The 144,179-nt window shown below is 30.7% G+C and overlaps 11 protein-coding genes and 1 pseudogene across 26 annotated transcripts in view; 5 read left to right on the forward strand and 7 right to left on the reverse strand.

Moving 5' to 3' along the window:
• Positions 1-7,778: 7,778 nt before the first annotated feature.
• Positions 7,779-10,229, reverse strand: LOC8264986 (pentatricopeptide repeat-containing protein At1g71460, chloroplastic). Its single transcript, XM_002527984.4, has one exon. The coding sequence runs from the start codon at positions 10,033-10,035 to the stop codon at positions 7,957-7,959; it is 2,079 nt and encodes a 692-aa protein (XP_002528030.3). The 5' UTR covers positions 10,036-10,229; the 3' UTR covers positions 7,779-7,956.
• Positions 10,230-13,562: 3,333 nt separating this feature from the next.
• LOC8264987 (pentatricopeptide repeat-containing protein At1g71490) lies at positions 13,563-25,248 on the reverse strand. Of its 15 annotated transcripts, none has more exons than XM_015724693.3 (9): positions 25,009-25,248; positions 24,602-24,665; positions 21,820-21,847; positions 18,739-21,738; positions 18,487-18,547; positions 17,587-17,672; positions 17,332-17,396; positions 15,633-15,697; positions 13,563-14,463 (listed from the first exon to the last, which is right to left on the reverse strand). In XM_015724693.3, exon 4 carries the CDS (start codon positions 21,659-21,661, stop codon positions 19,469-19,471), a length of 2,193 nt encoding a protein of 730 aa, XP_015580179.2. In that variant the 5' UTR covers positions 21,662-21,738; positions 21,820-21,847; positions 24,602-24,665; positions 25,009-25,248; the 3' UTR covers positions 13,563-14,463; positions 15,633-15,697; positions 17,332-17,396; positions 17,587-17,672; positions 18,487-18,547; positions 18,739-19,468. The 15 variants fall into 15 exon arrangements, with proteins under 15 accessions (XP_015580179.2, XP_048226745.1, XP_015580170.2 ...); XM_048370788.1 differs by adding an exon at positions 18,254-18,398 and having other exon boundaries at positions 15,633-17,396; XM_015724684.3 differs by having other exon boundaries at positions 15,633-17,672; positions 18,739-18,820; positions 19,050-21,738.
• A 9,376-nt stretch (positions 25,249-34,624) lies between these two features.
• Positions 34,625-44,782, forward strand: LOC8264989. The gene is made up of 5 exons (XM_002527987.4): positions 34,625-35,397; positions 43,360-43,474; positions 43,585-43,666; positions 44,212-44,263; positions 44,499-44,782. Exons 1-5 carry the CDS (start codon positions 35,017-35,019, stop codon positions 44,562-44,564), a joined length of 696 nt encoding a protein of 231 aa, XP_002528033.2. The 5' UTR covers positions 34,625-35,016; the 3' UTR covers positions 44,565-44,782.
• Positions 44,783-46,279: 1,497 nt separating this feature from the next.
• On the reverse strand, positions 46,280-47,089 carry LOC125369259 (pentatricopeptide repeat-containing protein At1g71490-like). Its single transcript, XM_048371270.1, has one exon. It carries the CDS (start codon positions 47,087-47,089, stop codon positions 46,280-46,282), a length of 810 nt encoding a protein of 269 aa, XP_048227227.1.
• Positions 47,090-50,716: 3,627 nt separating this feature from the next.
• On the forward strand, positions 50,717-59,363 carry LOC8264991 (abhydrolase domain-containing protein C22H12.03). 2 transcript variants are annotated; one of them, XM_002527989.3, is made up of 13 exons: positions 50,717-51,256; positions 51,361-51,480; positions 51,566-51,592; positions 51,751-51,841; positions 52,448-52,491; positions 52,937-53,035; positions 54,588-54,645; positions 54,734-54,786; positions 55,988-56,089; positions 57,257-57,322; positions 58,205-58,323; positions 58,436-58,607; positions 58,736-59,363. In XM_002527989.3, exons 1-13 carry the CDS (start codon positions 51,101-51,103, stop codon positions 58,802-58,804), a joined length of 1,176 nt encoding a protein of 391 aa, XP_002528035.2. In that variant the 5' UTR covers positions 50,717-51,100; the 3' UTR covers positions 58,805-59,363. The 2 variants fall into 2 exon arrangements, with proteins under 2 accessions (XP_002528035.2, XP_015580182.1); XM_015724696.2 differs by having other exon boundaries at positions 50,718-51,256; positions 51,366-51,480.
• Positions 59,364-67,061: 7,698 nt separating this feature from the next.
• On the reverse strand, positions 67,062-70,774 carry LOC8264993. Its single transcript, XM_015724678.3, has 3 exons — positions 70,404-70,774; positions 68,150-68,372; positions 67,062-67,970 (listed from the first exon to the last, which is right to left on the reverse strand). Exons 1-3 carry the CDS (start codon positions 70,644-70,646, stop codon positions 67,576-67,578), a joined length of 861 nt encoding a protein of 286 aa, XP_015580164.2. The 5' UTR covers positions 70,647-70,774; the 3' UTR covers positions 67,062-67,575.
• Positions 70,775-77,521: 6,747 nt separating this feature from the next.
• Positions 77,522-84,819, reverse strand: LOC8264995 (organic cation/carnitine transporter 7). Its single transcript, XM_002527993.4, has 6 exons — positions 84,614-84,819; positions 84,195-84,469; positions 83,052-83,289; positions 80,344-80,860; positions 80,017-80,219; positions 77,522-77,925 (listed from the first exon to the last, which is right to left on the reverse strand). Exons 1-6 carry the CDS (start codon positions 84,617-84,619, stop codon positions 77,671-77,673), a joined length of 1,494 nt encoding a protein of 497 aa, XP_002528039.1. The 5' UTR covers positions 84,620-84,819; the 3' UTR covers positions 77,522-77,670.
• A 2,755-nt stretch (positions 84,820-87,574) lies between these two features.
• LOC8264996 lies at positions 87,575-90,122 on the forward strand. The gene is made up of 3 exons (XM_002527994.4): positions 87,575-88,093; positions 89,332-89,592; positions 89,713-90,122. The coding sequence occupies exons 1-3, from the start codon at positions 87,701-87,703 to the stop codon at positions 89,899-89,901; spliced, it is 843 nt and encodes a 280-aa protein (XP_002528040.2). The 5' UTR covers positions 87,575-87,700; the 3' UTR covers positions 89,902-90,122.
• A 4,663-nt stretch (positions 90,123-94,785) lies between these two features.
• LOC8264997 (ethylene-responsive transcription factor ERF020) lies at positions 94,786-95,729 on the forward strand. The gene has a single exon (XM_002527995.4). The coding sequence runs from the start codon at positions 95,065-95,067 to the stop codon at positions 95,563-95,565; it is 501 nt and encodes a 166-aa protein (XP_002528041.1). The 5' UTR covers positions 94,786-95,064; the 3' UTR covers positions 95,566-95,729.
• Positions 95,730-116,583: 20,854 nt separating this feature from the next.
• LOC8264998 (11-beta-hydroxysteroid dehydrogenase B) lies at positions 116,584-120,085 on the reverse strand. The gene is made up of 6 exons (XM_002527996.4): positions 119,756-120,085; positions 118,470-118,662; positions 118,115-118,200; positions 117,840-117,971; positions 117,239-117,403; positions 116,584-117,122 (listed from the first exon to the last, which is right to left on the reverse strand). The coding sequence occupies exons 1-6, from the start codon at positions 119,939-119,941 to the stop codon at positions 116,823-116,825; spliced, it is 1,062 nt and encodes a 353-aa protein (XP_002528042.2). The 5' UTR covers positions 119,942-120,085; the 3' UTR covers positions 116,584-116,822.
• A 5,285-nt stretch (positions 120,086-125,370) lies between these two features.
• Positions 125,371-131,032, reverse strand: LOC8264999 (annotated as a pseudogene).
• Positions 131,033-140,943: 9,911 nt separating this feature from the next.
• Positions 140,944-144,179, forward strand: part of LOC8265000 (putative methyltransferase At1g22800, mitochondrial) — a 5,914-nt gene continuing 2,678 nt past the window's right edge. The window contains exons 1-5 of the mRNA XM_002527998.4: positions 140,944-141,209; positions 141,381-141,461; positions 141,710-141,788; positions 142,656-142,794; positions 142,898-142,967. Coding sequence (XP_002528044.1) covers positions 141,069-141,209; positions 141,381-141,461; positions 141,710-141,788; positions 142,656-142,794; positions 142,898-142,967 — 510 coding nt within the window. The 5' untranslated portion in view covers positions 140,944-141,068. The remainder of the gene's footprint in view (positions 141,210-141,380; positions 141,462-141,709; positions 141,789-142,655; positions 142,795-142,897; positions 142,968-144,179) is intronic.

Below are 144,179 nucleotides of genomic sequence, written 5' to 3' on the forward strand. Positions count from 1 at the left end.
ATATATTTGGTCTTGATGTAAGAAATGTTGAGAATGTAATCTATATATATTTAGATTGTGAATGTCAGTGCTTTATGAGCTATTTTGTAATGAAAAGTATGCGTTTTTACATTGTTAGCATTGTGTTTGATAAAATGCTTGAAACAAGAAAATGCAGAATGTATCTTCGGCACAAGACATGATAATGGTTGATGACAACACCTAAAATGTACCTTTCCATTGCTTCAGATAATAGCACAAATTGATTCAGCGTTAGGTATTCCTTGCAAAGCGTCTTCAGGTGATTGACTAATTAACTCTGTACTTAGAGATTCATCTTGTCGTTTACTTCAAATCCTTAATGTACTCTGTAATTAACTTGTATAAGCTTTGGATTTCAAAATAAAAAATTGTGTAAACTTTAAATATTTAATATTAATCAAATCAATAAAGGTAATAAGTTGTATGGGCTATTCCTTCAATAAAGCAAAAAGGTTTAAAATTCTAAGTTAAAGTCAAAAAATAAATTTTAATAAGTTAAATTTGAAATAAATTTGAATTTGACTTGTTGAACTCAAACTTAATTCAAAATCGTGCAAAATAATAATAAACCGAACTTAAACTTATCAAAATGATAACTTAAGAGGATGCTACGCCATATATAGTTTTGGTTTATCTCTTATGCTAGCCTTTATAATTTTTTTTTTTATTTACGTGCATTGCACGTGAATGTTCATAGTTGGACTCATGTATAATTATTTTTTCATATAAATTTTATATATATTAATTCAAAGATAAAAAAATCTTACTTAAACTCATTATTATAAAATATTTTAGTACAGTTTTAATTAATAATAAATATTAAATAAGAATATAAAATAATTAACAAAGATAATAAATTTATTTGAAATATTATTTCAGTTGATATGTTCATCAATCAGGTTAATAATTCTAAAAATAAAATATAAAATTATGAAAAAATTGCACAATATTATCTTTAACTATAAATAATACTTTATCTATTTTTAAATTACCTACTCAAGTTATTTTTAGTAATTGCTTTATTATTTTAATCTTCTCTTTAATTTTATCTAGTTTAAATTTTAAATAATTAATTAAAAATAAGACATATAATTCAAATAAAAGTTTATATCTCAAGTATTTAACTAAAAGTTTCTTGATTAATCACATTTTATGTCCGAATGGTACATCGAATAGTCTCCTTTGATACTTTATAAACCAAGTTGATATTTAGTCGCTTAAATCAAATAAAATTCAATTACATGATTAAATTATGACCGTTTAAGAATCAATTTAATAAGAATATGCACTTTTATCTTATTCGATTAAATTTTATCTTATTAGACTATTTTAGGGTAAAGCGAAAAGTAATCAAATTATCACATCTAGACATTATTTTTACACTATTTGATCTATCATATTGGTAATCTTTTGGACCATAATTATTTAATATATTTTTTTCTATATGCATTGCACGTGAGGTTAATATTTTAACTCGTTACTATTTATATGATAAAAGATAAAATAACTAAGAAAATAAAAACTAGTGTGCTAGATATTTATAAGACCTCTAAATATTTATTAATTATAAATTTCATTTAAATATAAACTACTAATCTCATAAAAAATTAATATTTAATAGAATTTCTTATGTAATTTCTTAGATAAAAACTCATGTTTTATATTAATATTAATTTTATTATTCTTTTTTGTTAGTTAATTTAATAAAATTAATAATGAATTAAAATTTTAGTTTAAAGGTTCTTTATCTTACAAGTAGTTTAACTAATATAATTAGTAAATAATAAATAATTATAAATATTAATTATCAATGGATATAATTAATAAATTATTATTTAATTAATCATAATTAAATAATATGCAAGGATTCTTTTAGTAAAATTATTTTTTCCATAATAAAGTAATTAGAATTCAATATTCTTCATAAAATAAAATATAATTATTGTTAAAATTTAAAATTATAAAAAAGTTTAGTACAGTCCTTAGACTATAATTATTAAATTTATTAAGATAGAAACTTATCATAATCAGAATCATAACCACTTTTAGTATTAAAAAGTGAAAATTTTTCTAAATTATAAACCATTTGTTTAAAATTTATATTATTCTTTTAAATAGAAGAATCTATTTATTATTAATAAAATATCTTTTAAAGTCAATAATAAATAAGTTTGTCGTAATTTTTAATTGCCAATCTTTCGTACAAAGCAAACATATAGCAAAAATTAAGGCCAATTTGAAATAAAATAAATTGAGTTAAAATAATAATAATTTTTAGTAATTATAGTTAATATATTTATCTTCATCTCCCTTCGCACTTGTATATATGTTATGATTATGATATATACTAATTGTTATTGAGTTTGTTTTGTTTATATTATCTAAAAATTCTATTTACGACTAATATTGAAATCCTAATAGAGTTGGACTTCTAGAGTTAGACTTATACTTAATAAAATATTAATATTTTTATTATTAATAAAATTAATTACTAAATGACCTAATTAATTAATAACACAATTTAAATACAATTAAATAACTTAAAAATTATTAAAATCCTAATCCCTAATTCAAATAGAAAAAATTTCATATAAAGCACAAAACAAAAATTAAAGCGAATATCTCATACAAAGTAAATAATTATCAATTTAAATTAATATAAATTGCTATAAAATAATTTATATAAGAATAATAATCCTAATCTTTTTTATTGTTATTGAGTTGTGTGATATAACTTTACTCAATCATTCCAAAAGCTAAAGCGAATATCTCATACAAAGTGAATAATTATCAATTTAAAATAATATAAATTGCTATAAAGTAATTTATATAAGAATAATAATTCTAATCCTTTTTATTGTTATTGAGTTATGTGATATAACTTTACTCAATCATTACTTGATAACATGCTTAACACTGCTAGAGTTAATTGAAAAGACTATAATTATTAATCGGCTTATTAAAATTTAAAGTTACAATAATTTTTAGTAATTATAATTAATATATTTATTTATATTATGATTATGATATATTATAATTGTTATTAAATTTTTTTCTTTAATATTATTTAATATGATCTAATTAATAAAATTAACTAAACAATTAATAAGGCTACTTTGATAAATCTGTCTGTCCTTTCCTTTTACATTTTTATATATATTATTATAATGATTATATATGTTATGATTAGGGCTGAGCACGGATCGATCGAATTCGGTTATCTATAAATCACCAGCACCATATCAAACCTCGGTTCTTTTAAAATTGAAGGTATCAGTACCGTACCAAACATAAATGGATTCGTATCGTATTATACCAATTTTTGCAGTTAAAAATAATTTAGTTCGGTGCTATTTTCGGTTCTAAATGATTTAAAAAATACAACTTTAAATCTCATCTTTAATCAAATACATTTAGAGAAAATACGATTACCAACTTAAAGAAAGTAGCATGAAAATCTGAATTAGAATTGCAATCACATTCTTGAACAACCTACTTTGCAATTCAGTCACTTGCAAGTATAATAATTCATTCAATGTTCAAATATAAATCATCAAAATATATGTTACTGCTAGCATAAAAATATTTTGCAGATGGCAATCATTAAAATAAATAAATTTACAAACTTTATATAACACTAAAATATAAGTCTAAAACATTATAAGTGCAATGATGGCTGTTGTAGTATGTGTAAGTGAAAAAGGTAGGGTTTAAGTTAGTAGATAGTAAATTACAAATTTAGCATTGTAGTATATACACTAGTATCAGTACATTATATGATATAATAATATATATAACTTATTTTTTTATAGAGTATAAAGTACATTATAATATTATAGTTATTTTTAATAGGTTTTATTTTTATATATAAATAATTAAAAAATTAGCTAGAAAATCCAAATAAACAAGTCAAGATAGTAAAAGTCGACAAACCAACAAACATAAACACAATTTGAATAATCCTCAAAATTTCAAATGCAAAAATAAAGAAAAGAAACATAAACAGAAACCTATATGTACCTAAAATATCAAATTTTGCTTACTCGTAGGCAATATTAAAGAAACAATAAAGCATTGAAATTTATAAATAAAAATAAAAGTAAAAATAGAGAAGTGTTCTTACAGTGGAAACAGAAAATTGAATAGTGAAAAATCTTTGGATAGTTATTTATACAGATAAAAAATATGATACAAAAGAGGGTTTTGTCTTTTCCTTCTCTTATTTTTATTGTATGAGAAATATAAAGAGTAGAGTTTTAGATGAAAAGTAAATCTCTTTTTGTTTATTGTCAATCATTAAATGCTGAGAAAAATTAACTCTTTTTTATGTTCTTTTCCTTTTCTTTTTATATAAAAAATAATTTTTTTCTTATTTTGATAATAATTGCTTGAATCATATAAAATGATAAATTTAAAATAATTTTTTATAAAGTATAAAGTATTTTATAATATTATATTTATTTTAATAGAATATTATTTATATAATATAAATAATTATTAATAAATATATGTAAAAAAATTTGGTTCTATAGTTTGGTCCGGATCAGTACAAGACAGATCAGTTCTGGTACGGTTATAGTACGGTTTTTACTAAAGAACCAGTACCATACCATAATAGTAAAAAAATTCGGATCAGTTCAATTCAGTTATAAAAAATTTTGGTTATTTCGGTTCTCGATTTTTACTTAGTTTTTGATTCAACCACCTCCTCATCCCTCGAGACTCATAGATCCAATATATATATGGTGATAATCTGAAGGTTTCTTCCACCATATATCTGTATCTATCATAAAAAGTTATTCTTTCATCCCTTTTATTTTTTTTATATTATTTGTTCTTAGAAGCATGATTAGGGTTTTTATTTTTGATAAATATGATTAGATTAGGTTTTCATGAATATGCATGTTAATAAGGTTTTGAATGTGATAATGAGAACTAGGGTTTTTTTAGATATGATATTTTGCCAATTAGAATTTTAAATCTAATTAAAAACATGTTATAGGGTTAAAATTTAGGTATTTTGTTAATAGATTTAGCAATTAAGCATAAATAAAATATGATTCTTTTTGCTTTGGTAATCTACTTTTAATTTATAGGATTTTATGATTTTTAGTGATTTAGGTGTTTCTTTTTTGCTTATGTAATTTTATTTTATTATTTTTTTTATCTATTTTATCTTATTCTAATTAACTTTTTAACACATGTGTATATGAAAGTCGGCTCTAGAGTATGAGATTAGACTGGTGAATAAAGGAGAATCAAAAGAATTTTCCCCTTAGACTCTAGAGTGATCAACTCAATATTGAGCCAATCGGCTCTTCATGCATAGCCAATCGGCTTTCCATGTTGGATCCCACTATTTTTTAAATTTTTGGTGTTTTTCAATATATTCTTAGTCTTTGTATAGTTTTAGATCTTTCCGATTTTGCAATCATAGTTGTAGACAGGTTGTAATAGCTAGGGTTTCCTTTTATGCCTTTTTCTTTTTTTTTTTTTTTTTTATAGATTATTGCATGTTGACCAAATACATGATTACATTATTTATTAATTAAAATGGGCCACAAAGACTTAGAGTTAAGAAAACTAATGCAACAAGAATTTGATAGTCTAATAGGTTATCCACTTTAACTCGGTATAAACCCTAAAATCCAATTAGATTAGTGGACTTTAGCATGTTTAATTAGGGTTTGAACTTAGTTAGGATTGAAATCATAATAAATGGACATTCTCATAATAAGTAGTCCAATAGACTTAAAGACTGGAATCCAAAGAGCATAACATATAATTGGGCTAGAATAGGCGGGTCTTATACATAATTGGTAAGTAAATTAGATTAACAACTTAAATATGGGTTGGATTTGAATAAAATGGGCTAGACTTAGGTGTATTGTGTGTTGTTTTGGTATCTGTGTATAAATTGATTGCATTTATAGGGAATATTTTGTTAAATAATAAATTTAAGGACTAATATACATAAATAAGAGAGTTGGCTTCTAAATCCATCTTTAGACTCTATGACGTAAGCTTCCTTATCAAATCTGAGAAATGTCACTCATTAGTAAAAGTATCTTGGTGATTATCTGAGTGGTGACTCTCATCTCCGCGCTAGTCTCAGTGACTTGTTAGTATGTTTTTAATTAGGTTGAAAAACCTTACAATGCTGTAGTTACTAAAGACACTTGGGTGCGCGTCCAAAACCGTCACCCAATTTTAATGTCGTTATGTGTATATTTAATATTCAATCCTTATAATTATAATGTCTATTACATGAACGTTTACACTATTGATTACTTTTATTTTGAATGTGCATCACATGCGCATCGAAAAAATGATAATGAACATTGGCTAGAATATTTATAAACATGCAAAAAAATATTGATATAAAAATTAACACGCAAAATAGTACTGATCAACATTTTAAATTAGCATAACTCAAGATAACGTTTCTCCATTTAAGAATAAGGTTCAAATAGGCTCCTAAATTTTACAATAGGGGTCAAATAGACTATTTTGACATTTTTAGATTATTTTAATCCAAAACTTATTTTTTCACATAAGAGAGTGAATCGCACTCTCTATATTTAAAAAATGATTAAAAAATAATTAAAAATAAATATTAAAATTATATTTAATAAATAAATAATTAGCTATTAATATTGACACTAAAAATTATGAATTTTTAATAAATATTAACTATTTTTATTTTTTAACTTTTAATTTTTTTTTTAAAACAAAGTGGGTAAATTGAGCTAAAATATTAAAACCTTGAATCAAAATAATAAAAATAAGTAAAAAAGGCATACTTAATTCTACTTGCAAAGTTTGGGGAACTATTAAACTGTTTTCATTTTGTTCACCAAAAACAAGTTGCACGTGTTAATGACCTCTGGTTCATGATCCTACATGGACCGAGGTTCATAATATAAGCATTGCTAACTCTCATGATTCTTATATTTTAGAATAATTATAAAAATAGTATACGAACTTATTAAGATTTGATAATAAAGTATTTAAATTTTTAAGAGTTATAATTTTATGTATAAACCTAGTAAATATATATAATTGAGTGTATATTGTAAGTTAACAACGGGTCATAGGTTATCAACACGAACTTTTTTTAAAAATAATTAAAAATGGTGCATAAACTTGTTAGAATTTAAAAATCAAGTATTTAAATTTTTTAAAATTATAATTTAGTATATACAATTAAAAATTATTAATATTTGAATGTGTAAAACCAATCATTATATATATATATATATATATATATATATATATAAAATATGATATAAATAAATTATAAAGTAGACTTACAGATATGTTTTCACTTGCTTTTAGCAGCTCGTAGCAAGAAACATTAAACGGAGAGTTTAAGGCACCCTGTAGTACATCCCATGTTTATCTAAAATGTAATTAAGAAAACACTTTAGAGTTAATGTTACTTTGAGAATGCAATCACAAATAGTCTGATAATTACTGAGTTGTATTTGGGTGAATTCAGAATGTATATATAATGAGTGGGGCAAATTTTTTGTTTTTCTTTTTTCCTACAATAAAAAAGAGTAAGGCAAACTTCAGGGACCATAATAGCATACATGGCAAAGTGGGGGGATAGTGGGAGCAATTGGCCCCCAATGTAAATTCGCCCATGTTTGTGTTGCTATGGCTTCTGCTTAGATGCAGGACATTTCCTCTGATAATAGTGGGAGGGAATGACCAGTAGCGTAAGAGAGATAACAATTCGTATGCATAAGCAATTAAAATCACAATGCTGAAGGCAACTAAAGAATTTATTTCTCCGACCTTCATATGATACATGATGTTACAACAAATCTATACAATTTGCCAATAAGTACTCAACTACCTCAATGAGGTGATAGGAACTTGATGAATACAAGAAAGTATCTTCTAAAAAAAAAAAAAGATTCCTTCTTTTCATGAAGAGGAAGAACTCATCTGTGTAAATTTTTTGGCTTCCTGAATGCGACCGGCACGAGTAAGCAGTCCGATGAGGACAGAGTAATGTTCTTCAGATGCTTTAATTTTATATCTTCTAGACATTAATTCAAAGATCCGGCATGCATCATCTGCAAATCCAGCTTGATCACAAATATTTAGAACAACTGTGAAAGTGAAATGGGTGGGCGTAAAACCACCAGATATCATCTCGTGAAAGAGATGGATAGCATCTCTCTGGAGATTATTATGTCCATGAGCCTCTATGATGGCAGTCCATGCCATCGAACCCTTGACAGGAATCGCGTGGAAGAACGACTTTGCAATATGATTCAATCCACAGCTTCCGTACATCCTAACAATTTCGGCTGAAACAAAAGGGATTGACTCACAATGCTTCTTCAAGGCATGCCCATGGATCTCCTTCCCAAGCTTCAAAGCTTTCATTTTGCCGCAAACGCTCAACATTCTTGCCATGACAACAGAGTCTGGCCTGTGCTTTGACAACTGCATCGACCTAAACACACATAATGCTTCATTTGTATATCCATTTTCTGCATGTGAATCAATCATGGCTGTCCAAGAGATCACATTCCTATTCTCCATGCTAGCAAACAATTTAACAGAATAGTGTAAAACCCCACACTTCGAGTACATCTTTACCAGGGAAGTAGTCAAAGATACATTAGGAAAGAACAAATTCTTGACAGCATAAGCATGAATTTCCTTCCCATGCTTCAAATCCTTCAACTCTGCACAAACTGGAATGACAGTAGCAACAGTGACAACATCAGGCCTAAACCCTTCTTGCTGCATCCAAGCTACTGATCTCAAAGCCTGCTCGGGCCTCCCATTTGATACATATCCAGACATCAAAGCAGTCCAAGAAATAGCATTCCTCTCCATTGAACCATAAAACACTCGCCTACCTGAAACCATGTCCCCACATTTGCAGTACATATCAATTAATCCAGTCTGAATTGTCAACTGATTCGAATATCTTTTGGTCTTTACCACATACCCATGAACCTCTTGCCCTAACTTCCTTGCCCACGCTTCTCCTATCACAGGAAGTATCGTGGTTACTATAACAGAGTTCGGATATAACCCTTCACTCACCATCCATCTCAAATAGTCCAATGCTTCCCTCTGATACCTATTATGCGCAAAGCCTGCAATCATTGCACCCCATACAACAATATCAATACCTCTGTCAGGCATTTCTTCAAACACTCTATGTGCAAGCTTAATCTTGCCACACTTGAAATAAAAGTCAATCAAACAAGTTCTCAGAATTGAACTATCAACAAACCCATTCTTTATCAAAAGGGCATGTGTCTTTAAACCTTGTTTAAAAGCTGATGCACCAGAAAAGCTCTTAATAACATTAGAGAAACTATATACATTCAATTCAACACCTAACTCTCTCATTTGTCCATAAGCAGAAACCACATCGTTGTATCTTTTACCACCGGAAATCACAGTACCCCTAAGCAATGCATTCCACGGGTACACACTAGTGCTAGAAGTACACTCCCCGAATACCATTTTGGCATCTTCAAATGAACCACAAGAAGTATACAGAGAAACCAATTTAGTTCTCAAGAACTCATTGTTTTCAAGACCATTAATGCGGATATGGGCATGTATTTGTTTAGCATGATCTAAAGATTTCGACCGGATACAAGCCGCAATAAGAGCAGAGAAGGTAGTGGCATTAACTGGGATGCCCTGCTGTTCCAAGTAGTCCATGATAATGAGAGCTTCTTTGAGCTTGTTCTGTCTGGTGAATCTTTGAATATCTTTGTAAACCGCTGATGGGTTTTTCGTATGGAGCGGTAATGATGATGGGAATGCATCTTTTTCTCGGAATCTTGATTTGCGTTTCTTGATGTTGTGATATCTGAGATACCTGTTAAGGTGTTTGGTGGATTTTTGAGTTCGATTACTATAGGCTTTGAATTTGAAGAACTGTTCGGAGTTATTTAGGGGATTCGGAGGGAAAGAATGAAGATGAAGAGAGATAGAAATAGGAGGTCGGGACTGTGTGCTTTCCATTTTGGCTATGTCTGGTCTGGAGGGAAAGAACAGAAGATAATTGCTTCATCTTCAAATATAAATGGCAAAATGCATTTTTTTTAACTTTTAATTTTTTTTTACTGAGTTTTTTATTTTTTATTTTATTTTATTAAAATGTTATAATTTTAATTTTATTTTAATTAAAAATTCGATAATTTTTAATGACAGCAAAGATAAAAATACAAGTATTTAATAGAATAAATAAGAATTTTATAAAAAATATAAGAAAATCTTTAATCTAAGCAAAATTAAAAATATAAAACTAATAAAATTATGTAAAAAATTTACAAATTCAATAAATTAAAACTGAAAAGTGCATGATTAATAATAATTTTTATCGATATAAATTGTTGGGTTTTATGTAATTCACCATTTCACTTTACCATAAAGAAAATTTAATATTTACCAAAATGAAATAATAAATAATTTTAATGAAGGTAAATAAAATATAAATAAAATGCATTCTCGAACCTAGCCGACTAAAATTTTAAATTTGAATTATTTTTCTCTCATTTATAATGAAAATGATAAATATAAATGGAATTAGATTATCTTTTTTAATAAAAAAATTGGATGATTTAAAAAATCAAACTATTACTAGCAAATCTCTGCTTGCTACTTTGCCTTATTGGATTATTTATTTAAGGGTTACAATGACCTTAAAGGAAATTGGTATATCTAAGACAGATCCTAAATGTGTACTCTAGGCCATGAAATTAAATAAGAGTTGATTATAAAAATACTTCTTTTCATAACAATAATTATATTTTTATATCAATAAAAAAGTTCGTAAAATATTTTTTTCTAAAAAATATATTTATAAAAATATGTTCAAATTAAATATATTAAATATTAATTAAAATCAACCATACTAAAAATCTATATTAATAGAAACTCTTTTCCACTTTAAGCAATTACTTTCACTTCATTTATGTAAATAGGATTTTTTTTTTTCAACTTCAAGATAGAAATTATTATCTTTTCTAAAGAGGATAAAGATTATTAATAACTCAATCTCTAATACTTTTCAATACATAAACAAAATTTTTCAATAATTTTTTTTTAATATTTGAAACTTATTCAACGAATAAATAACAACTTAAATAAAAAAATTAAAAATATATCTTCATAGATTTTAAAATCAACATCATATTAACTACAATAATTTAGTCTAAAAATTAAAAGACTTCAAACCTGAATAATTTATTTTTACATAAAACTTCTTAAAAATAAACTTTCAACATAAAGAAAAATCCAATAAATTTTGAAAAAATTCAAAATGATAATTTTTTTTTATATTAAATAAAGCTAAAATGGTAGAGATTAGAGAAAAAAAAGAAGAAGAGAAATTGATACCCAAAAGAAAAAAATAACAGTTCAAGAAAAAAATTAAAAATAATTTTTTCATAGATCTGATAATCAACCAAATATCAACTAAATATCAATCATAACAATCATAAATCAACTAAATTTCAACCAAAAACCAATAAAATCATTTATTTGGATTGTGTAACTTTAGCAATGGTACTATTTTCAATTGTGTAACTTTTCATATATTATTAAATTAAACAATTAATATAAAGTTTAGCAACAATAATAAAAATAGAGTATATAATTGTGTGTTATTAAATAATTATTTTAAATATGATGAGTATTAAATTATGATAAAAATTTATGTAATTAATTTTTTTTTTTTAGATTTATTTGATCAAGTTGAAGTAGTAACTATATTAAATTAATGTTTGAAATATAAAGGAACAACAATGGTATAGACTTAATTCTATTGTTATTGGTTTAGTGCATTCATAGTCATAGACCAAGTTAATTAGTTGATATGATTTTTTAATGTGTTTGAGATTTCATGTCATTAAAAAAAAGACTTTTAAATAATTTATCAATCTTAAAAGTTTAATTAATAAAATAGTTAGTTTTAGTCATTTTAATATTGATTGGATTTAGGTCAAATTTCTTTACTGAACTTTACATTGATCGGATGTTTATTTCTTGACTTTCTTGACTATATAATCTCAGTAGCTTGATATGACAATATATTTACATTTCAAATTAGTTTCATATTTTAAAGAGAGTGAGCAGCAAAATTATTTTTGCACTCTATGCGTAGGGTGAAACTCCTATTATTAATTCTATTTAATGATAATTTTTCAAAAATATTATAGTTTATAAAAAATTTGTTTGGGTGTTAATAAATATTTAAATCCCTAAGCATTTTATTATTTTAATATATATGTCAATGTTATTTCATTTATATGAATTTAATTTATTATAATTACTTTATACTATTTTTATGTTAATTTAATTTAAATAATAAATGATAATTAGAGTGGTCCATTAATAAAGTTATTTTAAAGAATAATAATTTTATCCATAATATTATAAACTACTAACTATGATAGTGTCTCAGTTAACAGTAGAGAATATTAAAATTTGTACCAATAATATAATGACATATGTACACCCCTTTACTACTTTACTAAAATTAAATTTACTAAAATTACGTAAAAATAAAAGTCAATTGACAAAAAAAATCGGTGAACATCTTCACCTTCTAGTATGAAAAAAAACGTAAAAATGTAAATAAAAAGCAGAAAATTGTGAAATGCTAAAATAATCTTTTTTATAATTACTTTCAAAAGATGTGCATAGAGTATAATTTCCTATTTAAATAATAGGATGTCTTTCAAGATATCTAAATCTTATATTAATTTTTAGGCCTAATGATTATAAAAACAAATTTCAAACTTATACAACTTCTACACAGTCAGTCAGTGGTTGAAATCCATAATATTTATATAATTCATTTGTGAATTTAAAAATTATATACTTTAAATAGAATGAAAGTCAATTTTTTATTCCATATAATCAAATTTGTATGAAATTGATTATAGATAAACTAAATTCTAACAAAATAGATATAATTTCTAAATGAATTCTACATTAGTAAGTCGATACATTTTATAACACTAAAATATCTTTTTCAACTTTATCAATTCTATTTTATTTTTTTCTCATATTTTTTTTTCAAACGAAATAAATTCTTATATAAATTTCAACCAAACATGACATTAGCATCTAAGCGGATATCTCCGGTACTCGGCATATGCACTCATAAAATGATTTCTAGGTGTTAGTTATAGTTGACAATTATGTACATTCAAAAAATAATTTTTGGGTGCTGGTTAATATTAACAAATTTTGTATAGATTTATTATTTTTTTTTCCAAATTTAATATCTGCTATGTATAATAAAACGTAAATAATATTGCTAAAATCTTGATATACTACAGTAGAAAAGAAAAATTAGAGTTTTAGCATTTTTTATAACTTCTATATGACTTCATTAATATGGCCTTCCACGACTTTGGCTTAAGTGGTGTATTTTAATATGCTGACCAAGCTTTTATATCTGACACAATCATTTTATAAAATGTCTGACCACCAAGCTCTAGTTTCTACTTATGTTTAACTAGTATCTATTTTGATGCATATTTTAATATGAAATCTTAGTATATTCATAACATGAAGCTTTAGAAGTAAGCGCTACAATTCAAATCTCATCAAACAAAAAAAGAAAAAAAAAAACAGGGGTGCTCCCAAGATTTTCATTCATCTGAAATCACATTCTTATATTATTTCTATTTAGAATGAATTGCCCATTTCAAATTGCTTGTACATCACCTGCCATGTCCCTGGTTCTTCAGCAGAAGATCTTCAGTTATCCCATCTGTCCACATTCTTGAATATCTAATTTATAGCATATAGGACCAAGAAAAAGGTTTGACATTCTTCATTTAAACCAAATGTCAGTCTGATGCCTAAAATTGGTGAAACAGAAGGTGATGATGCAATTAGATTGACACCATTACTGGAGACAAAGACAGCATATTAGAATTGAGTTCATGATTGAAGGATGAAAGACAATGACATTGTAAACAATATCTTAAACCATGTTTCAGTAAGAGATAAACTAAAAGCAGGTTCAACGTCATAAATGTTACTCAAACAAGCCATATAACAATTAACCAGAAGAAACCTAAGTTGAACTAATTGAGTTTCTGGCTCAGTGACACTGAAGTGGTTTCCCAGGTTGTGACACTACAAGCCTGTACCCTCTCGGAGCCAAGTAACCAAAAATTTTGAAGGAAGAAAAAAGAAAAGAAGAAATGGAAGCCTAAATTGCTCTATCTATAGCTCTGTCACATGACTTCTAATTTATTGAAAAAGAGGAGAGGGATTCTCTATTCTGCGCTGCTGTAGCTTGAAACCAGTTCGCTATTTTGTCCTCGGCAGTATCCAAATCAATACAATATGACCTTTACTTCGTATCCATTCAGAAGAAGTGCAACTGGAACTTCTGGCATGAACTGGAACTTGTGGTGTATCGCCCACCTAATGCATTTGCATTTATTTTTATAACATGCATATCATATAGATATGAGAAATATGTGTGGTATTAATGTTAATGTTAAATAGAAGAAGATTATAAATGTTACAATTAAATTCATAACAAAAATTAGAAAATTAAGGCATTAAATTGATTAATGGTAAAATAAAGGGCTTAAATTGGTTAATTACACTTAAAAAAAATAGAATGTCCTGGAAATAGTATGTGGCAGCTTAAAAAAAAAAGCGGATAGAAAAGAGAAAGAAGAAAGAAAGAATGATAGTCCTTCCTTCTTCTTCTTAAAAAAAAAAGAAAACTGAATTTTCAAGTGAAATTTGAAGGTTTAGAATCCAATCTTAATCTTCAAAAGCTTTAGAGGTTTATTTGGTAAGTAATTTTAATATTTTTGTTGAACTGAGTTAGGATTTAGAAGATATAATTCGAGTTCTAAAGACCCAGTATTTCAGTCTTATTGTTTTGATCATATCTTGAGCTAGGAAGCTTTAAATCGAGTGTTCTTTGATGATATGGAAACTCTGAAGAGTTATCTAAAAGTTTTCTTCTTTTAGCTCAATCTGAATCAGGCTCTATATTAGTATAATAAGAGAAAACATTTTATTGTTCAGTTTTCATCGTTGGTCTGAATAAGGTATATTATTTTGTAGAGATCTTTTTCTATACACCTTCAATTGAAACAAAGTCAATTTTAAATTATATTAGACACATAAGGTTAGTGATATGAAAAGTTTCATCATAAAATTCGTTGTATAGAAGTTTTGTTGGTGGATTTTTAAATTCACCCTATTAATTCTGTCATAGTTGGCAGTCACATATATTTAGATAGTTTAATGATGTTATCATACTAGATGAGATTCTATTATTTTTTGGTATTTAAAAATAAGTGAATTATGACTATTTCAACTAAACCAATTGAGAATGAGAGTGACACTCAAATAAATACAAGCAAAGGAAAGAGAGCAATAAAGGTAAGTGAATTACTTGATATTCTATGTAAATATAACAAAAAATAAATAATTATAATTTATTTGTTAAATTGATTATTTAGTTTCCATCAATATATTATATACATTTTTCTTAATCAATCAATTTAACAAATAATTATAATTATTTATTTTTTGTTATATTCACATAGAACATTAAGTTATTCACTTACCTTTATTGCTCAATTTCCTTTGCTTGTATGTACTTGAGTGTCACCCTCATTCCCAATTGGTTTAGCTGAAATAAATTATAATTCACTTATTTTTAAACACCCCAAAATAATATTATTTCATCTAGCATGATATCATCACTAAACTATCTAAATATATGTGACTGCCAACTATGACAGAATTAATAGCGTGAATTTAAAAATCCACCAAAACTTCTATACAACGAATTTCATGATGAAACTTTCCATATCACTAACCTTATATATCTGATATAATTTTAAAATTGATTTTGTTTCAATTAGAAGTGTATAGAGAAAGATCCCTACAAAATAATCCACCTTACTCAGACCAACTATAGAAACTGAACAATAAAATATTTTCTCTTATTATACTAATATAGAGCCTGATTCAGATTGAGCTAGAAAAATAAAAGTTTTAGATAACTCTTCAAAGTTCCCATATTATCAAAGAACACTCAATTTAAAGCTTCCTAGCTCAAGATATGATCAAAACAATAAGACTGAAAAACTGAGTTTTTAGAACCCAAATTCTATATCTTCTAAACCCTGAGTCGATTCAACAAAAATATTAAAATTACTTACCAAATAAACTTCTAAAGCCTTTGAAGATGAAGATTAAGATCTGAAATGGATTCTAAACTTTCAAATTTCACTTGAAAATTCAATTTTTTTTTTCTTTTTAAAAAGAAGGAGAAGAACAAAAAGGAAGGACTACCACCCTTTTTTTCTTCTTTCTCTTTTCTATCCGTTTTTTTTAAGCTGCCACATACTAATTCCAGGACATTCTGTTTTTTTTTTTAAGTTTAATTAACTAATTTAAGCCCTTTATTTTTACCATTAATTAATTTAATCCCTTAACTTTCTAATTCTTGTTATGGACTTAATTGTAACATTTATAATCTTCTTCTATTTAACATTAGCATTAATACCACACATATTTCATGCATTTCTCATATATATATGATATGCATGTTATAAAAATAAATGCAAATGCATTAGGTGGGCGTTACATGTGGCAGCTTAAAATCTCCCATTTTCTAAGAGATTGAAGTCTATTGTAATAGAAAGATTTCAGAGTTTCACTCTGCAATGGAGAAGTGAGAAGCTGATAGGACTTTTCTGTAGATTCCATTGCATTTTGCCAACAGTAAGCTTGTTGCGAAAATAATCTCAAGTGATTCTAATTGGGGAAAGAACACTGTTGTATGGCTCTTTAAGGAGGGGGAAAGCTCTAAACTGATCATAAGCAATCCATGCTTGTCACTACGGGATACTAGTGATGCAAAAGGCACCTTCGAGAAATGCAACTTCCACAGTATTCAGGACCAATTCCATAAAAAATTTGAATGAAAGGTGTTTTAGAGATGGTAACTGTCCAAGTGGTGGTAAAGGGAGCAAGTACCTATATCCATATGAACTCGGGGAAGTTAAATTTGTGAAAGGTTTCCTACACAACAATCTATAGAAAACCCTTCCATCTCTTTATGAGGCATAATCTCACTAATTCTTTACCAATTGCTTCTGATTCTGGAAGTGCATCAGAATTTTCATCATGAAATGCATGTTCTAGAAAATACATACCACGAATCGTCATAAGTCAATACATTTACATGATGTTTTCATTGAAGTTGTGCAATGGTAGTTTTACTAACACCACCATAGCCCACAATTGGAATAATACCTGCATCTTTGCCATTAGGATCATCTGTCAGCAACAACTTCATTATAGCTTCCTTATCATCATCCCTGTCATAAATCTCATATTCATCTATCAAACAACTAGCTCTTGGCATTTTACATGAAACTTTTCTCTCATCAATACCCTCTTTCTGATCAAGAACACCCTTTTTGTTTCACTGAAGTCAAGGTCCCAACTAGCTTAACTTCCATTCTTCCCTTCTTAAATAGATCAGGAAAACTAGAGATAAAGGCTTACCTGAACTAAGCTAGTACAAGGATGGATTCCAGGTTTTCATGTTCTTTTCCAAATGAGTTGATATCATTGTCACTTGACTTCTCGATCTGCAAGTATAATTTTACAAGTCTTAAAATTTTTTGGCGAGTATTTTCTGTCACCATTTAATATACTTAATCTTGCAAATCAATGGTTAGGAAAAACTAATGAAGACAACATTGACATTTAATATACTTAATCTTGTGAGTCTTAATCTTGCTTAGTTGATAAGTTGACTTGACAAGTGGGGTTATAATAAATGGAATCAAAGATAGACTTGTTCAGCACTTAATTCTAATTGTTTTTCCAGTTTACTTTTCCTGTATAAGAGTTGGAGACATCAATGAAGTGAAAAATGATGGAAAATAGAATCTAACTTAGTTGGGAAAGTCATTGGGTGGAGCTTACTATAATCAAATAATGGAACAGAATAAAAATGGAAAACTAAGCGGGTAGCTTTATCTTGCAAACTAATTCCGGTAAGCATACTGGACTAAGATTTAGTCCTTGTGTAGGCAATACTAGAGTTCTTCAAGAAGTTCATTGATTCTACCAGCACAGACCTCCAGTTTGTTATTGATAATATTTCTACTGAGGATTCTTTAGCAATTGGAGTTACATGGCATTTAAGTATCTTTCAAGTATATACCCTTATTTCCTTCACCTCTCTTTTTGACATCTTAAGACTTCCTTAGGATTTTTGATAAATGTGGTATCTTGTCAATGTTGTCACAGAATGGAAGGGCGGGCCATTCTCATTTACTAAAGGATGCAGCTTTTTATCGACTGCAGGTCTTGAACAGCATAAAACAAATAATGTAAGTGAAGCTTTTATGTACTCTTACTAACACCACCACAGCCCACAATTGGAGTAACACTTACATATTTGCAATTGGGATCATCTGTCAGCAACAACTTCATTATAGCTTCCTTATCATCATCCCTGTCATAAATCTCAGATTCATCTATCAAACAAGTAGTTTTTGGCATTTTACATGAAACTTTTCTCTATTCAAAATCCTCTCTCTGATCAAGAACACCCTTTTTGTTTCACTAAATTCAAAAGTCCCAACTAGCTTAACTTCCATCCTTCCCTTCTTAAATAGATCAGGAGAATTAGAGATAAATGCTTACCTGAACTAAGCTAGTACAAGGATGGATTCCATGTCGTTTTTCCAACTGAGTTGATACTCTCATTGTCACTTTACTTCTCGACCTGCAAGTATAATTTTACAAGAAGTCATAAATTTTTTTTGCAAGTATTAACTGATAGAAATGCATAATTTCTGAAGAGAAATAAAAGCCTGGTCATTCACACTCTTACATGGACATAAACAGAAATTTATTCCCTATACAACAACATGGAAAATCATTTTTTTTCCTTTCTTTCCAATATGCTTTGATGATGAACTACGAACTTGACACAAATGTTAATATATACCCACTTGTGTGTAAAATAATCCTGATATAAAAAACCCTTGCAGTCAAATCTGTTAGATTGTGCTGTTCTTCTTGTACTGACAAAGAAAACAATGTTGCATCCTGCAGAGATACAGACCTGCTAACAAGAATGTTATTTTCTAAGTAGAGATGATAATGTTTAAAGAATTCAAGTTTCCAGTGCAAATAGCTTAGGTAAAAAATGCGTAACAAAGATGGCCTGTGTAAATATGTTTCCTCCTGCACAACTTCTGTCAATGCTGAACTAAAATAATTCTGCTAATTTGGTTTGAAATTGATCCCATGAAGACTACAAGTTCCCACTTCAAAAGAATTTTTCAATTCAGAGGGTCACTTCAAATTATATTTCTTTCGGTTCTCTTGTACATAACACCACCAAATGCTGCTGTAAAACCAGAATGCGTCATCCTATTGCCTCTATCACATCATCAACTGAACCAACATTTTCCTTGCCAACGTATTCAGCATCTTTCATTAGTTCAGTCAACCCCTCCAGTAATGGGTAAAGCTTATTCACATGAGGTTTTGATGTGTCATCCACCAGAAATGGGAAAAACCCAGAGCCCACATCAACCCAGGCACAGCCAGGAGCCTTCCTAACACCCAAGTCTCTCATATAAGTCCTTACCTTTGCTAACTTGCTCCAACAACCAGCAGCAGCATACATATTAGCAATCAACACATAGTAACCTGAATTTTCAGGCCTCATTTCCAATAGTTTCTCAGCAGCCCATTCCCCTATCTCTGCATTCCCATGGATGCGACAGGCTCCTAGAAGTGTGGCCCACATGGCAGAACTTGGCCTGTAAGGCATCCTTGTGATCATCTCTTTTGCTTTATGTAACAATCCAGCCCTTCCAAAGAGGTCAACCATGCAGGCAAAGTGCTCCAAACGTGGAATTATGCCATATGCACTAGGCATCAGTTCAAACAACTTGATTCCTTCAGTTACTAGACCTGAATGGCTACATGCTGATAAAACTGCCACCATAGTTACATGGTCTGGTTTAATATGACGCTTTTTCATTTCATCAAAAAGTTTCAGTGCTTCTCGTCCCTCCCCTTGTATTCCATATCCGGCAATCAAGGATGTATAAGTCACTTCATCTCTCCTGCTTATTGAATCAAATAGCCTTTTAGCTTCTAAAACCTTTCCAGATCTTGCATACATATCAACAAGAGAGTTCCAAAGCAACAAATAATCCTTAAATCCTGCACGCCTCAAGATGTAACAATGGAACTCCTTCCCGTGTTGTAGATTTGCCACACGAGCACATAAGGGGAGAATGCTTGCTATAGTCACATAATTTGGCTCAATGCCAGAAAGCAACATCTCTCTGAACAGGAACGATGCCTCCTCAGATCTGTCCATGTGGGTGTATCCAGAAAGCATTGAGTTCCAAGTAATTATATTCTTAGTCCTCGTTGATTGAAACAGATTGTAGGCATGTCTAAGGTATTTGCACCTAGAATACATAGTAATTAGTGCATTTTTAACATTATCAACTCCATCATAAAAGCTGCGAATTGCAGAACCATGAATCTCTCTACCTAGTTTAATGGCCCCAATATGGGAGCATGCACCCAAACCAATAATCGTGGCCACTGAATCCATATCAATGCCATAACTTCTCATATGAGAAAGCAACTCAAGCGCCTCTTCAAAATTTCCTGATTGCACGCAACCTCCAGCGATAGTGTTCCAAGTTATGATGTTCAATTCAATACCTTCTACCCTCATTTTCCCAAATAGCTCAAATGCCTCCTTCCACATGCCCTTGGAGGCATAACCAGAGATCATTGTGTTCCAAGAAACATCATCTCTTTCTAGCATATTCTCAAACAAGCAACGGGCAGTACTCAGTTCCCCAGTCTTTGCATACATGGAAACCAAGGAATTATGAACAAACAAGTTCCATCCGAGACAGCTAGCATTAATGGACGCATGAAGCTTTTTCCCAAAAGCTATATCCAGTTTTTCACCACAAGCCTTAAGAACAGATGGGTAAGTGAATTTATCAGGTCTAATGCCTTTATGCGTCATCTGTTTATAGGCAGAAAGAGCCTCTCCATGCAGACCATTTCTAACATAGGAAGAGATGAGCAGATTCCAAGGTAGAGGGTGCAAAATATTTGAATTCTCAGTGATGGTGTGAGCATCAGCTAATAGATCAAAGTTTGTGTAAAAAGTGACAAGCTTAGGGACAATAATTGGATGTTGCTCAAATCCCAAAGAGATAATGAGGGTATGGAGCTGTTTACCCTGTGAGAGCGATTTAAGATTGACACAGGATAAAAGAAGAGAAGAGACGGAATGTAGAACAACATCATCGGAAGTACTGCAGGAAGCATGTCGCTGGATCAGAGAAAAAGTTTTGAATGCTTTTAATAAATTCCCCTGGCTTGCAAACTCTTTCAGAGAATTAACGAGATTTTCTATCATAGATTCATTGCCAGATTTGCACTCTCCCAGGATAGGATAATTCTTTTGAAGATCTATTTCTTTGGTACTTCCTTTCCACTTTTTAGGGATAAATTTTTGAATTTGACTCATAGAAAGGCCTCTTAGTGCAAAGCGGGATGAAGCAGATGTCATGCACTACAGACGTCTTTATTATGTGTAATAGCATGATTTGTGTGAGCTAATTGCATGGCTTGGCTTACATTTGCATCCTGCAGCTTGGAAAGAAAGAAAATGTCAGATCAAGGATAATCAGATAGACCCTATTTGATTAAAGAATAGATGCAACCTACCTCCCTTTTGCACAAGCCAGTGCTGCCCCTGCAAACATCAAAATATTACAAGTAATGTATCAAGTGAGGAAATCCCATAGAAAGTGGTATACTTCAATAAGCGAGAATGAAATGTAAGCTAAAAATAAACTCTTGCTAAAGCAAAGGATAAATTTAATAAACAAAAACAATTACATAGGAACAACCAAACTAAGTTGAACACAAATATGAAGAGCAAACTGTGAAAGCAGGTTTCTTTAACACATGGATTTCCACCAAAAACTCTTTGCAAAAAATTCAAGAGGCAAAGGATAAGAATGCAAGAATTCAGCTTTGAATAATATTTCTGTTTCCAAATTGCATTCTGCTGTTGAGCATTAACTAGTAAAAGAAATGACTTCTCATTTTATTGAACTTAGAAATACGAACACTGTGTTCTCACATTTATCATAGACAAAATGGGTCAATTTCTTCAAGAATTAAATCTACACATAAAGTTTACAAAGGGGGGAAACAGACAAAGGCTCATTTCCTTGTTCAGAAAAAATAGAATTAATTATTCATTATTCTCTATCACCCATAACTTAAAGTTGATCTCCCACCTTCTTACAAATTAAAAGGAAGACAAAATACAATCTTGACATTATTTTTACTTATGGTAAAGAAAGTGTTTGTGCAATATCCTGAAGAGATGATCCATATGTATTGATGATTATTTGAAGCTTCCAGTTTTTTGTAATGTCCATAAAAATCTCTTATGCATACGAAATTTAAATATCAACTGTGCTTATAATAAAGAATGAGGTTCTCAAGCACCAGTTGAAAGTTTTGAACAACTTCAAAACAGCAAAAAGTAACAACAGCAATACATGCATCATATCACATCCTAAATTGAGGCCCTTAATTGACAATATTCTAATGGGAAACATTAAAAATGATATGAGATGCAAAAGCTTTATGTTTCACCATTATTCTAACCAAATAAATCAAGGTTAACCAGCTTCATTCCTAATTAAGAATAGAACTGAAAACAAATAAGAAAATAATATTTGATAATTAACGTTATATCAACTGAAGACAAATCAAGAATGTGAATAAACCCCAGTTAATTAGATAACAAGACGAAAAAAACAAATGAAACATAAGCTTGGCTAATATTGATAAGCCACAATTGCAAAACCCATAAGAGCCAAAAGAAAGAGCAAAAAGTTGATAACTGAAAAAAAAAAAAAAAAAACCAAGACCCACCAAACAAAACAATACCAGGTTTTGTAAGATGGGATTGAAAGGACTCACTTTACTGTTAATTGCGTTTGAAGTTCTGAGTCTTAGTTCTGCTCTCTTCTTACGCTGCTTTTTATCTATTCTAACTTTCTGGAGTGCATGGTCAAGCTGAGCTGTAGGTGAGGTTTAAGGCTGCTAAAAGGGTTTTTGTTTTGAAACAATTACCGTTACCTGAGGTTTAATCTCCATTTTCAGAAGTACATTCCTTTTCATGTTTATCTCAGTAAATTGTTATCTCTTTCCTCTAATTTTTCTTTTTATGGCAGAATGGATATTTAAACACCTGAACTTTGATTATTTAGTCATTCTAATACTTTAATTTTCAATTTAACCTAGCAAATATCTAAAATTTGTTTTTATAACCTCTTAAACACTTTTAATTCAATTTAACTTAACATACACCTTAACTTTATTTTTTTATAACATTTAAACACCTATAAGCAGTATACATGGACGTATTGAATAAAGCCACATGTTAGAAAGTATTTAAATATCACAAAAAAAAAAATAGAGGTGTCTATTAGATTATATCAAAAGTCCTAAAATGACTAAATGGATAAAGTTCAAGTGTGCAAATATACATTTGGCCAGTCTTTCTACATTAGTTGATCCGATTAAAAGTGTTAATTAATTAAAAAAGTCAACTTATTATTTTTTAAATTATCAAATACTAGATTTATTCAAAACTCTATTAAATTTAAATAAAATTGATCTTATTTTTAAAATGATTTAACTTTATTTCCTAATAGAATCATTAAATTTATATTTCTAATTTATGATCATAGTTTGATTTAATTTTGAGTAAAAGATATAAATTTAGTAGAACTAAATTTATTATTAAATAATATACTATGAAATTTAACATTTCAAAAAATATTCTATATCTATAAACAAAATATCTTCATAATTGAGTATAAAAAAGGAGTACGATTATATTTTTAAAATAAATATTTCAAAAATATAAAATGTAATCTAATCTAAATTTAAAAAAATAAAATGAAAACTATATTGATCCGTTGATCATCTCTCTTCAGTTGAAATATATCTATTATTTTAGAGAGTTTAATAATCTGATACGATTTTAAATCCAACTGATTGTAAAACTCGATCACCCATAATTAGGAATAGCAACGGGTAGGGTACCCGCCCATTTAAGGATATCCAAACCCGATTAAAAGACACGTACCCGAAGCCACCCTAAGTCCGAATAGAAATACTAATATACTACTCGAACCCTAATATATTTTATGAATATGTAAATAGGTAGTAGATACCCTACCCATTAAATACCCATTTATACGAACATTCGGATAATTAAATGGGTATCCATTTATCAAACCCGTTTACAATAATTCAATTCTAAAATATATATTAACAAAAATTAATGAAAATAAAAAAAGAATACATAATATAAACTAATTCCTGCACTGCTAGACTGAGATTGTTTTGGCTTTGCATCCTAGATTGGTACTTCTTAGTTCAAGATGACAAATTCCAAAGATGTAAAAAGATTGCACACCTTAGCAAGTAGATGGAATTCGTCACAAAACTCAACAACAGCTTCCTTGTATGGAAATCCAACACTATAGTTCAAAGAAAAGAAAATCATTAGAAATTTAATTCAACTAGGAAACCAAAACATGTCATTACCAAGATTGAAAAGAGAAAAAAACAAAAGGCCAGTTGAAGAGCTATTCTATGTGAGCCAAGTAACAGATGGAGAAATATAGACATATTTCTATTTCAGCAAATAATACGCACTGAATTTATGTTAAAATGAACAGGATTTCCATCAAAGAAATTTACATTTCACAGACACACACGAATACATATGTATTTATAAGGAGTTAAGACTTTTTCACAGACTATAAGCTTGCATATGGCATAACTAAAATCAGCAAAGTCGAATTAAAACAACAATAATACCTGGCCGGCGAGAGGGGAGAGGCGGCTGCAGCAAGGGCGACAGCGACGGCAGCAAGGGCGGAGGCGACTCAGCTAGGGCGATGGTGACGGAAGCAAAGGCGACGGCAAAACAGCAAGTTCTGGCGACTGCAAAGAGGGTTTGTGAGGGTGGAGGCTTGAGTTGGGAGGTTGGAGGCCGTGAGGTTAAGACTTGTGTTATATTTTCTTCTAGTTTTGGTAGATCAAAACTACCGTTGTCCTTAAAACTAAATTGTCTTTTAATTTTTTAAGAATTTATATATATAATATTTTTATTTTTATTAAATATTTTTTAAATTTATATTAATATTTTTATTTTCATACACTATACAAATAAAAATTAAACCGAATAACATATCTAAGTGTAAAATATTTGTTTTATATTTCTAAATATAACAACGTAATATATAATTAGCCCCGTAACTTTGGGAGAATGGGTGCCTCCTCATAAAGAAGGTCGCAGTGATCAGGCCCGAGCGACTGTTTACCAAAAAGACAGGTCTCCACAAAGTCATACGGCCGGAAAGTCAAGGAAGTTGGTGACCTGATGACAGGAGAGCCGCGACTGAAGCTCCGGTGAATGGCGGCTGTAACTATAACAGTCCTAAGGTAACTGGTTCTGCAAAGTTCAAACACTTCAAAAAGCACAAAAACCATAAATACCCTGCATATTCCACATGCACCATACAAAGAATCGTCCACCCTTCAGATTGGGGAATGGATTTACATTCATCAAGATCTTTTCCAACTTTCTTCCAAAGAACCTACCCATCAAGCCTAAACACTTCTTTCAACTATTGGGATTACCAACAAGCTTGGTGTAATACCTTTCTTCTTCAAAACGAAGGACAAAGTCATTCTTGGCTTTTCTACTTCGACACAAGCTCAATCCAAACTTCAAAGATCCCATATTGGTTTAAACAATAGTGGAATTTTTATGGCAATGATCCTGAGACCATAATTCCAGAAGTTCTACCTCTGTTTAATCTATTCAAAGCCCACTATAAACCAAACAAAATAGAAATATGTTTTCCCCCTTTACTTCTATTTTGTTCAAACTTTTTTCTCCCCTGGGTATGTGTATGGTATTTCCATTTCAACCAAGCAGTAGATGGAGAAATCATCATTGCCGAAGATTCAAAGTCAAATGGTGGGATAAATTTAACCACCAAGAAAAATTATCTCTGAAGATGGTACAGAGTTTTCTTTCAAAAAATAGCTTCTTGCCACCTCCGAAAGAATAGACCACTTTCCTAGCACAGAAGTCCTTCATTATTCCAAAGCTAGCGGCGGCTCAAACAGAAGAGGATTTCTTACAATTGATCAAATAGTTGTTGGAAACCGCCTCTTCCAAAGGAAAATCTAAAGCTTCATCTTCCTCTTCTAGCACCAGCTCAATAGCAATAGACCTAGATGGTGACTCGAACGAAGATGACTGTTTTGGGATATTCAAGCCCATCAAATGACACATCTGTAAAGCCCTTGGGTTGAAAACCAGAAATGACAACCCAAAATATTTATGTAATGGGCCAAATACCCAATAATAAAAAAAAAGTCATTTAAAAAGAAAAGAAAGAAGACAAAAGACTCTTTAAAAAAGTAAAAGATTCTTCACCAAAGCGTGGCAGACAACTTCCGCAAAAGTCATAGAGCATCTTACTCCATTATCAAAAGCATACAAAAGACGTGGAGCCCCTCATTCCACTATGAATAGCATCCAAAGAAGAGCATCCAAAGCTTCAAGGCTGAAGACCTCTATAAATAGAGGAGTTTTCCAAAGAAGAAGACAAATTGAAAAATAGTAAGAGTCTCTTGTATTCTTCAAGTCATACCATTAGAAATATAGTGAGCAAAGAGAGAGTGTGAGAGTGATAGTGAGAACACCACCTTCCTCTTGTATTAAATTACTCTTGTAAGTTATATTTCTTTTGTTTAAAGCTTTCATTTTAAAGCTTTTATTTTAAAAGCTTTTATTCCAAAGTTTGTATATTTGTTCATCTATTAATAAAATTTATCATCTTATCTTCCATTCTTATTTAAGATTTAACAAGTGTCTACTCTGTGCTTGCCTCGTTTGAGGATCCTGCACACCAGAAACTTGTTAGTTTGTCCATTTATCCATTTTTTATGGTCTATCTTGTGGTATCAGAGTCACTGGGTTCCAGGAAAGAAACATCATCTGCATATAAGAGATTTTAAAATCATTTTAATCTGCATCATATTACTGATAAACAAACTTGTTCATTTATGCACAGTAGTAAGTCCCGTCTGGTGTAAGATTTTCAAATCAATAAAAAGGTTTTACATTAAGATTTCTATTCAAAGAAAAACTATTCTAAAAAACTTTGGTCTTTTAAGCATTTTTTACAAGAAAAAGACAGTATTCAAGAGAGATACTATCAATTTTGCATAAAAAATAAGATCCAAATAAAATTTTTTGATTGGTTTCAGATTTATTGCAAAGAAAATAGTATTCTTTATCCTTTCAAAGAAAAGCTTATTAGTCCTGTTACTATAAGAAACAAGGCTCCAGAGTGGAAGGTCGGGGAAAACCAAACCATCCAGTCTGAACATCCCCCCCTTAGGAAAATAACCATTCCTTATGGAGAGAATGAAATAGAAGCTACACCTTACAAATTGATAGGAGAAAATCTTGAGAAAAATGTCAAGAATATTGTTCAGCAGAATAATTTCTCGAATACCTATCTTAACACAATAGGGAAGCAGCTTGTTAGGATAGAAAGCCAGATCCAAAAACCTCTTGTAGTCTTCACCTCTCCAATCCCCAACACTGATCATCCAAAAGAGATAAGCGAATCAGAAAAGCTCAAAAATCCAGTCTTCAAACCCTACCAAATCTCAAAGCCTAGCCAAGATCAATTTCAGAAGCAAACTGAGTTTGCTAGAGCAGTCAAGGAACAACTTAGCAAATTAGCCACTTCTGAGTCCTCCAAAAACCTAGTGCCAGATACTCCTCAAAGCAGTAGGAATATCAGTGCTATAGATCAAGCCCAATGCAATGAATCCAATGATTCAGAGCTTGAAAGTGTCACTGACAAACCCTCCAACATCAACAGATTGGGATGGCAAGCCTCTAGATTGACCTGGCATACTTATAGGAATACTGCTCCAGATCTAAGAATAGAAAACATGAATAATATCCTAACCCAATTTAGATTCAATGCCTCTTCCGTCAATGAATGAAATATAGATGGAATGTCAGAATACAACATTCTTGGTCTCTTACAACAGATGACCATGGCAGCCAATGCCTACAAAACCCAAAGTGGTACCTCTGATAGAGCCATTGTTGAACTCCTTATAGCTGGATTTTCTGGCCAGCTTAAAGAAGGGTGGGATTACTATCTCACACAAGCACAACAGCTCCAAATCCTAGGTGCTATCCAAACCACAATAGAAGGGACCCCCATCTTAGATGAACTGGGAAATCCAATTGAGGATGCTGTATCAACCTTAATTTTGACGATTTCTCTCCGCTTCATAGGATACCCTTATCTTCTAAAAGATAAGAATGTTGAGCTTCTTAGCAATCTAACCTGTAAAAAGCTTAGCAATTTCCAAGTTTATAAAGATACCTTCCTGACCAGAGTCATGCTTAGGGAAGATTTAAACCAACATTTCTGTAAAGAAAAATTCTTAGCTGGTTTATTTAAGATACTAGGTGAAAGAGTTAGGAATACTATAAGAGAAGCCCATAATGGCCCGATCCCTTATGATTTCTACACTTATGGTGAATTAGTTAGCCTTACCCAGAAAGAAGGATTGAAGATTTGCCATGACCTTAAACTTCAAAGACAACTCAAATGGAAAATGAAGAAAACTAGGCAAGAACTAGGTAGTTTTTACAACCAGTTTGAATATAATCCCATAGAATATTCCCCTACCTGCAAAGGAAAATGCAAAGAAGATTTTTCCAAATCTTTTAAGAAAAAATGATTTTTCAAAAGTAAGAGAACTCCCAAAAACAAAGAGAATTTCCACAAAAGGCCATCCTTTTCTAAATTTCCAAAACAAAATTCCAAAAAAGATTTTAGCAAAATTACTTGCTATAAATGTGGCAAGAAGGGTCATACTTCAAAGTATTGCAAGTTTTCTAAAAAACTTCATGAGCTCCAAATAGAAGATGAAATTTTAAAATTTCATCTTCTTCTTGTTGATTCCTCCGAATCAGAATTTTCGAATAGTGAGGAAGAGTTTCAAATTGATGAAATCAAAACCTCATCCGATTATTGTGAATCATATTCTGAAGATATTTCAAAGAATATTAATATGCTCACTAGGCAACAAGAAGCTCTTCTTGAAGCCGTCAAACATATTAATGATCCCCAAATCCAAAAATAAGTCTTGAAAGAAATCTTAAAAATTGAAACCCTTGTCCCCTCTTCTAGTAAGAACACTTATAATCTTACTATGATCTTGGATAAAGGGAAAAAGTTAAAAAAACCCTCTTCCTACTGTCCAAGAACTTCATAAAGAAATCAAAGCCATCAAAACAGAGCTCAAAGATTTGAAAGAAAAACAACAAAATGATTCTGTTTTTCCCCAAAGCTTGATTCTCAAACAGAATAATGATTCTGATTCTGAAGAAGAAAATGATTTTCAAAATCTTGAGGTTTCTGAAAATGTTCCAAAAAACTTCATTAATGTTTTAAAAGAAAATACCTCAAGAAAATATTTGATCCAAATAAAACTCATTTTCCCTGGTGATTTCCAAATAGAAACTATCGCTTTATTTCATACAGGAGCAGACCTCAACTGTATCAATTATGAGCTGGTTCCTAAAAGGTATCATCAAGAAATAAAAGAAAGGTTTACCTCGGCTAATAGTTCAAAGATTAGAATTGCGGGTAAAACTGAAACTACAATTCTAAATAACAATATTGCTTTAAAAAATATTTTCATTCTTACAAAGGATTTACAGCAAACAGTTATTTTGGAAACTCATTTTATCAATTTAATTACTCCTTTCAAAGTAACTACTGCTGGTATCATTTTTAAAGTTAAAGATTCAAAGATCGTTTTTCCTTTTATAGAAAAACCCAAGAAGAGAAATCTCAATCTTATAAAAGCCCACTCAATTTATAATTTTGAGATAAATGCTTTGATTAAAGGGAAACAAACCCAGCTTTTCGACTTGAAACAAGATCTGGGTTTGAAAAGGATCCAAAGTCAAATGTAAAATGATTTTGTCCAAAGAAAAATCTTTGATTTCCAAAAGAAGATTGAAATTGAAGTTTGTTCTGATTTTCCTAATGCCTTTTGGAGACAAAAACAGCATATGGTAGATTTACCATATGAAAAAAAAATTTGTGATAAATAAATTCCCACCAAAGCAAGATCCATTCAAATGAAACTCTAGAAAGCTATTGTAGAATAGAAATAAAAGACTTAGAATAAAAGGGTTTGATTACCAAATCCAGATCCCCCTGGTCGTGTGCAGCTTTCTATGTCAACAAAAATAGTGAGATAGAAAGAGGGACACCTAGGTTAGTGATTAATTACAAACCATTGAATAAAGCTCTAAAGTGGATTAAATACCCAACTCCAAACAAAAAAGATCTTCTTCAAAAGCTTCATTCTGCTTTTATTTTTTCAAAGTTTGATATGAAATCAGGATTTTGGCAAATCCATATTCATCCTAAAGACAGGTACAAAACTGCTTTTACAGTTCCATTTGGCCAGTACGAATAGAACGTAATGCCTTTCGGATTAAAAATTGCTCCTTCTGAATTTTAAAAAATCATGAATGACATTTTCAATCCTTATTCAAAGTTTTGCATTATCTATATCGATGATGTGTTGATATTTTCAAATTCTCTAGAACAACATTTCAAACACTTGGAGACATTTTTCTATGTTGTTAAGAAAAATGGTTTAGTGGTTTCAAAATCCAAGATATCTTTATGCCAAACAAAAATTAGATTTCTTGGTCACTACATCTCCCGGGGAACTATCACCCCAATTGAAAGGAGTGAAAATGCCAAGAAAATCGAAAGCAAAAGAAGAAAAGTTGACAACAAATTCAAAGCATGTTCAAAGTCCAAAGAAGGAGATTTTACCCTCCTCTACAAAGCCTATCCGAACCTGGACCGAAATCATCCAGGAAGAAATTGATAAAAGCAAGAAAGATCCGGCCCAACAGCAATTACAAATTCAGGAGTGGCTTGCACAGCAAGATCCTGAATTTCTAAAAAGGGTCGAAGAATATTCAAAGCAAATGATACAATTTCACCCCGAAGTCTCTCCAAAGACATCCTCCTCTTCCAATAAGGGTAAAGGTATATTTTCTATCCCTTTTTCAAAACCTGAGATAGAAATTTTTTCTCAAAACCTATCTCAGAGCTCTCAAAGTATTTCAAAGCCTAACTCTCAAGAAATAGTTTTGTCACAAACGAAACTTTTCAAATCCAATGCGTATATAGAAAAGCAAAATTTTCAAAACATTTTAAATATTGAGGAAGGATTCTGTACAGAAAGCCCCTCAAAACTAATTTCAAAAATTTTCCCTCAAGTATGGTATTTCAAGCCCTAGAATATATCAAAGCCTCAATCTTACTACTAGTCTATCCTTGAGGTAACTGGTTCTGCAAAGTTCAAACACTTCAAAAAGCACAAAGACCATAAAGACCCTGTATTTTCCACATGCACCATACAAATAATCCTCCACCCTTCAGATTGGGGAATGGATTTACATTCATCAAGATCTTTTCTAACTTCCCTCCAAAGAACCTACCCATCAAGCCTAAACACTTCTTTCAACTATTGGGATTACCAACAAGCTTGGTTTAATATCTTTCTTCTTCAAAATGAAGGACAAAGTCATTCTTGACTTTTTCTACTTCGACACAAGCTCAATCCAAACTTCAAAAATCCCATATTGGTTTAAACAATGGTGGAATTTTTATGGCAATGTTCCTGAGACTATAATTCTAGAAGTTCTACCTCTGTTTAATCTATTCAAAGCCCACTATAAACCAAACAAAATAGAAAGACGTTTTCCCCCTTTACTTCTATTTTGTTCAAACTTTTTTCTCCCCTAGGTATGTGTATGGTATTTCCATTTCAACCAAGCAGTAGATGGAGAAATCATCCTTGCCCGAAGATTCAAAGTCAAATGGTGGGATAAATTTAACCACCAAGAAAAATTATCTCTGAAGATGGTACAAAGTTTTCTTTCAAAAAATAGCTTCTTGCCACCTCCGAAAGAACATACCACTTTCCCGCATGTGAAGTCCTTCATTATTCCAAAGCTAATGGCTCAAATGTGAAGAGGATTTCTTACAATTGATCAAACAGTTGTCGAAAACCACCTCTTCTAAAGAAAAATCTAAAGCTTCATCTTCCTCTTCTAGCACCAGCTCAACAGCAATAGACCTAGATGGTGACTCGAACGAAGATGACTGTTTTGGGATATTCAAGCCTATCAAATGACACCTCTGTAAAGCCCTTGGGTTGAAAACTAGAAATGGCAGCCCAAAATATTTATGTAATGGGCCAAATGCCTAATAAAAAAAAGTCATTTAAAAAGAAAAGAAAGAAGACAAAAGACTCTTTAAAAAATTAAAAGATTCTTCGCCAAAGCGTGGCAGACAACTTCTGCAAAAGTCATGGAGCCTCTTACTCCATTATCAAAAGCATACAAAAGACGTGAAGCCCCTCATTCCACTAAGAAGAGCATCCAAAGAAGAGCATCCAAAGCTTCAAGGCTGAAGACCTCTATAAATAGAGGAGTTTTCCAAAGAAGAAGACAAATTGAAAAATAGTAAGAGTCTCTTGTATTCTTCAAGTCATACCATTAGAAATATAGTGAGCAAAGAGAGAGTGTGAGAGTGATAGTGAGAACACCACCTTCCTCTTGTATTAAATTACTCTTGTAAGTTATATTTCTTTTGTTTAAAGCTTTCATTTTAAAGCTTTTATTTTAAAAGCTTTTATTCCAAAGTTTGTATATTTGTTCATTTATTAATAAAATTTATCATCTTATCTTCCATTCTTATTTAAGATTTAACAAGCGTATGCTCTGTGCTTGCCTCGTCTGAGGATCCTGCACACTAGAAACTTGTTGGTCCCTCATCTTGGGATGGCAAGCCCCTAGATTGACCTGGCATACTTCTAGGAATACTGCTCCAGATCTAGGAATAGAAAACAGGAATAATATCCTAACCCAATCTAGATTCAATGCCTCTTCCGTCTATAAATGAAATATAGATGGAATGTCAGAATACAACATTCTTGGTCTCTTTGAGAGCTCTGAGATAGGTTTTGAGGGAAAATTTATATGTGAGATTTTGAAAAAGGGATAGAAAGTATACCTTTACCCTTTTTGGAAAAGGAGGATGTCTTTGGAAAGGATATCTTTGGAGAGACTTCGGGTATATATATATTTATACTCTTATTTTAACAATAAAAATGGAATTAATTAATAAAAAATAAAAATAAAAGTTAATAGTACATAATAAGAGATATAAAATTCTTTTATATCATTCTAATTATTTAAAAAAGAAAAAAAAGTGTCATAATTTAAGGATTATAATTTTTCTATGAGTTTCAAAAAGAAAAATTGATGGTTTATTGCTTTTTATGAGCATAAAAGATTGGAAGCCTGGACCACATTTTGCAAGTGTTTAGAATATCATGTTTCAAGGAACTATTATCAGAAGTTTTTGACTTGTTCCTATCTCAAAAAAGCCTACTCCATTGCATCATATTGTATTGAACTAAACACATAAAAATATATAAATATAAAATGTTAATACATTAATCAGTGCTGATTGCCAAACAGAACAATAAAAATTAGTCATTTTCTTAATTGATATGTTGCTGATAAAAAATTTCATTCCATTTTACCCTATGAATTACTAACCAAGCTGCAGTTATATTAAATGAAATCAGAGTTAGACCAGTTCAATCCTTAATTCTAATATTAAAAAAAAAAAAGATTGCATATTTCCAATATCAAACCAAGTTGTTAAGGAGAAGAACAAGCTATCCAAGAATTAAATATACTCAATTTAAATTTTTCAACAAATAATTTATTACATTTACGTTTAATGGTTAAATATATTTAATTTTAAAATAATATTTATTCCCATTAATTTACGGATACATTATTTAGTGACGCACCATACAAAGAGTGTTTGAAGAAATTTAAAATTCAGATTTAATTGACCCAAAAATGATAAATTTTAAGTCTATTTATTAAAAAAGTTAAAATTTGACTTATTTAATTATTAGAAATTTAAAATCTGACTTATTTAATTCTTAAAAATTTAAAATTTGACTGATTTAATTATTAGAAAGTTGAAACTTAATTTATTTAATACTTGTCAATCTAAATTTTAGATTTTGTCACATACGCTATTGTATCAGTAAATTAATAAAATAAATATTAGTTTTAATTTTTATAATTCAATTAAAATATAAAAATTTAATATTATTTTACTTTTTTAAAAAATTTAAATTGGATGGATTTAACAATTAAGCACAAATTCAGAGATTATTTACTGAAAACTTTAAATTGGATATATTTGATAGTTGGATATAAATTTGGGAGATTACCTGTTGAAAAAATTCAATTTAGGTATGCTTTACTCTTATGTATAATTTCACGGGGCAAATGGACCCTTTGTCCTATTTTTAATGGCTTCTCAACTATCAAAATTTCTTTCATTATGCTAAAAAAGAAACTCAAGAAAGAACTGCTTTCATTTGTAGTATGAGTGCGTGTATGTATCCTCCTGCTCTTGAGAACCTTACAAGCTAATCATTGATCTCTTCTTCTTCTTCTTCTTCTTCTTCTTCTTCTGCTGGTTGGCAATATGATGTTTTCTTGAGCTTCAGAGGTGAAGATACCCGGAGGAAAATCTAAGAAGTACTAAATTGATTAATTCATTAAGTTTGGTGATTTATTTTTCAAAAAGTTCTTCTTCTTAAAAAAATTCAAAATTATCATATCTGTAACTTCTTTCAATGCTTTTGCTCCATCAAACACTTGCATCATCATCAACCATGCTGATGATGAGCTCCACTTTATCATATTCCTCCTCTCCTCCGTCCCTTGGTCACTGGAAAACTCCTACTTGCCTACAGACCACCTCACCAAGTTTGTTAAGTAAAAGAAAAGCATGGACCCTAAGAACACCAGTCAGTGTATCATCATCGGATAATCAGACGGTCACCCCGTCGCCTGCAACCAAAGATGATGCGGCTGATACACAGTTAGCGTCGGATATAGTGAGGAGATTCTATGAAGGAATCAACGACCATGATCTTGCCTCCGTGGAGGACCTCATTGCTGAAAATTGTGTGTACGAAGACCTTATCTTTCCCCATCCTTTCGTTGGTCGCAAGGTAATCTTCTTGCTTTCTTTCTCTTCCACCCGTTTCTTTTTTTTTTTTTTCAATTCCTTTACTTATTATTATCATTATTATTATTATTATTATTATTATTATTATTATTATTATTTAATGGTATACTCGGGCTAGCTTACGGGTTAACGGAAACAATTAATTTAAATATTTAATGAAATAAAAATTCAGTAATTATTAAAGATATTAATCTATTGAATGTATAGAACGATAAAAAATACAAAATAATATACAATTAATGTATTAAAAGTAAATTATAAATATATATATTTTAGCTAATAAATTAAACACATTTCAAGAAAGTCTAACTGTTCACACCATGTGATTGGCTTTCAGAACATATTTCCTGAGACGTCACTATCATGACACAAATACAATACATATACCCCCTTTTTTTTTTAGAACAAGACATGACAATACATAAGACTATGACAATACATAATTTACCCTAACTTTTGACAGCTGTAACTGAGACACGACAACACATAATGTATTACATAGAGTGAGAGGGAGAGAGGTTCAGATTTTGCCAGTTTTCATTATTGACATCACCATAAAAATGTCTGTACCTTGGACCAGTGTTGATGTCGTCTAGCTCTTCATTATCTTCTAGAGGCTGGGAATCTTGCATTAGTACATCCTACTGCTCTTGAGAGAGTGTGGGATCATCTCGAGGTGTCGGCAATGTGGGAGATCGTGGCACAACATCCATCCATTGCTGTGTGTAGATGAGTGGAGTGGAAATGACCATGTCTTCCTGCTGGTTCCTAACTCTGAGTGCAAGATCCAGTTTCGCCATAACCTGAGGTGCCTGATGCAGAGGCCGATCAATGGTTTTCCAATGGTAACATATATTTTGAGTAGCATATGCTCCTTCAATGACCTGGAAATAGAGCCTGTGGATAATGAAAATTACTCGATATTTTGATGCTCGAGCATTGTTATCAGTGAAAATTTTATTTTCGTGGATTAATTTTAACAGGTCAACCTTCCAATGATATTCAGTCTGAAACCAGGTAAGATACTGCCAAGGCAATGTTCCGTTATTGGTGTCAAGATTAAGAAAGTACAGGAGGTCCATAAGAGGAACTTCAATTACATGATAACAGAAGGTAAAGATGCACCATAAGAACCAAAGTTCTTCTGAAGATGTGAGGGGGTGAGGTGATAAACCAATCTCCATGGGTGATCAGGATAAAAGAAATATTGACTCATTGGGATTTTAAAAGTTTGTTGAATGACAAAGAGGTAAAGGAACATCATATTTCTGGCAAAATTACTGACTTGTTTTGAAGTCAGTCTTGGAGATAGGGTTGGAGGAGATGGTGGCTGAGTTGGCATGGATGAAGATGATCCTTTGTTTTTGAGTGAGGTCATGAAGATGATTGAAAGATAAAAAATGGACGTCAGGTGAATCACTGGTTGGGGACTAGGCTTAGAAAGTATGGATAAGAAATCCAGAATCACATTCTTGGTCCTTTTTATATGCTGGACTTCAAAGTCATATTTGCTGAACCAGGACTTCAATCTTAGCAACTATGCTTCAGGAATAGTTTTTTGATTGAATTCAAGAATCTTTGGAAAAGAGGAGTTGTCCATCCTTACAGTGAAATGTTGGCTGATGAGAAAGAATTCAATCTTTTTATGCCGTATTTGACTGCAAGAATCTCCTTGTACGTTGAATGGTAATGTGTTTCTGCTTTAGAAAAGGTTCCTGATGCATATCCACACAACCTTTCCTTTCCGTCAAGATTCTCGAGCAATATTGTTCCCCATGCATAGTCAGATGCATCTGTTTGGAGTATTAATTTTCCTGTCGAGGGTATTGTCAGTGCAGGCAGATCCTGGGCCAGTTCTTTTAATTCTTGACAGCTATAGTTTGCTCTATAGACCATGGAGGAGGATTCTTCTTTAGCATTTTTGAGAGATGACATGTATATTTAGACAAATGGGGCAGGACATCTCTGACATAGTAAAGAATCTCGAGAAATTGCTGGATCTGCTTTAATGAAAGATTATTGTCAGGAAAAATTTTCAATTCTTCAGTGAGATGGGGACCATAAATGTATTGTCCATCTTTGAAATGCATGCCAAGAAATTCAATTTCCTTCTGTCCAATAATTCTCTTCTTTTTAGAAAGCATGATTCCATATTTTTGGACAATTGCTAGAAAATGCTGTAGAAGTTCATGATGAGCATCCTCTGTTTCTGAGAATAGTAGTATGTCATCAATATAAATCAGGGCTGAATGTAAAATGGGTTGAAATACTTGCACCATGGTCTTTTGGAATAGTGATGGGGCTGTTTTGAGCCCAAATGGCATGATCATCCACTGATATTGGGCATTTGGAATGCAAAATGCTGTTTTATGTCTGTCAGCTGGGTTTATATCCAATTGCCAAAAGCCTGCCTTTAAATCAAATTTTGAATAGTATCGGGCTTTCTGGATGTGGACTTTGAGGTTTAAGATCCTTGGAAGAGAAAATTTGTTATCTTACAGAAAATAGTTTAGAGGCTTATAATCAATGACAAACCGCTTTTTTTCTCTAAGTTTCTCCGATCTTTTTTCAACATAAAATGCATGGCAAGGCCATTGAGATGTTGTGGGTTCAATGAGACCTTGCTGAAGGAGAACTAAGCATTCTGACCTGGCAGGTGCTAAATCTGATGGAGACATTCCAAGATGGGTCGCCCTGGTAGGATTCACATCTTCATTAAGCTTGAAAGGTAGCTTAATGAAAAATTGTGGGCTCTTTCAGAGTGGCTGAGGATGCTGAAAATGAGCATGTGATTCAGGACAAAATGATAAGAACTTTTCCCTGTATTCTAGGAAAGGTCCTTCTTCATCTGAGATAGCAAACAGATTACCGGTATCTGTATATGGACGAAATTGCCTCTTGAATTTAATACCTGTAGGGAGGATTTGTAACTTTGCAGCCTGATGATAAATGTCAAATCCGATCAAGAGGTCCCTGCTTGGCAATTCTGATCCAATAACATGCGTCCAGATAACACAATTTGGGAAAAACTGTATACCTATCCGTTGTCTTGTAATCAAGGTTGTCCTAAAAATCTCTCCATTAGCTGCCTTAAATCTATTCTCTTGGTATCGCCAACATTCTTATGGAAGAATAGACGGGTTCATCATGCTTTTTTGTGCCCCAGTGTCAAAGAAAGCAATTATTATCACTGGCTTGGCATATTTTGAAGGCAAGACCTGAACAGGCACATAAGGAATGAGAGGCTTTGGTTGAGCTGCAAATTGGGTAGACTCAAGAGCTAAGCTAGGAGATAATGGATACTGCATTACATCCACTAGGATCTTATCAATACTTTTCATATGTAAATCCATCATTAGAACTGGAATTTCTTCTGATCCTGAAGAAGAATCATCTTTCGATAAACTAGAATCTTGATGTATTTCTACTCCAAAAAGACTATCACTAGTCGGGACGTCTTAATTGGAGAGGAGAGACTCAATATCTTCTTTGAAATCTTCTGGCAATGACAATGTCATGCTTACATGCTGGACCATTTTAGCTGCCTTATTTGGATTTTTAGGATAATTTTTTGCAAAATGTCCTTTCTTTTTGCAAATGTAGCATCTGGAGGACTTGGTGCTTTTATCTTTCTTTTTTCTGAAGTAACGGAACTTCTTAGAATGAGTCTTGTTCCTCTTCTTACTTTCTTTGTAATGTTTGGAAGTGGATTTGTACTTTTTCATATTGGAACACCTTGAACATGTGCAATTTGAAGATTTGCACTTGATTTTTAGATAATCTCTATTACATGCCTGCTTTGTAAGAGTACCTTGAGACTGCAATGACCTGAAGAATTCTTGTAACTCACACAGTCTTTTGAGTGCTGCCAATGTAAATTACCATATTTCTCCAAAAGTTATAGCATTTACTGCTCTTTTAGTTGCATTGATGGAGGAATGAATTTCAGGCTGAAGTTCTTCTGGAAGGGACGAAATGAAAGAATACTTTAGAGTATCATCACTTTCATTTCTGCTAATCGCATAATACAGCTTTGGCATTGCCATATAATGCTTTTCTAGATCCTTTTTCTTTAAAGAACAGCACCTTCGATCAAAATACTCCTACTTCTGCTGCTTGATAATCATATCAATATCTCCAAGAAATTGGTTGTGAAGTAATGCGATTGCTGTCGCTGCTGAAGGCATAGTAGTGAACTGCATCTGCACATACTCAGATTGGTTCTGAGACTTCCAGTAAACCTGGTGATAAACTCAGTAAGGACCTTTTTGAGGCTAGCATTTTCATAACACATTTATAAATCAATCCATGCTAGAAATTCTGACATCCTATCCTTCCATTTGGAAGGTGGAATATCATCCAATGTGAACCATGGTCCTGAGGAGGCACTAAGTTTGGGAGTCGATGTAGGCATACAAGGAGAATAATCATCAGGAGGATCTTTAACGATAGGTTCAGTTGTGATTGCTGAGTATTCATTAAGATTTTTGAAATATCAGCCATTTCAAAATCTTCTGAAGTGTCAGATTCATAAGCTCCAATCATCAACTGTTGTGGTGCTTTGCTCTTATCTAGAGCCTGGGTTTTTTGGGCGGAAGTTTGTGGTCTTGCAATTAGATGGTGGAAAGTTCCAAAAGGTAACTTGGTCACTGGTTCTGATAGTGAAGGTGAGAACAGAGAGAAACCTTGTCGGAAGGGAGGAGTCACATTTAAGGATGATGAGGCTGCAGATAAAAATATAGGAATTTCTGGAGACTAGGAACAGTATGTTATTCTAGAAAAGCATTATATGGCAATGGCAAAACTGTATTATGCGATTAGCGGAAATGAAAGTGATGATACTCTAAAGTATTCTTTCATTTCGTCCCTTCCAGAAGAACTTCAGCCTGAAATTCATTCCTCCATCAATGCAACTAAAAGAGCAGTAAATGCTATAACTTTTGGAGAAATATGGTAATTTACAGCTCATCATTGCTCCAAAAGACCATGGTGCAAGTATTTCAATCCATTTTTCATTCAGCCCTGATTTATATTGATAACATACTACTATTCTCAGAAACAAATGATGCTCATCATGAACTTCTACAGCATTTTCTGGTAATTGTCCAAAAATATGGAATCATGCTTTTTGAAAAGAAGAGAATTATTGGACAGAAGGAAATTGAATTTCTTGGCATGCATTTCAAAGATGGACAATACACTTATGGTCCCTATCTCACTGAAGAATTGAAAAATTTTCCTGACGAGAATCTTTCAGTAAAACACATCTAGCAATTTCTCGGGATTCTTAACTATGTCAGAGATGTCCTGCCCTATTTGTCCAAATATACATGTCATCTCTCAAAAATGCTAAAGAAGAATCCTCCTCGATGGTTTGTAGAGTAAACTATAGCTGTTAAGAAATTAAAAGAACTGGCTCGGGATCCGCCTGCACTAACGATACCCTCAACAGGAAAATTAATACTCCAAACAGATGCATCTGACTATGCATGGGGAGCAATATTGCTCGAGAATCTTGACGGAAAGGAAAGGTTGTGTGGATATGTATCAGGAACCTTTTCTAAAGCAGAAACACATTACCATTCAACGTACAAGGAGATTCTTGCAGTCAAATAAGGCATAAAAAAGTTTGAATTCTTTGTCATCAGCCAATATTTCACTGTAAGGATGGACAACTCCTCTTTTCCAAAGATTCTTGAATTCAATCAAAAAACTATTCCTAAAGCACAGTTGCTAAGATTGAAGTCCTAGTTCAGCAAATATGACTTTGAAGTCCAGCATATAAAAGGGACCAAGAATGTGATTCCAGATTTCTTGTCCAGACTTTCTAAGCCTAGTCCCCAACCAGTGACTCACTTGACGTCCACTTTTGATCTTCCAATCATCTTCATGGTCTCACTTAAAAACAAAAGATCATCTTCATCCATGCCAACTCAGCCACTATCTCCTCCAACCCTACCTCCAAGACTGACTTCAAAACAAGTCAGTAATTTTGCCAGAAATATGATGTTCCTTTACCTCTTCATCATTCAACAAACTTTTAAAATCCTAATGAGTCCACATTTCTTTTACCCTGATCATCCATGGAGATTGGTTTATCACCTCACCCCCTCACATCCTCAGATACAAGAACTTTGGTTCTTATAGTGCATCTCTACCCTCTGTTATCATGCAATTGAAGTTCCTCTTATAGACCTCTTGTACTTTCTTAATCTTGACACCAATAACAGAACATTGCCTTGGCAGTATCTTACCTGGTTTCGGATTGAATATCAGTGGAATGTTGACCTATTAAAATTAATCCACGAAAATAAACTTTTCACTGATAACAATGCTCGAGCATTAGAATATCGAGTAATTTTTATTATCCACAGGCCCTATTTCCAGGTCATTGAAGGAGCATATGCCACTCAAAATATATGTTACCATTGGAAAACCATTGATCGGCCTCTGCATCAGGCACCTCAGGTTATGGCAGAACTAGATCTTGCACTCAGAGTTAGGAACTAGTAGGAAGGCATGGTCATTTCCACTCCACTCATCTGCACATAGCAATGGATGGATGTTGTGCCACGATCTCCCACATTGCCGACACCCTGAGATGACCCCACACTCTCTCAAGAGCAGTAGGATGCACTAATGCAAGATTTTCAGCCTCTGGAAGATAAGGAAGAGCTAGATGACATCAACACTGGTCCATGGTATAAACATCTTTATGGTGATGTCAATAATGAAGACTGGAAAAATCTGAACCTCTCTCCCTCTCACTCTATGTAATACATTATGTGTTGTCGTGTCTCAGTTACAGCTGTCAAAAGTTGGGGTAAAATTATGTATTGTCATAGTCTTTATATATTGTCATGTCTTGTTCTAAAAAAAAAATGGTGTATATGCATTGTATTTGTGTCATGATAGTGATATCTCAGGAAGTATGTCCTGGAAGCCAATCACGTGGTGTGAACAGTTAGGCTTTCTTGAAATGTGTAATGTACTAGCCCTATCACTTAATGTCTTGGGTGAGCCTCAAGTCCCTATTTAAAGAGGCCCTGGTTGTAATAAGGGGGCAAGCTTCCTTCCCTCTTCTGAAAAATAAAATCTTTGTGTTCTAATACTTATGGCTTTCTGAGCTCTCTCTCTTTTCTTTGATCCTTTGGCAATGGTTTCTTAACTAAGCTACGATTTGTTTATTCTCTAATATAAAAGGGCTAGCTCGGCTCATCGGGATTTAAAGAACAAAGGACCCCCTGGCTAGGTGTGCCGTCTTGGTCGTAGTTTGTAATCCTTATCCAGCCTCGAGCTTACAGCATGAGTATTTGGGAATAAGCAGCTCTCGGCCTGTTTTATTACCATTACTCGAGCAATCGTTAAATAATCAGAAAAACTTTTAGATAGATTTATTAGTCTATTATGTTGTACATGTAGATAAAATTAATTGTGTATCATCTTATCACATAGACATTATTTATTAAGTGTAAATATACTATTTACATTAGCTGAATTACCAATAATTAAAAACTGATCAATATAAATGTTATATTTAATTAATTTATACGTCAAATATATAATTAATTTTATTTACGGATCACGTGATAAATTAAATCTACTTGATAAAATTCTTATTAACAAAGACTAAAAAGAAATTCTTATTAACAAAGACTTAAAGAATATATACCCATCTAGTAATTAAAATTCAGCTTCCCAAGTATGCATATTTAAAAATAAAAAAGGATGAATCCAAATATGTATTAATGGGTACAAAAGTTGGAAACATTAATGAAGTGGAAAATGGTGGGTGATGGCATCTACCTTAGTTGGCAAAGTTATTGGGTGGAGCTTACCATAATCAAATAATGGAGCAGAATAAAAATGGAAAATTAAGTGGGCAGTTTTATCTTGCTAACTAATTTCTGCAAGCATACTGGACTAAGATATAGTCACTGTGCAGGCAATACTAGAGTTCTTTAAGAAGTTCATTGATTCCATCAGCAAAGACCTCCAATTTGTTATTGATGATATTTCTACTGAGGATTCTTTAGCAGTTGGAGTTACATGGCATTTAGGTATCTTTCAAGAAACATACCCTTCTTTTGTTCACCTCTCTTTTTTAACATCTCAAGACTTCCTTCTTAGGATTTTTTATAAATGTGGTATATTGTCAATGTTGTAACAGAATGGAAGGGCAGGCCATTCCCATTTAGTAAAGGATGCAGCTTTTATCGACTGCAGGTCTTGAATAGCAAAAAACAAATAATGTAAGTGAAGCTTTTATGTACTCTTGTTGATGATTGAAAGTCTGTGTCTGAAGTGAATGTCATTTTCCTGCAATCTTATTGAATGAAGAAACAGATGATTGAGGTCTCTATGTCTGAATAAAATGTTAATATATCAGTTTATCTCTCGTAATGTTCCCACTAGGAATCACTTTGTACTCAAGGAATCAAAGTGCATATCTATCTTGTTTTGGCATGGAAGAAAGCATCTAGCAAAATTCCTTCATGGCCATATGTTCCTTTGCAGGCTACATGATTGCCCTGTTTTTTTCCTTTTAGAAATTGCAATGTTGTTCCCCATGAACAAATTATTGGAGCATATGGCCATGGTGCCATCTGTGCTCTTTCAGCACTATCTTCTAACTGTTAAATTATTTAGGCTTTTAGCACTATCTTCTAACTGTTAAATTATTTAGGCTTTCAGCACTATCCGAACATGACAAGTTGAACTAGACTCAAATAATTGAAGCTCATCTTGTTAACCATTTGGAAATTAATGAGACAAATAATTTGTCTTATGAAAACAGATATGGAAGGGACAGTGTTGAGCCTGCAATCAAACCTGGAGAAGCAGCTTTGGTATGTATACTAGCCTCCATTCCATCACTGATATAGAATTCCTCTTTATGTCTCAGGTGCATCAACATGCCTACTGAAACTACACATGAAAAATAGTAATAGGATACAGCTTATTAGAATATATGCATTTTATGGAACCCTATGAACAGATGTGAAATCAATTTCACAAAATCCTTTATAAGTACATGAGCAAAATTGATTAAATTAACCCTTAATTCCATTTTCAACTATTCAGGTTATCATCAGGGGGTTAGCTTGGTTACTGCAACGGTTTCCTCAGCTAGCAGATCAGCTGAAATAAAGCACTGCAGGATAACAATACAACACTCTTTTTTTGGGTCCACTCAGAGGCATATGACATTAACGATCAGAAAGATGATGTTCATAGATTCACATTCACCTGTATAGTACAAGCCCTGGAAACACACAATTTGAAAGATAAAGGAATTCCCCCTCCAAATGATTATATGCACTTTGTTATGCATACCATAAATATATAACACATGCTGAATTTTGTTCTTTTGTTCTTTCCTCTTTCTTTTCTTAAATAATTTATCCAGTCAAAGGTTGCTGTAACAGACACGATCAGTTTAAGAACTGCTGGATGTTCTAAACAACATAGGGTATATATTCAATCATGCAAAATTTCACGTCAATTTGATTATCTCTACAGTTGTAATCCGAACAATATCCTCAGCTAAAGCTTAGTTCATTACCTTTGAGGATGATCAAAGGACTAGCAATGCAGAAACTAGGTAAAATGATAGTAATTTAGCAAGTCAACATTATACCCAAAACTGAAATACTAATAAGCATACCCATTACACCAAACTTTCACTGCATCTCTATGAGCATGAGTTCTGCAGAAAGTTTGTTTATCCTTGTTGGATAAAAGGGTTCTGTTAGTCTGCTGGTTATGACAATAAATTCATTCCCTAACCATCATGCTATTGTTGCTTTACCTATGATCTTACTATATGCTAGATGTTCACTAAACACAATTCTACTGCCACCCCATATCAGACAATCATATTACAAATTGACAACATAAACAGTTGTTAATTTATAGAACTCCTTCCACCAACAATAGCTTACATGCTTTTTCAGCAAAAGTATCAATACTGAATTTGCAGCTGCAGATGTACATGGTTCAATTAATATCAAATAATTGAATGCCCATCCTTGAATGCACACAAAACATGCAGTTGTATACATATAAGAAACATGCATGCATCACTAATACTTGAATACTAATAAGAATAAAAAAAAAAGCATGGAAAGTTAACCACAACATCTAGGATCACCTAGGTCAATAACCCGAGACAAGGAATCTGCTGCAAGACAAATTATTAATACCTGAATTTTTAAATAACTGGTAGATGACTTCCATTGCCTGTATTTACACATATGCATAGTTGAATGAACTGACAGAAATGCAGAATTTCTGAAGAGAAATAAAAGCCTGGTCATTCACATTCTTACATGGATGTAAACAAAAATTTATTCCCTATACAACAACAGGGAAAATATTCTTTTTTGCTTTCTCTCCAATATCCTTTGGTGATACCTTGACACAAAATGTTAATATATACCGACTTGTGTGTGAAAATAATCCTGATATAAAAAAACCCTTGCAGTCAAATCTGTTAGATTGTGCTGTTCTTCTTGTACTGACAAAGAAAACAATGTTGCATCCTGCAGAGATACAGACCTGCTAACAAGAATGTTATTTTCTAAGTAGAGATGATAATGTTTAAAGAATTCAAGTCTCCAGTGCAAATAGCTTAGGTAAAAAATGCATAACAAAGATGGCCTGTTTAAAAATATTTCCTCCTGCACAACTTCTGTCAGTGCTGAACTAAAATCATTCTGCTAATTTGGTTTGAAATTAATCCATGAAGACTACAAGTTCCTACTTCAGAAGAATTTTTCAATTCAGAGGGTCACTTAAAATTATATTTCTTTCAGTTCTCTTGTATATAACACCACCAAATGCTGTTGTAAAACCAGAATGCGTCATCCTATTGCCTCTATCACATCATCAACTGAACTAACATATTCCTTGCCAACGCATTCATTATCTTTCATTAGTTCAGTCAACCCCTCCAGTAATGGGTAAAGCTTATTCATATGAGGTTTTGATGTGTCATCCACTAGAAATGGGAAAAAACCAGAGCCCACATCAACCCAGGCACAGCCAAGAGCCTTCCTAACAAAGTCTCTCATATAAGTCCTTACCTTTTCTAATTTGCTCCAACAACCAGCAACAGCATACATATTAGCAATCAACACATAGTAACCTGAATTTCCAGGCCTCATTTCCAATAGTTTCCCAGCAGCCCATTCCCCTATCTCTGCATTCCCATGGATGTGAGAAGCTCCAAGAAGTGTGGCCCACATGGCAGAACTTGGCCTGTAAGGCATCCTTGTGATCATCTCTTTTGCTTTATGTAATAATCCAGGCCTTCCAAAGAGGTCAACCATGCAGGCAAAGTGCTCCAAGCATGGAATTATGCCATATGTACTAGGCATCGGTTCAAACAACTTAATTCCTTCAGTTACTAGACCTGAATGGCTACATGTTGATAGAACTGCCACCATAGTTACATGGTCTGGTATAATATGACGCTTCTTCATTTCATCAAAAAATTTCAGCGCTTCTCGTCCCTCCCCTTGTATTCCATATCCGGTAATCAAGGATGTATAAGTCACTTCATCTCTCCTGCTCATCGAATCAAATAGCCTTTTAGCTTCTAAAACCTTTCTAGATCTTGCATACATATCAACAAGAGAGTTCCAAAGCAACAAATGGTCCGGGCATAGCATATATATTTAATTTATTAATTTGAGGGAGGTTAATGATTATTTTATAATATTGGTATCTAGTTAAATTTTAAATCATTAATTTCCAACATCATATTGTCTTTAACTTTAGATTAATTATAAAATAATATATTTATAAATTAAATTAGTCTACATCAAGATAAAATTTAAAATAGAAACAAAATAATTTAAAAATATTCCAAAATAATTTAAAGAAAATTACAAATTTAGTATTTTAATTTTTCGTTTTTCTATTTTGGTGTCTAAATTATATTCTTGTTCAATATAGTATTTCTAGCTGATTTTATAGGTTAAAGTGCTTATTTGACTTATTTTGAATAGTAAATTGACTTAAATATCATCCTTTAAAATAATATCATACTTCGATATTTTTTTTATTTGTATCCATTTTGAACACTACTCTTTTATAAAAATTTATTTGTTTTTCAAAAGATTAAAAAAATATATTTTATTTTTCTCATTCATTCAAATAAAAATTGAAAAATAATTAAATATCATTATTTTTTTTTTAATTTCGTGCTTTCATCTTAAAGGATAAAATAAAATATATTTTTCACCTTAAAATAATAAGAGGAGAAAGATGAATATATTAAGTATTCTAAAAAAATAATTTTTAGAAATCAAAAGATGACGAGTAAACTTTTTTTTTAAATAAATAAAAAGATAAAAGAATTTAATCCAATACTTTTTTAGTGCTAAAAGATTTGATAGAAAATAAAAAAAATAAAAAAAACTAAGAAAAAAGAAATAAAAAATACAAAATTTGTAAGTAAGAAGGAATAAGGATATTTATGTCATTTCATTTGTAAAATAGGTTAAATTATTATTTTAATCTGTAAAACTTGTAAGAGACATCATTATTTATTATATAAATCAGCAGGTTTAGACATTTGATTGAACAAAAAAATAATTCAAACACTAAAATAGAAAAAATTGAAAAGTTAAGACACTAAATTTATTATTATCCCAATAATTTATGATAGATAATTAACACATCTAAACATACCTTAAAATATTTAATGGTTTGAAAAATATTAAATTACCAAAATATCTTTTTAAATAATAATAATAAAAATAAAAATTCAGGTTATTACAATTTCATCCCTCCCCAGCCTTTTTGTCCACCGGCCCTTCAATTGTTTAACATATAAGGCACAAAATTGAAAAAATCTACATCATGATTAGCATATATTTATATTTTCTTGATCTAGGAATTATTCCTCATAATTTAAAACCCTCCTAATACCTTCATCATCTTCTATCATAAACAAATCATCACTCAGTTCTTTTCTAGGTTCAAGAATGAATATGGTATAGATATTACTAAACCCTAGTTTATATAAATATTTATCTCTAATATCAAAATAAGTCAAGTAATCTATATCAAAGTCATAACACACTTCCACCTCCCTAATCAACATAATTAAACTCATGATCATAAATTCACTGATTACCATAGTTAAAACACATATCCACAATATTATCCATTATGCAATGAATAAAACATACACAAAAATTTCAATAAATAAAGCTCAAATCAATAAACAAATAATTAAAAAATCTTTAAACTAAAGCATAAATGTTAATAATATAAAATCATTTTAAAACTATTTAATTATTACTTCAGTCATAATGCCCTAAATACTAAACAATAAAACGTTACTAATTTTCTACTTAAACTAATCTATGTAGCTTATTTTATTACATTTTAAAGTCATATAAATAGTCTAAAAAGTTTGTGATCTAAAATCAAAGGATTATCTTGTCTCTTTCAGTATGCAACACTCTTCTCTTTTCGAATAAACAACACTCTTGTCTCTTTCAATAGAATCTTCTTTATTCTAAAAGTTTCTCTACAATATCACTTTTATTTGATAAACACATAGAATTTTATTTCTAAAACAATATTTTGTTAGGGTTAGAGAATAACAATCATTTGAGAGATTCAACTTAGGGTTAGAGAATGAAACTAATTTGAGGATCAATTTTAGGTAGTTGAATTTTAAGGATTTTTTTGGGATAAACACCCGCCACTTTTAGCCAAATGTGGAGCCATCTACTTACGTGTCAATATGAATAAAGACACGTCACCAAAAGGATAACGGGAGTAAACATGAGTTGGTTTAGCATTAGAATGAGTGTATAAACGATTGTATTCTTTAATATTAAGGTAATTTTTTAACCAAAATAAACATGAGGGTCCAATATAAGAACACACTAAAATATTAGGGTGAAAGCTGGAACTTTACACTAAGGAGTTCAAGTTGTGATAAAAATAAGGAATTAGTACAAATTTAATATCTTAACTTTTTTATTTTTTCTATTTTAATGTTTGAATTAATTTTTTAGTCAATCAAGTATCTGAATCTGCTATTTTATATATATCAGGGGTAATTACATTTTTAGTATATTCTTAGTATCTGAACTTGTCAAGAAAGACAATCGAGTAGTTGAATTTTCAAAACTAACAATTGAGTGTGAAAATATGTAAAAAGAAAAATAACAAAATAATATTTTTACAGATAACTTTTAGGTTTCCTTTAAACTTTTACAAACATAGATAAGAAAGCGAAAATTGTAGAACACGTGAAAAACTAAAGTGGATTCATTAGTGATCTAACCTTAGAGTAAATTTTATCTTATATAACTTTGTTTCTCTAATCTCTATTAATTCTTAATTTGGTAGTCTTAATCCTTAATCTCCAATTCATGAATTCTAATATTTATTGCACTATAGAACTCTAATGACTTGGTAAAACACGTTTATATATGACAGACAAGTTTAACATTTTATATTTTTACAACACATTTTTACTACATTTTTCTTATTTTTTATCTCATTTAACATAAAAAAAATCTACATTGGTATTTATAATGTGATATGCTAAAACTACTATTTTATTATTTTTTTACAGGCTGCCACACTTAATTGTTAGTTTTAAAAGTTTAATCACTTGATTGTCATTTTTTAAGAAATTTAGATACCAAAAAAGTAATTATCCCTATATATCATGGTATCTCTTACAGGTTTTACATATTAAAGTAATTAATTTCACTCATTTTATACATGAAATGACCTAAATATTCTTATTCATCCTTATTTATAATTTTTTCTATTTCTTTTTTCTTTTTTCTCTTTTTATATTTTATATTAAATCTTTTTAGCACTAAAGAAAATGTTGGACTAATTTTTTAACTTTTATTTATTTTTAAAAATTATTCATCATTTTTTATTTTTAAAAATAATTTTTTTAAAACACTCAGTACCTTTCTCTTTCTCCTCTTATTATTTTGAGGTAAAAGAATATATTTTATTTTTATCTTTTATAGTGAATGCGTAAAATAAAAGAATAAATAAATGAAATTTAATTTTTTTAATTTTTGTTTGAATAAATGAGAAAAATAAATAATTTTACTTTTTTTTCTTTTAATCTTTTAAGAAACAAGTGAAATTTTAAAAATAATAGTGCTAAAAATAGATAAAAATAGAAAAAATAGAAAAAAATGATATTATTTAGAAAAAAGATATTTAAGTCAGTTTAATATTTAAAATAAGTCAAATAAATACTTTACCCAGTAAAACTGGTTAGAGATATTATATTGAATATTTTTATAAATTTAAATACTTAATTGAAAAAAATAATAGTTTAAACACAAAAATTAAAAAATTAAAAAATTAATGTATCAAATTTGTAATTTTGCCTAAAAAAAAAGAATAAACGAGAGGTTGACACCAAAAGAAAAAGGCGCCTTTGTCTTCAACTGTCTTTCTACTGTCCACATAATAATAGACTTCCGCCTCCACTTTCGTTTCAGACCCAACCCCCAAAATCCACCACTTCGATTCCTCCGCCTTCCACTTCCCTCTCTCTAAATATTATCTCCTCTTCCCATTCATTCCTTTTGAGTTATCATTGTAAAAACCCTTTTCTTTTCCTTATTCGATCCAACAAGATCTCCATTAATCCTCAGCTTTTGTTTTTCTTTTTTTGCATGCTGTTTCAAGAAATGTCAGCCATTTCCAATTTCAATTCCTGCAGCACTCGCCCTGAAACCGCCGCTGTTAATTTCTTCTTCGATGGTAAATTTAATTCTGGCTTGTTAAATTGGAGAAGAAGAGCCACCACCAGGATTTCCATTCCTTTCCAGGTTAGGTTCACCTTTGTTATAATTTCCTTTTTTAATTATAAAAAGGACATCGTATTGCTATGGTGAAGTTCAAGTTTTTTTTATTATTGTTTTTGTAATTGTAGAGTAGCTCGTTACGGTTAGGTACGGGTTGGTCTAATAGTAAAGATGGAAGTATACGCATGGCATTGGTGGATGAGAGAATTGCGCCTGGCAGAAACGTCGCTGAACGCTCCGGTATTTTGGTAATGATACATTTGATATTACAATGAATAATGCTTATAAGCTTACTGCTGTATAAATCTAATGTGATTTCTTTTTTATTTGCAGGCTTATGATCTTGTTCAAGGAGCACTTGTAAGTTTTGCTCATTTTCTCATTATGTAATTTCACCTTCTCGTCTGCTATGTAGTAATTTCTGTTGGTGCATTCACTGCGAAAATTTTGTAATCATAGCCCATTTGCCATTTTCACAGGACAGAAATATTAATGCAAAATGATTTTCTTATGTGCAGGTAAAATGGAGTTTTGCAATGGACAAGTCAATGCCAGATCCACCAACAGCTATGCTTCTGCATGGTATTCTAGGTAGCCGGAAGAACTGGGGTAGGTGTTATTAACTTTTTAAGCTATTAATAACTTTACATATCATTGTTGACTTGTTTGAGACAAAATATTCATTGGTAATATTTTCTATTTGTGTCATTTTGATGGGTGGTTTACACACCAAGATGTATTTTAGCATGATACTAATAATTATTGAAGTGCCTATCATGCATCTGATCTTTTAACTGCAACTAATCTCTCTCCCAAATGAGCTACTCAAAATTATTTTTGGGGGCTTGTTCATATATTGATTATGGAAAAAAAACTTTAATACCTTTAAAGGATTTTGGAGATCTATTTAATTCTAAAATACGGGTGTTAAATCACTTGTAATTAGAGGCCTTGATTAACCGAACCTTTGTCTCTCTGTAGTGAACTATCCTTTTCTTAAAGAATGTTTTCCAACTATGCTGTATTTCAGATATACTGAGCTGCTGCACAAGCATACCATTAACGAGATGGTTAAACCGGCACTTAATCAACATATGCTGCATCCACTTATGCATTTATCTTTACTCTGTAATAGTTACTTGATGACTTTCTCTGTGTATATTTGGTTAAAACCACTGGGTTGCAGTATGATTGATTTGCTTAGAATTATTACAGGAACATTTACTCGAAGATTGGCACAGGAATTTCCAATGTGGCAGGTACTGTTTAATAAGCTTCTACTTTCTTTGATATTATATTGTTGCACGCTCATGTGTGCCGCTACAAATATGCAAATGTTTAGTTGAGTTGTTATGCTTTGTCATTCTCTTTCTATTTTATTTCAATGTAGATAATGGTATATGCATGGGTCTGTCTTTATGGTGAATTTTTCAAGCAATCCAAGGTCATAATTATGTTATTCCATCAATCAAAACTAGTGGTAAAAGAAAATATTAAAGTGTATTAATGCAGTGATTATTTAGAAGTTCTACTTTGCACTTCTAAAGATAATTTGTTAAATTTTTTTTTTTTGTATCAATTTCTACTTTCCTAGCAGAGAATTAGATCTGGTTAAGTTGGAATCTGCGGATAGTCTTGAATTCTGACATGTTCTTTTGCGCACTATAGGATGGCTACTAATCGCTGACATATGTTTTTATACAGTTTCTTTTAGTAGACTTGCGATGCCATGGTGATTCAGCCTCAATAAAGAAGAGGGGGCCCCACACTGTTGCCTCAACAGCTTTGGATGTCTTAAAGCTAGTGTGTAACTTCTCAGACTTCCTATCAATCTTTACTCTTGAACATCTTGCGTCCATATCTTTGCGCATGGTTGATGAATCTGTTACTCTCAATAGACCTGATAATTCACCTATGTGCCTAGTCAGTTTTCATATTCGTTGTTGATAAAATGCAGCCTTTTTATTTATGTGTGTGCATGTGTAGCATTTTTAAATTCTTTGGATTTTAACAGAATGAGGAGTCAACTAACAGCCCTGACTGATTTCTCTAATTTTGCAACTTAAAGATCATGCTTTTTGTCTCAAAATACAGAGGGCAAATTTATGTATTGGGCATTGCTCTTTATGCAAATATGTTAAGGATGAAGGTTTCCCAGTCATTAGGAATTTTAAGTATTTCTCAGTGGAGTATACTTAAATTTCTCATGGATTATGTCCCTAGATGACTTCTATCTTGGTTATATTGATCCTTCAAATGCAACTTTATGGGTTTTCACTTTTCAGTGATGACCTTGAAGCGTCTTGTTTGTATAACATGCTGCACTTGTTATGCTCTTCACTTACCAGGAAAATGCTACAAATAGAACTGATTAGCTACTTACCTGTTAAGGATTATCTGTCAGAGAAATTATATATGTAGATTGTGAGGATCTTTAATCCATGCATTTATGTATTTCCTTTTTCATTGGTTGTGTAGGAAGCATATACATTAGCAACTTTGGTATGGGAAAACTTGAGTCTGTGCTTTTGGACAAATTTTCCATGTGAGCATCTCAGTGTATTTCCTTTTGTGCTACTCTTATAATTGAAGTGGATAAGTTCATTGCGCTATATTTTCACCACTAATGCCTCAGCTCAAATGGAAAAACAAAGCAAATTTTCACCAGGCCTTGTAGATTTAACTGCTCTCCACTATTGTATTTCTTCGTCTGATGTGTATGACATACATAAATATTTTTCCTTTTCCCTTAACTATATATATCTCTAGTCTGCGCAGACCTCAACTAGATTGGAAGTAAGCTTACTTGGCTTGAGTATATCTTTTTTGTTAGTGGGCTTGTGGGAAGAACCTGTACATGGTTCTCTTCATCTCCTTTTTCTTATCGTATTTCAAGGGTGAAACAAAACTATTCCATCTCTCTCTCTCTCTCTCTCTCTACGCACACAATACATACATACATACATACACATACATACATACATACATACATACATACATATATATATATCCAGATCAAGTATAATAGGAGACCTTGCGGTCTTCACTTTTAATGCAGAAATTGTTAATTTGTTTTGGCTGTCATCATTGAACTTCTGCTGATGAAAAATGATATTTGTTTATTTTTGTATATCTGGTTCATGTGGTTTGCCGTTATACTTTCATGGCAATGCATAAAGATGTTTGTGTTTTCACATTGCAATTGTAGAATCCTTGGGTAACCATAGTGTCTAAAATATTGAGGTTTGTATTTAGAACGAGATTTCATCATAAGTTTCATAAGAACATGGATTTGATAATTATCCTCTTTTATTCTTTTCTAAATTTTCTTTTCTTGTGTTTATGGTTGCAATAGGTAGCACAACTCAGAATAACTCCCCGGATTCTTATTGGTCACAGCTTTGGAGGAAAAGGTACTTCTTGATGTGCATGCAACTTGGGATAGTTTACTTGTAGTTTAGATGATTGAAGGGCTTGATGTGCTTCTAATTATCCGTGCAGTTGTCTTGAGCATGGTGGAACAAGCTGCAAAGCCTCTTGCACGACCAGTGAGAGTAAGTTATTTGCTAGATGTAAATTGGTTTAGAATTTGGGAATGTATTAAAATGTCGGTTATATTGATATTAATTAAATTGTGGAAGTTTTAAGGATGTTTTGAATTGAATATGGAGTCAAGTTCACGATGCTGTGCACTTCGATATATGGTTGAGATTGTTGGAAACTTTAGTTGCTTTCAGGATATAATTTACTGATTCTAGCAAGGACCTTAAGCCCTTAACTAATTACTGGCGTATCTTACTATAGTTTAAGTTTGACTGATTAATTTTTTTTTTTATTTAATTTCTTGCTAGTTTAATGCTAGTTTAATGTTTTGATTGTGTCACGTGCTTCAATTTCATTATTTATTTTGATTCCGGCTGTATATATAGAATTTAATTTTTTTTTCCTAATTGTGACCTGAGCTCCTCTTCTACAGAGGGATTGCTTAGCAGCGATTCTTACTAGTTCAAAATTGAACAATTAAATATATAATTACATTTCGGATTTTTTTTTGTCTTTCTCTCTTTGTATAATGGATGTAACTCTATACTATTATTTGTTTACTTTCATGTTAGAACTTATGGTTCTGACCAATTAGTACTAAAGCCACCTCTAGCTGTTGCTGTCATCATTGCCAGTCACTGTCATATATGAGATTATTAGAGAGGCACTATCTGTTACCTATAATTACATATCTGCCACTACCACACATTCAAGACCTAATTTCAATGTTAGATTTCCATTATAAAATATCAGAAAGTAAAAGAGTAGAAGAATAGTACTCTGTTGTCTGGAGTCGAGAAGTATGATTTTTTATCAATTCCAACAACGTTGATATTGTTATTGATTTATTTTTTTTCTTATATCCAGACTCGGCTCTATACGATGCTTGATTTGATTGAATCAGATTTTCATTGAAAAAGTCAAGTTTTAACTGGCTTGAACAATCTCAAGTTAGCTTAAATTGTCTATATTTTAAATGTGTTCTATGCTGTAACATATATATGCAAAAGAATTTCTACAATTACCATTTTACCCCAAATATTCAAATATATTGTTAAGACTTTTAAGTTCAAGCTTGACTTGCTTGAAGCTGTGCTGAATTAGAATATTATGTGTGTCCAAGTAGCTTGAGTTTGCACCTCTCATTTGGATTTATGTTTCCTTTGTTTTATTTGCTTTTCTTCATTCTTGTCTTTTTTCCACCTACTACAGGCTTGGGTTCTAGATGCAACTCCTGGAAAAGTTAGAACTGGTGGAGATGGGGAGGACCATCCAGAAGAACTAATATCTTTCCTAAGAAAGCTGCCAAAGGAGGTACAACGCATTGTGTTCCTTCTGCTGTATATGGGATGTTGTTGTTATCTCGATGGTTTACTATGTGTTGCATTGGTTCATTAATTTTGAGTATTGTTGATTAGGATTTTAGAGTTCAGGATATCGAGCGAGGCTGGGCATTTCAGCCGATGTTAGATGACTTGGACTTATTTTTATTCATTTGAATGTTGCCCTCTTAGAATATCATCTAATGTGAGCCTATTGTATGCATTATATTAAGTCTCTCTTTTATTTTCTTTTAACATTTCATTCGTCTCCTTGTTCTTGTCCCCTTTCTTGCCCAATTGAATCTGAGCAGCCATCCTTACTGTCTGCAACATTGTCCTGCATTATCACTGTGTCAAGCTTTTGGACTTCTCATGCTGTTTCATATAATGGTACATCATGCATGGTTGGATCAACCAAGCTTTATGCCATGCAATGAACTTTTCATACAGATACTTTATAATCTATTGGTTGAATGACAGTTAAACACAAAAAATTGAAAGTCATATTCTTAACTCTTTATATTTTTCAAAATACACATTAACCTTCAAATTTATATGGTAATTATACCAGTATACATACAGAAACCCCACATATAGCATTTGTGAGGAATTTGTACTCAAGTTTTGCTCTTTATTAATTGCCTATTAACTTATTCTCAGATTCTAAGAAAAAAAGGGGAATAACATGATTAATATCCAGAGAAACAAAGACTACAGAATTTACTATACCAAAAACATGATGTCGAAAAGAAGAAATATAACCTTCACAACATGGAAGGTTTCCCACAAATTTAGGAGACTCGTCTGCAAAGGTTCAGCTTATGAGTTAATATGAGTGTATATCTATGTAATAGATTTGTAGTGATTCAGGCAAGTTATAGCTTCCCCTGGTTCCTTTTCTTTTTTTTTTTTTTTTTTTTTTCTTGCATTAACTTATAGGTCTATATTCAAGCAAACAATTTTTCCCTCTCTATGCAAGCGCGCGCATGCACGCACGCGCACCCACATATATGTATGTTTAAATGTCTATTAGTTTTGTTTATCTATTTATGTAATCAATATTAATACAAGCAATCTCTTTCTCTTCTCTCATCTCTTTGTTATTCTTATCTCTTGGGCATAATTATAAATATTGTGTATACACATTTCTTTAAGGAAGGTCTCCTCAAAACAAGAGGTTGTGAATGCTCTTCTTCAAGAGGGATTCTCTAAAGATGTTGCTCAGGTATACGTCATGCTCCACATAATTGTGATACTTGTATCTTAATGTTTAGTTTGAGCTTTGGCATTTTTATTGCGCTTGATTAATTTTTCAGCTTTGCAAAAGAAAGGCAGGTGGATACAACATGTCTTTTTATAAAGGAAATTGTATCAAATTACTGATAATAAATAGAAAGGGTTAATGTTCCAATTTTCTTATGTCAAGCTCAATGTGCAAGTTGATTGTGTAGATAGAGATGTTAAAAAGACCTCCATATTATTACTATATCAGAGATGTTAAAAAGTCCTCCATATTATTACATCTTCTTGATGCCGCTCACTTTTCTGTTAATTTTACTTGACCATTTTATTGAACAGTTTCCTCTTACTGAAGATACATTCTATGCTATCCCTTTTTCTCTTTTGCCAACACAGAAAGCTCATGGCATTTATCTTTTCACAGAGAAATAAGATTCTTACCAAAGACGGCGATATCCCTTTCTCCAGTGATAATCACACATGATAATTTTCACCTAACTCTACCCTTGGCCACATGCAAAGCTCAGAGCATTGATTTTATGAGGAATATATACAACACCAAATATCATATGAAAAATGAATGTCTTGTATTTCCCACTCTTCTAGTTTGGTTCTGAGTGAATTGGATGTGGAGATTTTTGTCAAAAGTTTAGTACTTGACATCCTTGTATTGATTGGCTGCTAAGATCTCCCCACCTCACCAAATGGTGCTAGCATTGGCAATTAGATTCCCACATAGTTACCATCACATAGTTACCATTTTTCTTAAACTATTTCATTGTTGTTTCTTTCATATTCTTCTGTTAAGTTAGTGTTTCTGATGCTTTAAATTCTTGGTTTTTATGTTTTTTCTTATTTTCATTTTCAGTGGGTGGTGACTAACCTTCAACCAAATGATCTTCCTGGTTCATCATCAGGCTTCTCATGGGTGTTTGACCTTGAAGGGATTTCTGAAATGTATCAATCTTATGAGGAAACAAATTTATGGTAATCTTAAAGGGATTCAATATAAGGATTATAGAATTGTCTTTTTTCTTTTGTTTGTCATATATCAATCTGAAATCTGTGGTTGCTTTGCTGTTCTATTGATCTAATATAGGAAATTTGTTGAAAGTTTGCCTCGAGGTGTTCATGTCAATTTTTTAAAGGCAGAGAGGAGTCTGCATAGGTGGGCCCTTGAAGATCTGCAGCGAATTCATGCTGCCGAAGATCTGGCTGCTGAGGAGGGAGGTGGAGTTGAAATGCATGTACTTGAAGATGCAGGCCACTGGGTATGTTTCTAATACATGATTTAGTTGTTGGACCAACTTGTACCCATATTTAGGCTGGCAGGGGTTGGTAACATAATGTTGTAAAATGCCATGGTGAGCAACTCAAGTTGGTTGTTATCTTTTGATAGGTACATGCTGACAACCCAGATGGACTCTTCAGGATTCTTTCATCTTCTTTTCAAGCCCTCAGAACCTGAAGGTGTTCAGGTGTGGCATTGCACTTGTTTGAGCATGAGCATGCACACAGCCGTCTTATATTTAAGCTTATCACAAAATTATGAACCGATTTCATACATTTCTGCACCACGCAAGTAGTGTATTCTTTAGTTTATTGCACATTGTCAAGTTGGAGTACATCTTACATGATGCCGGGAGACATCTTGCATCCAGAAACATGAAACTGGAGCGCAATATGTTGGAAGTGTAACTGGTAATGAGCTTGGAAATGAGGGAGTTATTTCAAGTTATGCACAGGTCAGGTTTTTATTACAGCAGAGCTAGCTTATCAATCTGAGTTTAGAAACCTATTAAATATATCAAGTGTTTTAGATATTGTGTATAAGCATGTCATATTGGGTACAAGAAAGCTGAACTTCAACAATATCATATTGGTGACTGAACTGATGAAAGAATTTAAACTTTGTATTTAATTTTGTTCTGTAATCGCAAAATTTCGAGTAAATTGCATAGACGGCTCCTGTCTTTGAGCCATGTATTATAATTATTCTTAAATTTTAATTTATATCAGTAAACTTATCATAAGACCCTACAACTGATGGATGGAAAGAAAACATGGCATAAAATATGTGTAATTAAAAAAAGAAAAAGAAATGCATGTCAAATAAAACTTTATGTCTTCTCTTTAATAGTAATGTTCTTCATGCATCTCTCTCTACCTCCTTTGTCCATTATCTTGTCATGATAGAACTTTCAACTCGATCACTAAGAGCAACTAAAGCAAAGGTGGCTCCATAAAAATGCACTGTCATAATAATTATGTACTCTGCATATTTTACGAGTGCAGTTTCTTGAGTTGTTTCATGTCAAAGGTCAGAACTTGAAAATTGAAAAGAAAAACAAGAATAGAGAGAAAAAATAAAAATAAAAAAGTTCAAATTAATAAATTTGATGAGTAGTAGTAATATAACAGCAACAATTAGAACAATAGCGGAAAGTAGCTGAAGAAGAGTAACTATAACAATTAGAACTATATTATTGCAGAAGAATTTCAAAAGAAAAGAAGAAAAAGAAAAGAAAACACTTTTAAAAGAAAGGCAAAAGGCATAATACATCACCAAACATATTTGTATGAAATAGTCTTCACTATTTACTAAATTGATAGCATGTGAACATTAGGGTGCTGACTTCACGATTTATCTATTAGACACTTCTATTTACTAAATCGATAACATAAATTGATAACATGTGAACATTAGGGTGCTGACTGGACATGCGTATAACTTATACAAGACTCAAAAAGTTAGAAAAAAGTGACACATTCAATGTTATTATAATAAAATCTAATTTAATCCTTATAGTTTTGCAAAATTATTTTTTGTCCCTCTAATTTTTTTTATTATTCCATAATCTTTTTTGAATATTTTATATTTTCTAAATATCTTTTTGACCCTTTGAAATTTTTTAAAAATATGTTTATTTAGATGTATAAATTTGAATACGATGTGTTTGTAATTAAACAAGTCAACCAAAAAGTAAATAATATTTAGTTTTCTATAAATAATAAATATATTATTTAAAATTCTACACCTAAATAAATATACTGTAAAAAAGTTTAAAAGATAAAAAGGATATTTCATAAAAATATAAAAATATTCAAAAACAATTATAGAGGTTAAATTTTTTTTATGTAAATCATGGAATAATAAAAATATTTAGAGGGATAAAAAAGACGTTTTAGAAAAAATTGAGAATTAAATTGAATCTTTATTATAATAACGGTAATGTGCGTCAATTTTTTTAAGACTTTCTGAGCACGTGTGAATTACATGTACGCCAAGTGTTTATATCCGATTAATTTAGCAATGATAGGTAAATAGTGAAGTATAAAATACTAATTCATTCAACTACGAGTGTTTAGTAATGTATTGTGCCAAACATAAAACTAAAAAGGGTTAAAAAAACCGAACCGACCGAGTTTATACTCTATGTTGTGGATAATACATTGCCACTGACTTTCATTGTGTTAAATTTGGTTTCATTAACATATGCCCTTTTTCTTTTTTCTTTTTTTAGTTTTTCTTTTTCATTTTTAAATTTTCTATTCATTATTTTTATTAACATATCGAAGTTAATGACCTGAGCCACTTAACATATGTGTTAAACTTTATATTATGTTTTTCAATTTTAAAATTAGCGCGTGCATACAAACATATAACTATACTTTTGAATGTGTTTTTGGTTTTGTTTTGATTGCTATCTAGTTTATTTATTTATTTTATTTATTCCCTTTTAACTGACCTTTTTTATTAGTCTTTTGGATAGTAAAACTATTTTGCCCTAATAAGTTAATTAAATTTTATGACATATCTATTATATCTGATTTTTTTGTACATTAATAAGGTTTTTAAGTATTAAATCTATTTTCAAATAATTTTTATTTGATTAGTTTAAAAATAATAAAATTGTCTATATAATTTTATATTATAAATTTTAACATTTTTATAATTAATTTTTCAATGGCTTTTAAGAAGAATTATATATTTTTAAATATTATATTTATTTTTATTTTTTACCATCATATTTTATATATGATAAATTATAGGTTCATTAAATATAAACTGTAAGTTTATTGGTAGTAGGATATAGATTTATTGAAAATTCAATGTTAAATATAGATATAAGCAACATAATTATCAAATATTGTTTATAGGTTTATCAACTATAAGGTGTAAATTCATCACTGGTAAAGTGCAAATTCATTAATAGATTCATAGAGAATTTATTGTTAAATATAGGTATAAGCAACAAGAATATTAAGTATTGTTTATAAGTTTATCAATTATAAGATGTAAATTCATCATGAATTTTTAGAATATAATATATGAACCTCAGAGATATACGTGCAATGAACAAATAGTTTATAATTTATGAACTTGTTGTGTTTAATCTAAAATCTATTTATTTTAGCCTATGAATCTATAGTTTAATCGTTGATGTTTAAAACTTTTTCTAATAATTTGTGTCATAGTTTATATTTTATAATTATGGATATGAATTTATTAACTTAAATATTTCATTAGTATCATCAAATTTTAAGAAATTAAAGTATTGTTATTTAAAAATAAAAAATAATTTAAATCTAAATTTTAAAAATAAGTCGTAATTTAATTTAAAATACGAATATATATATATTTAAACATGATTAAATTTACATTTTCATGAAAAAATTAAATCATTAATAAAGCTTCATGTATATATATAAAATTTAAATCAAAATAAAAGAAAATATATTATAAACACGTGTTAAAATGATCCCCGGTCCATAATGCTATATGTACCTAGATCCAGAATATAGAAGTGAGAAAAAAACAGGCAAACTGAACCGATCGATCACAATTGAACTGAAAAAATCAGAATAATTGTACCTGAAAAAAATCAGAATAAGTAAATTAATGCAGTTTTAATTTCTATTTTTGAGAAAATTCATTACCCGGACGGTTTTTAATTTCTAAATCCGAAAAAACTATGGTTAACTAAATGGACTGATTATAACTTTATTATTAATATTTTAGATAAATTTTTTACATTATCTACATATATATTCTTAATAAATAAATTTTTTTAATAACTCTTAAAATTGGAGAACTATTCCCTTTTTCTTTGTTCTTCTCTTTAACTGAAAAATTGTGGTTAGAAATCTAAGTTTTCGATTAACTGAACTAATAATTAATGGAATATTTAGTTAAGCTTTTAATTTAAAAAAATGAAAAAAAAAAAAAAATCAAAACTAAACGGTAAGTTCTGTTGTGATCATGGTCCGATATAAAGCATAAGCGAACCGGGCTCACCCGTATGTGGTGCTTGGCTTAGAAAACACGGACTATTTTGTGCAGAAGGTTTTTCTTCTATTCTTAGGCATCTTCCATTCTTGTGTGTCTTCAAGTTCTGAATTACAATTGCATCATCGACTAGATTTGCAGGGTTTCTTTATTGTTAGAGATATCAATGCATCCATTGTTGCAAGAAAACATGTTTTCTCTTACTCTTCATGCAAATGAGCTGAAATTTACACCAAAAACCTTTCCATTGTTCTTATAAAAACATCTCCGATTCATTAATTTTACTTGCATATTGATTCTTACTACAAGCAATAACAGCTTTTTCTCTTAAACTTGATTTGCTGTTTAATAGCATTACTTGCTTTTATTTCATTTCGACAAAAATAAAGTTCCAATAGTAATGCTTTAACTTACCAGCACAAGTTCTCTGAAAAATGTTCTTCGCTATCACAATGTATCTAAGGGTCTATTTGGTTAAGCTGTTATTGGTCACTGATAGCTGATTGATAATTATATTTGATAAAATCATTAATTATAGTTGTTGCTGTTTATATATTTAATGACTAATATAGACATCAATTAGTTGTTCTTTACCCTTTTTATTAAAGTATTATACTTATTATTCTTTTAAAAAAAAATTATATACTGTAATATTATATAAATTTATTTTCATAACAACATAGTTGATTCGATAAAAGAAATAAAAAAAAATAATAATGAGAAAAATATCGAGTTGAAAAAATAAAAACTTTATTATAAGGTAACTCGTGTTAACTTTTTTATATTTTATTAAAAACGAAACATAAACTAATTATAATATTATAGCTTTGGTTTGTATTTGTTCATTTACAAATAAATAAAAAATATCATGATAATAAATTCTGGATTATCTAATGCCTTCTTGTTTTGGGATGCAGTTGTGTACTGCCATTGTTGCAACCATAATAACCCTTTGCCTTTCGAATGGATATGAAGGGGCTTTCCAAAAACCAAATGTTCTTCTTCCAATACAACATCCAAGAGATGAACACCAACGATTGAGAGTTTTCAAAGCTTCCTTGGCTGACCACCACCGATCAAAGTCAGGTAAATGATTTATGGTTTTCCTGTAAGGTTCAAGATATCCTTCCACTGTAGATGTCCAGCATCTACCGAGTAATATCTTTCTGCATATTTTAAGTGATGAATAAACATTTTTACATTTAAATCTTAAGTCGATGTAAGATAGTATTACTTGGTGGGTAGTGCAGGAAGATTTAATTCTCTCTTGTGATTGCATATTGAAAGAGTCGTCCGCCATGAGTTGTTCCTTCCAATCCAGCCATTACAAATATGAACTGCATGTCGAGCCATGATATTTTGTGTCGGCACTCCTTTCCTCTCCAATGAATCATACTAAATATTCTTTTCATTTACATTAGATGCTGCATGATTGACATCAATAGCTCCAATACAATTCTAAAAATACAAATATAATTAGTTATATATATGCGAGGCATGTATCTTTTATCGTTCAGTATCTCTGGATGAATTGTACTAAATGTTGGATCGTGAGGTTTTATTAGATTCACCGAAAACCTCATTATTGCTGTCAATACTTCATGGAAGTTACGACTGACTGTCTCACCTAAAGTTGAAAACGTCCTTAAACCTGCCTATTTCAAGCACCTAAAGCAAGAATGTATAAAAACAATCCTATTTCTTTTCTAATACAAACATCTTTCTTGAAGCTACTAATTGATATTTATTTTTTAAATCTTGACAGAAATTGATTATATTTTTATTTATTCTAAATATATTAATGAATCTCTTTTCATTCCCTCTCGTTAATTCTAATAACCAAATAATTTCCTGTTTGAAATGAATTCATGCAAAGTTCTTTGCGAATATGTCTCAAATAAAATTGATACATTGTTTCAACTGCATATATTGTTGAGAATGACTCCCACTCTTTGTCTTCATTATTATCATTAAAAATTATGTTTTGAGTGACAACCATATCGACCTAATAAATCAAATATGTAAATTCACATATCAGTAAAATATTCATATATAAATAAATTGAGATAGTAACAACATAAATTATTTACCATTCAACACAAATCAATACCCAACAATAGGTTTTTGTATTTCAATTATTATAAAAAAATAAACACGATAGGAAAAGAACCATCACAGGAATAACTTGGGATGATAAAATAATCTCAGAAAAATAAACTAAGACTAAATGTTTCATCTATTGATTCACAAGCTTCCATAAGCCGCAATCCATATTATATGGTGATACTGAAACCAATTCAATTTTGTCTCTGCATCTGAAAAAATTACATACATTTCTCTCTTAGATTCTTGATCGAGTAAGAGAGTACTAAGAAAGTGAAGTTGAGCACCATTTTTCATATTTGGAAGTGAGAGTATATCTTGCATTAACCTCACCGATTGAACAACTAGGTCCATCCCTCAAAATCTCACACATCATAGAATTTTTCTTTTTTAACGCTTGCTTTCATACCTTTTTTTTTTTCCAGTTCTCTAATCGTCTTACACAATTGAACTACACTTTATTGTTGCTTAATCTTTTTTCTTTCCTGATTAATTCCATCTGTTCTTGTTCTTTTAAACTTGCGAAGTTTTTGTTGACTAGTTTCACCTATTGAAGGTTGAAAAGACGAACCTCCTAATATCGTGTATAGTCTCATAAAACTCATCATCTAAATTGGTGTTCTCTTCCTCCACCAATTTGTTTGCATATTCTTCCACATCTATGTTACTAGGCAATTCACCATTGCTGGGTGCATAAGCATATTCTCCCAGTAGCTACAGAACTCATAAAAGTCATAGCATATTTCTTGTAAAGCTCTTTTCCTTTTTTTCTCGTAATTTTGTATAATTCTCATTTTCCTATAGCATAGGCATTTTTAAACATAAATAAATAAATAAATAATTACTTAAATTTTTATATGAAATATTATTTATTGTTAATAACTTACTTGAATTTTCTCTTTCCACCACTCATCAGAGACATCAATTGTCCCTTTAGTAGGATTCCATCCTAATGCGGTTTCCTTTCCCATTAATCCAATCCCATTTATGTTTCATTTTTCTCCCTAATGTAATGCACATTAGCAGCTTCCATTTCATTGTCAACCCAAGACACCCCATCCAGCTTTTTGTCTCTTACCATTGTTTGTACCTCGAATACAAACATCCATAAAAATATCAAACTGCTCAGTTGTCCATGTGATTCTTCCAATGTTTTTACTGCTTTTTGATTTACCTCTACGACCCATAATGTGACCTATAATTGAAACATTAAATTTAAATTTTACATGGATAACCATATTTAATATCACTCTAGCTCAATGTTGTACATATATATATGTTCAACTTTTATTGATAAAAACAAGAAATGACTTCTTAAAGTTTTTAGCTAAAGGTTGGATAAATTACATTTGCAGTCACTAAATTTTGTATTCAGTGACAAAAAACATACTAAAATTTTAATTTATAATTAAATGTTTACTAGATTTTATTTTTAATACCATCGATGAGTTTTTTTGAAAAGTGTGAGAAGAATTATCTAGGCGGTCACCGAATTTTACACTTTGTAATAAAAATGTACCAAAATTATAATTTTAAAAATATATAAGCGACACCTTTTTGTAACAAATCAAAAGTTTGATATCTTTTTGCTATAAATTGCAAAATTTGGTGACTATATAAATAATTTACTCTCTAAGTATGCCAAAAAAATTTATCGGTATTATAAAAGTTAAAGTTTAGCATTCATTTAGTTTTAAATCAAAGATTTTGTATCTTTTTTACAAAGTGCAAAGTTTAAAGACCGTCGGTATAATTTATCCGCTAAAAATTTTAGTGCAAATTAGACCGAATTATAAAGCTTGACCTAAAAGCTAAGTTTGAGGTAAATTGGATCTCTGAATAATTTAATGGCTAAATATGATGTGTCAATCCTTATTAGTTATTGATCAAATAATAATTAAAATTAATATTAAATAATTTATATGTAACAAATCATAATTTTGTGATTAAATATAAAATTCAATAACTATTTACATTATTATTCGTTTAGTGAGCTACCACTTTAGATTGACACTTATTTATTTATTTATTTAGTAATTGCCTTGCCATGAATGTTGGTTAAAATTGCACTTGCTTGCTTATTTTGCAATGTCTTGATAGAGGACAATACATCAAAACCTTCCAAGGAAAATATGTTTCTTCTGCATTTAGTGCAGTTGAGCCAAGCTTACATGAAAACTTTCCATTTCTGCTGTACAACATCTCTTATTCATTAATTTTACCTGGCAGAACGGTTCTTACTAAAAGCAAAATAGGTTGTCTAAATTCCCTGGCATACCACATCACAGAAAAATTAGTGCAAATATCCTGATATAGCACATCAGGGAAAATATTGAGACAAAGGAGTTCCCTGAAAGAACTCTTGCTTCATTATATTGATGAGACTTGGGCACTCGTACATAACAGACAAGTAACACATCCTGACAGCACATCTCAAAAGGAAATATTAGCATCACCCATACACAAACACTAGCACCATTACGCAGTGCAACATCTAACATAAAACTTTAACAAACCTACAAATTTCTACATGGCTGACCCTGAAGATGAAACTTAAGCATCTGCTCCGGGGTCTGCCCTAGCATCTGTTTATATATATATATATTATATATATCAACTCTTCTCAATCTCCTCAGCCGCTGCGAAATGCAATTACAGATACTCATTTTTCAAAAAACCCTACCCACTACTCGCACAATGTGTACTGGTAGTGTTTGCATATATGAAAAACCAGAAAGAAGAGAACTAAAAACTTTTCTATATATCAAACCCAGCAATGCCTTTTTCCTTTTTTCTTTGTTTTTCCATTTTTCTTCTTTTTGATGTTGCTTATAGTGAGCTTCTGATTAAGTGACTCTTACTGCAGAGAGTTGCAAGCGAGAATCATGAGATTGCCTTGAGGAAAGTAGGGAAGATTTATTTGAAGATTCATCGGTGAGACCTCTTGGTGCAGAAGAATTAGACCATTTCATTTGCATAAAGCTTCTCTTTCGCCACGGACCCATATGGATTTTCTGCTCCTTCATTGATCTCTTGGCTGATTCACATACAACACCAACAATGGCATTGAGGTAGTCAGCTTTTCCTATGTAATATTTTGGTAACTGGGATACAAGCTTCCTGTATTCTTCACATGCTTTTGCCATCTCAAATTGGTCACTGAATTCCAATTCTATTAGGTATGGAATTTGCTTCTTCCTTCCACTAGTGCTTGCTATCACCTCAATGTACTCATGTTTCCCTGCAAAGGAGAAAAACTGATCAAGAAAAAAATAATATATTGATAATTTTCACTTCCAACATTGGAAGGGCTTAACCAGCAGTTTCATATATACATGTGTGTGTGAGAAATAGTTTCTCCCGCTCCTTAATATCTTTTCTTAGCATTATAATGTTTTGATGATGGAAAAATGAAATTACCTCCTGGGAACTTCTTAGTGCGTTTCCACTTGGATGTGCATAGAGCAGCATTGAATCCTTTTTGGCAGAGAAAATGAACAACCCTTTGTCTCAAACAGGAAATGCAGGCATCTGAATTGGAGTTGAGGCAATTGCAGAAGTCTGTACCTTTTGCTACTTGTATGATTCTATTAATCTCTTGCCTCAATTTTGAACCTGTTAGGCTGTTACGTTCCAAAAGCTCCTGCAGATAATGATAGCCATAAAAGGATCAAATATAGTGCATCAGCCAGCCATAATCTAAGATATCATCATATATACCCAATGATAAATGTCAATCTTATTCAAGAACTTGAATAGCATTTAGAGAAAAGAATTTAATTACAAAAAGCAAAAAAGTAAAAAAGAAAAACTCAACTTAAAAAGAAATGATTTTAAATAAGACAGTGAATCATATGACATAAATAATTATTTTTTATATACTCGTTACATATATAATAATTTTTTAAATTTTAAATCTCTATTTTATAAAAATAAATATTTTTATTTTTTGAATTAAGTCTGAAATATTAAAGTGGATTTATTTTGACACTATTGATTAAATAAATGTGAGAATTTATTATTTGAAATAGTGGGGAAGAGCTGGTGCAGCAAATCAGTGTAATAATAATTAATAGTTGGTATTATGTAAGAATATGTGAACATAAGCAGACAGTATCAGATATTTTTTGTTGGACTAAAAATGGACCCAACCTTTATTGTGGTACAGCAGCCGTACACATGGCAAAACAAGAGCCAATTATTATTAGGGTTGGCGTAGCAATACCAGTTGCCAAAATTAAGCACATGCAAAATTTGCTTTTTATTAACATTTTTCTTCTAAGACTAATTTCTTTTTTTTCTTTTTTTTACCGAATCAAATCTGATAATTCATATTAGAAGTGGCTGTGAGTAGGGGTATAAGAAGATCTCAACAATTCGCATTGGACTTAATTTCAGTTTGTTTTTCTAAATTATTTAAGTTTGTTCATAAATTATTTAAATTTATTTTTAATTTATAAAATATAAAATATTTCAATCTAATTTCGATTTCACTTTTAAATTCGTTAAGAATTTAAATTAAATTTAATAATTTAGTATATTGTATTTATAAGCTTTTAGACTTGTTATAGATAATATATATTTTATAATAATACAATTATATATATATATATATATAATCCATCATTTCGAAATTATTAAGTTTTACCATTTTTCTAATAGCTTGAGTATTGATAAAATTTATTTTATCTTTATTTATTTAATACAATGAATAAAATTTTAAAAAATATTAATATTTAAATAGCTCGAGTTTGTTTTGAACTCGATTTTTTTTTTAATCTCGTTCGAGCTTATTTAAAATATTACAAATTCAAACCAATCATAATCAATAATATGATTTCATTAAACCAAACTTAAACAATAATAAGTTCAGTATTTTCTCACAAAAAAATATAATAAATAATGGTCTTAATTATGAGAAAAGCAAATTATAGCTTTCCTTAGAGCAAAATATCTATATGCCATATGTTTGAATGTTTTTATTGATATTGTAATTATCTCATATACAAATCCAAAATATAAAAAAAAAAAAAAAAAGATCTCCAAAAAATTAAAAGCCAAACAGAAAGGGTCCATTGCAGCTGTTTTCTACAGAGAATCCTTTTCATAATAAAGAAATGATATTTCTTCTTATTCTCTATCAGTTGACAAAGACATGAAGGAAAAACAAATTATTAACACAAATTTCTCTGTTAATTGTAAGATTTCAATTTAGCCTTTCAATAATTATAAAACCATATATGTTTAATCAGAAAAAGGAAAAAGAAAGAAAAAAAAAATAAAGCTGAAATTTGAATTCTCATATTTACTAAGGATGAACTTGGAAAGTTTACCTTATTGGTACAGATTGAGTACTTTGAAATTCTAAATAGGCATTTTAGTGACAGAATTGGGATTTATGTTAAGAAAATCCATATTTGCATCTGAATTAATGCAAAGATTTTATGCAAGCTAATGAATTAAAAGATTGATTGGAAATGCAAAAGGTATAAATATATGTGACTTCTATTTTCTATAATCTAAATATAATCAATCTACAGATACCAATTTGTTTAAACTAATTAGTAGCATACATATGAAGCATAAGAATAATACAAAAAACATATCCAAAGAGTGCCAACATGAAAGAAAACACAAGAAAAGAAAAGGAAAAAAGAAATGATCAGGCATGTACCTGAAGCAAGGCTTCTTGTGATTCCCAGAACAAGGTTCTTTCCATGGAGTTCTGCAAATTACCATCACCAGATTCATCAAATTCAATCCAGTCATCATCATCATCATCACAATCAAAAGAAGGGTTATTAGAATCAAGAAAATCTTCATCAAGAAACACAGAGACTTTCTCTTCAAGGCTGTCCATGAATTTATGGCTGTAACTATGAACAGCCTTCTCCTCCATAAGATTGTACTTACCCATCTCTCTCTGAATTATATTTTTCTTTTAAGGAAGATACATAACATATAATGATGGAGAAAGAAAGAAAGAAAGAAAAGAAAAACAATTTAAGGAGAAAAGGCTCTTGCAAGGAAAAATGTGCATCAAGATGGCATTATTTATAGGGTTTTATTTCCACCTCACTAATAAGAAAAGAAGATACTATAGTTTTGTACCATTACTCTTTGGTGGCTTTTGGATTTTTGTGGCTGTGGAAAAAAGTCTACAATTCCTTGACTTGTTTTATTATTATTATTATTATTATTTGAGTCCAATTCTTTCAATTTTATTTTATTTTATTTTATTTATTTTTTGGTTGGTTTGAAGGTTGTTGCACCAACTACTTTCTTTCTTTCTTAATTTTATGCTCTTGTTTTTATTGTTTCATTTCTTTTTCTTTTTTAATTTTTCTCTTTTTGGTCTTTGTTGGCTGGAGTTACAAGACTGTTATAGTTGTTCCCTTTTACACAATTTGTTTTTTCAGTTATTGTCTCTGGGATCTACACTTTATTTGGATCAAAAATCTAATATTTAATGGCATGCATCATTGAGTTCTAATTGTAAACAAATTACAACTATAATTTTATAGTTTAGTTTCTATTTGAAATCCTCAATGATTTGATTTGAAGAATAATTCAATAGACTGAATCAAACCATAATCAATTCTAAATAATACCAAATACAATATATATTATATTATTTCTCTATAAGAAATAATTGGCTGGTGCCCATAATGAAATCCAGTCCATATACTAATAATAATTATTTTGTTAATAATAATAATAACAACAATTATTATTATTATTATTATAACTTCCTATTTTATTAACACATGAAGGAAACAAAGTGAATTTTTGCTGGCCCCTAGTTTACTATGATTAAAAAATGTGTAAATCTTTTTAATTTTATAAGTTTATTTTATTGTGAATATATATCTTAATTTGAATAAGTTTTTTTTTATAACATACAAAAAAGAAAAATGTATGAATTTATATATTCCTCAATTGGCCAAAGTCAAAAGCTATTGTCAATATGTAGGTGCCTTTGATACTTACATATGTGTGTATTGAGATAGATCGAATAATAAAATCTATAGAAATAAATTATATTTTTCTTGAAAATTTTGATTATATTAACATTTATATTTCTCTTATTTGAAAATCAAATTAAATCGCGCTTCATTTTCTAAATCGGAAAAAACCTTTTTAAATAGGAGATTCGAATCTAGTTCTTTTGATGTGCTATCTGAAATTTAACATTTTTTTTAATATAAAAATAGAATTCGAATCTGTTTGGTTCGATCGATTAATGCATAATAACTATTCAATGAATATATCTACTCTTTTCACTTTTAAATGAGCTTATTGTGTTTATGTTAATTTATTATCTAATTCTTAATTTGCTTTCGATTTCGGACTATATTTGAAATAATATGTTGTAATCTCCTGTTAAAGTTTTACTCTATAATGAAATCTTTATTTCATGAGCCATTTTCTCTTAGGAATTGTAGGACTTGGAGTTTAATATACAATGATGGAACAAACTATGTAGTTTTGGATAATCATCAAATTGGTGATATAACGATCATGACATCAGTGATGACAACAAATTTCTGATAGAGGAAAAAAATAAAAAGAAAAAGAAAAATTATACTAAATTCTAAAGGTGGTAGGGCACAATTTTAAACTAGGGAAATGTGCTGTTCTTTCATGTTTTCCTCCTGCAACAGAGGACTCGATTAGCTGTAATAGAATTCAGTCCGGTCGAATTTAGTTCTTCATGAAATAATTAAGTTTATATATAATTTTATGTTAAAAGATACCTTATATTTATCTTAATTGAATTCATGTGATGAAAAGAATTTGAGTTTGATCTTGTTTCATATTTAATTTTTTTTATAATATCTAATTATATATAAGTTTTTAATTAGAACTGTATTAATTTTATTAATTATTTGGTATAATTTTTATGATAAGAATAATAATAATAATAATTCTCCTACACCTTGGTCCTAAGACAACTAGTATATCTTTTTTAAGGTGACTTCATTCATGTCATAAAAAAATTACACCATAATAAATTCAAGTGAAAAGTATAAAAATTAATATATGATTTTACTTTTTAACAATTTTAAGTACGTATATTTATTTAGATAAAAAAATATATGATTATAAATTTTAATAAATATAAGTAGTTTAATATTAAAAAATTCCGATTCACAAAAATTCATCCATCTTTATTCCGATTAACTATTATTATTATTATTATTATTATTATATTTTTCATATATGATAATATAATTTTAGAGTTTAACAACTCTAATCTCATTGTCTGTACGTCAGATCGCAATGAAGAAGTCGCTATTTTTATAAGATCCATCTAGCGAATAAACGACAAAATTAAATATTGTTAAGCTCTAACTCATGCTATTAAATATAAACATTGTTATAATGATAGTTGACCAACATGAAAATGGTTAAAATCTTATAAGTCAAGCTTTTTGACGGTGAAGTACTTATTTTTATCATAATTTATAAAACGAGTTTACCTCTAAATTCATAATTTATAGTTAAACATGTGTTAAGGAGTAAGATCAAAACAAGAAAAAAAAGATAATTATAAAGAAAGCACAATTCAGACTAAGGTTATCACATTTGGGATAATGCTAATGTCACTGTATGCTATTAAGCAATATATACATTAATTAATTTTAAAATTTGAACTAATATAATTAAAGTGATGACGTAGTGAAAATATTTTAAAATTATAGATAGTTAATTAAACTTTATATTTAAAATGATTTATACGTCAAACAAATGTTGCAGTTTAGCGGTTACTTTTCTCTAGTTGTCTCTAAATTGCTTATATTATTGTTTTTATTTATTATTTATTGTTTTATAGTACTTCTTAATATTTATTACTAGTTTCATGCTAAATGTTGTAATTCTTATTATTATATATATACTTATTAAAATTTACTCGAGTTTGTTGTAAATAAGTTGACTGGGTGAATCTATTTTTCGACTTCATAGATGAGCCGGACTTAAATTTAAATGAGTTGGCCAGACTATAGACTAACAGAACAGAGATACTTTTATATTCGTCATCAAAATAAAAATTTACATAGTGCGGAGGAGAGGACTCGACTCGAGATCTCTTACTTCTAAAAGCAAATGTTATTGCCACTTAAATTAGATTTCAAAGTATTTATTACGCCATTTACTTACATTGGATATTGCAAATCAATTAAATATGTTATTAAAAAATATATCATTTTAGATATCGTCATTAAAACTATTTGAGTAATCAATGGAGTTTTTTTGGCCCCACGATGTTAAGAGTCTAATTCTCTGTTTTTTTTTTAACAGTTTTATTTTCATTACTCTTATATATTTTTAAATAATAATAATAATAATAATTCGAGTGATGAACAATTTTTAGAGCTAAGGCTTGACTCTCCAAATAGGAAAAGAATAGATAAGTGGTTCAATTTCTTATAAGATGCGGATATATATATATATATATTAATTTTTAAAGCCTAAAATGTGTTTGACATGCTTAATTTTAAACACATAAAATTTTAATTTTAAAATGTAGACTTATTTTTGACACATGAAATTCAAGTTTATATATAATTTTATAATATTTTTATTAATTTATTAATTAATAAATTATATTCCTAATTAAGCTCTCACTCTAATTCAAAGAAATAACATATTAATTATACTTTAATATTATATTAGTTAATAAATAATTTTCTACTCATATAATAATACTAATTTTATCTCAAAAAATAACATATTAATTATATTTTAATATTATATTAGCTAATAAATTATTTTTATAGTTAAATAATAATTAGAAGAGAATAATACCTTAAATTATATTTTAAATATTATATTCAATAATAAATTAATTTTTAATTATATAATAATTTTTAATTCTAATAAATAGTAATATCAATCATATTGATAGTATTAATTTATATAATAATAAATCTATTACTAAATATTTTTAAAATAATTTTTATAATATTACAATAATAAAATTTAAAAATTCTAAAAAATATTTAAAAAAAGTTAGTTTGTTATTTAAAAATAGTTAGTTTGTTATTTTTAAAATTTTATAAATTAATATTAAATATTAAATATTTTATTAAATTATATCTATAAACTTGATTTTATAACTAAAATAAAATAGCGATCGTACAACATATGGATAAACGACTAGTATATATTAATTTCTAATATTCAAATCTTTTTTATATATATACTTAATTTTTGACACATGAGATTCAAGCTTATGTGTAATTTATAGTTTTTTATTTTATTGATTAATAAATTATATTTCTAATTAAACATTAACTCTAATTCTAAGAAATAATATATTAATTATATATTAATATTATACTAACTAATAAATAGTTTTCTAAAATAATGATACTAATTCTATCTTAAAAATAACATATTAATTATATTTTAATATTATATTAACTAATAAATTAATTTTCTAATTAGATAATAATTTTAATTTTAAAAAATAACATTTTTTATATTTATAATATTATATTCAATAACAATATAATTATTTAATTATATAATAAATTTTTAATCTTGAATAATAATAAATCAATTTTATTGATAGTATTAATTTATATAATATTAAATTTAATTTATAAATATTTTTAAGATAATTTTTATATTATTGTATTAATAAAATTTTAAGAAAAATTTAAAAAAATATTTAAAGATAGTTAGTTTGCTATAATTTTTAAAATATTATATTTAATATTAAATACTAAAAATTTTACTAAATTATATATATATGAATTTAATTTTATAATTAAAATAATAATAATGACCGTGAAACGAACGGTTATCCGACTAGTTTATAATAAAAATAGAAGGCGTTAAATTCGTCGGAAAGAATTTAAAACAAGAATTTGCCTCTACGAGCTTGTCCATTCCTACATTGAGGCATTTCTGATTTCATTTTGAGGAATAAATTTGTGATGTGATTCCTACGTTATCTGTTTTTTTAATCACTCACTGAGTATTATGATTACTTTTGATTTTGGCATGGAAGGGTCTCTATGGGGACCCATTTCTTTATTGTCTAATTTGTGGATGTTTCTAATCAAATTGGACCTCATTTATGTGGACCCTTATATTATTTTATCTTTTAATAGGCTTCATCAGAAACATTTTTACCTTTCACTATCATCCTCAAGAAAGACAAAATAGAAGTGCTTTCTCTATTATTTTGGAGGGTTGTGAGGTGCTAAAAAGATATTATCATTAGCAAAAAGAAATGGTCTTCTTATCTAGATAAGAAAAAAGATCTTTCTTCCTTTTTTGTGTGTGACATTCATAATGCAATGATCTTTCTCTATCAACTTTTGAGGGCTTCCAATATAAAAATTCTGAGTTTTAGTGGAGGCATTAATTAACATCACCAACCCATCCAAAAGAGGGCAAAAAAAATTATCAAAAAAGGTTTTAAAACAATGTTTTAGAAAGTGAATTAAAAAAGGAAAATTTAAAGCTTTAGATTAGATTGCTAAACATCAATTTTGCTCCTGTCAAGTATCCTTCACAAGGGATAATAAAAGCTCATAATAAATCTGATGGTGAGGACATGCTTGCAACTTTTTTTCTTTTCTGACATCATTAAACACAAACTTCACTGTCATCTCTTCAATAATTGTGGTATAGTGAAGAGGGCTTCTACCCATTCAATAGTTTCACAATTTGGAATTGTTTTAAAAATGATAATTCCAAAAAGCATCTCTAAAATATCTCATGATCGTTTTTGTAATTTATTAAAATTAGATGTCTGTTTCTGAATCATTAACGGGCTTCCTCAAATTTGAAGGAAAAAACCAGAATAAAAGAAAAAGAAAAAGAAGGATTCTTTTCTTATAAATGCCATATAAAAAAGTCACAAAAATATCTGGATAAATTGTTGACATAAAAAATATCTTAAAATGGGATTTAATTAACAAAAAAATTCCTGAAATTTGTTTTTAAAATGAAACTAAGAACAAAAATAAAAACAATCAGAATCGAGCATAAAATGTTAGATTCTCGAATTATGTACCAAACAATAGTTATAAGAATCAATTAATACAAAAATAACCAACAACATTGATTTTGCAAGCGATTCTAGCATCAAAATCATTATTAAGAGAAACTAAATATCAAAAGATATAGATAAACTTTGAATATCTAAAAAAAATTAAATTTAACATTACAAATTTATTTTAAATAAAATATTATTATATTTTGATCGATTTTGTACTATCAGCAATGAATAAGCAAAAATCAATGAGTTTATAAATTTAAGTATTTGAAACAGGTAAAAATGTATTAAACATAATAGAGTATTTTTATAATTACTTTCAGAAAATAAATAACCTCTAAAAAAAAGAAAAAATGGAACTTGTAAAGACTTACTTTTCTTTATTTTTAGAGACCTGATTTATTATTTTTCTTAGGATTGTCCTTTTTAATATTTGCTGATGGTAAGTTAATTATAAACAAAATTAATAGTTATAATTCCATATATATTTTTTTTAATACCTATATATACTTTTATACTTTTAATATTTTACACTTTTCTCCATATTTATGTTTCCTAAAATATTGTTTCGCCACATCCATATCCATATTTTGTCGTTTCGCCTTTTCTGTTTCCGTGCGACTTAGGGTTTTAAGAACTATTGCTTGTGTAGCTCAAACAATTGATCTAAACACATAAACTAATGCTAGTAGAAGCATGGTGAGAATATAGCAAAAGAATAGAGGTGGCAATGCCCCTAGTTAGTACTGGATGAACACATCCCATGTTATGAGTGATTGCAGCAAAAAAATGAATATTTTCGTAACTCCTGAATTTCCACTGATCCGATTCTTACCATAGATGTTGACAATGCGCATCGAATAATGAAAGAATACAAGATGAACTATTTTACCCTCTTTTTTCTAAATGGTGAAGCTGTACAAATCTAATACCCAACAAGATCTTGTTTTGACTCAGGTGCAGCTAAGCGGTCACTCAATTCACGTCCACTGGTTTCAAATGGGAATAGCAGAATGCAGACAACTGTTATAGCAATTACGACCTCAAACAGAATAATAGCCGCCTTGAAATGGCAGTTGCTCACCAATGCAACCGCGACGAGAGGGCATACCATCCCACCAATTCTCCCCACAGCGCTCGCAGTTCCAGCACCGGTCGACCTAATGGAGGTTGGATATAGCTGGCAAAACAAATTGGAAAATCAAACCAGAAGGATGAAAAGAAAGCATAACAAATAGTTACAAAGTCGACATGAAGAAAAACCGCCAATCACGAAAACAAAATTGTTCTTGCTGTGATATAATGAAACTGCAGAAAGCAGAATTAAAATGCGATGTTACATCACTTTCAGAGAGATACGCACATGTCATTATCTTATTACGATAAAGAGGGTACTCAAAATATGAAGTCTGAAATTGGATGTTCAAAAACAAACACAAACCTTCCGCGGTGTCATAATACACAACTGGATGACCAAACAATAACACATTACAAAGAGAAAACTAAAATGAACTAAAGAGTTGTCAAGTTGCAGACTCCAGAATTACATCTACTAAAGCCAACGAGAACTATACTTGTTTCAAATGCCAACTCAGTCTGAATGGATTTATTAAATGAATTTGCTTCTACTGCTTTCTTGTTAGGAGATCATTCACAACAAGGAATTGCTCCATTGTTACTTACTAGATCTTGAAACTAATATATAAAAAAAAGAGGAGCAGAAGGTCATGAAATTCATATGTTGCAGACTATGTCAATGAACATTGAGAGGAACAAAAATTCTATAACTTCATATTTTTCTTAGGAAAAACCCATATATTGGTCCTCTATTTATGAGTTTGTTTCACTTGGTCCCCATCCAAAAATTGTGTTTTAATTGGTCCCTCTCTCTACTTTTACTTTTGTACTTAGTTAGTTCCTATGTTAACAATTATGCAAAATTGATAATAGTGCTGTTAAAGTAATTTCCACATAATTAACTTTTTTAAGAAGATATATTCCTAGTCATCATCCAACTGGATAATGAGGTGGACAAAATTCTAGGGTTCGAATATAAAAAGAAAATGTTTGGGTTCACTTCAAATTCACAACTCTATCTCTCTAGGGTTTGTCTCTCTTTCATATTCAGAAATTCTGCTCTTCTTCACATGGAGAAGAACACTGAAGAGAATAACGTTAAACAAACGAGCATGAGATATAATACAATTAACAAGTAGTGCACTTGGCCCAAAAAAAAATAGCATAAAAGAATCCATAACCTAAAAGGGCTAGCAGGAAGAAATGGAAAACAGAAAAAAGACACATGATTAATCAACTCGATCATCTGTACATTATGAATTATAATCATTATAAGCCATGATATAGATGTTAAGAAACAAAGATTATACATGATAACAGTCCATGATTGATCAAAACCTATTTGCATATTCAATCATTCAAGAGATTTACAGGATTTTTAGGCCAAAAACATATCAAATTTGAAAAACAGAGAGTTTGTTTATGATGATCAAAGATTGTTCTGTTTTTCTAAAAGATTGAAAATATAGGACAGATTAAAGGTGGATGAAGGGAAATTTTTTTCTTTAATTGTTTTGTTGAAGAAAAGAGTGAATGAGAGAGAGAGAGAGAGAGAGAGGAGGTCACTTTCTTGGCTTGCTTTATATCTATGCGTTTTGTAAAGGGACGAGGTGTCTCTCATAGCATAGATGGAAGATGGTGACAGAGAAAATAATAAGTGGGATATTTTGGTAGAAATAGAATTTTACACTTGCCAGAAATACAGGAATGCAGTTTTGCACATCAGTTTTCTATCTCTCCCTCTTAAAGCAAAACTCATATTTTGGTCCTTTTACTTTACGAGTTTGTTTCACTTGGTCCCCATCCATCAATTTTAAAATTATGTCGTTTTGGACATCAAAAATTACTTATCCTTGTCAGCTTCCAGTGTGGTAAGTTAGGAGACATCTACATGCAAATAAAGCGTGCCAACACACGCATCGGACCTTTTAACATAGGGACTAACTGAGTACAGAAAGAAAAGTAGAGAGACCACTTTAGAGACAATTGATAGATGGGGACTAAGTGCAACAAACAGGAAAAATACATGACCAAAATATGAGTTTTGCCTTTTTCTTATTAGTAACTATTAATGCAGTTTTGTGTCTAGTAGATGTCTTTCCATGCTAATTTCAATTGGAATTTTAGCAACTGTGATTCTATCTTAGAACAAGTGCGTTTAACGAAGGAAAAATTAACTAATTTAGAGGCTTACTTCTGGAGCATAAATACTTGCAACTGTGAAGGTTCCCAGGGAGAACATGCGAGCACCAAATAACAACCCTGTTGTTAAGATATCTGACTGACGAGAAACCAGTGGTAAAAGGAAAATCCAAGCAAAGATGAACATGATAGCCATAGAAAGTTTACGGCCAAATCTATCCACCATCATAGCTGATAAAAGAATCCCAGGAAGCTCTGCAGAGTAAATGCAAGTTAAAAGAGCCATTAGGTATAATAACATAAATAATAGAAAAACTAGTTCGTCGTAAAATGGATTTTAAAACTGAAAACAATAAAGAAGAGACAGGGCATGTAGAACCTGCAAAACTAGTGATAAGCACATCCATGAATAGGCTTTCATCCTGCGGATTTTGCGAATGCAAGATAGTCAAGCTACATTTGCTTTCTGAAGAACTTAGCTGGGAGGTCAATAATATGATGCCATAATATGAGAATACGTTTCCAAAGAATAACACCCAGAGGAGAAGTGTTGTTTGAATCAAATTTGATGAAAAAAGCAAACTAAATGATGAGAAGCCAGATTTTAGGGTTGAGATCTTTTCTCTATCCATAAAGAGTAGAGATCTTTTCTGTTCTAATGCAGAAATTTCTTCATCCTCTTTAATTTTCCCATAAGAAACAAGCATGCCCGGAGGTAATTCCTTTTGGTTAACTAAAGCGATCTTCTCCAGAACCTGGTGTGCTTGAGCTGTTCTTCCTTTCAGGCATAGATATCTTGGGGACTCTGGTACAAGACCATAAAAGAGCAGTAAACTAAATGATGGTACAGTGGACAGTGCAAGTAGCCATCTCCAATTTAGTCTCAGCATCACAATCTGCAATAATCATGACAGAATGTTCAAATTTGACTTAGTTCCAAAAAGTCTTCAGTCTTTATTTTGCTTAAGATGATATTAACTCCTAAACATACGTAGATAAATTTGCTTATTGTAAAATTTGACATTTCTCTAAGATTTTGTATTCTTCATATTACTGTTTCTTTTCCAATTAAGAAGGCTTATATACAACTTCTAGTCATCAAGTTTAATCATCTTGATCTTGCATGACATTTATGATATCTAACATGACAGACAAAATCAGCCAGATAACTCCTCCCACCTCTGCCTCCCCACCCAACTTTTTTTAAAACTTCCTTTGCAATTTAAAGAAATAATGCAGAGTACTGAACGATACATGAAATTTTGAATTTACAACTAGTAACAGTGAAATTTTTGTTCCGAGAATGGGTCAAAGATGCTATTTCAAAGTTACAACCGTCTGAGGTAGGTTACATATATAGTAGTACAATAATCTTAAAATAGTGTCAGAAGGTTACATTACATGGCATGACAAAAGGATCAAGAATGAAATCACAGAAAGACTTTCAAAGTTCCGTTAGATTAATCAAGGGTTTGAAGGCATTAGTTGTTCAAACTCAAACCTGTACTTTGTCCCAGGGGTTTAGTGATAGTCACTGAGTGTGCTTCATTACAGAATATGATATTGCTGTCATTCATAGTTTCTTCCATGGTTTAGCTCTAGCCATACTTTTAATTTAGAACTCCAAGAATGTATGTATTTTTTTTTTGCTGCAGCACTTATCAGTGAATTGAAAGCTTTCAACTCTCCTGAAATTCTGTTTGAAAGCTTTTTTTTTTTTTTAACTAAATTCTGTTTGAAAGCTATTTGCTAGAATATTCTACTTTAAGGCCGATAAAATAAGAATCGCTTTTCATTGATTCATTCTTCTTCCTTGGCACGCAAAAATGCAATGTCATGCCAAAAGCAAATATTTTATGATGAGAAGCTAGCAGTACCTAAAAAAATTTAAGTATCACATAAGTAACTGATGAAGCCACACATCCATAAATAACATTTCAATTTAGCACATATCTGACATCTGCCCAAAGTCAAAAGCACTAACAAACTCATATACCTACTCAAATCCTATAATGTCACTAAATGAAAGTGAGAAGGCAGCACATGCAAATCCAAACAATCAATTGAGAAGGCATGTGAAATAGTGAATGAACATTAAATGAATCATGTCAACATACTGCAATGATACTCGCAAAGAAAAATTAATGTCATGTTTCCGATTCAGCAAGAGAAGCTACACAAGTGGACCAAGACAAGTCCCATGAAAGGAGACTGAAGTAATTCAACTTTTTACAACAAAAGGAAAAACTGCAAAAAGGAAACAATCTAAAACATATGAAAGCATTAAGAAGCTGATTTTTGTTTTCTTTGAGAGATACTGGAAATTGGAGCCCTCAATGCAGCATTTTATGTCTCAATACATAAAAATATGCCCTTAATATCAACTTCCTCTAAAATTTAAATTTGGTAATCGACAAGCTAGTGATCAAATAAAGATGAACACTTATAAAAGAAAGAACTTTTAGACAGAAAAAGATACAAGTACTTAACATATATGCCAAATAAGGAAATTAACAAGGGTAAAGTAATTAAACAATAATGAGACAACGGTTACCATTATCTAGGAGTGCAAGGCTCAAACCCAGAATAAAATAGATATTAGTGATAAAGTGGTGATGTTACTCCAAAGGTTCCCTTTTGAAAAGCAACATGAAAGAAAATTCAAAAGTCAAAAAGTAGCATCTTAATTCTTAAAGTAATCTAATAATGCTACTGGAGTATAGGGGGGAGGGGTTGGTCTGGGAAAGAGAAGGATGAAGAAATGGTTTCGTGTATAATGAACATATGGTGGTTACAAAATGCTTAGATATGTAAGAAAAGGAAAAAAATTCATACACAACAGGTACATATGGAGGACTGGCAATTCAGAATTAAGAGTGTCGATTAAACAATCAAGGTTACACCTGAATCACATCGCAGCCCTTTGCCTAGTAAGCAATGTCTCATTGGTCAGAAAGAATATCATTCTTATTCATATTAGTTGTGAAACAGCAATTTCCACAGGAAGAAATTTTTGTTTCCTACAGTAAAGCAAATGTAACAAATGGCATATCTGAATAACAACAGAAGTTCAGCAAAAAGACATACCCATGCTAGTGAAGCCTCAAATATAATTCCAAGTGTCCAGAAAGTTGAAAAGATAACCATCCACTTGCCTCTATGTGAAGTGGGGATAAACTCAAGAAACCAAGATAAGAATACATGTGTCCCACCAAGGCCAAAACCAACCAAACATCGAAGAACCACTAATGTTAAATAATTTGGCGAGAAAGCACTTATAAATCCAGCTCCACTAGTAATAACTGTTATGCTTAAAACACATTTCCTGAAAAAGTATTTGAAAGTATCAATGAACAAGCCAAAAAGGTGAAAAAGAAAAGAGTATCAGACAGATGAAAAAGAAAGATCAATTACAGATTGCTATTAGTGCATATTCTAAATCCAGAAAATCTTAAGGAAATAAAAGAAACGCAAAAACAAATAAAATTTCCCAAAACAGATATGGCAATAAGAGAATGGACAAACTATACAATATCTTAAGTACATAGTATACCCATCCGAAGGTAGGATTGCCTTAAACAATAATAAATCCTTATTGACACCTATAAATTACTTCTTTTAGCAGGTATGCTAGAATTAACTACTTTTATTTCGTTATAAATATTTAATTTGCATCAGTTTTGTAATCAAACCTTCAGTTTAGTCTCAATTGAACCAATGTCACCTGAATCAGGTAAAAGGCTCACCAGTTGGCTGACATGGATAGCAACCCATCACATTCTTTTTATCCTAGTTATCTTCTAGAGATCCATAAAGACTAATCTCTTAGACTTTTAATTCCTTCAAATTTCTCTCTTTTTCCCTTCTCTCTCCAATATGGCAGCCACATTAGTCTTCTGGTCTGTTATTCCCAATTTCTGGTCACGTTTATTCAATTTGGACTAAATAAGATTTTTGTCAAACTGATCATATAAGATTTTTCCACCAAATAAAAGCCAAGTGCAAAACTTTCAGATAAAAGAAGCAAAAGTTTGCTCAGAAGTTGATAGAATGCATTTTAACTTTTTAACCCAATCCCTCTACTAGACCAAAAACAATAAGTTCAAAGGCAATGAAACAGGTCACCTAATACAGGATTCTCCAGTATTGCAATGTGACAAAAGGAAAGGATAAAAAAAATCTGGAAAATGAAAAAAGGAGAATAAATAAATATATACAGAGAGAACTTGCCTTCTTCCATAATTATCTGATATAAGTCCCCATGTACAAGCGCCAATCAGCATACCTCCAAAAACAACAGTACTTAAAAGGCTTTCCTGAGTTGATGAGAGTTCCCATTTCAACTTAACAGCAGGACCCACAAAAGAGAGAATCATAACTTCCATTGCTTCAGAAAACCATCCAAGACCAGCATAAACAAGAACAAAACCTTGAAATTTCCCAAATCCCACAGCAGCAAGTGCTTCATCAAGATTGTACACAAGGTTTTGGCTTTCGTATTCCATCTGAAGAACCCATTGATATTTTTACATGAATTATCAAGAAAGCATACTCTAACATTAACAGCATTCATGTCATTAGTTTGGCTCTGGACCATCCAATGCAATATTTTCAAAATAAACAGATATATTGATAATCAAAGGTTATACCTTCATCAGTACTTTTGCTGTTGATGTTGTTGCAGATAATGGGTTTTTTATAATGGAATTGATGGTTATATATTACGCGTTTAATTGAATCTTCCAAATGGGTATTCATCAGAGTTGCAATTATAAAGGAAAATAAAAAGTGGGGATTGTTTGATGGCGTGTATGATAGCAATAGCAAGCAGATGTTTCCTTTCAACCACACGACTCTAGCTCAATAACGACGTTATTGGCATTCAAATATATAAATATATTAAAATAACATTATATAATATTTAAATAATTATATTAAATTCTATATTTATAAATATATTAAAATATATATATGAGATATATCATATTAGATAACAAATATATATTAAATATAATATAAAAATAGAATTAAACAACGAATAATACATATAAATATTAAATTGAATTTTCTAAATTTATTTCTCTTGTAATTATATTTTAAAAAATATGTAACATTTTTGTCATTTATATTTGATTTCGTTAAGAACAAACATAGTTAAACATTTTTTTTAATAAAATAGTTAAACATATTAGTAAAACATGTAATTTTTATTCATGGAGTATCTAAAAATTTATCGCCCATTTTGAAATTCTTAAATATTGTTCTAATTTTAAATTCTTTTGTAGATATTTGCTAATTTTGAAAAGTGCCACCTAAAATAAAAATTTAAGTATAATAAACTGAAAAAAATAATATAATCAAAAAATAAGCTAAGAATATATATATATAACAATTCAATAAAAAAATATTATCTACTGAGGTTATATTTGGAATTGCGGTTGATTATTTAAAAAATCAGATTTTTTAAAAAAATTTAATTTAATATTATTTTTTGAATTTATTTATAAATTATTTTTCTCAAACATACTTTTAGAAAAAACATATATTTACTTAATTTTTAAAAAATTAATTTTGAAAACTCAAAAAATATCTAAAATAAAATTTAAAATTATAAAAATATTTTTCCAAACTTGCTCACCCTGAAACAAGTTGGTACACAAGGAACATATAGTATTTATATCTAGAAATAAAGTTCAAATAGGCTACTAAGCTTTGCATGCGCACTTAAATAAGTTTTTTTTTTATTTTTTTAAGTTATTTTAATTCAAAATTTTAATCTTTTAATTTAATTTATTATTAAATGAGAGAGCGAGAGTCAAATTTTTTTAAATAATAAAAAATTAAAGTAAACTAAAAAATTATTAAAAATTTATAGTTTTTAATGACATTATTAATAGCTAATTACTTGTTTGTTAAACTTAATTTTAAAAATTAATTTATATTTTTTAATTAAATTTATTCTCTTAATACAAAGAGTGTAATTCTCTCCAAAAAAAAAGGCTAAATTAATCTAAAAATAGTAAATTTTAGATTAAAATGGTTTAAAAAATAAAATAAAAAATCTATTTAGCTACTCACAAAGTTTAAAGGTGTATTTGAACTTTTATCCTTTTATCTTCTTTCGAATTGTAGTTCTCTTTAGTTAATTACTGGAATGAATTTTGTATTTTGTATTTAAATTTATTCTTTAACTAACTATTTATTGATATCTAACTTGACATTTATGATAAGCATTAGAATCATTATAATAAAAATTTAATTGTATAAATTTCACTCTTAATTCAAAAAAAATTTAGTAAATAAGGGCTTAATTACTGTATGTCACATAATTTAAAATTGAGAAAATATCATTGAATAAACATGTGGTTTAACATATTTGACTTTAAGGTATGTTGTTTGCTCTTTTTTTTACTTTAATACCCTATAAATATAACCGTTAGTAAATAATGATTAAATTATACAATATTGTTAAGAGATTCTGAAGTGGCAAGTAATAACTATTGTTCTTTTAACTGCCACATCACTATTTGCTAACAGTGTTGTACAATTTGACCGTTATTTGCTAGCAACTGTATTCATAGGATAGCAAAATGACAAAAAGTAAACCACAATTTTTAAAATAAAAATACATTAATTCATAATGTAGTTTATTGAAATTTAGTATTCAAATAATAATATAATATTATTATATTATAAAATAATATAATAAATATATTTCTATTTTTAATATATAAATTTTATGAGAAATTCGTACATTAAGAAACTTTATTTTCTTCACTTCACTGCATTTGTTGCTGCTGCTGCTATTACCATCGTAACTTTGTCACTGTTTTAACCCAAATCCACCACCGTATGACGATATCTTTTAGTAAAGTCCCATATCCTTCTTACTGCCATTGTGGGAGACAACTATGGTTACAACTGTCGTTTCATCTACAACTGTCGTTTTGCCGCTCAAGCTCCCTCTCACCGCTGCAATAAAGGAGTCGAACTTCCTCATTAACAATAGTAACAACAACAAGGAAGAGAGATACAAGTTTGATTTTAAATCAAACAATTAAAAAGAAAAGCAACACTGGTGTTCTCTTAAAAATTATTTTAAGAATATTTACTAATTAATTTTAATATTATATAAATTGATACTATTGATATAATTAATATTATTATATTTTATAATTAGAAATTATTATATAATTGAAAGGATAATTTTTTAATTTAATTTTTAAATTAGAATTATTATATGATAGAAAGTTTTTAGTTAATAAATTATTAATTATTTTTAAAATATAATTAAAATAATTATTTTAATTTAAAAATTGATTAGTTAATATAATATTAGAATATAATTATTAAGATTAATATTTAATCAATTAGGAATGTAATTTATTGATTAATAAATTGATAAAAATTTATAAAATTATATATAAATTTAAATTAATAATAATAATAATAATAATAATTTTGTATATTAAAAATAATGTATCTGAAAAAAAAAATTAATAATATATAAATTAGCAAAAAATAATAATTAAAAAAAAAATCTTTGAATCATAATTTCATTCACCATAATTTAAAAAACATGTGGCTCAACAGAAATAGACAGGCAGAATGGAAGGCAGCCATGCCCCATTGGCCTTTCCCTCCTAAATTATCCATTTTTTTCTGTGGCCAATGGATAATCATAGACTCGTACTCAGTTTCTTCCTCTCAACTCTTTCCATACTCTCCTTTCCTCCATGGCCACCGCCACTGCTCCTTCCCACCTCACTTCCTCCTTCCCTCGGAATTACTCTTTTAACCCTCCACGCATCGTCCCCATTTCCCTCCGTTACCACCCATTTCACCATTCTGCCACGAAATGTCAGTTTGTCTCTCTCAAAGCTCGCTCTCCTAAGATTTCTTGCAAGGCTGCAGAAGTATCAGTGAGTGAGCAATCTCCCTCTTCCGGGGAGAATTGGGTTCCTGTGGTTCCGTTGGCGGCTTTGCCTAGAGGAGAAAGGCGGGTGATTATTCAAGATGGGGAGACAATTTTGTTGCTTTGGTATAAGGATCAGGTTTTCGCTATAGAGAATAGGTCACCTGCTGAAGGAGCTTATAGTGAAGGCCTTCTCAATGCCAAGCTCACCCAGGTTTTCTTTTTAGCTTAACTGTGAATTTTGCTTAATTAAGTTGATTTTTTTTTTACCATGTTTATTGCAGCTTTATTATGTGGAAAATGCTAATCTTGGTATGTGCTTTTGTGCTAATTAGTAAAATTGACTAGTGTGTCCATTTCCATTGAAGTTTCTTTATTTCTTGAATGTCAAAGTGTTTATTTTGATGAGCTTCTGAAACTAATGCTTGCATAGGAAAAATGGTTGGTCAAGTTTGATTGAAGAAGCAATATTTTCCCGGTTGGCACAATGTCGGAATTAATGGCTTTTGTTAGTTGTTCTATTGCTAGCCTAGGCGTACGGGCGCTACAAAGATGTTGTAATTATAGTATATAGCTTATTTATGGATGGAATTGGATTGGAAGATTGGATTTAAAAAGAACCATTTATCATATTTATCCTTTAGTTCAGTAGTTCAGTTTTAATTTAGGTTTTTGAAAATTCAATAAAAAAAAATAAGTAAAATAAGGAGTTTTTATTTCACGTTACCGAGGGCCTCGTTTCAAAAAAATACGCTGTCGCTATTATCTCACAGGTAAATACAGGTGCTGGCCTTGCCCTGGTTTTAAAAAAAATGGTTACTTTGTTCCTGGAAGACTCTTCTTAGATGCTTGCTTATATACCTTGAATATCATAGTTTTGTTTGCTACATTTGTATGCATTATGGATTTTCTACCCTGAAATTACCAACTCTGAAGTTTTCAAATCTTAATTGAAGGCTTCTAAAGTCTCACAGATAGGCAATTATGGTCTGATTTGTCAATGGTTTTTGGTTCGGTTTTTAAAATAAATAGCATAAAATTTCTTCCCATCTAAGTGATCTGCTATTTCTTAGGTGATGCAGTTAGGAATCCTGTTGGTAACACTTATAAGCAGATAATGTACATATAGCTCTTTGATCCTTGGAAGTCGGTGCAAAATGAAAATTTGAAGCCATATTCCACTACAATACCACATTTGACAAAGAATGTTTGGATGCAGAACGTTAATTCATATTGAATTTGATTTCCATCTATGATTTTTCTCCGAAACAAGAAGCCTGCACTTATAAATTCATAGTTGTTGATTTGACGTGCTTTTAGAGTGAGTTGAATGCATGTGCTGTCTCATCTGGTATCCATTAGCATCAGCTTTGCTCATAAATAATGTACTCTGATGAATAAAGGAAGCAACGTGATATTTATTTATTCATCTTTTTGGGTTCTTTTTCCCAGGATGGCTGTATAGTTTGTCCTACAACTGATAGCACCTTTGATCTCCGGAATGGAGCTATCAAAGATTGGTATCCAAAGAATCCCGTGCTCAGAGCTCTAACACCTCCGTTGAGGGCACTCTATGTTTATCCTATTAAAACCGATGAAGAGAATATTTACATCAGTATGAGAGGAGGTGTAAAATCTGATGCATCTGCAGAAATAGTCTTTAGTGGAAAAGCTCAACCTGGTATGACTGCAAGTGATGTCAACGTCGATGAGGTAACAACATTAACTTGTTTGGGCTGAATACCTTCATATCAAATGCTTTAAAGTAATGCAGAGAACTTACATCTTTGTTTTCAGTTGTTCTGAATCGACATGTTCTGTGATTGTCTTTAGGTGAGAATGGTAGTCGATGAAAATCAAGAGGGATTTGGCTTTACCGGGAAGAATGAATTGATTAATGGAAAGGCTGCTGTAATTGGCTTCTTGTTGTTATTAGATTTTGAGCTCTTGACAGGTAAAGGACTTCTCAAAGGAATAGGCTTCTTGGACTTTCTATATGGTATAACCAATGCTTTCCAGTAGATGCGACATTTCTTCTTTCAAGGGGTGAGAAGAATCTCAGTTCCATAGGAGGTCATTTTTCTGTTTAGTTACAACACAATGGTGTATAATCTCCATTTCTTTTCATAATTGATCTGCTATTGTATATTGTTCACAAATAACGAACAAAGCTGTTTCATGTTTACTTCTACATTCCCTTATATCTAAATTCATCTGTACAATAAATATCAAGTGTTCAAATATGATGATGACTGGTTAAAGTGCACCTCAGCACCATTGAATGATCTTCCCACTTCCCTTTTTCAATTTTCTTTGCTCATGGAGGGACTGGAGCAACTTATGATTCTGAGTTGCTTGTTGGGTTGTCAGCTGACATGCTGAAGAGAGATTTTTCAAGCTGATCTTGGCAGAGCTGCCTCTAGAAAAGAAAGTTGAAAGGCTACCCTCGTACCAAAGACTAAATATTACAAATAATTTATAAAAGTTAAAATTCAACCAACCAAATCACTAGTTTTAGTAATTTTGATATTGATTAGATCCAAGTCCAATTACATTAGTGGATTCTACATTTCATTTGACTTCCATTCAAATTCTCAACACTTAGTCTCAGAATGCATGTTCCTTGGATATTCATTCATTTGTAGTGTTAGTCTCAGAATGCATGTTCCTTGGATTTTCATTCATTTGTAGTGTTTCTGGTCCTTTTCATTTCATCTTTCACTGACCAACTACTTGGATCTCCAACAACTTTGTCTGTCTTGACATCCATTCTGATAGCATGTATGGTATTGGTAGGACACCATTTTTTGCCCGGCTGATGAGATTTCTGTTTAATCTTTGTACCCTTGATATCAAATATTGGAAAACCTTCAAAATCAAACAAATTGTTTCTAAGGATCCATTTGTTTCATGGAAAATATATTCCATATCCATTTGTTTCATGAGCGAAAAATATTTTCCTGGTCAAAATAAATATTAAGTATTTTTAAAGAAAATGACTTTTTGTTTTAAAAATGAAGACTTTCGTATACAATTTATAAAAATAGAAGAAACTTATATCAAAACTGATAAAATATAGGCTTAATTACTAATTAAATTCTGAATTTTATATTTTTAAATAATTTTATCTAATTGTTTAAAAATCTTAAAACAAATACCTATGTTTTCAGTCTATTTTTAAAATATTTTTCGGTAACATTTGTTTTAATTTTTATAATGAAAAAAATAATATGGCAAGTCATTCTATTTATTAATATAAAAATTAGTGAGTCAATAAAAATTTTATTCCATTTAAGTGGAAAATGTGAGCATACACATATATGAGATTTTTAATAGTCATAATCTTAAGTCTAAGACAACTTATTTTTGTTATAATTATTATTTTTTTAAAGAGCATAGTCGATTTCTCACATCATCTTTTTTATAGTAAAATTTCAAAAACTGTCATCGAAAAATATTTTTAAAAATCAATTAAAATATGAATATTTATTTTAAAATTTTAAAATAATTAAATAAAATTATTAAAAAGTATACATATACCAATCACTTCTTACTAGTAACCGGTGCTCAGTCGTCGTCGTGGATGATACTATGAGACATTGATTTATCCATAATTAGCATAATTAATTAGAAAAAAATGCTTTATACAAAAGAAGTTTTATTTAATCTAACATGATTTACTCTTAACATTTTCAATTAGTGCCTAACTCCCGTAATATTGCAACATTATTTTAAGAGAAGAATCAGAGTTCAAACCCTAATAAATAAATAAAAACAACACTGTTGCATGTGTTGGACCGACATCTGGTTGTTGTCAAAGGAAAAGAGAAATTAAATAATGACTTAGGCAAATGGAATGAAATCGAAATTAAATAATGACCTAAGCTTTTTGGATTATTATATTTGTTTCCAATTATAATTTTGAAGTCAATTTTGACCTCTGGAAATGCCCCAAAACCTCAACTCCTTAGCCACACACGCACATGTGTTTAGATTCACGTACATGGAAGGCATATGTGATATAGACCTTCCACAAAAGGACTTCGAAGACTCTTAACATTCTAGAAAGATCTAATAAAAATCAACTCCTCACGGTTAGTTATTACATATGGAATCCATAGATAGAAAGAAAGAGATTGACCCTTTGTAGATTTTAAATGTCAAGAATTCAACATTCTAAGAAAATTTAAAAAATCGATCTATCACGATTAGCTAATACATATTAAGTTTACATCTAGAAGGACGGGATTGATATTCTATAGATTCTAAAATTTCAAACATTTAACATTCTAAGAGAATTTTAATAATTCGGCTAAATTTCATCTTGGTTAGCTGATATGTAATGGATTTTATGAATATATTGATTTTTTATGAATTTTAAAACTTTGAGAATTCAATATTCTACAAAAAAAAAAAAAATTAATGAATCAATTTATTATAGTTAGCTGAGATGGTTAAAACATTAAGCGGAGAATTAAGAAAATATACAAATTTATTTTTTTTTCTTTTCTTACAAATAAATTTTTGTAATATGTTGGCATTAGTTGTTATTGTACATATTGAAGCCGGCCGAAGCCGGCGGCTACGACAGAAAATTATAAAATTACTAACCTCCCCAGAACTGGTGGTCTGTTTCATCTCAAACAAGTGGTCAAATTTTGTAAGGTGAAATTTTCTAACGGTTAAAATTATATAATTAGATTATACAGGGATGAGAGTTTAACACGAAGGCTTTGAATTCAAACATTATAAAACTAGAGAAAATTAGTTGAAATAAATTAATGAATTTCTTCTACTTCCATAGTCCACCCAAATTAGTTAAAGGAAATTAACTTATTTTGTTAAGGTCAAAAGTATGTTTCCTCATGTTTGAACATTTCTTATCTTTTGAAGCTTATTTTCTTTTATTTTACTTTATTTTCTACATTAAATTTAATGAATAAGCAGACAAGTATTTTCAAAACGCACGTGAGTCATTTATCTTAACCCAAAGAACACGAAAATGGAAAAGGAAAAAAAAAAAAACACCAACTAAACTTTTGAGAACCTTTTTTAGAAAATCTTTTGGTGCACTTGCAAAGCCTGTGGCTGAAAAGCAATGTGAAGGGTTAATTTCAAAGTGGATGATGCATGTGTAAAAACTGTTCAAGGTATCTATGCCTCAAATTGGGTTTGATTGGAAGACCATTTCAAACCCATTTGTATACTATCACTTCTCACCCATTTTAGTCAAGGACCCAAGTAGTATTATGGGTCAATTCTTGATACTTTAATAGGCAAAATTCATTTGATCTCCACAGTGATTGTAAATTTTCTATTTCACTATATGTTTATAATTTGTAATTCATCTTAAATCATAAATACTAGTACTTGCACTCTTTATGCTTGACAAAAGGGAGGAAAGAAAATATATTGGTTATTGTTGTATTTTAAGGATTTATACTCCTAAGATGATAGAATATTGATGTCTGATATATGTAGCATACGAACAATGAGACTAATATATGTCCGACACGTGTTTAGCATATGCCACGTTGGATAAATTTAGATCAAACCACTTTCAATTATTTTTATTTTAGCGTGAAATGAGTTATTTGTAGAATTCTGAAAATAATATATAAGAAGACATTGTAGCTTAGAACATAATGAATAAAAATAATTCATACGGCCCACCTAATTAGATTGAAACTCAGGTTAATATGAGGAATCTACCCTTGCTATTTTAAGATCAAATTAAAAATCTAAATCAAATCTTAGGCTTCCAAAGAAAATGCTAAAAATTTAAAAACTGTTTTTTTTAAAAAAAAAAAAAAGTTAAAACCATAAAGAGATAAAAAAAAAAAAGAAGACAAAAGGGTGTTTGTGTAATATCATCTAGGCATTCAGTATTATTTGTGTAAAATACCTTATTACTTGAATACCAACATATTTTGCACATGGAGACATTGACATAGACTCCAATTTAATATGCCTTAGGTAATAATCCTATTATCCACCAATCATAGATACTGTTTTGTGTTTGGTATCTTAAATTGGTAAGAGATGCATTGCTTATAAATATGGTTGACCATGTGCTAAATTCTTTCAAGTCTCAGACCAAAAAATAATTTATTTCATAATTGTAACATTATTTAATGACTTTATTCACCATGAATAATAACAAGACCACCCAAAAGTCTATTTGGTGTATTATTTTACCTCTTGTTGGGACAAGTTTTATAATTATGTTAATTTCTATGTTTTTGACCCAGAATAATCAAATATCTTAAATAAGATTTGAAAACTAAAATCCCCATTTTTTATTTGGGATGAAAATCATAATAAAATATTAATTGATATCTATGTATAATTTTACAATAGTAATTAAGTGAACCATATCCTCTCTTATAATAAGTAACAACAAAAAGCATCAAGTAGTAATGCAAGAGTGTTTATGTGTTAACTTAGACAACTTTCTACCTCTTTGAAATAAGGTCAAGGGTCAGTTTAGCATTGATGTGGGGAACTTTTTAATTAATTTTATTTTTATTACTTTTTTTTAAATCTAATTTTAAAAAACTACTCCTTTCAAAATTTCAGTTTCAAAAAATAGCCGAATTAAAAAATAAAAAATAAAAAATAAAACGGATAATAATAAATAATGCCAAATTAACCTTAAAATTTGTCAATTTCAAATGTGTATAAATAAATAAATGATATGTAATTTTTAAATATATATCTAGACATAAATTCGTCATATATGATTCATTTTTCCTGAAATAAACGTATATATTAATTAAAATAGGGTTATTTAAAAATTCTCAACACGTTTTTGAGACCAACTTTTTGTGCAAAATCTAGAAGCTTAATAAATTCATGAATTTCAAAAGTACAGCAAACAAGTGCCATCCTATTCATTACTCTTTTATGAAATCTGCACCAACTTGGCTTTCCCACTCTTTTCCCTTCCCCCCCTACCAACAAAAATAAAAGCACCGCCCATTACTAAACTTCCATGGATTTCTTTTTTATTCTTCTTCTCTGCTGACCTTTGAAAATTTTGACCTTCTCTTCCCCTTCTGACTTTGCACGATCCTCAACCTATATATACCTATTTCTCTCTTCTATCTTCTTTGTATCTCTCCTCCTAATTCTTGCTTGTTCGTTCCTTCCGCAAAAGATCCTTTTTTCTGTTCTGCAAGGAAAATGAGCGGCACCGGTCCCAGCCCAAGCACAGAGCAAAAGAAGTACAAGGGTGTCCGCCGCCGGAAGTGGGGGAAATGGGTGTCGGAAATTCGCGTTCCGGGCACGCAGGAACGGCTGTGGTTAGGTTCTTATTCTACTGCTGAGGCAGCCGCTGTGGCACACGATGTGGCTTCCTATTGCTTAAGAGCAGGAGATGGTCGTCTGAACTTTCCTCTGATGCTGCCTGCAAGTGTCAAAGCCGACATGTCCCCTAAGTCTATACAGAAATCTGCATCCGATGCTGGCATGGCGATTGATGCACAGATGATACTGAACAGGTCCATGTCTTCTAATGGCGGTAATCAATGCAGCAGAAATGGAAGCTATGCGGTTAATCTTGGCCAAGAGGGAGAGCTTGGGTGGGAAGATGGTGTGGGCAGTAATGGGAGTTGGAGTGGTGGTCAGGGTAGAGATTATGGCGGAGACGGTGATTTGAGCATTTCTGTTGAAGATTATTCGTAGTTTTCCCACATCGAAGATGACTATAAAAATATGTATATAATACTAAAGAATTATAATTAAGTTGAATCCAAAGTGAATTGGCTAATTTTGAGATTTTCCTTCATAATTAGCAACCTTACATCCATAAATATAATTAGTAGTGAATAACTTTATTTCCATGTCAACTACTACTTTTCTTTTTTTGGTTTTTTTCTTTTGTTCTAAGCATAGTCAAAAGAAAGAAAAAGAAAAGAATTCTCATATTTTTTCATTTGGAAAATAAACATAAAAAAGTAAAGATGATTAACTAAGAAGACATGGGTAGCAATATGATCATATAATTAGGTCATGACACACATTTTTACTAAACAAGTCAAGTCAAGTCAACGCCAACTTGAGCTTGATAGAACACAATTTGACCATTACACTTGGTAGTGTAAATTGATAGGATTGCAAGGATAATTTTGGTTCATTTTTTATTTATATAGAAAATGTATCTATAAACTTGAATGTTTAGATCAAAATATTTATCTAAAATCTTAAATATCCCATATAGCATGTCTCATTTTATTCAAAAAGTATTTTTTAAAATTTTACTTACATTAATTATATACACTGCAACAGGATAATATATATATACAGGTGTTTTATATATTGATATTAAATAATTAACATATACTCAATTATTTGAAAGACCAAGTGATTAAATAGTGCCATGAACTTGTGTTGTTGAATCAAATTATTCCAACTTTATTTTGTTTTCAACAATTAAATTCATAATTTTTATTTAAAGACCAAATCAATCCAAATTTTAGCTCATCTCCAAGTGTACGTTTCACTTCCCGTAAATAAATTAAATTAATATGAAAATATTTATTTTATTTTTTCTTGTTAAATAAAAATATTATTTATTTATTTTCTCTTTAATCAATTCTTTCCCTCATAATATTGCCACAACTCTACTTCTACTACTACTACTACATCTATGTATTCATCACTATCGTTTTATTATTTTCGTCTAACACATCAATAAAATAATTTTTATTAATAAATACTCAATTCACACTCTTGAATAAAAGCATATGATATAAACATTAAATATAGTTAAAATTTGGATTTATCCTATATCAAAATAGGAGCTATGGATCTAATTGTTGGAAAAAAAAAAAATTGGATCTGTTTGACCCCTTGGCACGAGTTCAAGAGACAAATTGATCCTTTTTTTCTTATTTAAAAACTAAGCAATTTTTTTTTAATTCTTTTTATATTAAGAGAAGAAGTCAAAATTTGTAGGGTTGGCCCACATGGGAATGGGTGATTGGTTTTTAAGTAGTATGTAAAATGTCAACTTTATCCTCTTCATATCTTTTTGTGTTTTTCTAAAAGGACCGAAATGTTCAATTGAGTCGACCAATTATGAGTTTGTGGCTGAGGATAAAAGATTGTTCTACCGGCCGACTCATTTTACCACAGGCAATTTTGAAATTATACATGTAAATGACATAACTCTTTAGTAATTTGCATCATCTATTAAATGTATGTGGCAAATGAAACCAAAATTATTAACCTCATAGTCAAATAGAATATGGTTCAATTATAGGACTCAGACTTCCAAGTTTCAAATTATAAATGCTTCCCAGAAGAATTTTGAGATTACTTTCTATTTAATTTTCTAACCCATTTTTTAACATTGACCCATTATAGAATATAAAGTCAAACGTATAGAAATTTGATGTAAATATATTCGAGCATAGAAGTTATTACTAGATTGTGACTTCCAATATTCAAATATGGGCTATGGTTAAAAATAAAAATGAGAATAATTAATATAAATTAATATATTAATTTTTATTGTGAGCTTTGAGCTATTTTTCTAAATGTTACTCCTAATATTACATATTAAGGGTCACTTGCCACTTTTTTTATAGTTGATTTGGAATAAGAAAATATTTAATATATTTAGTTATAAGCAAAAATTAGTTAAATTAGATAAAATTACCTTTATTATAAAATTTATTATAATTATTCTAGCAATAAAGATATAAAAATAACAAATAATTAATACTTTTTTACTTAAAAAAATAGTTAGTATGAAATGGATTAAGAAAGTATTTAATAAATTTAATCATAAATAAAAATTAGTTAAATTAGATAATATTACCTTTACAATATTACAAAATGTGACAGCATGGCCTGGAGAAGCGGTCCGACGAGGACGGAAAGTGGACGTTGGGGCAAAAATAGAATGCTTAGATAAGGAGCGGCTTCTGACAGGTTTTTAGAATGGCAGCACTCTAAAGTACGGGGGTATATGAATGAATCGAATTGCATATCGAAATGAGACGGAAATGGTTGATAACATATATGTAAAGAGTTTGAACTAATTACATGAGGTAAATCTTTTAGTTGTTTAGCTGTGGAATTGTAGAAACTTCAAAGTTAAATATGCTTGGTTTAGAGAAATTCCAAAATGGGGAACCTCTTGGGAAGTTTTCGAACCCGCCAAAGTGGACAATATCTCATGTGATGTGGTTTTTATTTTACCTATTCCAATATAAGAATAAAAAAAAAATGACATATAATTATCTATTTTTATTTGAAAAAGGAAAATAGTTAGGATGAAATGGATAAAAATATTTCATAGAAAGATTTAATAACATTTAAATTGTCTTCTTAGCAAATTTTTTCTCTCACTTTTAAATCAAATCTCTTTTAAATATCATAATAATAGAATTTAATACGAATTAATACATATAATTATCACACAACAATTGAATATAAAAATAGTAATCTCATCAAAAATACAAATTAAGTTTTGAGTCCAAGGTGAGGAGCTGGCTGACGTCCCTAATTTTCTTTTGGGGGGTACAATAAATGTGAAGATCACAGTGGTCTGTTTTCTAGACCAAGTCTTGCCATGAAATCAAACCCTCATAAATATAAACATCTTTCCCCAAATGTTCATTAATTACAAGTGAATTACTCTTATTTTCCTTTCTTTTTAGAAAAATAAATTTGAAATCTCCCATATTATTTAAATAAATATGGCCCACTTAGGCTTTCAACTATGGCATGGAATTCAAGTCCGAACCAAATGTCAACCTTATCCTATTCTTTTTATAGGTATTATTTAAAAGGACTACCGGCCGACTCATCTTGACAATAGTATTTTTGAAAAAATTTAAAATGAACCAAATTAGCCTCCTAGTCAACATATTAGCAAAGTGACCCCTAAAAGATAATTAAAAAAGATTAAAATAATTGTTTTTAGAATAAATGAGACATTTTATCTATATTAATAAATTTGCCACGTATTAATAGAATTGGTTAATGCGTCAGTTCAGTCATTTCATAACTAAATATAAAATTAAAATATTTTAAACAGTTAATTACTTAATATATGCTTTAATCTAAATAGAATAAGAAAAGATAGAATGGAAAATAATCTGTAATTTTAAATTTATATTTACCTAATAAATACTCCAATTAGGATGAAGAAAAAAATAATTTAGCTAGAATAAGAAAAAATAAAAAAAAATGTTTATATGACTTCCAATGTTAATTCAAATTTGTTTAGTTATAATAATAAATAATATCTGCAGTGACATAATAATAAACCTTATGGAAGTCATAATATATTATTGAAAAATGAAGAATCAATTTGTATATTTTCACACAATCTGAGGGAGGTCGTAGTAATTTATCCTATTAAGATTCAAGTTTATATATAATTTTATTATTTTTTATTAATTTATTAATTAATAAATTACATTTCTAATTAAACAATTATTCTAATTCTAAAAAATAATATTATATTTCTAATATTATATTAACTAATAAATTAATTTTCTAATTAGATAATAATTTTAATCTTTAAAAATAAAATTTAATTCTAGTATAAATTTTTGCTATGAGCTCAATTTATATTATTATTTATACCTACAATAATTACAAAGGTCAATAATTTTTAATCCGTGTGCTAATATCAATTACATTTATAGTATTAATTTCTACAATAGTAAAATCAATTAATAGATATTCTGAAAATAGTCTTTACATTATTTTACTAATAAAATTTTTAAATATTAGAATTTTTCAAAGAGACACTTAAGAAAATTAATTAATTATTATTTTTTAAAATATTATAAATAATTATAAAATCATAAAATTTTATAAAATTTGGTTATATTAGTTATGAAACTCTAATAGCAACAATAAAATATACCAAATAGGAGCCGAGAGCTGTTCATTCTATAATCCTCATGCTGTAAACTCAAGGCAGATGAGTATCCTCAAGCTAAGACCACAAAGAGGCACCTCGCCATGGGGGGTCTTTCTGCTCTTTTGGACCTCGATAACCGAGTTAGCCCTTTTGGATCATAAAAGAAACAGATCATAGCAACAATTAGTTCATTGCCATTGGATCGAGGAGAAGAGAAGTGAGAAGTTTAGAATGTCATAAGAGAGAGAGAGAATATAGATGAGAGGGAAGCTTGCTTAGAGGAAAACTTGCTTGATCTTATTCAAAAATCACTTCCCCTTATATAGAGAGAAGTAATGATACAAGATGACAAAAGGAGACTAAGTGGGAATCTCCCTTGCACTCCACTTACAACAATAATTTACAAAAGTATTTCACATGCATAATAGGACAAGGTCCTAATAATGCACTCCACTTACGACTCATATCCTTACACTCTACTTACAACAATAATTTACAAAAGTATTTCACATGCATAATAGGACAAGGTCCTAATAATGCACTCCACTTGCCAAAAGACTAATAATACAAAGGGGAAAAAGTAATAATGGTCGAGAGCTTCAATTATTCTGTGGAGATAATGCACCGAAAGCTGTCATATTGTTTGTCCAGCACCTGTATACGACGTATTTTAGAAAATATTGTCATATTGATCATCATCCATTCGCTGGAAATCTTGCATGAGAGCTTCTTTTTGAGCACTGGTTAGGCTAGGATCATCCAGTGGGGTCGGAAGAATAAGAAATGAGAAATGTTCAATGGATTGTCCAGTTGACAGATGTCCATTGAAGGTGCAGACTAATGGTGTAGAGACATTAGTTGTCCTTAATTCATTTCTGTATTGCAGGACCCGCTTTAGTTCTTCTGTAATTGCTGGAGGAGCAAGATGTAAAGGACTATCAAGTGTTCTCCAATAGTGACAGATATTTTGAGTTGCATATGTGTCTTCTGATAGTCGGAGATAAGGCCTGTGCAATATGAAAATGGCATAGTATTCCGAAGCTCTAGAATTGTTGTCTGAGAATAACTGGTGCTCATGAATAAGTTTAAGGAGATCCCCTGTCCATTGATATGGAGTTTTAAACCAGGTAAGGAATTTCCATGGATATGACCCCGAGTTTGCTTCATTGTTGAAGAAGTGTAAAAGATTCATAATGGGCACTTTTACAGCATGATGACAGACTGTAGATAGGCACCATAGGAACCATAATTCACTTTCATGCTTTGGATGTTCAGGAGATAAGTGATAAATCAGACACCAAAGGTAGTCTGGAAAGAAGAAGTTGGGTTGTATTGGGAGTGAGAAGGTTTGTTGAAAAGTTGCCAAATAATGAAACATCATATTCCGGGCAAAGTCAGTGACTTGTTTGGTTGTGAGGTTGTTGGGAAGATCTGGTGGTGAAGGAGGTTGCAGGTTGGTTCTGGAAGATGAAGAAGCCATAAAGATTATGAAAAGATTTATCGTAGAGGTGAGAAGAACTATAGGCTGATTCTGAGGTTTAGAAAGTCTAGATAAGAAATCCGGGATTAGGTTTCTTATCCCTTTTATATGCTCAACCTTAAAGTCATACCTGCTGAACCATGACTTTAATCGCAATAGTTGGGGCTCAGGCAAGGTATTCTGGTTGGATTCAAGAATCTTTGGGAAGGAAGAGTTGTCCATCCGAACCAGGAAGTGCTGTCCAATCAGAAAGAATTCAAACTTTTTTATCCCGTACTTGACCGCCAGAATTTCCTTGTAGGTCGTGTGATAATATTTTTCTTAAGAGGAAAACTGACCCGATGCATATCCACATAATTGTTCTTTGTCGTGGAGCTTTTCTAGGAGGATGGCCCCCCATGCATAGTCAGATGCATCTGTTTGGAGAATAAGTTCTCCTACTGACGGGATTGTAAGAGGTGGCTGATTGTGAGCCAGCTCTTTTAGTTTTTTGACAGCTGTTGTTTGTTCCGCTCCCCAAGGAGGAGGGTTCTTCTTGAGCATCTTTGAGAGGTGGCACGTGTAACTAGACAGGTGTGGAATGGCCTCTCAAACATAGTTTAGGATTCCAAGTGGGGTCGGAAGAATAGGAAATGAGAAATGTTCAATGGATTGTCCAGTTGACAGATGTCCATTGAAGGTGTAGACTAATGGTGTAGAGACTTGGAGCAGTTAGACTAGTCCTATCCTATCATGGAAGGATGGGTTTACCGGTCACAGCCCGTATGTCGTTACTGGACACAAGATATCTCAAGTATGAGCATGCAGTGATCGAAACGATCGTCACAACACTCAATACAGGAAGTGTTGTCCTGACCTTCTTCCCCAACTTTAATTTATCCCTCAATGATCCTTATCTCTCCACTGCCTTAAAAGTTCAAGTCCAGATAACAGGAGCGAATCAGGTTGATAACGCTCTCTCTGCAACCCTACACCATCAGATAGTCTACAGACTACAGGATCATGCGTTTAACCTGCAGATCCTAGGCTTTCAAGCCTCTTCTGATGCGTTGTTCATCATGGCCGATTCTGGCCAGACCCCCACTATTGTCCAAGCTCCCAGGCAGCTAGAAAAGGAAGATCTTCAAAAGCTAATCCCGACTGAGTGGGTCACCAACTACGAAAAGCTTCAGGCATCTCAATCTAAGCCTGTTCAAGCTACAGATCCTCTCTTTATCAATCAAAGAGATGGAACTGTCAAAACGATCTTCACAAAGACTGGGGAATCTTCTTCAGCTCCATCCATCTTTCAAGCATCCATGATACAACCAGTATCAAGGCCAAGAGAAAAGATCCCTATTCATTCATTTCAGTCCTCTGGAAACCAGATCTATGCTGCCCATGTCAAAGGACACTTCGTCTGGGATGTTGCCGCAGAGATGTGCCGCCTAGGATGCACTTGTGATGATGATTTAAACTTTGCTGAACCTTGCTTTCGGCATCCAGAAAAGAATCCTCGAAACATGTCACTGGACACTCCATGTTCAGAAAGGAGATCAAAGCCGGATGACTGGGATCCAGATGGTTCCCAAAAGCAACAGACAAGTAAAACACCACTCCCAATGTTTGATGAGGCTATCAAGTTCCTTGCAAAAGAAGGAAAAATAGTCATTGATATCTCTTACGATGAATTCAAGGTACTTTTGGCTCAACTTAAGGTCGAATATGGAAAACCCCCTTCTGCAACCTACAAAAAAGAGATCCAGAAAGATTTAAGAGTTTATAGGCTGGAAAACGAAACCTGCAAGAGCTCGGCTCTTTGCCAACGCCACGAACTTGTAATGTTCTTCATCTCTGTCTTCCATATCAGCAGTACAACCAGCAATTCAAGAGTGCTACATGTTCCAGCCAGAGGATTTCCCTCCTTTAGGGAAAACGGAGAACAAGAGATCAAAAATCCTTCCTTCAAGGATTTCCCCCTCTGGATCACTAGAGTCGCTGACACCACCAGAAGAGGTGCTAAACTGGCAAATCTCCAACTCAATCGTCCAGAATACCTATCTAAAAAAGATAGATGGAAAACTGGACCAAGCTTTACACTTGGCTCAAAAGCTGGATCATAAGTTGGATACTTTCTCACAAGAAGTACTCCAGCTTTATTCATCGCTTACTGCAAAGTATCAGGCTTTGGATAGAGAGCTTCGGATACCTCAGCCCATTACACCTGCCTTCATACAAAAGGAAAAGGAGATCACACGGCTGAAGAAACAAATAGATCAAATTGAGCATGATCTTCGAAGAGACCAGTCTACTATGATTCCATCCTTTACTTCAATAGCCTCCACATCATCGGCTATTGCTCTTTCGTACTATTCTTCTTTCCCTTTTCTTTCACAACCAGAACAACCACAAGAAACCCTTTATCAGCCCTTTGGCACATTCTCTCACCTTTACCCAAAAAACTCAGAAACCCAGCAAAAGAAAACCTCTCCTCCTCTAGCCTCTAAAGACAAACTTCCAGAGCAATCTCTCATTAGTCCGTATGATTCAGAATCCTCTTCAGATAATTCAGAGTGGCGGACATCACTGAGATTCTCATGAACACTTCTGCTACTGATCCCAGTCCAGAAATAGTGGAACCTGAAGATGAGGATGCTCAGTCATTCTTTGCTCCCACTGGAGCTCCAAACCCAAGGCCAAAACTAGCTAGCACGGGACCTTGGTTCACTTTTGATGACCTACCACCATCGAAATGGAAGGACAAGCTTTCCAAATTTTTGGCATGGATTGATCTTCAGATGACCCTTGAAGGGGCCACACTCAAAAAAGTCCTTGCCGAATTTGTCACAAGGTTTACCGGAACCTTAAGAGATTGGTTTCGGTCTCAGCCTGAATACACTAGGCTTCAATTTGTCACTCTGCCAACTCCATCAGCAGCAGTAACAATCCTCCATAACCAGTTCCTTGGAAGTTATGACCTTGTCATAAGACAACAGAAACAAGAGTTCTTTGATCGAAAATGCTGTTCATTAAAAATGAAGGATCTGGAAAAGCAGTATTCGGCTATGTCCAAACTCTACTATGTCATTGGAGGACATGATGGTGACGATACACTAAAGTATACCTTCATCACTTCTCTGCCAGATGAAATACAACCTGAGGTCAACAATATGATTGCGGCAACAAAGAGACCAGTCACCTCTATTACACTTGGCAAAATTTGGCAATTCACACTCTCTTCAATTAAGAGACTGTGTGATCAACAGGAGTTATTCAAAAGGTTATCCCAAAGGGACTTGATAGTCTAAAAGGCTTGCAACAAAAACCACCTCAAGATTAAGTGCAAAGCAACCAACTGCATCTGTTCAAATCATAAGAAGAAATCTGGACATCATTTCCAGAAATACACGCGCAGCAACAAGAAGTTCAGGGAAAAGAACCCAAAGAGATACAAATACTTCCGTAAGAAATGGAATCAAGGGTACAAGTCTGACAGATGTTTCATCTGCAAAAGAAAGGGATACTATGCAAAAAATTGTCCTAGGAATCCATAAAAGTCAGCAAAGATGATTCAACAAGTCAGCATGTCTTTATCTCTTCCAAACTATTTTGAAGCGGAGATAGAATCTCTACTTTCGGAACAAGAGGATCTTACCCCAGAAAGCTTATTTGGGTTAGAAATGGAGTTCTCAGACTCCACAGAGTCCTCACAAGAATCTTCTTCAGACTCAGACGATAGTGAAATACCTATCTTGATGATTGATCTACATGAAGAAAGTCGAGAGAATATTCTGGAAGATGTAATACAATATCCTCTCTCTCCAACCCTACTGTCTTCTTTCTTTGTTTCTTTCCCACCTCCTGAAATTTTTCAAATTACTACAAAACCCCCTCCAGTTCCATATATTCCCATACAGATCCTATCTTCAAAATAATGCTCTGTCTTAATAGCTTTCTTTGACACTGGAGCACAAAGAAGCATGATGAACCCAATGGTTCTCCCATCAGAGTATTGGAAGCCCCATGATCAGTTCTTCAGGGCAGCCAATGGTCAAACCTTCAAAACCACTCTGATCACAAGACAGAAGATCGGAATACAGTTCTTTCCTGATTGCGTTGTATGGACGCACATCATTGGTTCGGATCTTCCAAATAAGGATATCCTGATAGGGTTTGATGTTTATCACCAAGCTCAAAAGCTCCAAATTCTTCCAACTAGCATAAAGTTCAAGAGACAGTTTCGGCCATACACTGAAACTTCAAATCTGTTTTCTGTGACGGATACTATTCCACCATTCCTACCATACACAGAAAAATTCCTTCAGAATCTCATTCACATTTTCAACATCCTCTTCCTCTGTGGAAAAATCCACAATTCTATATCAGCCTCCCCTTCAAACTTAATGAGGACATTAACCCTACTAAAGCCACACACATGGGAATATCTCCCACAGACCTAGCCCTTGCCCGATCAGAATGCCTGACACTGTTACAGCAATGCCTAATTGAACCCACTACTTCACAATGGGCTTGCCAAGCCTTTTATGTGGAAAAAAGGTCTGAAAGGATTCGAGGAAAAAAGAGGCTTGTCATAGACTACAAGCCCTTAAACCATTTCCTTCAAGACAACAAATTTCCTCTTCCTCGGATCTCAAATCTCAAGGTCCATATCCAAAAGGCCCAATACTATTCCAAATTTGACCTAAAGGCGGGCTTTTGGCAACTCGGTATCCAGCCCACAGAGAGATACAAGACTACATTTTGTATCCCAAATGCCCAATACCAGTGGACTGTCATGCCCTTTGGGCTCAAGACGGCCCCATCTCAATTCCAGAAGACCATGATTGAGATTTTTGGACCTATCCTTTACTCTTCTTTGATCTACATCGACGACATCCTACTATTCTCAGAAACAGCAGAGGACCACCACAGCTTCTTGCCATCATCCAGAAATATGGCATTATGCTATCAGAAAAGAAGAGCACTATTGGCCAAAGAAAAATTGAATTTCTCGGAATGCATTTCAAGAATGGCCAGTACACATATGGTCCCCACCTGACAAAGGAACTTGGTGATTTTTCGAAAGAGAATTTATCAGTGAAACAAATTCAACAGTTCCTTGGAATCCTAAACTATGTTCGAGATGCCATTCCACACCTGTCTAGTTACACGTGCCACCTCTCAAAGATGCTCAAGAAGAACTCTCCTCCTTGGGGAGCGGAACAAACAACAGCTGTCAAAAAACTAAAAGAGCTGGCTCACAATCCGCCACCTCTTACAATCCCGTCAGTAGGAGAACTTATTCTCCAAACAGATGCATCTGACTATGCATGGGGGGCCATCCTCCTAGAAAAGCTCCACGACAAAGAACAATTATGTGGATATGCATCGGGTCAGTTTTTCTCTTCAGAAAAATATTATCACACGACCTACAAGGAAATTCTGGCGGTCAAGTACGGGATAAAAAAGTTTGAATTCTTTCTGATTGGACAGCACTTCCTGGTTCGGATGGACAACTCTTCCTTCCCAAAGATTCTTGAATCCAACCAGAAGACCTTGCCTGAGCCCCAACTATTGCGATTAAAGTCATGGTTCAGCAGGTATGACTTTAAGGTTGAGCATATAAAAGGGATAAGAAACCTAATCCCGGATTTCTTATCCAGACTTTCTAAACCTCAGAATCAGCCTATAGTCCTTCTCACCTCTACGATAAATCTTCCCATAATCTTTATGGCTTCTTCATCTTCCAGAACCAACCTGCAACCTCCTTCACCACCAGATCTTCCCAACAACCTCACAACCAAACAAGTCACTGACTTTGCCCGGAATATGATGTTTCATTATTTGGCAACTTTTCAACAAACCTTCTCACTCCCAATACAACCCAACTTCTTCTTTCCAGACTACCCTTGGTGTCTGATTTATCACTTATCTCCTGAACATCCAAAGCATGAAAGTGAATTATGGTTCCTATGGTGCCTATCTACAGTCTGTCATCATGCTGTAGAAGTGCCCATTATGAATCTTTTACACTTCTTCAACAATGAAGCAAACTCGGGGTCATATCCATGGAAATTCCTTACCTGGTTTAAAACTCCATATCAATGGACAAGAGATCTCCTTAAACTTATTCATGAGCACCAGTTATTCTCAGACAACAATTCTAGAGCTTCGGAATACTATGCCATTTTCATATTGCACAGGCCTTATCTCCGACTATCAGAAGACACATATGCAACTCAAAATATCTGTCACTATTGGAGAACACTTGATAGTCCTTTACATCTTGCTCCTCCAGCAATTACAGAAGAACTAAAGCGGGTCCTGCAATACAGAAATAAATTAAGGACAACTAATGTCTCTACACCATTAGTCTGCACCTTCAATGGACATCTGTCAACTGGACAATCCATTGAACATTTCTCATTTCCTATTCTTCCGACCCCACTGGATGATCCTAGCCTAACCAGTGCTCAAAAAGAAGTTCTCATGCAAGATTTCCAGCCAATGGATGATGATCAATATGACAATATTTTCTAAAATACGTCGTATACAGGTGCTGGACAAACAATATGACAGCTTTCGGTGCATTATCTCCACAGAATAATTGAAGCTCTCGACCATTATTACTTTTTCCCCTTTGTATTATTAGTCTTTTGGCAAGTGGAGTGCATTATTAGGACCTTGTCCTATTATGCATGTGAAATACTTTTGTAAATTATTGTTGTAAGTAGAGTGTAAGGATATAAGTCGTAAGTGGAGTGCATTATTAGGACCTTGTCCTATTATGCATGTGAAATACTTTTGTAAATTATTGTTGTAAGTGGAGTGCAAGGGAGATTCCCACTTGGTCTCCTTTTGTCATCTTGTATCATTACTTCTCTCTATATAAGGGGAAGTGATTTTTGAATAAGATCAAGCAAGTTTTTCTCTAAGCAAGCTTCCCTCTCATCTATACTCTCTCTCTCTCTTATGGCATTCTAAACTTCTCACTTCTCTTCTCATCGATCCAATGGTAATGAACTAATTGTTGCTACGATCTGTTTCTTCTATGATCCAAAAGGGCTAACTCGGCTATCGAGGTCCAAAAGAGCAGAAAGACCCCCCATGGCGAGGTGCCTCTTTGTGGTCTTAGCTTGAGGATACTCATTTGACTTGAGTTTACAGAATGAGGATTGTAGAATGAACAGCTCTCGGCATTAAAATAATAAATAATAAAAAAAGATATATATATATGTATTTAGTATTTTTATTTTAAATATCCTCTTTAATAACTCTTTTGGAAATTTATTAACTTACAATAAAATTTTTTAACTATTTAATGAGTAATAAGATTAGCTTTTTTAAAATTTATTAATTAAGTAAAGTATTAACTTATTAAATATAAAAATAAAATAGTAGTATAATAGAACTCTAGCCATCTCTTTTCTCTCTTTCTTTTTTTATTATTTTCTCTTTATCTAGATTTTTATTTTTGGCCATCATTAATTATTTTTTAGAGCAACAATAATTTTTATTTTTTTATTTTATATTACTCTCTTTTATTAACTAATACAAATCTTTCATATTTGTTTACTTTAAAAAATTTATTAAATATGAAATATAAAAGAAACGGCTAAACACAAACAGCTTATATAATAAAATAAACGTTTAATTAATATTTAATAGAACGAATTAATTTGTATACTAAATAAATAAATGATATTATTATATTATATTAAAAATAATTAAATATTGGTGACTTATTCAATGTGAAAGTATTATGGACGTTAGGTCGGCATCTTCATTTGTATTTCAAACACAGAAGCGTTAGATAGGAGCAGCAGAGCTCTGCAAATCTCTGAAAGTTTCAGCCAAGTATCAGTTTCCCTTTGATTTGCGTCGGAAGACAGACAGACGTATCCAAAACCAGATAATAAATGAGTTTATTCAAGAATCAGTTGGTTCAGGTTTCCTACAATTTTTCTTGGCCTGCAATAAATGCCATTAATGGCGTTTCTCTAGACAAACAGTCTTTCCATGCCATTAAATGCGAACAACACTCGCTTCTCAGTTGCCAAATTCCCAAGTTTTCAAACCGACATGCGCCCCTCCAACTCTATAATTAATTTTATTTATGAAGTGTTAAATCAGATTCTACCTAAAGACTTCTCCCAACTACATAATGGGTCTTCGTCCGGACTCTACTATTTGAATCGAATTAATCCGGAGCAAATAGGGCTATTTAGGGAAAATAATTTTATTATTAATTTTAAATAGTTAAACCAGACTAATAATTATAAATTAATAAAGATATCTTTAATATGTTTGGAGGCAAATAAAGAAAAGAGTTTCCTCTTGCGATCTATAACAATTTTTTTTTTATATTTTTTAATCGTTTAATATATTATATTTTCTATGTAAGAATTAATGATTTGTGTTTACAAATTAATTTAGTTTCGCACATGCATCAACTGTCGAGATTTTAATATACGACTTAAGAAAACTTATCTCTTTATATGAATAATTCACATTTAATAAGGTTAAATTCTAAAATCCTAATGTGACCTAATGCACAAATGAACAAAAGAGTTAGTCACTTTAAATCTTATCAGATGTTGACATGAAAAAGAAATATTATTTAGTTAATTAAATTAAATTGAGTCGGATAAGAATATTTCAAAATTCTTATCTCATAATTACGTAAAGAATTATTATTATTTAATCAATTAGATTAAATCAAGTCGAGTAAAAACATTTTAAAAATTTTATATTACGGTCATATAAAAAGTTATTATTTTTTAATTAGATTAAATTGAATCAAGCAAAGACACTCTTTATCTCACGATCACATGAAAAATTAATATTTCTTATCTCACGATCACATACCAACATATCACTAAAATGAGTTAATTATATATACATAATATGAACCTCAACATCCTAACAAGTAATCTCAATAACCATATTTATTATATTTCCTTCTCATATTTTAATTAATACAAATAGTAACTCATTATTAACAAGTAATCTTAACAAATGGCAGCCATAAAAGCCATCCGTATGAAGTGAAGATATAAAATCATTTAACCAATATTTATAGTTATAATGGATATTAAATTACTAAACATAGTTATTAGAATCAAAAAAATATTTAATATGTATTTGAGTGGATAGAAAGAGTAAAAGTATTAAACTTCAAAAGCTATTTTGGGGTTAAAAATATTTTAATTTATTAAAATATAGAGTTTATTCATACTTACTATTGACCCAAATTGAAATTGAAATTTTTTATAATTATGTAAACAAATTATTTATATATTATTAACAAATCAACATGTCTTAACCCAGCCTGAGGTCTTAAGTTTCAGTTTTCTAATGTTTAAGCTGCCTTATAATGTCAAAATGATAAATAATGAATGTAGGGACTTTGTAGCTAATGAAATTAAAAAAATATTGATTTGATTACTAAAACACAGGTATTTGCATTTCAGGTCTTACTTTCTACTATTTAAATTGCATTCTAACATTAAAATCGAAAAATTAATAGGAAGGTCTTATTAGACATATAAATTGGATATATTGAGAATTTAATTTAAAAGGATGGCTTTATTAGATACTAATATAAGTAGAACCAGTCACTTCTCATTCAGGGGTTGACTCTTACCATTTATATGTCTTTTAATATTTATCTAATTTGATGTATTAAAATTAATATATATATATATTTGAGACCTAAATTTTTTTAAATATATCTGTTTTTTGACACATTAAATTTTTATCTTGATATATATTTATTTTTAATACATGTGATTTAAGTTTATGTGTAATTTATGATTTTTCTATTAAATTATTGATTAATAAATTACATTTCTATTTAAACTCTTGATCATAATCTTAAGAAATAGCATATTAATTATATTCTAATATTATATTAATTAATAAATTAATTTTTATTAGATAATGATTCTAATTTTAAAAATAATATTTTTGATATTATATTCAATAATAAATTAATTTCTTAATTATATAATAATTTCTAATCCTAAGATATAGTGACATCAATTATATTACTAAAATTAATTAATAAATATTTCTTAAATTTTTTTATATTATTGCATTAATAAAATGTTAAAATATTTAATTTGTTGTTATTTTTTAAAATATTATAGATAAATATTAGAATTAAATCTCTTATTAAACTTTATTTTTAAACTTAATTTTATAATTAAAATAATAATGACAGTCGTACAATGCATGAATAAATGACTAATACTTAATAAATTTTAAAATAGATAGAAGATAAGTAGACAAGTAAGTGAACGAGAATTTAATGTAATGAAAATTAATTCTATTAAGCTTAGGACAACTATTACAAATTAATTAAAACTGATCACTCCATCGGTTGAACCTTTACCACTTATAATCTCTTTAACATTTATTTATTCTAATGATCTAATTACATATTAAGTTTTAAAATAAGAATAGAAAATGATCAAATAAATAGATTGTAAAGTCCGTACAAAAAATTACACTTAATAAGAGTTGGTTTCAATTTATTGTTACCTTTTGAAATACTATAGATAAATATTAAATATTAAATCTTCCATTAAATTTTATCTTTAAACTTGATTTTATAATTAAGGTAATAACGGTGGCCGTATATTGCATAGATAAACAACTAGTACCTTCTAAATTTTAAAATAAAGATAATAAGTAAGCAAGTAAGTAAATGAGTAAATGAGAATTTAATTTAATGAAAATTAATTTTACTAAATTTAGAACAACTATTACAAATTAATTAAAACGGATCACTCGAGTGGTTGAACCTTTACCACTTATAATCTCTTTAACGTTTGTTTATTCTAATGATCTGGTTACATATTAAATTTTGAAATAAGTATGGGAAATGATCAAATAAATGGATTGTAAAGTTCAAAAATAAAAATTTCATTTAACAAGGGGTTAGTTCGACTTATATCTAACTATTACCAAGATGATTAAAACGAGTCACTTGTTATAAATGTATTAATCTTTATTTACTTTACCAATATGAAATAGAGAAAATTACACTTTACTTTTATATTTTATTTCCTCCTTACTTTTATATGCTCTATTTTTTGCCTTTACTTTTATATTTGATTTAAAAAATTTAACATTATTTAGGTATTTTTTTTTTTTTTTGTATTATCAATTTTTTGCATTTAATCTTTTGTTTGATTACAATTATCTTCCTTATTCTCTTTGATTTTGATTTTTTCTCAGTCTTTAACTTTTCTTCTATTTTCTTTGATGTTGTTTTTCATTTTGTTTGAAACTTTCCACTATTTCTTAAAAACCGGTAATTTAGTTGTTCAAGCAAGTGGCTTTTTTTTTTTTTTTTCTTCCGATTGATCATTGCCATGGATGATGGAGGCATCTAACAACAACAAAAAATCATATATTTCTTTCCAAAACAAATATCAATCCAAAATCTAAAAGATTGCAACAACTCTAACAACAATCTCATCAATAATTCACAAACACACATCAAATAGAAAAACTAAAAAATTGAAATTTCTTGAAGATAAGCATCAATTCTTCATTTTTACAAGAGTTAAATCCAATTTCAAACATACATTTAGTTGATTTTGTGTTAGTTTAAATTTCATTATTTAAAAATGCTTCAAAAACTACTATATTTTGTGAAGTATTTTAAAATTATTGAATATGAATATTGAATTTTAAAACTCAAAACTATAGAAAACTAAGTACTGAGATCTATTTTGCAGAAAACCTAGCAAATAGAATATATCAGATTTATAGGTATTATCATAAGTATATATTTTTAGAATTTAATAAATTTATATTTATATTGTGTTGTTTGATATATGAGTTATAAATTGTAAATTGACTATTATATAATATAAATGTATAAAAAGTATAAATCAATTATACATTATATAAAAAAATTATTCTCCAAGAAAACAAAATAGTTTTTAAGTATATAGTGAAAAGTATATACTAAATATATAACGAGTTTATTTTACGTATATGATATTATGATTTTCATTGTTTGTTTTTCATTCAGATTTTTAAAATTATTTTTTTATATTTCTAATACACACACACATATATATATATATATATATATGAAATAAAATTTTTAACATCTTTTTCCAAAATATTTTTTGCAGCACTACAATCAATACGTAGTAAAAAATATTTTCCAACTAAATCGTCTTCAAATTTTGTAATACACAAAACAATTGATAAAAGCTCTTTTTTAATAGTAGAGTATTTAGATTGGGTTTCATTCCATGCTCCAGAGTGAAATCTAACCAAAGACTCTGTATTTTGACCAGGTAACCTCTGTTTGAGAATACCCCCAAAACCTAAATCAGAGGCATCTGTTTCTACTATGAGAAAGACATTTGGATGTGGTATGGATAGACAAGGTAAATGACGAATTTTCTGTTTAATAGTTTGTACGACTCGAGTGTGTTCATGGGTCCAGGGTTTTGGATTTTTTCTAAGACGATTGAATAAAGGTTTGCAAAGAATTCTAATATCTTTGAAAAAATCAGACACATAATTGAGGCATTCCAAAAATCTTTGAAGTTGATTTTTGTCCTTAATTTCATCAGGAAATCTGGAAGTAAATTCCAAAACTCGTGAAATTGGTGAAACATTATTTTCAAAAATTTCATGTCCAAGAAATCTAATTTTTATTTGACATAATTTCATTTTAGGTGCAGAAACAACTAAACCATTATATATATATAAACTTTGATATAATAGCAATAGCTTTAATATTCAAAATCATGACTTAGTTTCATGAATTAAAACTTTTGTAAATAAATAGTTTTTTATTATTAGCTTATAGCTATTTTGAGTAGTTAAAATTATTTATTAGAATATGTAGTACTTGTGCAGTAAACTTATAGATTTTAATAATTCAAAAATGGTAATAGATACTCATTGTAAACTCATAATATGATCGACATATATCATATATTATTAAATTTATAAGTTTGTTTGAATTCAAGTTGAATATACTCATAATATCCTTCGAAGATATCCTTTTGTATACTCAAAATAAACTTGATATCAAATCTCAATTTTTGTTCGCTCCATTTTAATTTTGATTTGACTTGATATTATTTTCATAAAGTTAAAAAGTTCCTACCTCCGGTATGAGAATGCTCGTTACATCAAAGTTTATATATATTATATTTTCTTTTTAATGTCCATTGAAGGATAATAATAGGTGTCACTTCCAAATTAATAAATAAAAAAAATAATCTTAAAATCTGAACGGAGAGAATTTGATAAGAATTAGAATACCATATACTTGAAATAAATTCGTTATATATTTATTATTTACTATTTACTGAATACCCTAAAATTGTTTATACCTTTATATTCTTTTAGAAAATATCTTTTTCTATATAATATATAATTAATATATTTCTTTTATATACTTATATTTATACAATAGTCAAAAAATTTACAAGATATATATAAAATACACAGTATAAATATAATTTTACTAAATTTTAAAAATATATATTTATGACATACCTATATATACTCGGATTTTAGATTTTTTTTTACAAAATGGATCTAATTTTTTAGTTTTCTGTACATATAAATTTTGAAATCTAATATTAATCTTCCACAACTTTTAAAATGTTACCCTTAGTGGTGATTGTGCTGCTGTTTAAGTTCTTCTTTTTGTTCATGGCTGTTGGTTTCTTAAGATTGTGTTGTTATTTTTTAAATCTCAACGGATTACCATTTGCTGCTATATTCATTGCTTTGGCTGCTGATTCTGTACGTTCTTTTTAGCATAAAAAATAAGTTTTTTTATTTTTAATATATTTTTGTAAATTTTTAAAGTTGTAGGTATAAAAGTTAATGAGGTTAGTTTTTAGGCATTTACGTAGAATTCCTATGAAATACCTTCTTTCTCTAAATATTTATTCGATTACATTCGAATATTATTTGTTTTCCTATTTTTTATAGAAAAGATAAGTTCAAATTTCTCATATCTTAATATGACAGTTACAATTTTAACCATCAATTTTAGATAATTAAGATGATAACAAATGTTTGTATAATTTTAATTACTAAAAATTCAAAATTAATGGTAAAAAATGGTTTTTTTTTTTTTTTTGATAATAAGAGAGGCAAAAAAGTCACAGAAAAAACCAACTAGAAGAAAAGAAAAGCAGCAAGAGAGAATATGGATCCTATTTTTTAAAATGTTACTATCCAATAAATATGAATTTGAATTTTTTTACTTTTTTAAATATCAATCATTAAATTTAAATTAAGCATAAGAATTACAAAACATATTAAGTTATACTCCTTGTAACCATAGTCATATTTCTAATTTCTTATTTATTTCTACTTACAATGAAATCACTTTATAAATTAAAGCCCCTTTGAAAATAAACATTAAGATCCAAAATCTCACCAACTTTAGAACATTTTCCTCCTAAATTCTTAAAAGAAAGAAAAGGGAAAAAAAAAAAAGTATGCTCTCAAATTCCTTTGTTCTTACTTTTTATTTTTCTTTCTTTAAACCAAGAAGAAACTTGTCATTACAAAAATAAGAAACTTACACAAGGAAAACCATAAGATCTTATTTAAGAAAAGATATGTGCATATGCCGAAATAAAAATCATAAAGTCGCAAAGAGTCTTTCCTCCTCAAGCCAGATGCGCATTACATATATATTTTTATATGTTTAGTTAAAATCTATTAAAAAAATATAAAATAAAAATAAAATAAAAATGATATTTTAAATTATAAAATATATTAATAAACTAATATAAAATTAATTTAAAAATTTAATATATTTAGCTAAAATATAATTTAATTATAACCAATATTATACAAATTTAATTATGTAACATTTTAAATTAATTTTTAATTTATTCAAAAATATATAAATTTTTAAATTTAGAAATAATTTCTAAATATTTTACAAATTTCAACCAAATATAATCATAAAACATTCAATCAAATATAAAGTCATAAAATATTCACAAAAAATCTTTAACCAAACATTCAAATTCAAATTTTATATATTTTATACATTTCAAATCAAATATAATTTTAAATTTATAAAATATTATAAATTCTAATCAAATATAATATAAAATTCACAAATAATTTACAAATAAATTTTATATATTTTATGAATTTGAACAATTGTGTTGTCTTGAAATTATTCGTCCTCGAGAGAGACGCGCATTCTAGCAAGTCCATTGGCGACACCATTACAAGAACGAGTAATAGCCTTAATCTGTTGTTCTTTTAAGAAAGCTTTTTTTTTTTTTTTTTTTTTTATGCTAGTACTATTATTTTTAAATTGAAATAAAACAATCCATTCAAGTATTAATTGGAAGTTTTTTTATTGAACAATCATAATATAAGCCCCACTTATTCATAAAATTTTACAAAAATTCCCAAATAGTGTTAAAAAGGTGAAAAAAAACTGTGGGTGTCAGAGTTTAAACTCGCTGGTAAAATGTTAAAAGGCCAGAAAATTTGGAAAGAAAAAGAGAACAAGACCTTAGAAAGGATGCTAATTGCATGACTGCCTCAGACAAAAGGCTTAGGCTTCTCTTATTCCAATTTCTGCATTTGCTGGGGACTTAGTTGTGAGAAGGTAATTGGACCTGTGAGAAATTTCCTTGGAGGGCTGCCTTCTATTAAAGGTCTGCCGGTTCCTACGAGAGAAGTTCTTCTTGCACCATGCCCGGCAAGCAGCAAATGGAGTGTCCAGTTGAGAACATTGGGTGCAAACTCCCTGTAAAGGAGGAATACATCATACCAGCTTGGAAACTTCACATACCGATCTCCTCGGCATGCTCCCGATACTATCAACTTTGCATACTCTTCTACCGGACCACCACTCGCTTGAACCTGTACAAAAAAGAAAAATAGGAAAAGAATAGTTATCAATTGTGTTGATCATTCACTTGTGTTGCAAGTCAAGGTATTATACATATATGTATGCAAGCAGAAGACTAAAGTGTTACCTCTCTTTCTTCTATCCATTGCATCTCCGCACCCTCCTCTAGCCTGAACCTGCCTCTACTCATTTCACTTCCGATCCAACCGTGTGTTGCTATTGTTATTCCAATATCGCCATTCAATTCAAATCTCAGCGATTCATAAAAGTTCACCAGAGCTGCTTTTGCAGCCTAGCAAAGCAAGAGTTAAAGCAAAAAAAGATGTTAATAGAAACAAGAGGGGTTGAAAAGAAAACCTTCCGCAATAACCATAACATAAAAAAGTGTTTAGCCAATTAGTTTGAAAGAGAACAAAGCTGAGAAAACGAACAAAAGCACGATGAAAGTAACAGAACATTTGTGTGCGCGCTTGCTTATGTTGCGGACAAAATAGAGTTGTGCTTCATTCCCAACAGGTTAATAGTCTAGCTAATAGTTGAATACTTGCATTATATGAGGTTCCCAATTAAGAAATTCCCATATACTGAATTAAATAATGATGAATCCAAACGTACCAAAAACTCAAGTCAATTTTATCATAAATCCACCAAGAAACTACATCCAAAGAAACAAAACAACTTGTTCAATTTCTGCTCTATGATAAAATCTCAATGCTATACATACTCACAGCGTATAAGCTCATTCTCGGCAGTGGTAACCAGTTCTGAACTGCAGCATTAACGATGATTCGTCCATTAGTCTGATGAAGGTAAGGAAGAGCAACAACAGTCGGATACACATTTCCCCAAAAATTTATGTCCTGAGGATCAACAGTTGATAAATGCAATGCTTTAGGACTAAGATTTGATAAAACGAGCGCATGGCGTGCCAATAGTCTATTTCAAGAAAGTTCGAAAAGAATTTACACTATCTTCTCATTCAGGCAGCCTAAATTAGCCTTACCAGCAAGTGGGGAAACACAGAAGTATCCAAAACCTCTTCAACATAGAATGTATGTCCCAGGCTTGCTGTGTTGACTAGATGATCCACTGTTCAAAGAAAAAAGGCAGAAATAGAATGCTGAGCTCCGCTAATCTCGATTTTGTACTCTGAGAGGTCAATTTTAATGTCCAAAAGTACTATATATATATATGGACATTTGAGTGCAAGACTTCTATTTCTAAAGTATCAAGAAACTAAGAAGAGAGATTTAACTTTATTTTTGCTAAGACATCTTCGTATGCTCATGCAAATAAACACTCATTGCAATGTCCTTTGTTTTTATAGATTTATCAAACTTGATGCAAGTTAAACGTACCACGTCCATAGAAGTTTATGGTTTCTTCAACAAATCTCCTACAGTCATCTTCCTTGACAACATCTGCAGCCATAATCATGACATGCTTTGCACCAAAAAGTCTAGCTTTCTCACTGATCCCTCGGAGTCTCTGTTCTCTCCTTGCAATCAATACAAGATTTGCTTTCCTTTTTGCATATTCATATGCAATTTGCTGCAATCACAATGACAAATTCTTATTACATGCCAAATGCAATCAATGAGAGAGTTGTAGTTTGATACACCAGCCGTATGCAAATTGAAGAACAACTGAATTTTATATAACCAAGTTGCTGATCATGGTTTTCACGTCAGGATCACACCTCTTTTCATCACCTTCAGCATTTTGGTAAAATATATTGACAATGTCAAATATACGACCAGATATTAATGTATGCAGGGATAGTTGCATACATATGTTAAAACAAGACATGCTACAAGTTACAGGTTTATTGGTTATAGCAGGGTAATTTGCATAACGAATCACTACCATCGCATATTGGATATGCAGATCTGCTGCATTCTCTTAAAAAACTCTTAAATCCTTCCCATGGTTCTGATTTTAGATCAATTCTTTTTTCCTTATAATGTAACAGCATTTTGATAGTTCAAGCAAAACACCAAATAATATCAATCTATATCTGAGAAAGAGCAGAAAAAGAGTTGCAAAAATCTAAAAACTGTAGTGATAACTGATTGGAGTAAAACAATCGCAGTTATTGTCCGGAAACAATTTCTGGGAATAGGTGAAAAATGAGAAATGCATTTGCATATGCTATAAGAAGAAGAGTTATTTGTGAGCTACCAACATCATGCCTTAGCCAATAGATGCCGGAACTGAACAAGTAATCACAAGTAAACATGGAAAGCTTGGCCAGTTTCTAATGTTGTAAATAATGGGTAGATAAAGCAAATTTAAATCTGTACAAACATGGGCAAATAATTTTTTTGATGAGCAGACCAAAAAAGAAAAAAAACACTAACCCACCAACTCGGCAAGGTTAAGAAAATCTAAGAACCTTTCCAAGTTTTGTAAAGGGCCTAGTTTGTTTGGCCTTGAAAGTGAAACTGGAGTAAATATTTTGAGTGTAAAATGAAATCTCAGCAAGAAGAATCACATTAGTTCTATTTTTATTCCCATTCCATTATACTATGAGCATGCTAATTAAATCAAATCACTAGAGCAGTTCAGTATATATATATGGATAGCTATTTAAAATCAAATACAAGTAATTAAAGAGAAGAAAAGCAGGCTATATACAACTGACCTCTCCTATGCCGGAAGAAGCTCCAGTGATGATGACAACTTTATCTTCCATATCTTCACTATAATAAGATCTGTATAGCCACTCACATGTATTAATAAAGAACAAAGCTGGCCATGAACAAGCCAGCATCACCAAGCTTGCTGGAGGCACCACCCAATTCATCACTGAATTTATCAAATCCATCATGAAATTAATAAGCTGTTATAACAAGATCCACCAACCAAAAGATATCAGTGCGAAGAAAAAAGATTTGGGTGGTGGGTGTTTTCAGTAAGTTATTGTTCAGAGAAAGAGAGATCAGGAACAGAAAATTAAAAGAATAAAAACTGTAGATAGGGTTTTTGACATGTAATGGTAGATGATCAACAACAAGATTACATGCAACAAAGAGTCTGAACACACGTGTTGCTTGAGAAGCTGGCATGCATGACGAATGGAAGTGTCTTCTTGCAAGATAAATGAAGATAGGATTTGTCTACAAAACTGACTTTGTCTTATGTTACTTTTCTATGGAGGATTTATGTCACCATTTTTATTTTCTAAGAACACCTGTGTATTCTTTTTAAGTTACCATTTTCTTCTATCATGGATAAGCATCCAACAACAGGTTTAAGTAACAAAAAAGGCGACCCAGATCGATCGCTAGCTAGCTTGATCCAAAACATGGCCTAATATGATCCAATTCTCTGTAGGATTTGTCAATCTTACCTCTTACGAAAAATCTAAAACTTTAACCCTCAATCTGAAAGAGTATATATATAAGGTTTGATAACCTTTCATGCGCATGAATCTGCAACGGGAAAACAGATAGACATGATTTCAGGTGGAACAAAGTTAAATTTGGCGCCGGGACTTTATACTCAGGCTCAATTACAACTCAATTTGATCACTGAATTTCTTGAATAGATTTAACTTAGTCCTATTAAAGAGAGTCAGTTGGACGCATTATAACAAAAGCATAAATAAAATACTAAATTGAGCCTAACTATAGAGTTTGAGGGTCAAGTGGAATTTGAGAAAAAATTAAGAAGTTAAATTGAAATTTATTGTATTTTAAATTAAAAACTAAAAACTAAAATTAAAAATTAAAAATAATAACTTATCACAAATTATTAAAATATCAAAATCAACTCACCGTCGCCACCGGCGGGCTGCTTTTCACTATTTTTATTTTCTAAATAAAAATTCAACTAGAGTATTACAAGAAAAGAAAATATAAAAGAAATATTATATTCCAATACTATAATTGTAATCTCTTATCAGTGTCTATATTACTTTCATCTATCAATTAAAAAAATACATAAAATCATCGGCAACACTCACAAGTACACCAATCCTCATCAAAAAGAAATTAATGCAATCCAAAAAGCCAAAGTTATTGCTAGCATCCACACCAAAACTACACCAATGTCAACTCCTTTATTTGTTCAAACTACTAAGTAAAAATCTAAAATATATTAGAAAACTTAATACATTATTTCTTTAAGGGTCAAATTGAGTTCGTATAAAAAGTAGAGTAACCAAATTGAGCCAGCGGTAAAAAATTAGATTGCCAAATTAGGATCATAATGTGCAATTCACTCTTTTAGAAAAGAATTAAATTGGACCTATTTAAAAAATTTAAATGTTAAATTGGTCGTAAATCTTTTTTTTAAAAAGGCTAAATTCTACCTAATGCAAAGTTGGAGGGTTAAATTAAACTTTATTCATTTTAGGTGGTGGAACCATGCCTCGGAGGAGAGTTAAAAAAGAAATAAAAAAGATGATTTTTCACTCATAAAATTTTTTCTACTTGGTGGATAGTGAAATTTATTTTGAAGATTGTTTTATTATATTGAAATTTAGTTACTGCCTTATTTTACTAAGATATTTCTATAAAATAAAATAGTTTAGAGGCTTAACTAATAGCAAAATTTAGGACTCAAATTTTAAAAATTTCATCATATAGTGATTTCATTAAATGGTTGTTAAAATCCCATTAAAAAATAGCTTACTAGCTCAACCTCTATAGTATAAGGGCTTAATCATACACATTTTGCTTTGAGAGGTTGAATAACCGAAAAGGTCAATAAAGGAAGAAGGCCAATGATGTTTCAACTTGGTGATTGGATTTGAGTGCCTTTTCACAAGGCAAGGTTCTCAAATTAGAAAAAAGCCAAAGCTAAGTCTAAAGGGTGATGAACCGTTTCTAGTACTTGAGAGGATCAATGACAATGCTTACAAAATTGATGTATAAGGTAAGTATTATGTGAGTGGCACATTTAATGTTGTTGATTTGAGTCCTTTTAATGTAGGTGATGAGATTGATTAGAGGATGAATCATCCTAAAGAAGGAGGGAATGATAGGGATAGGCCAAGGCTTAAAGATGTTGGTTTGGATGGGCTCGACGACGAGAGCAACAAGAAAGAATTAAGGAAGGATCCATTAAGTTTGCCACAAGGTCTAATTACAAGGTCAAAGGCCAAGAAGCTTCAAGATTCCTTAAATAGCTACATGCAAGAGTGGGCTAGCAATGAAAATCCAATAGGATTCGGCCCAAAAGAAATTCATAAAGAATGTGCTTCGTTTAATATTCTTAAAGTCCAAGTTTATGAAGGCCGAATGAGCTTTGTTTAATGTTCTTAAAGTCCAAGTTTATAAACGCTTTATTTAGCTCTTAATGTCCTATTTAGTTAGATGTTAGAGTTTCCTAAGCTTGTAAGAGAACTCATATTAGGTTATATTAGTTAAGTAAGAGTACTATACTTATTAGGACTTTGCATATGTCTTTAAAACATGTCAAATTCGTATGCTTTTTTCAGATTATGATTGATTGGGGTTTTCACTTTCTTTCAACCCAAAATTGCTTGTATATTGTGTTCTTTTTTGAATGCAAAACTTACTTGTCAAGGAGCTGATCTATCCTTATGGCGTATTTGGAATTGGGGTTTAAGGGACATAGTTTTTCTTAAATGCTAATTCTTGATCATTTTACAATATGACTAGACGATCCCAAGGTTTGACTTCAAGTTATTTTTGGAGTTTTCAAGTTAGTAATTTACGGGTTCATAAGGATTAGAGTTCGTAGGTTTTATTCTTGGAGGTTCTTTGACACAGGCCTAAATTACTTCATTATATGCATCCCAAACTTCAAAAAGCTCGTATTCCTACTTGTATTACGTTTAGATTCATAAAAAACAATATGATTTCTCCCTCACGCTCGTGGATTTACGTCTCGTCCTTTTTTATCATCAAGCTAAACCCCAATGCTAACAGTCAAGCCTATCAATTGCGTTTTCATGATTCCTTATGCAATCCTTGTACCATCATGAGTCCTCATTCCTAAAGGATCAAGGAATGATGGAGATCCTAATTGTGCAAATCCTAAATTAGAATATGTAGGCGTGCCTCGATTCTCAGTCTTCCCTCCTTCCTTGAAAGATTCGTCCTAGATCATTCAAAGATTGATATCAATACTCAATCAACTAATTTTTTTTTCATATTTGTCCAAACAGGAATAAGCGCATTTTGATATTTGGGAGGCATATAATGACATACATTGAGTCAAAGTGCTATTAGGTACGCCCATGTGAGTTTCCCTATGTGCTCGTTAAGGAATTATGAAAACACAATTGACAAGCTTGACTGGTGGCATTGGATTGTGACATGGTGATCAAGCATCAAGAGACACGAATCCACCCATATATAGGAGAAATCATATTGGTTGCAATTAAAACAAACGGGAATGCATATTTTTTTTTTAATGTTTGGATACATATAATGAAGTAATTTGTTTGGAGTGTTTTTAGGTAGACCAATATGAATTTCTTATTTTTTTCGTTAAGCTGGCTCATAAAATTTGGAACTACGAGAATTATTGGCCAGTCAACTCCTTTCTGTTTCATGGTTTAACTTTAATTTATTCATACACATTTTACTTTGAGAGGTTCAATCGTAAAAAAATAGCTTACTAGCTAAACATTCGAGGGACAAATTATGAATCATGCCTTCTTTTACCAATAAAAAGAATACTGAATGACTAATTTGAAGTAAAAACTTATATATTTGTCATATAAATTCGTTGAGAATCTCATAATGCAATTATATATTGTATTTATAATTATTGTACCGAAAGTTCCATGGAATTCGATGTTTATGAAAAAGTCGACTTTCTTTTTCTTTCTTTTTTTCTTCTTTTTCAACTTAGGATAGGAGCAAAATGTTATATAAAGTATTTTCTTTTTGAAAGAATATAAAAGGTTGTCCCCTAAGAAAACGTATAATTATTTAATAAAATTAATCAAATTAAAGCATAATACACATAAAAGATTTAAAAGTTTTTGTGTTAATGTAATTTTGATTTTTTTTTTAAATAAAAGTGATTGACTCAGACAATTAAACTGAACACAATCTTAATTAATTAATTAATTCAATCAAGATTAAATTGATTTCGGTGAATTTATCAATTTAAATTAATTCAAGTAATAATTAAGTTTTTTATTTTATTTTTAGGAGATAAACTTGAAAGGTAGATATTACAAAAGAGTTGTTTAGCTTGGTTATGAGCTAAACTATTACAACTTCTTGAGATATGAAGGAAGGATAGAGAAGCAAACTTATAAAATATCCAAAGCTGATAAAGGTGGGGAAGCCTGATTTGATGCACATTGCACTACTTGAAGAGCGTCACCCTCAAATTTGACCTCCACCCAATCTCTTGAAATTGCCCACTTCATGGCATCTCTAAAGGCAAGGTTTCAAGGATGAAAGGGCAGGTAATAGCAGGGTACGGGTAAAATATATAAATAATATTATAATTATATGGGCATTTGGTGCTATTGTAACTTATAAATCAAAATTAAATTGTATCTTCTTTCCCATTAATGAATTAGAAGACGGTATTTGCACAGTTTCTGATTATTTTGTGCTAATATGGTAGCCGAATTTCTCGCCAGCTATTTTTAATGTATCAATTTAATATGTCAAACTGGATAAATTGATATATTAAGCAACGTGACATGTTATCTGATGAAAAATTCGACTGACACATCAACATAAAATTGCTAAAAATTGTTGCCCGATTCATTAATAGAGAGAAAAAATACTATTAATTTTTATTTATAAATTATAGTACCAAATGAATACACGAGAACCATACATGCACTTTATCCCAGGTTACACTTGACTGTATCTATCTTGAATTACATTGCTTGAATCTCTTGCCACTATTTCTACACCCACGCAGGAATTAAATTTGTTGAAAGCAGCAAATAATAATAAAGTTTACAATAATTATCATACCAATTTAAAATGTGGATACCATATTAGCTTAATTTTGACCAAGTTAATAGATTAGCCAAAATTATATTCAAATCAGGCTAATTTTAAATATATGAAAAAACGAAATTATTTGGAATTTTCTAGAGTGAATTAGGCCTTAAACTAAAGATGTAATATAGAATTAAATTACAATTAACTAGTAATAATATGGATTGTCTTTGGACATTAGGTGAAATGCATGAAAAAAAGATGACAGGTCGATAATCCCATTACATAATGTATTCCTCAGAACATAAATTACACCTCTCGAAAGAATCTCAAGAACTAAAATGGAGAATCCACGTAGAAAAACCCATCATCGCCCAGTTCCAATTTCGAAAGCTACTGATTTCAGAATACTATCAAACTCGGTCGTCACAGTGTTACTAGTACCGTTAGGAAAACTGACAGATGGTTTTGCATGCAAACTCTCATCTTCAGTTTCTGCACATGAATCTTGGTTCTCCCATGGATGTTTCTCTACTGAACAGAGACCTTGTAATTCAATTGCTACATCCTTCATTGCAGGCCTTTCCTCTCCTCTTACACTTAAACAACTCGTTGCCAACATTGCCACTGCCTTCAACTGGTCAGTATTTTCTTCATTCAATAGTTTCCCATCAAGAACTTCAAGCAACCGATTTTCTTTAAGTGAAGTAACAAAATACAAAGCCAAATTCTCTCTTCTTCTCGCCTTGCGAAAGATATTGCTTTCTTTGTTGTCAGTAACCCACAAGCACAACCCCCGAAGCTATAAACATCACTCTTTTCTGTCAACTGGCTTGAGTGCATGTATTCAGGATCTAAATATCCTAAAGTGCCTTGCACAAGCGTTGTCAACTCACTCGTATCCAAAGGGATTAACTTCGAAGCTCCGAAATCGGATACTTGGGCAGTGAGATTCTCGTCTAGAAGCACGTTCGCAGACTTGATATCACGATGAATGATCGGAGTAGAAGCAGGAGAATGCATGTAAGAAAGTGCTTCTGCAACTTCAGTAGCTATCTTCAAACAAGTTTCCCATGGAATCCAAGTCCTTCCAAGACTGCCATAATCGTGTATATGTTCATAGAGGGTGCCATTTCTCACAAATTCATAAACCAGCAATGGGACTCGAGTCTCCAGGCAGCAGTCTAATAGTTTCACCACATCTCTGTGATTGATTTGAGAGAGGATAGTAACTTCATTGATGAATTGTTCAACTTGAGTTTCATCTCCAATTTTCTACTTCTTAACAGCAGCTATCTGATTATCAGGTAGTATTCCTTTGTAGACTGTACCTTGTCCTCCTTTACCTAAGATTCGACTGTCATGGAAGTTATTTGTTGATTTTCTCAGTTCTCTTTCAGTCAATATTTGAGCTGACTTGACAGAGCTTTGATCATGTTCAGAAAGTCTTTGCTGTAACAGGTGGCCACCATTTTCTCGGAAGTATTTTTCTCTAAGATTTTACAGGCTCTCCTTTTCCTCAATCCAAAACGCTATAAAATTTGAATTTTTTTAATACCAATATACCATATTTAAAATATCAAATCCATCTTTGAAAATGAAAAAACTTACTAGTGTGATCTAATAAAACTTAGGGTATTTAAATAATTAACTCATTAGGTTTTATCAGAATTCAATTTTTTCAAAAGAATTAGTAAAATAATTTAAATGACAGTTAATATTATTGAACTCATGATTAAGTATTCTTAATACAAGTGGTAAATATCATGATTGAAATATTATCAACACAAAAAATTAGTAATTAAAAATGAAAGAGATGAGTTCTTGGGAAGTTTCAAACATAAAGTCACCCTCTCATTCACCTCCTCCATATTTCAATCTGTACTAATATTGGAAGTGTAATACCCAATATATTTTAATTTTATTTACTTAATTCTTTAGAGGCATTTTGATAAATTAAAATTTTAAAATAAAATTTAGATGTTAATCACTAAACATTTATTATTGGTTAATTATCTAAAATATAAATGTGTGTGTTATCTTTTATTATGATTTTAATTTATAGATATGTACTTTATATTATTATTGTCTATTTTTAATTCGGTTTAATTAATAAATACTTATTCCATTTATTTAAGTGTATTTATTTAATGAAGATATTTTTTAGATCCAAGTATCGTAAATTAAAAGTTTATTTTTTATTTGGACGCGTAAATCAGACCACTGTTCGCCGCCAAACTCTTGCCAGGTGGCTTTTCTGACATTGTGAAGATTTTCCACTATTAATTTTGCCAGAAATGGCCCAGTTTGGACGAATTGAAGTGAGAGAAAAGCGCCACTCGTTCTTGTCGTTGGTTCAACCCCCTACTGTCGTTTTCTAGTCAATCTGAGGTCGATTTTGCCTCCTAAGATTGGAAGCTTCATGTTAGTGTCCTTGGATTACAATTCTTTCAGTGTGAACAAAAAATTTTCGATGACTGGATTCCGATATCAACGGATAGAAGTTTATTTCTTGTTTTCCTAGACTCTGTGGTGGCGTAGGTTAAACTGAATCGGCATAGCAATCTCAAATCCAAACCTAATATTAATTAGTTTATTAGAATTATTAATTTATTATAAATGATATTAATTATAATTTAATTGAATAATTAAGGTTATCCGAGTTAACTTATTATGATTGGAGACTTTAACTAGTCAATTAAATATTATTGAAGTTATGAATAATGTAATTTGATATTTAATTTTGATTGGTTAACATATAAATTAGTGTTCAATTGATAATATGAGGTGAGTTTATATATATTTGTTGAATGCTTCAAGCGTAGCTCTCTATACTTATGTTTGGGAGACATTTTAATATTGTGTATTGAAGGTAAGGTCCCTAATTAAAAAATTATCTCATATGGCCATCAATATCTTGGATAAAAGATTTTAACGTCCCTGGTTTGACAGTTATTTCATATGGACGTCAGTTCTATTGGATCAAGAGCTTGGACTAGTAGATTTGAGGTTTAGGATTCTACTATGAGATCTATTGTATCATATTCGTGATGAAATCATGTATGTATATGCATTTCTATTTATATATTGATAATTAATGATTATTTTTATTGATTATTATTATTAAATGGAAAAAAAACATGCAATTTGAAGCATAGCTACTATAAACCCTGAAAATAGTTCATAGAGCACCAAATTGCATGTGAAAAATCTCAAAGACCTTAGAGTACAAAGAGGGGAAGAAAAGATTAGAAGACTGCCGAGAAAGGACAGTTTGCTACACTATTGGTTTGTAAAAGTACTGCGGACACCACAGAATAGGAGTAGGACTAAGGAATTTGTTTCTCTGTAGTAACCAGGCAATGAAGTCTTGGAATCTCTCCATAACGATCTTTTCTAGTGCATCAACAGTATCATTACCTGATTATTGAGGCTAAAGACCTGCACAAATCCTTTATTTCATTGAGAGCATCTTATAACCTCCAAAGGCCTTCCTTAGCTGTGTCATTAACCTAACTTATGGTTTTTGAAGAATCAGATTCGAAAATTGTGACTTGATTCTTGAGGAACATATGGGAGACAGAAAGTTGGATAGCCTTTATAATAGCGAGAAGCTCAGCTTTATCAGAGTCTTTTAAACTTGTGGGGTAGGAGAAGATGCTAATAAAGTGACCTTTAGAATTTCATAAAACACCTCATATATTCGATTGACCAGTTTTCCTTTAATGGACACATCAATATTCCATTTATATTAAAGGATTGGTAGAGGTTTCCAAATGATACAGGCAAGATTTTTGTAAATAGGTTCCCAATTATTTGCACTCACTGAACAAAAGATTAACTGATTATCTTACTAAAGGAATGGCAATTTGGCAGCCAAGATCCAAGAGGATAACTTGATGATTATCAAATCAAAGCATATATTTTAATCAGATAGAGACATGTTGAAGATAATCTCATTTTCATATCACCACACACTCTAAAGGAAGGAGAAGAAAAGAGAATTCATGAATTTAGACTGGAATTGGCTTTTGGTGAAGTAAGACCATTGATCAAACAATTCAATTTAGTGCCCACCAAACATAGTCTTAACAATTAAAAACTTAGACGATAGTCTCCGCCATACTATACAGTGAATGAAGCGATGAACTACACTCTTTTGGTTTGATCTGCAAATGGGGTAAGAGTTTTGATAGATGTTACTCCTTTTCTGAATAGGTTGTCTCTAGTATTAAGTTTGTTCAACAGTGCCATCCATATAAAAGGTTGTACTTTGGTTGGTGCTACATCTTCCAAACTGTCGGTCTATAGGTTGTCTTTGTTGTAGATACTAATACCAACTATTTGCATAAGGACTTTACAAAGAACTTACCATTTGTATTGAAGCTCCATACCAACTTATCATTAAAAGAAGCTTTAGGTTTGATGTTAGAAAATGTGCCCATTAGTTGTTGTAATAATTGGTTTTCCCAAGAATAGATGACTATTCTCCAAGTCAAATTTCAAAAAAAAATCCATTTCACCCATCCTAAATGCCAAGATCGCTTATATAAGAGTTCTGATTCAAAGAGAATCCATATAATCTTGGGTACTTTTCTGCCAACGTAATAGACTAAGCCAAGTGTCTTGCCAAAACTATATATGATTACCTTCTGCCACACAGTACCTCATTTCCCTTTTTAATGATTTCCTTACATTTTAGACTTTTAACCCATATGAAATAATAGACTTCTAAATATCATATTCATCACTTTTGATTATTGGAATTAAATTTGGGTTAAGACCATGTTTGCAACTTATGACTTCCTTTCATAGAGCTTGTTGTTTATCCATATATCTCCACAACCATTTAAATAGAAGAGCTGAATTTTTATCTTTCAAAGAACCCACTCCTAGCCCACCAAGTTTCTTTGCCTGTTGTATCAGGTTCCAATTGATTGAAATTACCTTTTCCTAATAGAGATCCTATTCCAGAAAAAATTTCTCTGGATTTTGGTTAACTCTTTTGCCACTCCCACCAGTATTCTAAGAGAGACATATAGTATAAGGGCGGATTATTCAAGACAACCTTAATAAGTGTGAGCCATCCAACTAATGACAGATGTTTACCTTCCAACAGTTGAGTTTCTTTTTCATTTTGTTATTATCGACTGTTATTTGGATATTCAATGGGGCTTTGTACCAAAAGGGAAGCAAAGATACTGAATTAGGAGGACACAATTTTACATCTAAGGGACTATGATACATTTATAATCCAAGGTTGTTCAATGTTTATTACTACTAATGAACTCTTATGGAAGTTTATCGTTAGGTTGAAAAGGATTTCAAAGCATCTCAAAAGCTATTTCAGGTTGCTAAGTATTACAATATCAGTAGAGTAGAAAACCACAGTATCATGTGTGAATTGGAGAAAAGAAATTGATAAATTACCTTGTCTAAACTCTATAACATAAAACATATTAACATCAATGGCATTGTGAATATACGACTAAGCCCTTCTACCGCTACCAAAAAAATGAATGGCAAGAGAGGATTCCCTTAATACCCCTATCAAGTTCTATCAATTCAATAAGCGACACATTGATTAGAACCCATATTGAAGCAGAATTGAGACAAATTTTCATCCAGGAGATCTATTTTGTGTTGAAACCCATACATTCACACATTTTTAGGATATAGCTCCATGACAAAATATCAAAGACTTTCTCAAAATTCAGCTTGAAAACCACTCCTTTTTTCTTTTCTCTTATAAGGGAGTCTACAACATTATTAGCTATAAAAGTTCCATCTAGAATTTACCTCCCACTGATAAAGGCAGATTGCCTATCATCAATCATAGAACCCAATACCAAACATAAACTTAAGGATAACACTTTTGCAATTATCTTGTATAGGCTGCCCATTAAATTAATGGGTCTAAAATCTTTAGGAGTCAAAGCACATTCGACCTTTGGGATAAGTGTTATAAACAATGAACAAATGCATTGAAAGAATTGGCTAGAGTTATAGAAGTTATCCACAAATGCCATAACATCTTCTTGTAGCACACTCCAACAGGATTTGAAGAAAATAAAATTAAAGCCGCCTAGCCAGGGGCCTTGCTACCGTTATAGCTCCAAATAGCGAACCTTACTTCCTCAACCGTAAATGGAGATTTAATGCATAAAGCATTTTCATAGGAGATTCTTTTGAAGTTCATACCTACCGGTGACAGTTTTTGGAAGTTAGCTTCTTTAAAGAGGCTCTTGAAGTACTACAAAAAGGTGCTTTTAATTAAAAATGAGTAAGATTACAGTTGATGTCCTACTCTTACCGCCTGGATAGTATAATGACTCTTTCTAATGGACGCCGAGAGGTGGAAATATTTTGTAGTGAGATCTTATTCTCGGAGCCATTAAATTCTACATTATTGTTTCTAGTATAATTCTTTGTCTTTGTTCTTTCTCCATAATTATAAAGCCAACTCTTATTCAAGTCCACTGCTATTGAAGATGATCTTTCATTCTTAAGATTAAGGACATCTAATTCATCTTTTATTCTAGTGATTTTAGATTCCTAACACTCTCGTGGTTCCATCTTTTCAGTTTGTATTTTAGAGATTTCAATTTTTTTATGATTCGATTAGGACCAGTAGTGTTAAGATCAAGCTTAATCCACCAATTGGCAATTAGATCTTCAAATCCTAGGTGGTAGAGCTAGCAATTGAGAAACCTAAAAGGCTTGAGCCCAATCTATGGCTGAACTATCAAGAAGTAAAGGAGCATGATCCGGGAGTCCACACTTCAATCTCCGCAACTTCATATGTAAATACTTACTCAACCAAACTGGCTACACCAATGCTTAGTCAAGCTTGCTTTTACATTTACTATTCATCCATATAAACTCCCTACCATGCAAAAGTATGTCTTCAAAAAAGCTATTGAAATAACTAATGCCATATGTGGAGTCGTTTCCTGAACTCCTATAATGGATATGCAATACCTCACTAAAAGCACCCATAACTAGCCATGGGTTAAGGAATAGATTATTTAGATACAAGTAGAGAATCCCACAATTGATTTCTTTATACTTTAGTAGATGATCCATATACAATGGTAATAATACAGATTAAAATAACTTAGAATCCATTTTTTCACCTAAGTCACATGATAGCTGCCTTCCAAGATGTCACTGCAAGATAAGGTTGAGTTCAACCAAGAGACTAAAATTTCTCTAGAACTATTAACGGTATCAATTGAACACCAATTAATATATTTGTTTCCCTATATGATAATTAAAAGATGAGCATCAATCACCTCAAGTTTTGTATCTAACAGAACCAACATTTCACTTTTTTTACAAGGACCCATTTCTTTACTGCCATTTTCTTAGCCTTGGCATGAAGGCCCCTTGTATTCTAAGTGAACAAAATCACGAAGCTGTACAAGGATGCAGCTTATTCCACTTATCTATTTCTTCTTCCTCAATAGTACAAATACGGTTGATTATCTCTTCTTTATTACCTATACTTTTGAGTCCAACTGCCTTCTCAAGCTCCTAGGTGGTTTTTGCTTCAGCTTGAGCGTTAGCATATGATGTAGCTCTTTATCGACGAGGCTTTTATTTATGATAATTGTGTTCATATTTTGAATTCCTCTAACTGAATTGGAGTTGCTTAAAGGAAAATGCTCAATGCAGGTTCTTTTACATGGGAAGATTTTAATTTGCTTTTGTAGGTGGAGTTTAAGGATTTGTGTTTTTTGAGTGTTCTTTTGGCGGACTTGGTCTTAACCGATATTAAGAGGAATGATGGGCTGGGCTGAATGGAGTCATAGTTAAATAAGTTCTTATTGGCACTAAGACTTTCATTTAGGAAGGGTGAAATAGGGGAAAAGGTGATACTAATGGGTCAAATTCAAATGGAGTCATAATTAAATTAGTTCTTATTGGCACTAAGACTTTCATTTAGGAAGGGTCAAACAAGGGAAAAGGTGATACTAATGGGTCAAATTCAGGGTTCATTATAGGGAGAGCAACGTCAGGGTTGATATTGGGGCAGACAAGGATATTGATGAGAGGTAGGGTAATGAAGGCTTAAGGATTTTCTTGTTGTATGGGACCAGCTTCTAAAGGCTATGTATTTCTATGGGGTACTAGGATAAAGTTATCATGAGAAATAATTAGCTCATTGGGATGAGTGTTAGTAGTTGAATCTATAGGTCATTCTTTAGACATGAGAGTTTTGAAAATGTGATTGTTAGGATTATTTAAGGTATTTGAATTGGACAGGGTGGAAAGAATGGGTGATTTTGGGACGGTGGAGTTGTGGTTTAGGAAGACTGGAGAAACTAAGGCTTGTTCAATACCCAAGCTGTCATGGTAAGGATGGGAGGACTTAGGCATTAAAGAGGAATTGTATGATTGAATATGAGAAAATTCTTCTGTGGCTCTAATATAATAATCAATATTGTCTATCTTTACAAAAAAAGACTCAAAAGATGAACTCCTTAATGGGAGTTATAATGTTGATAGGGGTACCCCATTTATTACCATTGTTGAAAAGGAAATGTTCACTTCAGGCATATATGGGAATACCTTTACACTCAATCCAGACGAGCCTTTCTCTTGCAATATCATCATCATTCCATTTCTTCACCATATTAAACTAGCTTTGCAACCACTCGACCCTATTGGATTGGATTTCATTCATGGCGTCTTCATCATCAAAGTAAATTAATATTTTCTTGCCCCTCATTGGTTTAACTTTGCATGAGAACGTCCTTGATCCATGAAAGCATTTTGGAGATGAGGAATACAATCCACCGGTTTCACATAACCCACTAAATAACAACTTAACTAAGCGATTTCTTAGGAGAAGGTGGAAAATAGGAAGTCAGTTTTTTTTTATTGCTTCATAGGAGTTTGACAATATGACTAATGTTTATTAAAGGTAGGCTTTTTTACCATATCAGCAAAAAAAATGTTACGATTTAGGGTATTTTTGCATAAGGGGTAGAAAGGACAAGAGGGATTTGATGATGGTGGACGGTGGTATTATCGAAGATATCCTTGGCTAGTTTAATAAGGACACCGATTGTTCTAGAAAAGGATACCATTCAGTTTGTCAATGCCCAAAACAGATTCATTCATGTGTTTGTAAGGAACAAATCCATATTTGAGATAAGAGAATTTTTGGGTTTGAAAGGTATGAAAGTATCAATTACGGTACCAAACTTGGAGAATAAAGGTCAAGGTCATGGACAATAATGGTGGGGTTGAGGTAATCCATAAAAGGCAATGAAACGGTCTCGCCATGATAGACCGTCACTCTTGCCTCTTAACATAGGTGTTTCGAAATGCAAATTGACTTAATGGCGGTGCACCGATGGTGTACTGGTGGTCTAAGAGGTGGGTTGGGTGAGATAGTGTTTGGAGAAGTTCTTTGGTTTTCTCTCTCACTCATCTTTTAATAGAGGTCAATTTTCTTGATAGACATAAAACAACCTTACACGTTGATGAATGGACAACATTATGTGTGTGTGTATATATATATATTATACCAGTATAAGTATTCTTCCTAATTTGCATTAAATTATATAATATTAATTCACTTTGAAGATTGACAATCTTAAATTAAATTCTCAAGTGACAACTAGGACTTCGATATGCATAAAACAACCTTACGAATTGGTGAATGGACAACATTGTGTGTATGTGTGTGTGTGTGTGTGTATTCTACCAGTATAAGTATTCTTCCTAATTTGCATTAAATTATATAGTATCAACTCACTTTAGAGATTGACAGTCTTAAATTAAATTTTTTAGGTGGCAACTAGGACTTCTTAGCTACTTCATTATGTCAGTTCTACATCCTTCTCCTTTAAGGCTTCAATGTAATCATATTTTTCTATATCTATTATATTTGAATTCTAGTTACTCTGCAGGGTATTATAGTGTATGTTTGGATTTTATATTATATTTGATTTGATTAGTAAGTTGAATGCTGATTAAATTTTATGTTTTAATAAGAATGATGTTTAACTTTAGTATGTGATTATGAGGAATATTTATTATGATGAATACTAATGAGATTATTGATGCATGATTTACGATTATTGTTGAGGTTAATTATTTTCAGATTTGATAGTGTTATGCCTAGCCATTCTCTAATAGGAGTCATGATTTAGAAGTGACAGGAAGCTTTCAACAATGAAAAACCAGTACAACAGACCTAATCAAGGCTATTTGATTTAAATTATGGTTAAATACTATTTTCTCCTTGAGGTTTGGTTTAATATACAAGTCGATCCTTGTGTTTCTTATGATCTAAAAATCTCCTTGAGTTTTTATAAATCTAACTACTATCTCTGTGCAAAGTCACTATAGTCAAAGGATTAAAACAATAATTTAAATTATAGTTACCGAAACAATAAAATCAATCAAAAGGAATTCTATAAAAAAACTTTAATCGAACTTATTATTAAATGTTGGCCTAAGTCCTTTCATAATTTTGGTAACTTTTAATTTTGATCTTGACAATCAATTTGAGGTGTACTAATTTCACATTTTCTAATGTCTATTATATAGTGTTAAAGTAGTTTAAGTACTGGGCACAAGGTTTTAGAGAAAATCAAATAGCTTTACTGAAGTTGCAAAAGCACCCGGGCACTTTTAAAATACAAAAGCGCTTTCAAAAGCGCAAGGCTGCTTTTCTCAAAATCACCTAGAAGCCTCCCAGTTAGAGATTGACACCTGGTAGTCAAAGAATCTTCTCCCTGTGAAGCGCGATGGCTCTTGTGAAGGTCGAGGGCGCCTCCCATTGAAGAGAAAGACAGAGTATGGCATAGAGTAGCGCGAGCTCAAGTGTGGTCGCGCTTCTAGGTATGCTTTAAGAAACCGTGAGGGCGCTTCTCTAGTGCGGCGGCAGCATTCACATTAAATGCTAAGTCAGTGACCGTTGTGCTGTCAACCGATAAAGCAGCGCCACGTGTCAAGAGCTGTCGGAGCTCCAACGGCTATATTCAGAAAGCGCGAGGGCGTTTCTCTAGAAGAAAGTTACTTTTGCCAAATCATATTTACTTTGTATTTAATAAAGTATAAGCTATTTGTAACCTCTCTAAGAGGTTGATATGTATATAAATACTCCTCTTAAAGACTTAGATAAAAGTTGTTTAATTTTTTTAACTGTTCAAACTCTTGCAAAGTGATTTTTCATCTTTCTACGTTAAATTCTCTTTGTGTAGGTTCTTAGGTAATTAGGCCAAAATAAAAAGGTATGATACTTTTAATTTTATTTTATTAATTTATTTATTAACGTATTTATTTTTTAATCTTATAATATTTCCATATACATTCCTAAGCCTATAAAAAATTAATGAATTACTTTATATTACACTACATATATATATATATATATACCTACGATGAAGTTCAAATAATTTAATTTAAATTTTTACAAAAATTGAAGACAAGAAGTCATAAGGATAATATTAAAATTATGACTAAAAATATTAAGGCAAGACTTAAAAGTTACAAAATTTGTACTTATTTCTTTATAAAATTATATTATAATTCTTTACTCTAATTTATTATTTATCAGTAAATTGTATATTTTTATTTTAAAAGGATTGATTAAAAAAATAAATAATTTCTTTTAATTATAACTAATAAAAATGTGTAACAATGAAGAGTTAAAAAGTTAAATTTATTCAAATGTTAAATATCGTTGACATAATAAATATTTTAATTTAAAAAATATATAATTATATAATAGATAGGAATATAATAATTATCTTTTATTTTACTTTTCCTAAATCCTGATTACAGAAGAATGAAAAGCAATATAAATATAATAAATGTTCTTATATAAATATAAAGAAATAATAAATTAAAATACTAATAAGAATTTTCTTTTTTCAATATTTAGAAAATTATTATTGAGTCTCTTTCTCAATCAATTTTTTTAAAAGAAATTCATAACTTATCGAAAAAAATTAATAAAATAAAAATTAAAGAATAAGAAAAATATCATTTTAAGAATATAGTTGCTGAACTTCCTTTATTACTTTTGCAATAAATTGTCAATTAAAGATAATTAGAAATAGAAAGAACTAATAATACATATTTATGATTAAAAATAACTATTTAAATTTTTTTTAATTAATTCATTAATAAAATATCAATTTACAATTTATAAAAAGTCTTTTAGAAATGTAAGTGTGAAAACTGTAAGTTTTCAATTCTGTCGTTAACAATTATCTTTCTAATTTATCATTCAAAGCAATGCACATTTTTAACGACGAAAAAACAGTTCCTGGATTGCTACTTCGTATACCATTAGTGACGGACAAAGAGTAAAAAAAGGTTTACAGGTGTCTTGAATTCTCTCATGAGAAAGAGAGCCAGTTATCAGCGACTCCAATTTCTATAATGCCGACAAACAATTTACTATAATAGTATCATTGGAAATGTTTGACGACGACCTTTTTCCAGAATAATTGTCGGTAACAATATGTGTTAGATAACAAATTAAATTTAAAACAGAACTTATCGTTACTTACAAAATGAGTTTCATTTAGTAGTAATTTCATTTAAGTTATCTTATTAATTTATATTTCAAATAAAACTATATAATTATATTTATAATTTATTTTGTTCCATACGATGTCCTGTTCTAAAAATTTGTTTACAGAAGCATTTCATCATCCTCATCCACAATTCATGATGATTAAACTTACATGAATTTAACAAATAAACTCTTAAGTAAAATAACAGTATAGTTTTACAAGTAATAATGACATTTACAATAATTATATAATTTTTTTACTGCTTGCTTGGAGTGGAACATTATTTATCTTATTTTATGCATTATTATCATTTTATTATATAATAGAATAAGGAATAATTGTTTGGAGAAGCATATATTTTTTAAATAGTATGCATAACATATTTTTGGATATTTTATTTTTTAAGTTTATTTAGATTTATAATTTAATATTGTTGGGTTTAACTCATAGCATTCGCATGGGTGATCTATCTAGTCTAATATATTACAAAAATAAGATCTTGATTAATGTAATATGACAAACCTCATGGGGCAAACTACAATTTCCACTTTAATAAATTTAGAGGGCTAAATATATTAACTTGAGAATAATAAATACTCAAATGGAAAATGTCACTTCAAGTCCAAGCTTTTCCATAATAATGAACAAAGGTAGGGTTGAGCATGGATCTCGGTGATTTTCGCCCGAATCGAATAACTGTACCGAAAAATACCATAATCGAAATAACTGAAAGTTTTTATAACTGAATTGAACCGATTCAAATTTTTTTACTATTACGGTATGGTACTGGTTCTTTAGTAAAAACCGTATCATAACTGTACCAGAACCGATCCGTCTTGTACTGATCCGGACCAAACTGTAAAATCGAATTTTTTACATATATTTATTAATAATTATTTATATTATATATAAATAATACATATTAAAAACAACTATAATTTTATAAAATACTTTATACTCTATAAAAAAATTATTTTATATTTATCATTTATATAATTCAAGCAATTATTATCGAAATAAAAAATAATACATATTAAAAATAACTATAATATTATAATATACTTTATACCCTATAAAAAATATAAGTTATATATATTAATATGTCACATAGTATACTGATATTAGTAATCTAGTATACATACTATAATACTAGATTTAAAGTACTTGAAAGCTAGGTGCAAATTAAAGTACTTGAAAGCTAAGTATACAATTTATTATGGTGAAGATGAGGCAAAAAATTTAGAAAAAATGGTGAAAACAGCTTTAGAGTTGATGGTGGATGAATACAAGATAATTGAGGATCAATTATATATGGGTGAGGTTGTAGGGAGCTCAGAAAAATCTGCATATGATAGTGGGCCAAGTGATACGAAAACAGAAGAATAGATTGATGAGTTCTTTTTAGAGGAAGAAGCGTAGCAAAATTTGTCTAAAATATCTGAGTTAGATAGGTACTTCGAAGAATTTGCAGAAAAATTCACCATTGATTTCGATATCTTAGCATGGTGGAAGGTGAATTAAGTAAGGTATCCTATCTTGTCCAAGGTTACACGCAATGTATTGGCTATCCAAGCTTCAACAGTAGCCTCTGAATTTGCATTTAGTACTGGAGGACGAACTCTAGATCAATATAGAAGTTCTTTACTTCCTACAACAGCGGAGGTCCTCATTTATTGTCAAGATTGACTTAGAAGTTCAAAATAAACCTATCCAATTAGAAGAATCAATAGAGTATATTGAAATCATAGAGTTAGGTAACATTTCTTTACTTCTTATATATGTTTGTTTATTGTTGATGCTGTTAAGTTTTATTGACGTAATTTTTTACTTTTATTATAAAAATTATTCAAGATCTTGAGATTGGTAAGTCACTTATGCCAAATGTGGAGTGCTAATTTTAAGGGGAGGTAATAACATTCTTTTGCTAATTTTGGACATATATTTTAGTGCTACATAAAGTCTGTAAATTTATTTATTTTAATGATTGCCATCTGCAAAATATTTTTATGCTAGCAGTAACATATATTTTAATGGTTTGTATTTGAATATAAAATGAATTATTATATTTGCAAGTGACTGAATTGCAAAACAAGTTGTGTCAAGAATGTGATTCAATTATAATTTAGATTTTCATGCTACTTTTTTTAGGTTGGTAATCATATTTTCTCTAAATATATTTAATTAAATATGAGATTAAAGTTGTGTTTTTAAATTTTTTAGAACCGAAAATAACACCGAAGCGAACTGTATTTAACCGTAAAATTGGTACAATACGGTATTGGATCCTTTTATATTTGGTACGGTACTGGTACCTTCAATTTTAAAATAACCGAGGTTTGGTATGGTATGGTACTGGTGATTTATAGATAACCGAATTGGACAGATCCGTGCTCAACCCTAGACAAAGAGTTACTTTACCCCTTGAACTTGTGCTAAAGGGTCAAATAGGTTGATTTTCAACTTTATCAACAAATAAACCCTTAAATTTGTACTTTTTATTGCAAATAGATAAAAAATTTGAGTATGCAACTCACTTTTCAAAATATATTGTTATAATATTAAATTATTTATTTATTTTTTATTTTAAGAACTAAAATTATTATAAAAAAAGACCAAATCATCCTTTTATATTACCATCATCATCATTCTTTCTCGTCTAGCATTAATATCACCATTGTTAGATTAAGATTTAACACAAAAAGAATCTTTATAGATCAATGTTGATATTAACATCATTCAAATTGATTGAATTCTTCCAACAATATTAAACAACAAAAAGATCAACACATAAGAAAGAACAAGATAAATCCACAAACCAATACAGTAAAATTAGTATGAATAAAGATAAACTCAAACACGATGAACAAGAAATTCTTAACCAAGAGAAAAAAAAATCATTAAACCCACTAATTTTTAAGAATTATAGAAGAAAACCTATCAATTTCTATAAAATCAAAGATTAAAACCCATCATATTCATTGCCATCGAACTTATCAAACCCATTGGTAATTCTTTCCATTGTTGCCATTAAACACGCTGTCGACCGCCACTAAATCCATAAGTTATTCTTGATGCCATTGAACCCACTGCTACTTCCATTAAACTCACACACACCATGCAGTTCATATATGGTGGTGATGAGAGTGAGAAGGTGGTAATCAAACCCGGTTTATTAAGCAAAGAAGAAAAATATTATGTCGTACAATGTTAGATGGTAAGGAAAAGTAAGAAAGAAAGTGAGAGAGCACGAGTCAGAGTGAAAAAGTGGTGAGTTTATTTTCACCCAAACTTTTACGGGCAATTATGTTACATTTTTTTAATTTGGTCAAAACTCGGATTTAAATGGCCTTAAAAAGAAGCTAAAGGGCTTATTTGTTGAGAAAGATGATATTCAGCTTATTTGACCCCTTGACACAAGTTCAGGAGGCAAATTGTCCCATTGTCCTTTCAATAACAAGAAACCTCTGCAGTGTAAGCTTTTCAATTCAATTAAAGAAGAAGAAGAAGAAGAGGAGGAGAAATGAAAGGAGTGAGTGTACATGGAAGGATTTTATTAAGAAGAGCATATGAACCCATTTATGCTTTCTTTCAATCCACTTCTTACTGCACAGAAGCCAATTCAAGGGTCAAGATTTTCGACCGCCACCTCAAACGCGTACAAGTAAATTCCCACCCTCTTTTCATTGTTTGAATTTCGATTAATTTTTACCCATTTCTCTTTTGTTTGTTTTATTTTATTTGCTCGTGGAATCAAAGATCTTGTCTTTCTTTACTTAGATAATTTTATGGTTCCTTTAGTACACTTTTGTTGGGTTTTTTGTTTTGGTGGCAGCGTGACCGAGCTGCATGGTTGATGCGTCCTAATGATTCTTTTGTCAATGCTGTTGCTGATAATCTACTGGATCGGTTAGAGGTAGTAATGTAACCCCGTATTTTCTTTGTTTACATTTTTGAAGCTTATTTTTGTAACAAAAGCTATAAACTATGCATTTAGGGCAAGTCATGTTTGAAACATGCCAGAATTTTAGATTAAAGAAGCAAATTTTCTCCTACATTTATTAGCTTTTGTAACTCCATGACCATAAAAGCAGCTTAATGCAGTTGGGAATTTTTATTATCCACTGATTGATAGTTCAGTTGTTGTGGGTTTTCCTTTTGTAGGACTGCAAGAAAACCTTTCCATCAGCATTATTTTTGGGAGGTTCCTTGGATGCTATTAGACGATCCTTACGTGGCCGTGGTAAGTGTTTGTAATATTTAAGTTCACTGTATTCCTGCATTTCTTGCGCCTTATTTCTCTGCTATCTGGGTCTGTAGTTAGCCTAAAAGTTTCATAAGTTTATGATAATGATGCAGACGCTCTGAATTTGAGGATTTTTCTTTTTTTTTTTTTTTTAAATTTTGTTGCTCTTCAGATGATGCTTTTGATGTAAGGCCCTTTTAACTTTAGGAATGTTGAAACTGTAGAAAAGCTTAGAGCTGCATCAAGCTTTGAGACTTTATATTCCAATAACATGATGATTCAGAAAGAATAGATGAAGAGTTTTCTTTTTCTTTTCTGTTTTGATAAAAGAAATAAAAACTTTATTGAGGAAGAAGGTAAATACAGAGTTGAGGGCTGGGCAGGTTCATTATATGTCATAGGCATCAACATAAGTCTAGTACTAAATGGAAAAGAGTAACTTTTTTTTATCCCTATGACCACTTTAGGAAAGAAAGGAAGAAAAACTGCGTTTGAGTGGGGTGCTAAGTTGCATCTTTCAAAATAGAGAATAAAAAGGAGTAACTTTCTGGTGCTTCCTAGGGAAATATAGATGTGAGAGCACATGCATAAATATTTATAAATGTATGAGAAAATAGATATCAACTGTATCTTCTGAACTCACTTGATGAGCGTCAAGCTTGTTTCAACTGCACTAAGTCATTGATTCAAATGGCCATCTGATTGCATGCAGAAGGCCATTACTTGCATTTTGTCTTTAAATATTTTCTCTACTGCTACCGACCTAGCTTGATCTCACAATAAAGCTTATGGAAGATTGAATCTTTTCCTGGTAATTTCTTAGAGAAAATGTTAAAGTTACTCACTCAATCTCTAAAATTTCAGGGTCCATTGAAAAGCTCATTATGATGGATACATCCTACGACATGATTAAATTATGTAAAGATGCACATTATGATGCAAATGAAAATATTGAAACATCCTTTGTCGTTGGTGATGAAGAGTTTCTCCCTGTAAAAGAAAGGTCTGGCTATAGATTATGAGTATTTATATCTATTCCTATGAAATGAAATTACCATTATGAGATTTAATTTGAACTAAAATAGTTTTTGTTTGCGGATGTGAAGTTCACTAGATCTGGTAATCAGTTGCTTGGGACTTCACTGGACAAATGACCTTCCTGGAGCTATGATACAGGTAATGTTCATATTAGTTTTGACTTAATTTAGAAGGTTTTAGCTTTTGTTTCAGTAACAGGAGTTAGCTACCAGAAATCAATGAAAAATTCAGCATGTTAATGTAATCAGTTGAAATTCTTATTTTATTGTAAAATTTACATGAAAAAAACTATATAGACAGAAGCATATACCTATGGTGCATAACAAGCAATGAAAGTTCCCTGGGTTTGCTACCTAATATTGTGTGTTTAAAAGACAAATTAATGATATCCTTGCTCATTTTCCATCATGAAAGAGATGTAGTTTAAACTGTTCTTAATTCAGCATATCTTGGATTATGCTTGAACTATCAGGAGTAATATATGGTTGAAGTTGAAGAGCTAGTGGCGAAGAGGTTGGTGCAATAAAGTTTGGGGGACAATGCCTTTGCTTTTGTTTATTTTTGGTTGCTTTGGAGAGAGAGAGAGAGAGAGAGAGAGAGAGAGAGAGAGGAAATGATATTGAGGTTGTTAAAAATAATGAACTTCCTGCAAAATTTATTACACGCCCTTAAGGACACTCAGCTGCCTCTGATCTTTGCTGTTCTACATCTTTCCCACCCTCTGTCCTCCTTTTCCTTATCTTTTTTAGATGCAGTGCCTGTTCTGCAACCTGTTACTTGGGTTTCACTGCTCATTTGGACTAAAAGTGAAAGATCATACATGTACATAGTTATGCTTGCATGTACAATCAAACATGTAGGGTGTATGTCTGTGTACAACGGGAGGCTGTAACCTGTTACTTGGGTTTCACTGCTCATTTGGACTAAAAGTGAAAGATCATACATGTACATAGTTATGCTTGCATGTACAATCAAACATGTACAGTGTATGTCTCTGTACAACGGGAGGTTGAGAATGGGTGAAAGTAAAAAATTACAATGTATAGTATGATACTTAGTTCCTCAAAAAAAAAAAATAAAGAACGTTAGAAACTTGCTGCAAGAAACTTGAGGGACTTTGAGATTGGATGCTGTAATGCTCTCGCTTATAACTTCTTTTGGTAGACTTTGGGCTCCACTAATTAGTTTTTATCTGTGCTGACAAACATTATTATTCCAATTGTAACACAAGCATGTAATATTCCCTTGCTCTTCATCCTCTGTTAATCATTAATGAGCATCTCAATTGGTTTTAATGTTTGATGTAAAATTCCAATATGGACATGCCTGATGCCTGTACATTATGCTGCA

Source organism: Ricinus communis, chromosome 2 (assembly GCF_019578655.1).
Source record: "Ricinus communis isolate WT05 ecotype wild-type chromosome 2, ASM1957865v1, whole genome shotgun sequence".
NCBI lineage: Eukaryota > Viridiplantae > Streptophyta > Magnoliopsida > Malpighiales > Euphorbiaceae > Ricinus > Ricinus communis.

Excerpts from the sequence above, each read along its gene's own strand:
- LOC8264986 (XM_002527984.4), bottom strand. The coding sequence starts at position 10,035 with ATGGAAAGCACACAGTCCCGACCTCCTATTTCTATCTCTCTTCATCTT.
- LOC8264987 (XM_015724684.3), bottom strand. The coding sequence starts at position 21,661 with ATGACATCTGCTTCATCCCGCTTTGCACTAAGAGGCCTTTCTATGAGT.
- LOC8264989 (XM_002527987.4), top strand. The coding sequence starts at position 35,017 with ATGCTTTTGCTCCATCAAACACTTGCATCATCATCAACCATGCTGATG. Across the intron at positions 35,398-43,359 it reads ATCCTTTCGTTGGTCGCAAG|GCAATACTAGAGTTCTTTAA; the intron begins GTAATCTTCTTG and ends GTCACTGTGCAG. Across the intron at positions 43,667-44,211 it reads AATAGCAAAAAACAAATAAT|ATATGGAAGGGACAGTGTTG; the intron begins GTAAGTGAAGCT and ends TTATGAAAACAG.
- LOC125369259 (XM_048371270.1), bottom strand. The coding sequence starts at position 47,089 with ATGCTATGCCCGGACCATTTGTTGCTTTGGAACTCTCTTGTTGATATG.
- LOC8264991 (XM_002527989.3), top strand. The coding sequence starts at position 51,101 with ATGCTGTTTCAAGAAATGTCAGCCATTTCCAATTTCAATTCCTGCAGC. Across the intron at positions 52,492-52,936 it reads AGGAATTTCCAATGTGGCAG|TTTCTTTTAGTAGACTTGCG; the intron begins GTACTGTTTAAT and ends GTTTTTATACAG. Across the intron at positions 54,646-54,733 it reads TCACAGCTTTGGAGGAAAAG|TTGTCTTGAGCATGGTGGAA; the intron begins GTACTTCTTGAT and ends TTATCCGTGCAG.
- LOC8264993 (XM_015724678.3), bottom strand. The coding sequence starts at position 70,646 with ATGGGTAAGTACAATCTTATGGAGGAGAAGGCTGTTCATAGTTACAGC. Across the intron at positions 68,373-70,403 it reads CACAAGAAGCCTTGCTTCAG|GAGCTTTTGGAACGTAACAG; the intron begins GTACATGCCTGA and ends CATTATCTGCAG. Across the intron at positions 67,971-68,149 it reads CACTAAGAAGTTCCCAGGAG|GGAAACATGAGTACATTGAG; the intron begins GTAATTTCATTT and ends TCTCCTTTGCAG.
- LOC8264995 (XM_002527993.4), bottom strand. Across the intron at positions 83,290-84,194 it reads TCAGATAATTATGGAAGAAG|GAAATGTGTTTTAAGCATAA; the intron begins GCAAGTTCTCTC and ends ATACTTTTTCAG. Across the intron at positions 77,926-80,016 it reads CAAGTATTTATGCTCCAGAA|CTATATCCAACCTCCATTAG; the intron begins GTAAGCCTCTAA and ends TTGTTTTGCCAG.
- LOC8264996 (XM_002527994.4), top strand. The coding sequence starts at position 87,701 with ATGGCCACCGCCACTGCTCCTTCCCACCTCACTTCCTCCTTCCCTCGG. Across the intron at positions 88,094-89,331 it reads TCAATGCCAAGCTCACCCAG|GATGGCTGTATAGTTTGTCC; the intron begins GTTTTCTTTTTA and ends TCTTTTTCCCAG. Across the intron at positions 89,593-89,712 it reads GTGATGTCAACGTCGATGAG|GTGAGAATGGTAGTCGATGA; the intron begins GTAACAACATTA and ends GATTGTCTTTAG.
- LOC8264997 (XM_002527995.4), top strand. The coding sequence starts at position 95,065 with ATGAGCGGCACCGGTCCCAGCCCAAGCACAGAGCAAAAGAAGTACAAG.
- LOC8264998 (XM_002527996.4), bottom strand. The coding sequence starts at position 119,941 with ATGATGGATTTGATAAATTCAGTGATGAATTGGGTGGTGCCTCCAGCA. Across the intron at positions 118,663-119,755 it reads CTTCTTCCGGCATAGGAGAG|CAAATTGCATATGAATATGC; the intron begins GTCAGTTGTATA and ends TTGTGATTGCAG. Across the intron at positions 117,404-117,839 it reads CGAGAATGAGCTTATACGCT|GCTGCAAAAGCAGCTCTGGT; the intron begins GTGAGTATGTAT and ends TTGCTTTGCTAG.